Here is a 144,179-nt window from a genome sequence, read left to right on the forward strand (position 1 = left end):
GTTTTTGTTTTTGTTTTTGTTTGTTTGCGGCTTAAATACTTTGGGCTACGCGTTTGTTTTCTAGGCGTGTCTGTTTGTGTCTCTCTGTGTGTGTGTGTGTGTGCTCGATCAGCATTCAATCTAGGCATTATCTATGTACTCGCTTTATATATAGATATATATCTGGAAGTGTCTGTCGCAATTTCTATGGCCTCTGAGCTGAACTGAACCGATCTGAACTATTTAACTTATGGACTTATGGAATTGCGCTAATTTAATGTCGGTACAATAATTTCATAGCTGGAATCTCGGCGTATATCATTTCTTCATTTTTTTTTCTTATCATTTTGTCAAGTGGGCTGCTGTGGGCGTGGCATGGCATGACGTCACTTGGTAACGCGGCCACAAAACGCATTTAGCTAAAAATCTGTCTGCTGCTTAGAACTCTAATTCAATAAACGAATATATATTTGTATATATATATATATCGAGAAGTATATAATGTGTGTGAGTGTGTGTGTTTGTGTTTGTCTGGCTGTTGCATATATATATATATATATATATATATATATATATATATATATATATATATATATATATAAATTTATTTAACAAACTACTAATGTTTAGGGCTTTATGCACGCTTTTCACTACCAAAAAACTACGCGTAGTAATTAATTATAAGTTGTATAATATATGTATATATCTATATATACATACATATATGTATATATATATATAATTTGTTTTTTAAATATGTTTGTTGTTTGCGCTTAATTCGCATTGTTGCTCCGCGTTTGCTTTTTTGTTTGTAAAATCCATTTAAACTTAATTGTTACACAAAAATAATGTACAATAATAATAATAACTGTTTCTCCGCTTTTCCATTTTCTCTCTCTAGTAAATTTTCAATCAAATTTTCTTTCTGTTTGTGTGTGTATATGTGTGTGTGTGAGTGTTTTTGTGTGTAAGCAATTAAAATATCACCAATATTTTTGCTTTTTGCGTTTTTCCTTTGCTGTTGCACTTTTTACTCTTTTTTTTGTGTTTTTCTTTTGCTACTTTCGCATTTTTGTTTTAGTTAAAAAATTAAATTAAATTAAATACAATATAAAATGTACAATTTTTTATGTTATTTTTTTTGTTGTTGTTTTTCTGACGCATTTCTTAAAAAGTTTTCTTTTGTTGGTTCCATTTTCTTTCTTTCGTTTTTTTTTTATGTTTTTTTTTTCGCTTTTTGCTTAAGTAAAATGAAATGTTGGGCGGGCGAACTGGTCGCTGGGTGTGGCCAAATTGCATTAAGTACAAGTGCTTAAGTTCTGCGATTGACTGTGTGTGTGCGAGTGTGTGTGTGTGTGTGTAGGTGCGTTTTACTATTTTTTAAAAAATTTCTGAGGCTGCTCTCAAATGCTTTTGTCAAATTGTTTTCTTTTGTTTGTGCATATATATAGACAAATATATATAGATATATATTTGTAGAGTATGGAATGTTTGCGTACTGGCCGTTGCCGCTGCCACGCCCTAGCGCTCGCCCGCCTTGGACCGTTGCTGCCCCCTACAAAAGAAAGCGGGCAGCTCTAGCGGCTAATAATACAGTAAAGTCCCAAATTAGAGTACATCGAAACGAACTTAGCTTCTAAATACACACAATTAACAAACAGGGGGGCAGGGGTTGGTTGTGGGTGGGGGTGTGGGTTAATGGGGTATGGGGCATGGGCCATGGGGCAGGAAGGCAATAACAACAACAGGCAACAACAAAAAATATTCAAACAAAAACAGGCAACAATTGGTGGTGGTTAGGGTGGTGCTGGTGGTGGTGGTGACGGCGGCGTCTCTGGCTGGGCATCCTTGGTGGATACTCGCTGCTCTACTGCAAAATGTCCTGTATGTTAAAGTTGTCGTTGTCCAGCGAGTTGATCAGATCCTGCGTGGAGAAATTGCCGTCGGGCAGATTGTCGAGAAATTCGAGACACAAATCATTCGAGTTGGCCACCACCGAGTTGATCGTCTGGCTGATCGAACTGGCGCTAGCAATGGTTGCCGAGCTGCCGACCACGCCTACGCCCACACCGACACCAACACCGACGCCTACACCGCCCGCCTGGTTTGCACCATTATTGTTGCTGGGCCCGTTGCCGCCGGGTCCTCCGCTCTGGCTCTGCATCTGCAGCTGCAACTGTTGCTGCTGCTGGTGTGTTGTTGTCGTGCTGGTGCTCTGCACAAACTGTTGCTGCTGCATGGTAAGCTGTTGCTGCTGCTGGGTCTGGCTCATGTGAATGCTGGTCATCTGCATCTGGGTGGCCATCATGCCGCCGCCGCCGCCGGCAGCTGCGTTCTGTTGCTGCTGCAGCAGCTGCTGCATCTGCATATTGCCGCCGCCGCCGCCGCCGCCGCCACCGCCGGGTCCCATGTGTTGCTGCTGCTGCTGTCGCATCAGTTGCTGCTGCATTTGCGCGGGCGTCAGCTGCATCTGCGGTCCATTGGGGCCGGGCATCATGCCACCACCACCGCCGCCATTCGGTCCGTTGCCCGGCGCATTGGGCGCTCCATTGGGCATGAAGTTACCTGGAAAACAACACGATTAGTTGCAAAAATTAAGTTGTAAGACTCAGCTTAATCGACTTTACCGCCATTGAATCCACCGGGTCCTTGACGCATGGGTCCGCCTGGTCCAAAGCCCATCTGCTGCTGCTGCTGCGTCATCATCATGTGGCGCCATTCCTGCTGTGAGCCCATGGGCATGCCGTCGGGCGTGACCTGCACATTGGGCGGCCGCTGCTGCTGCTGCTGGCCGCCGCCACCGCCGCCCATGGGTCCGCCTGCGCCGCCGACGCCGCCACCGCCATACGGGCCGCCCATGCCGCCGCGTGGCCCGCCGCCCGCACCACCATGCTGCTGCATGTACATGGCAGCATGCTGAGGCCGCATCATGGGCCCGGATGGTGGAATCGGCTGCTGTGTCATGCGTCGCATGGCCGCCGCCTGGGCTGCGCTGTTTGGAAAGCGGCCGGCGCCGCCGCCGCCGCCAACACCGCCGCCCACGCCCACGCCAACGCCTCCGCCACCGCCACCGCCCACAGTCTGTTGCATCATCTGGGCCTGCATGAGCTGCGCCTTGGTGGCATTGTATTCCGGCGGCGGCGGACGTGCGCCGGCCATGTGCTGCTGCACCTGCTGCTGATGCTGCATGGCCTGGGCGCGCATCATTTGCTGCTGCTGCTGCAGGAACTTGGCCTGGCTGGCGGCTGGCACCGGGCCTCCCCCATTGCCGCCCATCATCATCTGGGCATTGGGCGCGCCGCCATTTGGATTCATTTGCATGGGATTCATGGGTACACCGCCGGGTCCGCCCATTTGCATGCCCGGCATGCCGCCCATGGGTCCGCCCAGTTGATTCATTGCACCATTGTTGGGTCCGCCGGCGCTGACTGGCACGCCGACAGAGGCGTTGCCGCTGCCCGCGCCCACCGGCACGCCGCCCGGCGTCTGTTGCTGCTGCTGCATCAGCGGCACATTGCCGCCGGGTCCGCCATTCGCATTGGCTGCGGCCTGCGCCTGGGCAGCTGCTGCCGCCGCTGCTGCTGCCGCTGCCTGCACCTGCGTTTGACGCTGGCGCATATTGGGCGGCACCTGCTGCTGCTGTTGCTGCTGAGCGGCGGCTGCCTGTTGCTGCTGTGCCGCAGCAGCAGCTGCTGCTGCCGCCGCCGCCTGTTGTTGCTGCTGCTGCGTGAAGTTCATGCTTTGGCTTTGGGAGAGCGAGAAGCCGTCGGAGGGTACTGTCAAATATAATTCAATTGATTCAAATTTAATGTGAGTGCACTTATTGGGTATTCATTTGCTTGCGCTGCTTACCATTTGAATTGTTCATGTTTTGATTTGGTTGCTGTTGCTGCTGCTGCGGACCATTCGGACCGCCCGCATTGGCGCCCGCGTTGCCGCCGTGCGGCTGCTGCTGGGGATTGGGGCCAGCGTTCCCTGGTTGTTGCTGCTGCTGCTGCTGCTGCTGTTGTTGTTGTTGCTGCGCGGCCTGCTGCTGACTGAAGAAGACGCCCTGCTGCGCGGCAACCGAAACATTGCTCTTCATGTCGCTGCTCAGGTGCAAATGCTGCCCAGCGGAGACCTGTGATGGAAAGAGAGGAGGAGAGAAGGAGTAGATTAATTAAAAGTCCAATTAATATTCAATATCAGTTTCGTTCAGTTTTAATTGAAGGCCCGACAATAGCAATTCGACAGATTACGTATACGCACTGTGCCTGTCAGTTGGCAGAGCGAAACGAAAACGTTCTCGACTCGGGAGTTATTAAAGTTATAGACACCAGATTTGGTATGCAGATTCTTGATTAATACACACAGCTTAAAAGTACTTTACCCAACAGAAACCCAACGCGAGGCGTTAGTTCAAGCCTTAAAGCGATTCATCGATAATATATATGTATATATATGTTCTCTTTCGTTTGCAGCCGTAAAGCACGAGCTCATCAAGTGATATTTGAGCGCCAATAGCTGTAGTTTATCTCTGCTAATTGCAATCAAGCTGTCTGGCTGCAGACTTCCTCTTTTGCCCCGGCCCTGTCCCTGCCCCGCTGTCCACTTTCCAATTTGCATCAGCTTTGGGCATCCTGCTGAATTTGACTGCCAGAGCCAAAGTCAAAGATTTTGAGGCTAATTCCCGGACAAGTCCTGGGCCAGGCGACGCATTTAAGACCTGGCCATCACCTACTCCGTTTACAGCTGTCAGCCTTTGCGTTGCGGCTGTCAACAGCAGCCATAAAGCTGGTAAGCGGGGGGCCTGTGGGCGGGCTTGTGCGGGGGCTGCGGCGCAGACATCAAGTCGGCTGCTGAAGCTTATTATCGCCACAACTGCATTCGCATCCGCATCAGTGTCGCATTCAATGGCTTCTGCTGCTGGCTAAGCTGCCAAATTCAAACACACTCACACACGCACACACATACTCGCACACACTCTGACAGACACACAGCAACAACATTGAGGCATAAATCTTTTGGCACTTTTCGAGTGTCTACTTTGGCGGGCAAAGGCATCTTCGGCTACAACTCGCTGTCCTCGCCCAGTTCATATTCATATTTGCAATTTATTTGTTATTGTAATGGAGGGCTACTTCCCAACCCAACCCCCCTCAGGCAATGGGGTTAAAAGGGGCAACTGCGCGGCGCATTTCAATGCCATGTGCCACAGCTCGTGTTGCCCCCAAATCATGTGTGTGTGGAGCTGGAGATGTACAGTGGAATCTCTGCTCACGAGAAGCGTCGCGTTGACAGAAAAACACGACACGCGCACATCTCTTGTTTGGTCGCATGCTAAGGAAATCGCTTGCCCCTGGCCAGGCACCTTGTTCTGGTATATACACAGGAGTCCGTGTCCTCGTCTGGGTCTGGGTCTGGGTCTGTGTCCGTGCCCGTGCCCGTGCCCGTGTCCTCGGCGTCGTCCTCGCTGTCGTCCTCGTCCTCATCATTGTCAACTCAATATTCGACTCGACGCGACGCATAGGCCAGCCAATAAATCTTGGCGACACGACTTCAGCGTCGCTTGTTGTTGCCTCGTGTGTTGCTTTTTTGGTGGCGCCCCAAAAAGCGCACTAAGCAACTTTGTGGCCTCTTTTGGCTGCTGCTGTCGTTGTTGTTGTAATTGCTTGTTGGTTTAATTTATTGCGTTTTTGTGGCTCACGCATATGCCTGCGTGTGCGTGCGTGTGTGTGTGTGTGCATGCGTGTGGCATAAAGTACACTGATTAAAAGTCATGGACTCGCTGAGCTAATTGAAGTTTAGTGCCAACAAGAACAACGGCAACAGCATTGGCCACGGTCGCTGCCCCAGCCGTTAAAACTCCCAGCACCAGCACCAGCACCTCCCCCTCTGTTACCCGCCCTACCCCCAGGCCGACATTTCATAAATCATTTGCATGCCACTGGCAAGGTGTGAAATGCGTCTGCAACACGACGTGTGGATGAGAATGTCTGAAATCTATGAGATACGCAGTGTTGCTTATTGCGTATACGCAACGTAGACTGAACAGAGATATGCCTCAAATATGTTGCCACATATCTGTATTCATATCCCAGCAGTAATTAAACAACGCAGACAAACATATGACAGTACTTGACGATATTTTCATAAAAAAAGTGACAAATAAATAACTTTAGAAACATATTTTATGTGTAATAAAAGAACTCTATTTTAGTTTATGCAATAGGTACATAGGATTAGAGGGGCATGGGTAAGCTCGCAAATGCCAAGTTTGATAAATGAACAAAGGGTTTACATAACCGGAATTGAATTTTGGACAAATGCGCCTTTGGCAAATATAATAAATAAATATATAATCATACACAGACAACATGAATAATTGCAAATGCATTCGCAGACACATATCGAGTGCATCCAAAGAATTCCCTTGGCTTATTGATAACAGGGTGAATATGTGATCGACTTAATCAGTGCTTGAACTGGTGAATGTCTGCACGCTTTTCTCATTTCAAATAATTGACTTTAAAGAGATCCTTTGTAAGGACTCAATAACTAAGTCATTGGGCAAACAAAGTGTAAGCACAGTCTTTTTACTAGCATACTTTGGGGCGCACCTGGTGTGAAAGGAAGGGGAGACGTGGCGAGTGGGAATGGGCTGCGGGTTGGTTGGCAACACGAACGACTTCATAAAACAAATCATTACAGCAGCTTTCATAAAAGGACAAACATGGCACTGTCGAAGGCGCAGGACCAGGCTTAAGCCATCCACCAGTGGCAGCAGCGGGAGCAGTTTCGGGGCAGCAGCGGGGGCAGTTGCGGGGGCAGGAGCAGCCAACGGGCAACGACTACATACATAAAATATCAATAAAAAAGTTTAAAGGTAACTGCGACGACTTGGCGCGAGTGTTGGCGACGAAACCACGACAGGAACAGCAGAAGAGGAAGCACCAGCAGCAGCAGAAGCACAAGAAGAAGCAGCAGGAGCTGTAGTCGTCCTCTCTTTGTAAGCCGTGCGCGTAAATCCTAAGCTATTACCCCAGCGCCGCCATATTGATTGCGCTGGAGACAAACCGGGCAGCCCACACACACGCACACACGCGCACACACATGTCACATACATACACACACACACACACACACACACACACCCACGCATGCCACACAGCAAGGACTCGTAAGCAGGAAATGCGCATTTGACAAGCCAAAAAGATTGCCGCATATGCCCTTCTGTCGCATCCCGCCCCGCCTCCGAATCCAAAGCTCGCCACCCCGCCAAGGGACTGATATTTGAGCAGAGGGCAACTTGAATGCTGCTTGGGTGGCCAGCTGGGAGGGGGGCTGCCTTGCATATAGACTTGACATATCATTGTCATCTGACTATGCCACAATGTGTGCTGCTGCTGGTGTATGAGTGAGTGTGCGTTGGGGTCGCTCTACTAAAAAGAAATGAAACTTCAACTCAGCCTCGGGGGCTGTTTCTTCTTATTGGCCCCCATACAGGCCATAAGTAGTTGAAAACTGAGAGCGCAACTGTACCACAAATCAACACAATAACAAAATGTGAGGCGAACTTGTTGCCCGGCACTTAAAATAATTGAAAAGGAATATATAGAAACTGAACTGTAAGCTACATGAGCCACATGTCAAAGCATAACAGCTGATGCTTTGACTTAAGTTAACAGCATGATAATAACTCAATGTGGCCTGACATATGTTAATCTTACTCTTAACTGCAGCAAAACAGTAACAACTGCCCATTAAGATAATGTTATGTTGATAAAACGAGTTGCATTGTTAGTTTCTGTTAATTTCTGTCAGTAACAGAACAAACTTTCAGATACAGCAGCTTATTAAGTGAAAGTGAACGTTTATTAAGTGAAAGCTTGCCATATGTTGTTTCAAATTTTACTTTATAAATTGACTGTGATTGACTGTGGAAATGTTTGCCATGTGTTTGCCATGAAATATGTTACTTAACATTAAGGTTTTACAGCTGCCCAATAACATAGCCTGTTAATGGCAGCAAATTAACATTCATATTTAAGGTTTCTAACGAGTAAATCGAGTTTGGGCGAATGTTTGTCGCTTTTTTCATTCATTGATCAATCGAGTTACATTTAAGCTGACAATATGTGCGACTCCCCCCGGCACCAGCTAAAGGACGAAGGATAATTGGAAGTAACTTCAAGTACGCGTACAGAAAGCAATCGAAACAACTGAAGCAACAGCCGCCCACTCATCGAATCATGCACTTGGCAGCGGCCCAGCGTAGAGTCAATGAAATTAGCAAAAGAACACGCCCCTACAACTTTCGCCCCCTCTCAAATGCTAAGGGAGGCGGTAGAGTGCCCAACGCGAAATGTCTGTGAGCCGCTTTTCTTGATATTTTCCCTTATTTGTTTTTTGTTTTTGGCACGGAAGCCAAAAAATCCAAATGAAGCCAAGAGAATGTGTCGTCCTGCCCAGGAGACGGCCCCATGAAGTGGGCATGTGTGGGGCGCAGGAAGGGCGCATGAGGAGGCAGAGGGGCCGCTGTCATTGGATATTTGTGTGACATAAACTAGCTACTCTCTTTTGCTCTGCCTTGCTCCTGCTCCTGCTTCTGGCTCGGCTGGAGGAGCACGCGATATTTAACGAATTTATGACAGCGTCTAACAGAGATAGAGAGAGGGAGTGGGGCAGAAATCTCATTTGACGAGGCGTTAAAGCGTAGCGAATTTGATTTTTAATTGGCAATGACAGCCAAATGAGGAGGCGATGCGCACAGTAATGTTATTAAGTATAAACTTTAAAGGCACTTATCGACTTATCAACGGGATTAAGATTAGGATTAGGAGAGCGGGAAATTATGTGACTGAATGAATGACAAAGCAATCGATTGCTATTAAATATTATAAGTAGTAAAGAAGCACGCATGCGCTTATTTTAAATATATAGAAGATAACCCCGTCTAAGTTTTAATATATATCTCAAAAAGTTGAAGAATTTAGTTGCGATGTGCTCTGCGCGTTGATCATCAGTCAGTCTGTCAATCAATCAATCAGGCAGAATAAACAGTTTTGTGCATAAAGAAAAAGTTTCTCTCAAAAAACTGACGCAAAACTATAAAATTTGATGTATCTCAGCTAATCTCTCGCCCTGTCTCTCTCTCGTTCTCTCAGTCTAGTCTAAACTTGAGCTTATTTCCGTCAAGCAGTTAGCCAGGCCGTTTGGATATTCCTCTAGATTACAACACATTCTGAACAGCAGCTCAATGCGAATCTCTCGGGTAGCTGCCAACTTTCACCAGCTCGGCAGCAACAAGAACGGGAATTACAAGGGAATAGCTGGTATATCAGGCAAGTTTGAACGAGCGGTGAGTGGCCCAATGGATTCGAGTTGCAGGCTCGAGGGTAAATGTCAATATATGTATGTCTATGTGTGCACGAAAGAGACCTAGCTACATGCATGTTTCACTGCAAGAGTGAAAGAGATGACCTGACTGTGTGTGTATGGGTGTGTGTGTTTAAAACTTTTGAAACAGTTGCAGTTAGCACACACAATGCAAGGGAACCCCTTTGGCCCTCAATTCCGCACATGGTATAGACACAAAGAGGTCCCAATCTCAGTTACACAACAGCCGCAACCCCACCCCATTCGCCCCCTTTGTCTATGTTCATGTGTTTGCGGTGTGTGTGTGTGTGCTGCAGCATGTCAATGATCATAAATTAAACTTGCAATAATTATAAATTAAATTTTGGCATAAATGGGCATGAGCATGAGCCATATGCAAAAGCGGGGCAGGGGTCGGATGGAACCTTAGCGGCAGAGCCCCTCCAAAGGGGGCGGGCTTTGGGGGCACAGCGAGAGCGAGGCAGAGCAACAAAACATGCAACGGCTGCCGCCTGTAGCCCCAAATGAACTGCACTACATCACAGCGAGTATCTGTGTGTGTGTGCGTGTGTGTGTGTTGTGGGTGGCTGGGGAATTGTCCGCTTAAATCATTTGGGCCGCTTTGTGGGCCGCAGTGCATTCGATTTGTTACTTTGTTGGTTTAATTTAAGGTCCACCTCATTGGACATGATACTGAACATTGGACACCAGACACAAACACACACACACACACACACACACACAGTCGCACACACTCACACACATACACCTGTACAATTTATGAATGCATTTTAATGGATCGCTTGTCAAAGTTAATAGCCTCGCCAATGCCGTAACGAGCAGCCTGCAAATGACCTGGCAAAAGCTCCGGTTTAAACACATCCACACCATAAAAAAGTTTCACGATAAGCTGAGCATCTACGGAAAGCTGAGCGTGATATAGGCCAGTTAAGAATAGAACCCTCTCTAGTTTCAAGTTTATTTATAGATCTTATATTTACAAGAATTATCATATCAAACCCTAGATAAAAGACAAGTCAATCTCTATAAAATACTCTTTTCAATTTGATGTAACGCTCATCCCATCTAAAGCTCACGTATCAAGTCGAGCATTTGGGAAATTCCAATAAAAAGGGTGAACAATTTTATGAAATATACCTTGACCCGACTAATTCCGGGTAATAATTGTGCAGCACACAATAAAACAACAAGAGAAGAAAAACAAAATTTGGTAAAATTCATTAAAAATATCTTTAAAGATTTTCGCAGAATATACGAAATACTCAAAATACGTATACCCAATCAATTCTATGAATTTGCGTGCCTCAAAGTATATTCCAAATATTTCTAGGGTTACATTGAATTCCATGATGAAATACTTGGGCGGACTCTGAAAGCTTTTGCTATTTTAATCTCACTTAGCCCGTTTGATAAGGCAAATGAACAATCTCTTTAAAGTTCAGATTTGCTTCCTTGTTTAAGCTATAAAAAATGTGTTTTCTTGTTAGCTCTTAATGACTTAGGAATTGAATGTAATTGGAAAAAGCTGTTGCCCTAATTGGTTGAGAAATCTCTGAAAGTCATTCCGAGATAAATGTACAATACATTCGCATTGCGTGCAGTTTGCTTCAATATATCAATTTAACAATTATTGCAACGATAATGAGCTGTAAACAATTTCAGTCCGTAATTGTTTTAGGCCAGATCGCAGCATATTTGCTGAATATAGCGAATCGATCTCTCGCACTAAACGGAGTTAATAGGTATACAGAGCACTTATCGTTCCGGCTCCGGCGATAAGGCAGCAAATGATAATGGCAAGAGGCTCGTTTGGGTGAGTCAGAGCCAAAGCATCTGATAGATAAAACAGCTGCATGGCAACAAAAACAAAGCAAAATTGAAGAAGAACAAGACGACGAATTGAAATCAAAATAGCAATGGGAAGAATTCTTTGGCGAGTGACTCGTGTGCCACAGCAGCTGTCGGTCGACAGCGGCAGAGGCAGCAGCAGAGGCAGCGGCAGCGGCAGCGTAAGCTATACAAAACATCTGCGAGCCACATCTACACAGCTAAAAACGCCAGCGAAACGCGCGCGACTTGCGTGTGACTCACAGCGCGTTTTCTGGCGGCGACGCGATATTGAAATGGCAAACGAAACGTGCCAAGTGCCTAGAGAGAAGAACTAAATGCGATCACTGACAAGCCAGAGCGACAGAGGAGGGCGGGTGAGAGGGTGACGAACAGATAGAAAGATGCATGGAAACTGCATGTCGCATTTGAGGGGGGGGCTTGGGTAGGAGGTGGAGGGGCCATTACAAATGAAATGCCCAAACTATTTGTCACCCAAATTGAGGCGGAAAAAAAATGCTTGAAGAAAATTGCAGCAAGCGATATGAGTATAAGATTATAAGTAGTATAAATGCGCATAAGATATAAAAGTATACATATGATAATGATGTGAACGCAGGCATGAATTACGATATACGTCTAGACATACGATATTGCGATTGAATACGTGAATTGCAGCGGGTGAGATGAGAATAAGATAGTTGTATGACAGTATAAAAGCGTATAAGATATAAGTGTGTTTATGAGATGTTGATATAAGCGTAAGTATGGGTATACGATAGAACTGTGAGTATACGATATACGATATTAAATATTATGAGTATAAGATAGTTGTATGATAGTATAAAAGCGTATAACATATAAGTGTGTTTATGAGATGTTGATATAAGCGTAAGTATGGGTATACGATAGAACTGTGAGTATACGATATACGATATTAAATATCATGAGTATAAGATAGTTGTATGATAGTATAATGGCGTATAAGATATAAGTGAAATGCACACATATTTATTATAAGATGACGATATGAGTATACGATAGAATTGTGAGTGTAGGATACACATGAGTTAATACTATGAGCATACGATATAGTGCCAGAAATAAATACATGTGTAGGATAGGTATACATGAGTATGCGATTATAATAGATTATAAATACTTGAAATCAAAATCCAACGATTTATATATGTAACGTTTTGGCTGTGAGTCTAGCAGCATAATGTATACCATTTTGAGCATCCTTTTTTGTTTAACGAAAATCGTGTTTAATTCGATAAAAATATATTTAACGAAATCAGTTTGGCATCGATCAATCTACTCTAAGTTAAATAACAGCATTCAAATAAGCACCCACTTTCCTGCCACACAATTTGAAGTTCAACATTCGTTAATTTTATTTACACGCACTTTTCAAATAGTCGCTGCAAAAGGCGTGCAAATAGCAGGACGCACAAAATTCACGTCCAGCGACACGTAGCAAAAATGATTGCAAATTGCGCAAAATGAGACATGCCCACAACAACACCCTCCCCCCCTCCCCTCCCTTAAACCATTTAGAGGGAAGGGTTCCCTCTAATTGAGCTGGCCAACAAATGAATTGAATTTTCTGCCTTTGGCTTTTGCTGTTGATGCATTCACAATATTTTTGGAAATGCAAATGACTTGAATGGGCGCAGGGGGAGGCATGGCCTAAGCTGCGACTAAAAATCAATGAGAATGGCGAGCATAAAAATCCATTTAACCAAAAATCCCAACCAAACGGCAATCGTTAAAGTTAATTACTTAATTTATTTGCCCAACCGCAGCAGCAGCTGACAATGCCAAAGGGTTCGCAGTTGTTGCTGCCGCCGCTGATGCATTAAAATAATAAGCAATTAATAATAATAAAAGCAAACAAAACATTTGGCAGGCCGCAAATGCGGCTGGCTAAACAAAAACATTTCCCGTCACATAAACCGAAAAAGGTAACCGCGCACTAAGCCCCGAACTAAGCCCAGCTCTCGCATGTTTATTACGCACAAAGCGCATCGCAACTATCTGCAAATAAACATAAAGATACCCTGTAAGGGTGGCACTGGACACGAAATACCCAAAGCTGCCTTTACAACCAAAAGCATTATTAAAGGAATTATTGTGCATTTCCCCCTCCTCAATCGCACCCTTAAAATATCTAACTGGAAGCCGTACAGACAACATAAACAGCTTCTCTAAATACCAAGTATATTAAATACAGATTTATAAATTCTCTTTTAAATATGAAATTCTGCGACTCTCAATAGTACTTATTATCCGCTTGGCAGATACCCTTGTCCTTTAGAAAGTCTATCTGCACGAGTCAGGCATACAGACAGCTTACGGTCTCTCTCGCTCTCTTTCTCTCTCCCTCTCTCTATCTCTCTCTCTAAGTCTTTTTCCTTTCTCTACCGTTCTCTCTTTCATTTCTTTTTCTTTATCTTTGTCTTAGTCTTTCCTTATCGTCCCCTCTCATACGCTAAAGCATATAAGATTAATTTCTTTTCCACCCTTCTCTTTGTATCTCATTCGTAAACGTTTTACTTTGGACGATTATCTCTCTCTTATATGTTATGAATTTAGCCTCCCGCAAATATGCTTTTTGTCTTATCCTCTCTCTTTGTGTTTTATTCATAAGCATTTTACATTGAGCGATTCTTGAGATTTGTCTTAGATACAAGCTGAATACGTTTGCAGCATCAACTTGCACACTCACACCCTTTCCCATCGCTTACGCTCGGACTGTTTTTGGTTAGGGTATTTATCAACACTTTCTACTCATGTCCTCGTGTCGACCATTTACATTTTCAATTACTTTGCGCAAGGACTTTGAAGTGACGAGCGTCAGACACGCACCTGTCCAACCCAACGCCCGCTCCACCCCCCCTCAAGCAGCCGTCTTTTGTGAATAGTCAGCCCCGCCCTGTGTTGTGGGCCATCTCGTTAGCTAGTTTAATGCCTTGGTCACAGTTTTGGCTCGAGTTATTGTTGTTGTTGTTGTTGGTGTTGACGCCGCCTGGCAAAAGATCAAAAGTGCGCCCAGACCAAGACTGACAATATAAAATTACACATACGCCATGCTGGCCAGGTGGGTTAACTGGTTAGTTGGTTCTACTAGGGCTCTGTCTGTTTGTTGTGGCTATATTAGAGGCCCTGTGTGTGTGGATACAGTGCTTTTTGCAAGTCCTTATATATTTTTAATTACTGGCTTTGGCGTTGTCCTTGTCACGTGCGCAAGAGTTTTCCCACACGCCCTTACCCCGCGGACCCCTCAGCGCTGAGAGTTTGTTTTTTGTCGAGTCCGCCCTCATTTTCACAATTTCCATTTTATTGCAATGGAAACTTGTCAGCAGGCCCTTAAATATTTTTGCCCTATAACTAAATTACTTTATTATTAGAGCGACATATGGATGGGACGTGGGGCTTTGCTGCAACTTCTACTGTGTTCCTCCAGCTCTTCTTCTTCTTCTTCTTCTTCTTCTTGTTCTTTATATTGCCATTTTATTGATTTTCCTTTGTGACATTTTTGCAGCCGTCGTTTATTCTGCCGCACTCCTTGAACTATTTTTAAACGGTACTTAATTGCGTTAAATGACGTCACAACTGCACATGACTTCCATACAGCTATTTAACTCTTTGCGGGTGCCTTACAAAAAAAAAACGCTCCATTTAAGTACACAATGCCATAATAATTATTATTATTATGATAATGGATATGGCAGTTGTTGAGCTAAAAAGGCTCACATTTAAACGAGGTCTTTGCAGCACAAGTACCTCACATATTTCATCCATCTTTACACTTAAAGACAGTCAGATGAAAAGCAACAAATTGATTTCCACTCATTTTTCACGCTAGAGAGCGGAATTTGCTATCCGGCACAATAATGGAAGATGTCTTTGCCATGAAAAACTTTATATATTGCAAATAAGTACTCCAAAGTGCTTTAATCAATTCAATCTTCAGGTAATTATAAGATATAAAGTAAAGGGCGTACCACTTATAAATTAAATATAATATTATAATATTATGCTAAGCCTTCAAGTTCTATTTGTTTTTCAACTCTTATGAGACAGAGAGTAGAGTTCACGCTTGCCACTCTTAAAGGAATCGGAGGATTCTCTGATTTTTCTTTACGCCTTTTAGATAATCTCTTGCATGTAATCTCTGCAGTTGAGCTCAAGTTTCGTGCGTGATTATAATGCGAGGGGGTGCAATAAAATAAAGCAAATGTAAGCAAAGGCAGCTTTTTGACCACTTTGCCGAGTCCCACACCAGGCCACAATTGTTGTTGAAAAAGTAATTAATTTGATAAAGTGACTGTTGACTGTTGAGGGGGCGGTCCAAGAAGTGGGCGGAGTGGGTGGAGTAGCAGGGCGTGGGAGTGGGCCCAGGTCAGACATATTTATGAGCAAATATACAGCAACAGATTGTGTCCAGTGCGGTCCTGTGTGTGGCGGCAGTCAGTTAATGAAATGAGCTTTGCTGTTTTGACACGGCTGGCAAACGTTGCGTATACGCAATGTGGCCGTTAAATTTGGTGTTCTTTCATGTTTCGTTTGTTTGTTGTTTTGTTTGTAAGTGTAAAAGTAAAATTCTGTGACAACAGCTACAAATTTTAATGGAATTTCAAATGTTCTGTGTTCTGTATTTCTGTTTGTTTATGTTTGTCTCTCTCTCTCTCCCTCTTTCTGTCTCTCTTGCTCTCAAACTAACTCTTTCACCAAGTCTCGCTTTGCTACAAATTGCACTTGACCGAGGCTCAACCCGCTCGTTTGTCTGTTCTCGTCTGCCTTTGACAGTTGCATAAAATGTAACGATTTTTATTATTTGCATGTTTTACACAAACACACACGCACACACACGCACACACCCGCACACCTAGACATTTTATATGAATTTCCGTCTGGAGTGGCATGAAATTTAAACAAATTGTGCAAACACTTTTTGATATGCCTCACAATCCCTCTCTCTCCTACAAGCTCTCTCTTTATCTCCGTCTTGCCAACTCTCTGGCTCTTTGCTCTTTTGGTCTGTGCCCAAAATAAATAAAAACTAATTTGAATATTCAACTGCAGTCGGTGATAACAAACTTTGAGCCTGTGGCCTAAACAAATGCGACTGCAACTTACAAATAAGCCAAAACGTGGCTATGGACAAAAAAACATGAAGCCCAAACGTTGCAGTCGGTTGCTATCGACTGCGAAATGCTCTGTTCACAGTCTGCAAATATCATACATCTGGTTGAGGAGCAAGTACTTCTTCAATCTATCAAGCTGCGTGAGAGATAATAAAGTTTCTCGATACACCCAATTCCTTGCTCGACGCCAATATAACCTACTTAACTATTTAAACAGAGTATACAAATGATGCTATTGTAACAAGATATGATACCCTAACAATTGTTTCTTTCAGGTAAGTTGACGTAGATTAGTTGGTGTCTGAGCTAGAACTACTTGGGAATTATAGTAAAACTTCTTTTTACAAACTTTAAAACTTCTTTTTGCAAGCACTGCACTTAGGCAATGCCTCCAAGCCCAGTTTGGGCTTTGTCGATACAAGCTTTGGATCAGCTTTATTATTCCAAAAACATAAAATGATAAAGAGTATATGAAATGGAAAAAAGGGAAACACAAGCGAGAGCTGGCAAAACATTTTGTAAATCTTTTGGCAAACGGCTCGAGAGCTCGAGTTGAAATCGCTTTTTATGCCTGGCAGCCTATAAATATGCGACGTGAGCTGTTTGCAGAGCGAGCGCACACACACACGCACAACAAGTACACACACCCACAGACAGGGTCGAGGAGCAGCAAAAAGTGTTGCATACTTTGGCGCGTCCGCCGCGACGATTTGTCTGTTCGCAACTTTAGCGCGAGATTAGAAAAAATTAAACTCTGCAGAGAGATAGAGAGGGAGAAAGAGAAGACAGAGAGAGCGAAAAGGGGGGGCGTGCGACAAGCGAATTATAGAAAGTAAAATGTAAAACCTGAACGGTTCACTCGCCAAGAAGTTGCTTCGTTTCAAATAATATCCATTAAAATAGATTAAAAACTGAAATATTTATATATGGATATATATGTATCACTGTGTGTGTGTGTGGTGCGATGAATATGTATGGATAATGCCCCAAGGGGCACGCAGCGCTCGCCCGACGAAGGTGAAAGTATTAAAAGTACTTGCCACTTGCCACGCTTTACGCTAAACATCGTCGTTGTCGTCGCTGCGTTGTTATATGAAGCAGATTACATGGCATAATAATCACAACGCACACACACACACACACAGATATACACATGTATACACACACACACACACACACACACATTCGCCGAGCAGCCAAGCGATAGATAAATGCGGCAAAGCAGGGGCCAACTTGGGGTTAAGCACACGCGCAAATATTAAATTTTATGCCACGCAGCAGCGAATGAAGCAAACACAACCAGTTCCAAGTTCCCAGTTCCTATATAGATACATACATATATATAAATATATATATAGAAGAAGCAACTGGCTGCAGAGCCAAGGGGAACTGGCAGTTCTGCCCGATGTCCAGGTGAAGGCTGCCCCAAGAGGGCGCAACCATTTAAGAGGTGGCAAGCCATTCGGAAAATAGCTAAAGAGAACTTTGACAAGGTTAAAATCAGTTTTAGGAAGGAGACAAAGTGCAGTAGCAAACGATGAAAAGCGCTGCCACAAAAGAGAAACTCGCTTTGCCCCGCATTGAATATGTTTCCATGTAAAAATTAATATACAATTCTACCAATTGAGCAAACATTTCTAGTGAATATGGAAAATGGATTTTCCACTGAAATATTTATAAATATTATTATTTTCAGAATAGTATGTTGTTATAAAATAACCGATTCTTAACACAAAAGGGCAGCCGGCTACAGGCTACAGGCAACCGGTTTGTCCAGTTCCTAGAAATATTCCATTTTATTATATGCTCTTAGGGTGGGGATAGATATATATTGTTTTATGATATTTTTTAAATGAAAGAGTTTTAAGCAAATAGAAAAATAATCTGTGCAGACGTCTAGGCATAAACGCTTGTGCATATAACTATTTATATACATATATCCATCTATAGAGCATATCCCTCCCTGCACAACTCTAATCGAAGTAAGCCCTTCATTGAATTTCAAGGTTCATTACTTTACACTCCATCCCACTCCCTTCCCCCGCCCTCCTTCCAGCCAGCGCAATTGCTAACCGCAAACTTATTTTGAGGCGCCTCAGGTATCCAGTTTCAACGCATCAACGCGGTGGCAACACCTGCAAAATTGATTGAAACGCAGCGCAAACTGATGAAAATATTACGAAACTTCTTCGAAAGTAGAAGAGGAAGCATAGCAAGAAGAACCAGCAGCAAAAGTAACCAGCAAAAAAGAAAATTTCAGCAAATATTGCGATGCGCCAAAACCCCATCATGATACCAACCCACCAACCCACCAACCCACCCCTCTACCCCACCCCTAATCTACGTAACAGGCGCCCTACTGCCAACTGTTACTGCTACAGTTACAGTTAGGGGGTTGGGGGAGCCCTACCACACGAATGGGAATATAAAAGGTAAATAATGTGACCTTTGAGAGCATCAAATGCGTTGTGTAATGGCGGCCTAAAACAAAACGGCGGGGGCTCATCGTTTGATAGGATGTGCTAAAGTGCGGGTCCACCTACCGCTGCCGCCGCCTCTGCCTCGACCGCTGTCCCCTAGAACAAAAATGTAACTAGAATATGCCCCATGCCGTTTCGTTTGGCAGCCGCTTTGAATTATGAATGCAACATGGTGGCGGCAACCCTGGCATAGATTTTATGGCATTCTGGGGCGGCTGCTGCCGCTGTTCCAGTTCGTAATTTGTTGTTAAACTTTATGCCATAAATATTTCAGGTGATTCCCTAACAACAAATTAGTGCCAAAGTTGCGGATGATCCCCCCTATCAATTCTAGGCAGTTGCGTGCTTATGTCGTGCATTGAGGTCCATTAATCGCATAACCCACCAGAAATACACTTTTGCATAACTTTACAATAATCCGCAACTCAATGCGCCTCGCTGGACAGACAGCTGGAGAGGAGCGAGGGGCAAGGAGCAGGCAGCACGGATAGGGGCTGTGCCACACTCAACGACATAACAAATGAATTATGTCACGAGTTTGTTAAACAATTCGAATGTTTTCCTGTAAAGCTTCTCTACCCACGTCTACCCACTGACCCCCCCGCCTGCCAATCCACGACAGCCAACCACCCAGTCAACAAGCCACCCAACAGATAGTCAAGGCATTCTGATACCCTGCATTTGACTCACATGCGGCATGCCTATGTATTATAAATGTGCCAATCAAAGTTTGTTAAAGATTGAGAAAATATTACAATAATTGCATATCTTTTTGTTTTGCTTTAAAGGAATTTCATACATTAAATATGTAGGTATTTGTAGCACATACTCTTCTAGGTCACATTTATGTTTACTTTACGCCAAATTCCATGCAATTTCCAGGATATGTGGCTAGTGGTGCCCGCTCTTCGGTTTCCCATACAATCTCACTTCGTCTTATTGCCTTGGCGCCGGCGCATAGTCAGAATCTCAGCTCGACTTGTCTCAACTTGGTCTCAAAATCATTTTGACTCGTTTTTTGGGGGCTTTTAGCTCAATTCTTGAGTTGATTTCGGGGTTTTTTTTTTTTTTTTTTTTTTTTGGTTCTTAGATATGTTACGTTATATGGTTATAAATTATTTATTGCCCCCGCTGCAAAGTATTACAAAGGCAATTTTCTGTTTGCCATTTTCCATTTTCCCATTTGCCATTTTGTTGTCCAGTTGTGAGGAACTCTCGAATCTTTTGCAGCTCGCAACTTCATTAACTTGGCGCGGCGGGTCATAAAAATCTGGCACGCTTTTAAAAACCAGACCCACCCCCCTCCATCCCATCCACCTCCGACCCCTTGCAAATCTGCACCCTTGAAATATATAATTTCCGCACATTTTCACGTTTCGCACATTTCCGTTGCATACTTTTGTGCGCGCGGCCATTTTCATGTTGTTCTTATGCCCGAATACTCTATGTGCTGTTATATAGTCGTGCATTATTTTATTTTATACAAATTCTTGCTGCCATTCCAAACATATTGTTATTGTAGTTGTTGTTGTTGTTGTCGTTGCTGTGGCTGTTGTTGTTTTTGGGGTTTCGTTTGAAGCTGGCATTTTAACGAGTTAATGCAGGACATGCAAATGTGAACATTCTGAATTCATTGAACTTTTACACGACGGCCCGAACGAGCAAAGACAACAACAGCAACAGCAACATCGACGCCAACGTCGACGTAGACACCGACGCCGACGCCAACGTCGACAATAACAGCAACAACAACAGCGACGCCAACGACGACAATAACAGCAACAACAACAGCGACGCCAACGCCAACGTCGCTGCCGTTGCCATCGCTGCTGCTGCTATCGTGTGGCTTCGTTAGCGCCGACGTTGACTGCGGCGTCAGGTTGTTTGGCAGAGAGAGTGAGTGAGAGAGGGCGGCAAGCGGCAGAGCGGGCTATCAAGTTAGAGTTGGTTGAGTGAACAATGTCGAATCTTTTATGCCCTTCCACAGAACTGATTCATTTAGTTCATTTCTTTATTGCTTTACATACTTATATATTATTTGAATAATCCAAACAACCTTTCTTTACATTATCCAATGGGTATTTTTTTTAGCTCAATATTTTATTTAATATTTATTTTATTTTTCCATCTCCATTATTTCTTTACTATAAGTAATGTTTTTCTGATTAGCAAAAGAAAACCCCATGTATATAGTCCAATGTTTAAAGCAAGACCAAATTCCTACAGCTGTTATTACATTTTTTAATACCGTTAAGAGACTTTCTCTCTCTCTTTCGTTAAAGAAGAAGTACTCGAGATATGCATGAATAATTGAGCTCGACGTAAAAACCTGAATATCAATGGAGAGACTTACAATATTCTCTTTTAAGCATGTTATTTAAATGACATTTATCCTGAACATTCCAATTTCTTTTGGACTTTATTATGCACTTGGCTTGTACCCCTTTTTCTTGCCCCCCCCCCCCCCCCTCTCACTCTCTCTCTCTCTCTCTCTCTCTCTCTCTCTCTCTCTCTCACACACACACTCCCGCCCTCTACCGTTCGTTAGGACATCTAAAAAGCTCGTTAGGCAAATATTTACCAGGAAGATTTATTTTCATTTCATTTGTGTGTATGTTTTTTTTGTTATCTTTCTCTTCTTCGCTGTGGTTTCTTCGCTTTTCTTTGTGTTGGAATATTTCTTGTACATTTTACACGATGCGTGTTCATTTCTTGCAGTCGAGTGTTTTTTTTTTTGCAGCTTCCCTGTCGAAGGCTTTTGTTTTTTTTGGGGGGGGCAATTCTGGGTTTCTTAATGAGTCCTATGCAAATATATCGTTAGACCCAAGTGTCTATACGTGTTGACTTGAGACCTTTCATTCAACCAGAAGATAAGACGCACCCGTCCTACGCGTTAATTTTGACGGGGGCTGTAAAACTGGACGCTAATGTTCGCAGGGTGGCAACTTCTAAAATCCGGTGGAGGCGTGGTGGGGTAGGGGTTGGTGTTGGGTTGGTTTGTCCGGCAGCGGGAACTAAACCAAATTTCAATCTCAATCGTCAACAAGTTTTTGCCAATCTGCTTGGCTCGTTGCGGCCAGAGCTTGGCTCTGGCTCTTGCACAACTATTTCTATATGCAGGCAGGGGTTGCGCACTGAGAGGGCCTGGATATGGAGAGGGAGGGGTAGGGGGAGGGGGAGCGAGTCGTGGCTACCACTTGGTAATGCATGAACAAAATTCATGGGAAAACTTGAGCTTGGACCAGTCTGGACCAGGCTAAAGCGCAAAACGGAAATTTCAACCGTGTCCTTTAGCAAAGGCAAAGCCAAAAGCAGCAGCAGCAACAGCAACAGCAACAGCAACAGCAACAACGGCAGCAACAACAACAGCAGCAACAACTCGAGCACCCAACGAGTTGTTCGTTCTGTTCGCTCCTCGTTTTTTTGGCTGCTTTTCTGATGAAAACTACTCAGCGACATGAAACTTAACTTAAAAAGTTTTGCACTTTCATTTTGTAAATGAAATGTTGTATTTGTTGTTGCTGTTGTTGTTGTTGCTATTGCTATGAAATGGCAGGAAAACAATTTGGACCGGATAATGAATATGGGTTAGGTAGGGCATGTGCCATGTCTGAATACAAGAATATCATTTGAGTGAAGAGCTGCTCCCCACAACCTGTAATGAGACTCTCGAGAGAGGGACAGCGATAAAGTGAAATGAGGTCCTGCCATAAAGTTCAGACAAAAGATGTTTTCAACGGTGCAAATGTGCATTGAGTTACTTGTGAATAACATTAGATGATTTGAATGTGAGTTGCCGTTCTCTTGAGTGCCGTATATAGCTATATGACTATCTGAATAATCTCATCTAAAATACAATCAATACAATACAATGTTGTATGAATAAGTGAATACACTCATGAGTGTATTCATGAATATTGTGAATAGCATTCATTGCATAAGACATGCCTATTAAATATATTATCGAAATTAAAAGTGAATACACTCACGATTGTACAATGAATAGTTTGAATACAAATGAATACAAAGCAAAGCTTTAGTCAAACTTTTGCTTGGGTGAATAAAGGCATTCATATTAGCAGTAAAAATAAAATTAAAAGTGAATACACTCATGAGTTTCCAATGAATAGTATGAATATTAATGTAAGCAGGACAAAGAATTGGGCACTCTTATGCTTTGGTGAATATAGTTATGAATAAATCAAAAAATAAATAAATTACAAATGAATATATGCATGGAATGAATTGTGAATGACTCGCTGCTGTTCTCATTCAAAGCTCCTTTGCTCTTATGTGAGTACGTAATCATAAACATTGTGTATCCTGTAATTACATATTTTATTCATTCGAATACGGCACACAGGTATTCAAAGCGATTAACTACAATTTGACACGCCTGCAGGCCAATTGCCAGCGGAAATGAGAATCTGAGTAACGCTCCGCTCAGGGACAACGGGATGACTGGATGACTGGACGCTTCATGCTAGAAGTCAGCGAAAGGACGAGGAGCTGGACGAGTACTCTATCATCCTTATTCGAATGCCAGAATAAAGGCACAAATGGAACATAGCAGCAACAACAGCTAACTGTTTTTTTCTTTTGCTGCTGCCGTTTTGAATCGTACGGCACGTAATGAAAATGGCGCACATGGCCACAGTCCTGGCTCGGGCGCTGGTGCGGGTCCGACGCAGCTGCTGTTTGCTGCTGCCCGACGCGGCACGAGCAGCACACTGAAGCCGAACGCCAGCTCGACTGACAATTTTATGAACAGATGTGTGGTAAAATTAATGGACAGAGATAAACTTGGGCGGACGTTGCCAAAGGAGGGTTAAACGCCAGAGCGAGAGATTGCGAGAGCTAAGAGAACGAGCGACGAGTGAGAGAGCGTGAGTGCGAGTGTGTGTGTGTGTGTGTGTGTGTGTGTATGTGTGAGTGAGCGTATTTTTGAGTCAGTTGCGAGTGCATTGAAATGCGAGCACAACCGCCAGAAAAAAGTTGAGTCCCTGCTCGGGCGCCTGGCAAGCGTCTAGCGTCCCTGCTCGGGCGCCTGGCAAAACATGTAACGTCCCTGCTCGGGCGACTTTTGTATGTCAATTGTGTGAATGGTTATGGTCGAAACTTTACACTTGCCATGCAAACAGCACAGTCGGCGTTTGCGTCAGCGTCGCTGCCGCTGCCGCTGATTCTGCTGTTGCTTGGCAATGCCGGATTTTTGTCAAAGCTGTTGACTTCGTTACGCTGATAACTTAAATATGCATAGGAAATTTACATACGTGTCAATGGTATTAAGTAGCATTATATTACTGGATAAGCAGCAATCTCCAGGGGGCAATATTGTTGCTGTGCGCTGCTACACAGCCAGCGCCAGCAACACACAAATATATAATTGATTTGAAACTCACCTGAATGCCGTGAGAGCCGCCGCCCTGTTGACTGATGTGCAGCTGCTGAGTTTGCTTCATTTGCAGCGTGGTTGTTGTTGCCTGCTGTTGCTGCTGCTGCTGCTGCTGCTGTTGTTGCTGCTGCTGCTGTTGCTGCTGCGTTGCATTGCCTGCATTGCCGCCAGGCACCGCATTGGGATTCGACTGCGGGCCGCGAGGCGGCTGCTGCTGCTGTTGCGGCTGCTGCTGCTGCTGCTGGGGCATATTGCCCGGCGCCTGGTTGCCTTGAGGGCCGCCGCGTGGCGGGCAGTTGAGGAAGTTGGCGTTGGCGTTTTGATTGCTGAATGGCGAGTATTGTTGTTGTTGTTGCTGCAGCTGTTGCTGCTGCTGCTGCGGCGTAGGCACCTGTTGCTGCTGCTGCTTGGCAAAGTTGCCAGACGCGCCCATGGGTACGCCCATCTTGGGGCCATTAGGATGCTGCTGTTGCTGCTGTGCATGATGTTGCTGCTGCTGTTGCTGCTGCTGTTGCTGCTGCTGCTGCATAGCCTGCTGCTGCTGCAGACGCTTGAGATCGAAATCGTTTGGTGAGGAATAGAAGAGCTCCTGTTTGATATCCAAAAAGTTTTGCTGCACATTCATGCCCGGCCCGCCGCCCGGCGCCTTCTGATGGAACTGCGGCGGCAAGTGTTGCTGCTGCTGCTGCTGCGTGGGATTGGGGCCCATGGCGAAGTCATTGGGAAAGCCGCCGCCGTAGTCATTGTAGCGCGGCTGCTGCTGCTGCTGTCCTTGGCCTGGACCGCCCATCATTTGGCCATGTTGCTGCTGCTGCTGCGGCGCCTGCTGCTGCTGTTGCTGTTGCGGCTGTTGCTGCTGCATGCCGTGCGGCGGACGTGGAAAGCCGCCCATGCCGCCCATGGCGCTCTTGTGCTGATGCTGCTCGGCCATTTGCTTGAGCGTCTGCGCGGCCAGCGAGTGCTCGGACATGAGTCCGCCGGGGCCATTGCCGCCTCCGCCGCCGCCCGCTGTGGGACCGCCGTTGCCAGCATTGGCGTTGCCGTTGGGTCCGTTCTGGAAGCCAACGCCAGGACGCATTTTCATGGACTGCGGATCGAGGCCGAGACCGACGCCAAAGCCGCCAAAGCCATGGCCCAGACCCGCCTCGGACTTAACATTCAGGCTGTTGATCAGATCCTGGGCATTGGGCGGCTCCACTTTGATGCCATCCTCGGTCTTGATGTCCAGCAGCGGCTTCTCGTCGAAGCCGTCAAGGAAACTGGGATTGAAGTCGTGCAGATTGTTGATGAGATCCTTGAATGTGTCATTGTTCTCGGAGTTGTCATCGCCCAGCAGATCCGGAAAACCGGGAAACTGGCCATTGGCGCCGTCCTTGTCCAGCGAGCCCAAGTCCGGAAAATCATGATCCGGCTCCCGTTTGCATTCGACCAAATTGGCCAAGTTGCCGAGGGCGGACTTTTGCTGGGCGGACATCATGTTGGGTCCCATGCCAACGCCAACGCCGCCGGGTCCTGTGGGCATGTGGCCACCGCCGCCAGGACCCCCGCCGCCCCGCCCATTATTGCCGAGGCCACCCAGACCGCCGCCTTGTTGTTGCTGCTGCTGGTGGTGTTGTTGTTGCTGGTGTTGCTGCTGCTGATGCTGCTGCTGCTGCTGCTGATGCTGCTGATGCTGCTGTTGCTGCTGATGCTGCTGATGTTGCTGCTGATGCTGCTGCTGTTGATGTTGCTGATGCTGCTGTTGCTGCTGATCGGCGCCCCCTCCTCCCCCGCCGCCCACGCCCGGTTCGCTCTTGACGGAGGTGTTGGTCAGCGCCTTTACTGTGACATTGGTGCTGATCTGCTGCGGCTGCGAATTGGCCGCCGATGTCGTGAACTCCAGTTGTTGCACAATCTCCACGGAGAACTTGGTTAGATTCTCTGAGCCGCCGCCAACGCCGCTTGAGCTGTTGTTGTTGTTGTTGTTATTATTATTGTTATTGTTGTTATTATTGGGCAACTTGTGCGGCGGTTCATAATTCTCGGCGCCATTGTCAACATCGTCCGCTGGTCGTTTTAGGATTTTTTGTTGCTGCAAAAGAATATTTTTCAAATAATTTTAAAATGTGCATTACATGACAAGAAGTATTATCCGGCATTGCGCGGGTCAAGCATTTCTTATAATATTAAAAACAAGTTTTTCGCTTATATTCCACCTGTGTGAGTGGATTCCGCAAAATCACTAGAAAATACGTTCGGAAAATGTCTCTACCCACTTCCCTAACTGTACGAAAAGCGTACAACCATTTTCACAATAATATTTGATATAACTTTAAACTCGAATAGAAAAAGTTGCACTTAACCATTTTCCGAGCATGCAGCTGGGGCATACCATCAAAAAGTCGGAAAAGCCAACCTCTATGAAAAGCTTCTCAGCTCTTACTCAGTCAGTCAGTGAATCAATCAATCAATGTCAGGCCATACAGTTGCATATTTAGAGTTAAAGTAATATGGTATTTAAAAGTAATTGAATTTGCGTCTTACCCAAATATTCATAGATATAGTTTTTTAGTTGTTATGCTCGATTAGGCAAAGTATTTATAAGATACAGTTTTACAGCATGTGCGAGTTAAGAGTTGAGGTTAAGTTGAGTTTTAGAATTGAAGTCTATGTTTTGAGAAACTGTTACGATTTGAGATTATTTTTGATCACTTAGGAGGTTTGCGGCACGGCTTAGACTTGATAAAAGTGGCGCTGTCGTCCGGTAGTGTTGTAGAATGTCGACAGTGTAGCTAAGCGTCGACAGTTGTGCATTTTGTTGCGTTTGCTGCGTGCGCGCATTTGTGTTTTTGTTTTTGATTTTGTTTCTGGTTTTGTTTTTGGTTTTACGTTTTTCTTAATTTGCTTCTGATTGAGTCTCTTTTGATTGCAATTTGATTGGGCAGCTGCATACGAGGAGGAGCGACAATTCGATTAACACTTTACACAAAAGTTCAACAAGAACAGCAACAAAAGGCGAGCGCAAAATGCGCTGACTTGACAAAAATAATCAAAAGAAATTCACTGCAAGGCGTGCACAAAAATTTATTGAAAACATACAAAAGACAAAAGCGAAGAGAATGAACACAAAAACGCAAGTGCGCAAAGACAACAACAACAGCAATAGCAACAACAACAAAACAAAATACTCAAAAGACACTTCTAATCAGCAGCGACGTCGGCCGCACAACTGCAAACAGACTACGAGTGTGTGAGTGTGAGTAGCTGGCAGAGCGTGAGCAAGCCAGAGCGGGTGGCAAATGACGCGCTGTCGACGTCGCTGCTTTTGTTTTGTTTTGCTGCTGCTTGTTGCCTGCTGTGCTTTTAGCGCAAGAATGAAAAGCAACAAAAACAAAAAGAAAAACAATCACATTTAAATCAGAATATGTTTGCTTTTCAGTTTTATTTTCTCGCCTCGCCGCGCCGCGCCATGCCATAGCGGCCATACCTCGCATCTGATCGGCTCGGCTCGCGCCAGGTCGACTCGGCTCGGTTCGGCACGGCTCGACTCGGCTTGGATCGAATCGGCAGACCGCGCGCGCGACTTTTGCTATTTATTTTGTTTTTAATTAATGCAAAATGTATACAAAATAGCAGCGCATAGGCGCAGCAGAGACCAAGGGTCGCGCGAGGTGCGCGGGCAGCAGCGCGTCTGGACAAAGCGAGTGCTTCTTTTTTTTTTTGTGTCTTGTTCTTCTCGTTGTTTCATTACACTTCTGTTTGTATGTGCGGATAGCGCTTAGGGTTTGACAAAAGGCAGCGCAGCGGCAGAAGAAGAGCACTCACATATGTACATACATATGTGCACACACACACACACCCACGTATACATGTATATGCATGTGTATATGCATTTACACGTAGTGGAGGAAGTTGCGAAATGGATTGAACGGTAAACTGACACGGGATTACGTCGCAAGCACTGGGAGCAGTTTTTGTGTGGGTACACCTTAAAGTCAGTACAGTTAAAGTGGGTGTTTCAATATTCATTTGTTTTAATCGAATGAAGTGAGTGTTTCGAGTGTATTCATTTTTCAATTAAATACTTCCCAAACAATTTGTTTTCAAACCTATTTATTTATACAAGTATTCATGCTTGGAATACATAACTATATTCAAACATATTCATGAGTGTAATTTTATGTTAATATTCATTACTTTTAAATCGAACATAAAATTCTTGATTAACGATAACAATTCAGTCAGCTATAAAACAATGAGTAATTTTTTGAATATTTCAAAGTATTCATATAGAATTATGGGTATTTTTAATCAATTTATCAATTTCACAAAATAACGCGCATCAAATTCACAAGACAAAAGCAATTGAATACATAGTCGATACTCTTAGTGCACATCATTTGCGATATTCATATTCATAATAAAATGATTCACATAAACTTTATGTGTATTTCTCTCCGACATAGTCAAGCACTTTCCCTAATCCGAACAGTCGCAGCACTAGTTAATAACTTTATGACACACAGACACTCGCACACTCACACACTCACACACTCACACACACTCACACTCAATGCAATATTGCCCCCGGCTGGGTACTCGCAATCTTCTCAGTGTCCGTCGTGGCCATAAAAACCGAGTGAACCGATACACGCGCCAAACACTTTTCCCATTCGCTCGGCTCATTATGAATAAATGCCGTTTCATAAATTTGTTTTTCTTTCTGGGGGAGGGCCCCTGCCCCGTTGCACCCCCTCGCACACTCTGGGTTTTGATACAATATACCCATTGAAATTCTTTGAATAGGGTATATTGGTATTCTGTGCAAGTAACAGCTAGACACTATAAATAATGGTGCTACTATACTACGATTTTACATATATCGATAATTATTAACATATCGATAGGTATTGGGTAAGGCGAGTAAGTTCTCTCTTATGTAATACAAAAGTCAAGCACATTTGTTAGGGGACACATGTTCATATTTACAGCGGCCGGCCACAGGGTATTTGCCAGTCGAGCACCCGCAACTTGTTTCGTTTTGGCAGAGCTTTCTCACCTCCTGTGCGGCTCGCTCTGTGGGCATCTCTCGATGGAAACGTGACACAAAGAATGCAAAACTCTTGCGCTTGGGCGATGAGCGGATGGCGGGAGGCATAGCTTGGCATAATATTAAGCTTATGTTACACACACAAACGCAAACACAAACACACTCTCACACTCACACACACACACACACACAGTGAGCGACAGGTCCAATGCGGAGGCCCGTTTAGAGCGTTAAAGCAACTCGTACAATTTACAAACTTAAAAGTAATTTAGTTTTTTACGACTCCGCTGCGGTAATAAAAATGTTTTGCTCACTCACTCGCTCGCTGGGGCGAACCGCTTCTTCCCGTGCCCTTCTCTCTCTCTCTCTGTCCCTGTTTCTCTTACGCTTTCTTACACACTTTCGCAGCTCACCTAAAACTACAACTTCGTTTCACACTGCTGCCGTCTTCCAATTTACAACTGAACCCCATGCCTCCCCCGCCTTCCCCCTCCACCACACGCCCCAGCCAAGCACTGCATTTACATTTATCGATACGTCTTTGTCGTTGTCTTCTTCTTCTCCTTGACCCCCGCTCCCTGCCAAACCCCCTTTACTGCCCACAAGCCCATGAGGTATTTCCTTAGCAAAAAAATCGAGATAATCTATATTTCTAGTTAAATATGTACTTTCATATATCTTTCAGATAAGGCGCAGATGAAAACGATTTGTAGGTTAGATTCATAGAAATATATCTGCATATATCGATCCATATGTCTAGGCTTATCTACCCAAATAATATGCCTAATAAATATACAGAGCTGTGGTGAAGTATATGAAGCATAAGCTATTTGATTGTTAAGAATACGTGTGATGTAACTTTTGCCTTTTACTGACTGACTGACTGATTGATTGATTGATTGACTGACTGATAATCGAGGCACAGCCCAAACCGCAAGAACTAGTCAGCTGCAATAGTTACATATATTTTCGGATATTTATTGGGGTATTTATTTGATTTATGATAATTTGCTTTTGTTTTAAGATATTTCTGGGATTGATTTAAATATTTGTTGTTCCCATTTTAAATAAGTTTTCCAATCATTCCGTAAGTATCTCAATACTAGATCTCTCAAATGCTTCATTTAAGCTCACCCAAACTTAATTTAAGTCCACCTTTTCTCTCTCAGTGCAAATCGTTAAGTTTTGATTGTGCTTGCCGAGAAGAAAGTCGAAAGCTCGCAGTGTATTTGGGAGAGTTCTTTGTAACTGTCTCCTTTCCTGCCCCCCTATCTGTCTACCGCTCTCTCGCTCTCTTTCTTCGTATCAGTCGCGGGGGCTAAAATAATTTTCTACGATTGAGGCGCACTGAAATAAAGCGCAAAATATGATGCCGCGAACCTTGACACATTAAAATAAGCAACAGCAGCGCCGGCAGCGACGCCAGCGTTGACAGCGGCTGTGAGTAAGACGCCAAAAGTTGACGACGTCGACGTCGACTTCGACGTCGACAGTCAGTAAATTTGCGTGTAAAAATAAAAATGCGAAAAAGCTTTGCGGCTGTTGTTGCTGGTTTCTGCTGTTTTGTCTGAATTTCATATTTTCATGTTTCAATGCGGCGCGCTGCAAAAATAAAATAAATAAATGCTGTGCACAACGCGGCGTATGATTAATGCGAATTAGCAGCAAGCGGGAGAGAGAGAGAGAGAGAGAGAGAGAGAAAACCAGTAAGCGAACTGTTAACCAGCAACTGGGTGGCCAACGGAAGTGGTCGAAAAATTCGTGGAAAGCCTCTGCCAGTTAGCCACTATCCTACCACACCCCCTTCCCCCCCCCCCCCCCCCCCTCCTCCATCCAACTTGTGTGTGCGTGAATCGAATTGAGTTGCGTTCAGTTCAGTTCTGCTGCGAGGCACCGCGTCGAGCTGTCTGCAGACGCTGATAGACCTCTGCTACTCTATAAAGGGGGGCGAAGCGTGCGAGGGAAGCATGTTGATAAGTGCGATAAAAAGCCGTTAAGCGGCAGGCACATAATGTGGTTCGGGCTTATGAAGAGGACGGATCACCTTTAGCTGACAATAGGGAGAACAACAAGTAAGTGAGCTCTTGTCGGCAGTGCCCGACTAGAGGATACTCTCAACCTTCTTCTGCCCACAACAAATGCAGATCACGCTAGGGGAGGGCAGGGGACGGAAGTGGCTATAAAATCAAAGATACTTGATCGGTTTTTCTGCTATTCTTGAAGCTACATGTCCAATTTGTTGACTCGACCTCTTAAAACCTAAGAGATTTCGTTATCGATTTTTATCGATTGCTTGGAAACGTGGCAAGTTATCGATAACTGGAACGAATCTCGTGCTTCGCAAACACTAGGAGGAGCTGCATTCATAATTTAAGTCTCTAGTTCTTATCGGTTCTGAGGTCATCATGGATATACCGAATCGGCTATTGATGCTGACCAATTCTTCCTGTTGAATACAGGGTATACAAGTCAAGAGCACAAGATAAGATCGGTTTGGTAACATTGAGAAGCTTCAATCTCCACGTCAAGAAGCGAAGACGTGTAAAATATCTACCCTGATGAGCGGAATACATCGAACAATATAAAATAAAAAGGAATGAGATATTAATATTTGTTTAACAAACCTGCTTAACTTAAATTTCTAAATGGAAAAGTCGCCCAAAACCAGATATGAAGCCTAAAATTATAACAATATATTGCAAGAGCTTGGCTTTTAATATGAAAACTGTTTTCCTCGGCATGAACTATATACAACTTTAGCTAGGCTTACACGCCTTTTACTCAATGAATTTATCAAAAGGCCTGTAAAAATAACTTAATAGTAGGTTATATTAAAAAAAGCGAGTTTTTTGCTACAGTTTCTACTCTGACTTTTCGATCTTGCAACAAAATTCCTTAAGACTTTTCATCAATAGGCTCACGAATTATCAAAGCAGTTTTCTCTTGAATCCAATTATGAAAAGTTCTTATGAATTGAATGCAAACGTATTGGAGATTCGTTTTAAAGAGCTGAACTTTTGTATCGTAAAATGTAAGACATGCTCACATACATTATGCCGTTTGTTTTCGGCCTGTCAGCTGAGCAGCTTATTTTAAATACGAATATTTTTCGGCGCAGGCTTTTATTAATTATTATGACTCGAAATTGAGTGCAGCTATAAAATATATTCGACTTTTCATTAATATTTTTCGATGTAATTTACATCAATACTTTGTCAGAGCTCATTAATAATGCAACTCCTTTACCACCCCCCACTCCCCCCCCCCCTCCACACTCCCGCTCACTTGTTGGCTAGTTTAATTAATTATAAAAAAGCGCATTAATAAGTGTACATAATTTCGTAGTAGACTCCTCTATTGCGCTCTTGCTTTATTTTCCAATTAATTTGGAGCTATTTGAACCTGCACTCCATGGCGTATGCTTAATATTTTAGCCTTGCAATTGCAAATGCCCCTCGCATTTGTATTCATAGCATGATGGCATGAGGGAGGGGGGACGGCCAGGGCACAGGGTTAAAGCAGCCAGCCGTTTGCCACGCCCATTTAGTGCCAGCTCCTATTACATTTGCCGTACTATTAATTATAAGAAATTTCGCACTTGGTCAGCAACAGAAAAAATACCGTTAAATAACAGAGGCGGAGAAGCAGAGAGAGAGACAGAGAGTCTGGAAGATACCCTGTAAATGTAATGCGTGCAGATCGGATGAATCCCGCCCAATCGACAAACTAAATCAATTTCTTCAACTTGAACAAACTTCAACTAAAACAACTGCATATATATATTTTTACAGGGTATCAAGACAATGCGTGCATATACTAATTAATTTTTCAAGTCATTTGATGAGAATTTATGTTGGCAAAATTAATTAAGAGACGCCACATTATAAGCTCAGGCGGGGGGAAGAACAAGAAGAACAACAGTCGTCATAATAAGAAGTATTAGTAATAATAATAATAATAAAATTATTATTATTCTTATATATATATATATACATCTATGCATATATGTAGACATTTGAATGATCGGCAGCGACCGCATTTTTCTTTGGCCATTTTTCCTTTTGGCCATTTGCATTTACTTGCGGCAGCTTTTTACTGCCGTTCGTTGCATGCACAACTCGTCTGTCGGTTTGTGTCTATTTGTTGCTCTGTTTCTACACATAGAGAAATACTTGTCTCTAAGTGAAAAATTGAAGAAATCAGAAGGGAAGAGATATTTCTTGGGCTTCTCATAGGAAAAACATAAAGGAATGTATCTAAAAAATACAAAATAAATTCTACTGCACTTCGATTCTTGTTTCTCTCTTTCTTTGTGTCCTTTTCTACACAAAGAGAGAAACTTTTCTTCAATTGAAAAACAGCTTGCTCTTAGGGAAATGAGCATGAACAAATGAATAAAAGAGTAAGGAGGTTTATTTAACAAATAAAAGTAAAAAGATATTACAGTGCATCGAAACTCGTTCCTGTCCTTCTTTTTGCCAATTTGTGCCTGAGGAAAACTTATCATTCTGAGAAAAACTTTGCTCTAATTGAAAAACATCTTATTCTTTGGGCAAAATTAGAATGGGAGAGAAATGTTTTTGGTCTTCTCACAACAAAATAAAGCAAAGAGATTTATTTCAAATATAAAAAAATTAAAAGTCAATCTTACAAGTTTCTTTCTTTCTTTGGGTCTAATTATTGCTCTATTTATACACAGAGAGAAAATATCTTGGTCTTTGGGAGAAATGAGTATGAAAAAGTGTTTTATTTGAGATTTATATTTAAGCAATAAAAATTTAGTTTGACGGCGCATCGAACCTTTTTCTTTTTTGCCTTCCGCTTTCAGCCCGATTGCAGCCAATTTGAACGAGAAGATTTTAAGATCAATATTTGCCCTAACTTTGGGTAAGAATTTTAAAAAGTAAATAAAAGGGAAGATTACCTATATAATTGGTGTACATATATATAAAATATTTAATTGCATTGATATTTATTTTGGTGTATAAATTTAAAATTGTTCAGTTGTGTTATAAAATGCAATTGCACTTCAGAATTGCTTTAAATTTTTTGCAGTGTATATATGTTACGCCCAAACACAACGAATACCAACTACCCTATATCCAATTGACTTGCGAAAAGTGTTTATCTGGCAATTTATAGTTTTCCTTTTTATCACTCAGACAGACACACACACACACACACACACACACTGGCTCAACTAGCTGCCAATTTAGAATATTTTTTCAATTTTCCCATTTTCCATTCCGTTTTTCTCAAACTCTTTGTAGGCGTCAAGAAATGGATATTGTTCGAAGTTTTTCCTTTTTCATTTTCAGCCATGAATTCGAATAATTTTAATGGCCATTTCTTGCTGCTTCTTCAAATTCATGAACATCGAACATTTTTACAGCTACCTCCACCCCCCCCCCCTCCCCCTTCCACCATCTTGAACTTCAGCCCCTTTAATATTCCAAAAATACGTCTAATTAATTGACTTATTTATTTGTGCTTATTTTTTTCCTTTGGATGCACTTCACTTGATTAATTGGCAGAGGCAAGGGCGCAAGGGGGGGTGGAGGGGGGAGGGGGAGTTGTAGTGGCAGGGGGGTTGGAATTCAAATAGATTGTCCGCACTTTTTGCGCAATTTTCGTTGATTTATTTAGCATATTTTGATTTATGTTTTTTAATTTCGCTCGCGTTGGAAAAACTGACTTTGGGCGCTGGCAGGGGGGGGGGATGTGCAAGAGAGGAGGGAGGAGTGGGGGGGGGGGGGTATCTAATGAGTCTGCAGCTAATAAATTTGCATTCGCCATGCATAATTTCTCAGGGGAAATACAAATGTCAAATAAATAAACACACACACACACACACACACACACATAGACACAGGGAAAACATTTCTAGAGAGGCCCGAAAATTCTTCAGAAAAACAAAAACAAATAAAAATAAAAACATTATGCAAAATATTTGTTGGTGTCTGTCGCTGGGAAATTACCCAAAGAAAAAAAGTTTCGCATAAATTTCAATGAATTGTTTTTTGAAAGAAAATTTATGCTAGATTTCAACTTTCTTATTTTTAGTTGCGTTTAATTTGATTTTAAAGTTTTTTACGCTAAATTTATCATAATATTTTAATTAATAACCATTGATATAATAGTTAACGATATTGATAATATTTATTTGCATATTTTTGAATTTATTTTTTAGTCAGTTTTCATTTATTATTTTAATTAATTATTTATTACATTTTTATTTTGTATTATTTCTATTTCTTTAATCTTTTTGATCATATATATATTTTTTCTTTTATTTTGATTTTATATTATTTTTATTTTTTATTCAAATGTATTTTTCATTAATTAATTTGTATTAATTACATTATTTTATTTAAACTTTTATTTTTTTATTATTTACGTTTGTTTTAAATGTTTCCATATATGTTTAAACAATTTGCTTCTCTTTTAAATAAAATAAAAAGCTAAATCATTTGCCAAATTATTTAACTTGCAGAAAATTTTTAAAATATTCGTAAAATGTTGCACTTGTAACTGATTCGATTTTCTATGATAATATTTTGCCTTTTGTTGCTGTTGTTGTTATTTTTTTACTGTTGTTGCTTTTGTTGTGTAAACACTTTTGAGCCGCTTGCACTTGATGTTTATTTGTTGTTTTTTTTTTTTCTTATTTTATTTTTATTATTATTATTATTATTTTCTTTTTAAACGCACAGCGAGCGTCGCTTTTCTTTTGCTTTCGGCTTGTGATTTGCTGCTGCTGCCGTTGTTGTTGTTTTTGCTGCTGTTGCTTTCAGTTGCGGCTGCTGCTGCTGCTGCTGTCGTGAGTCGTTTGGCAGTCGGTTTATAACTGGCACGAGCCGCTGCCAGCGAAGCAGCACGAACCGAATGCGGACAGAGACCGTTGACGTTGACGTCGGCAGCGACGCCAGCAGCGAGAAAGTTTGCGTTTGCATTGTTGCAGCGCAGCAGCAGCAGCAGCAGCAAAAGCAGCCAAGCGAATTTTTCAGCGCTGTAAAATGTGCGCGAACGTGTGTGCGTGTGTGTAACTGTGGGGGTGGCTGCAAGCTGTCAAGCTGTTATGTTAAGTCTGTCTGTTACCTTTAACAGCGCGTCGCCGTTTGGCTTATCAGTTGTCGCTGTTGCTTGTCAGCGCTGACGTCGCTGCCAGCGTCGCTGCCTGCTGCCGCTTTCATGTTAAAACCAATTCGTTTGTCATTTGTTTAATGACACAAATATTTGTGCAAAGTGTATGTGTGCGTGTGTGTGTGTGTGTGTGTGCCACTCAACTCATTTTCAATTTCCATTTTCTTTTTGCCCATTTATTGTAATAATATTGTCTGTTGTTTATTTTTTTTTTTTTTTTGGCGTCATAAAAGTTTTCCGACTTGTTTTCAACGTAGCTACTCTGTGCGCGTGTGTGAGTGTTGCAAAGTGTGCTATAAATTTGATTACTACATAATAGCCCCCAATAATAAAGCGACTAATGACAATACTTCGGCAGGTGCTGCGGTGGTAGGCGGAGGGTAGGGTGAGGCTGGGGTTAAGCTTTTGTGCGCCTTCGTTTCTGTGCGCCTTTCACCCAAATTGAATTCCATTTGATGACTGTTAAATTAAGTTGAAATGTTCTGCTGCCTCGTCTTACGACACACCCGCCACCCCCACACCCTGCTAGCTTTGGTAACTGTAACAAGGACGCGCGAGAGGAGTTGTCGGGTGGGTACCAGCGCTCGAGTTTCACAACCCTCGCAACAACAGCAACAACAATGTAAACAACTAAATAAGGAAGTGACACCGGAAGCGCTGGCAGCGCAGCCAGCAGCAGTGCTGCGACGCCAGCAGCGACGCGTGGCTAGCAACGCGCGCGCGGTATGCGCAAAGGAATGTCTCAAAAAAATATACTGGCAGCTCCTGCCAGCAATAACAGCAGCCCAAGGCAAGAATCACTCAAAGCCCGGCAGCGCAACAGCGACTGCGACAGTGGCAGCGACTGCGAGAGAGGGTGAGCGAGAGCCGACGCAGCGTCGCGCAGGAGTGTAATGTTTGCACTCTCTTTTTCTCTCTCTCTCTCTCTCTCACTCGCTGCTGCTCTCGCTAGCAAAATGCCAACGACACCGGCCGGCTGAAACTAGTAAGAGCCACAGCCAAGCTTCAGCCTACCCTTGCGCCGCCCTCCAGACCCTCTTTGGCACACTCTGCCACGCACTTTGCAGTTTAACCTATAAAAATACCGCAGCAACAGCGGCGACGGCAGCAGGTTTGCGACTGCAGCAGCAGCATGAAAAATGTTGGCGCTGCTGTTGCGTTTACTGTTGCTGCTCAGTGTCTCTGCGCGCCTGTTACGCACGCAACGAAGTTGCTAACACACACACAGACGCGCGCGCAAATACGCAGCGACGCGAGCGACGTTGTTCTGTTACGAAGCTGTTGCTGTTATTGCTGTAGCTGTTGCTGCCTTTTGTTGTTGTTGCTGTTGTTGTTGTCAGTGCCGTTCATTTATTTGATTTTGTTGTGATTATGCGCAGTGCATGAGCGTCAGCGCCAGCGCCAACGTCGGCGTCGCGCTGTAGCCAGCGACCCATGGAGGGCATTGAGTACTTAAAAACAATAACAACAACATGAGCAGCATATAAAATATGTAATGAGCGAGCGCAGGCGACTTGCAGATACCCTGGAATAAAATATTTAACATCTACAAATTTAAATGAAAATGTGAACCAAATACAGAACAGCAAAATGAACAACATTTTTAAATATTTCTTCTGCTAATATTGCTGATTATAAACGAACAACCAAAAAGTATGGCCTCTAATATACCCTGTAAATATATGAAACATATGCAGGAAAACTAATAAGATGCAAATATCTTATATGATTTTGCAAATATCTATATTTTTTACTCAATGAATTGCTTTGTAGAGCAATGAATTTTCGGATTGGAAGTACAGACTAGTTAATTGAAATAGTAAGAAATTTGAAATCTGAAAAGCAGGGAAATATATGGAAATACATATATACTTAGTTATCTATAACACAGATGAGTTATCGACGTGATTCCACCATCAAGACTAATGACTGAGAAAGTTGCTGGTTCGAACCTAGGTTAAGTCTAACCAGGGCGTTATTTAGACCGTAATATTGGTAGCTTATGACTATATCCCCTTCTGATAAGAGTAACTGATTACTCTGAGTCGGACATTCGGTCAACTGAAGAAGGTTGCTGGTTCGAACCACGAAATAGCGCCTTACTGTAGAAATGTCTTAGGCAAAGGCCATGACCCAGTACAACTTAGTTGATAAACCTCTGTTCTATACGGATAATATAAGTAAATATTTCGATTTTTATGGTATATCTCATGGGTTTAGTTGTGTACCTTTCGGATACGCAATGCCCAGCACACCTCGTGCGAAATCGTGCTACCCGGCGATTTCGTCATGTGTTGGCATGGCCAGAGACGGAGACAGAGACGGAGACGGGGAGGGAGGCGGAGACGTTGGTGGCAGGGGCAACGACAATGGCAGCCATTTCTATGGCTCTGTTTTCTGTAGCTGTTGCTTCGATGTTGCCTCGTAAAAACTCATTGCCAGTTCGGGGCGGCGTTCAACTGGAAATGCGGCCCAGCCAGAGGCTGCAGGTGTGTGCCCGTCCAAAGATATATAGATATATGTATATATATGTATCTGAATGTACATATATATATATATGTGTGTATCTTTTAGATACTTGGCCTGAGTGCGCGTCCGATGGCAATGCTTAATTAGCGGCTGGCAGCATGTTTGAGTTTTATAAATGATGTTCGAGATGGGGGCTCGGGATCTGAACCAGGTTTATTTCATGTACAACACACACAAACGATCAACAATCAATTAATTTTGTCAACGCCAAAACTTTCCGAGACATGAACTCTAGACGACCTGGGGCTCCTCCCGCCGATCTGAATGATAGCGTATGGTAAAGCTATCGAAACTGTGCACAGGTATCTCCTTTGTGGGCGTGAACTCGGCCCGCTCGATGACCGCCTTCTCGCTGCCAAAGCAGAGCAGCCAGAACTTTAGCTCGTTCACCTTTGGGAGTGTGCCCTCCAGCTCGCCGGTAACAGTTCCGCGATCCGTGTTCATCACCCAGCCGCGCACCCCGTTCGCCAGGGCCAACGAGCGGGTTGCTTTGCGCATTCGCACGCCCTGCACCTCGCCGAACACCTCAAAGCCGCAGGTAAATATTTGATCCTCTGGAGTTTGCATGCTGACGATTATTGAATCAAATTTAATGTATATTCCGTATTAAGGTTTTGCTTTCGCTGAGAATTGTGAAAACAAATTGGAATTGATATTGTTCAGAGCTCGCAAGTTTTTTTTTTCAAAGCCAACTTAGTTCCCCCTCTCCACTTTGGCTCTTAATATATGTATACTTTTGATATATTAACATCTCGAGTTGCACAGGGTATCGAAATTCTTTACATAATTTCATAAAGATCTTTGAAAAAGCCAAAAGCCAAGACATTTTAAATTCCACGCGTCGTGGTGGAAAATGTGTGGAATAGCTCAATCTTCGTTTTCACGTGCATCCGAAAAGCCAGCTACTCCACCAAAAAAGATAATCATCAGGCACTCAAACAGTTAATCGGTTATTCAGGATCTAGGGTTTCTTGTCTATATGTTTGAAAGAAATCTACCCTAACTTTATGCAGTCTATAGATATCCGTGTGAAAAAAAAACGGGAATGACTTGTGAATTACGCAACTCGCATGGATTCTTATGTGATGTGCTCGGAACTTGGTTTCTATTGGCAGCACCCTCGCAGCTAATCACATTGTATCTTTTGTATGGCCTTATCCAATATCCCATATCAGCGCTGGGGACTCATAAATCACATGCCACACACAGAAGGACACACACATACACACATTGACACTCTCTGGTTCATCTCATGGCAATCCAATCAACTGGCAATGCCACAAAAAGTTAACAACAACCACCGTCTTGCCAAATGTTGCAACCCCCCCTCCCCCTTCCCCTTCACGCCGTCCCCTCCTACCAGCACCGCCCCTGAACCACGGCAAAACAATAACTAGGCGAGATAAACAGACAACATTTGGCGGTAATGCAAACGTTGCTGCTGACGACGATTCTATGGCAAATATTTAATATGATATTTATGGTGAATGCGGGCGGGCGGGCGGTCGGACGCACGGTCGAGCCAAGACTGGGCAAAAAGAGGCCGGTGATAAATGACTACGGCGACGGCGACGGCGACGGCGACACTGCTGCCTGCCAACTCCCCCTATGCCAAGGCAGCGCAGCAGCAGCAACAAAAGCAGCGACGTGCTCATTCAAATGTAACAGCACGAGCCGCTGCCGCTGCCGCCGCAGTCGCTGTCGCTGTCGCTGCCTTTCGTTGAGCCGAAGGTGAGCAAGCTAAATCAAACAAGCCGAAGCGCAAAAACAAAAAAATATACAAAATAAAATAAACAATGGTGAAAAACGCAACGCTTCAAGGGATTTCGCTGCTGTTGTTGTGATTGTTGAGCAAACTTGGGCTTCAATTGCGACGCATAAAACTTGACTTGAACTGAACGAAAAGCAGAGAAGAGCGAGGTCAGCGCAGCAGAGCTCAAATCGGCTGTTAACAGCGAGTTCGAGAAGCGTGCGAATGAGAGCAAATGCAAGCTGAGCTTAGGGCACTGTTATTAACAGGCGATCGTTTGTTTCACTTGAAAATTTAATATCAAGCGAGGTCAGCGCAGCACTGTTACTAACAGCGAGAGAGAGAGAGAGAGAGAGTATATGCAACTTGCGCTTGAAGCGAACTGTTAGCTGCATTTGCTTGCTGTAAAAGCAATCACTGTTCGATCCTCATTTAACAGCTACACTCTAGTATGTTAAATAATGCAAAAATGCCTTAAAAACTAAATTCAACAAGATTTCTCGTACGCACCAATAACAACAAAATACATAAAAGTACAGTCTACAACACCTACATATGTATGTACATATATTTTCTAATTGAAATGCAAATGAAAAACCAAATACTAAAATTAGCTTAAATATAAAAGTGAAGAGGCAGCACAGAAATCAGCGCCAGGCAACAACAGCAGCAGCAAATCGACAACAAAATACAAAAATCAAAGGGGAAAAAAACCAGCTGAACGATAATTCAAACGCAATATGTAAACACTTCAAATCTGGGAGCAGAAAAAAAAAAAAAAATAAAGAAACAACAACATTGAACTATAAATGCAAATGTGTTGGTGTCTAAGAAAAATGTAAAGAAAGAAAGGAAAGAACAAGCAGCAGAGTAACAGCGCCAGCGAATGCGACGCCGCTGCAACAGCGCAGCTGGCCCAGGCGCTTGCAGTTTTTGGGGGCGGGCGTCAAGTTGGGGTGGGAGTGAGAGACGTCGCCTTGGTCTGTGCTGCGTTTGGTATTTCGGCGCTGTGCGTCTCGCTTCGTCTCGTCATGGCTCGGCTTGGCTTGGCTTTTAATACACACTCACACACAGACACACACACACAAGTGACAACTGACTTTGTTTGTTTACGCGATGACACAATTCTAAATCTGTATTGGTATCTCGCTCCCACTCGTACACTGTATTCGTATGCATGTGCATGTGTATGTGTGTGTTTGTGTGCTTAAACTGGGCTTTGTTTGCCAAGGTTTGAGGTTTACGATTTGATTTTATGACACTTTATGCTCAGGATTTGATTAAGTTCCCGTATAACAACGACAACAACTTGTTATTTAACCTAACACGGCAAATAGGAAAACCGTTTTTCTTTACCAATATCGGAACATACAATACCCAGGTGAGTGACATTTCAGATTATGTCATGCATTGTTGTTAATCTGTACAGAATTCCCTTTGCATTTCCACTTATATTTCGCACTCTGATTATTGTTTACGCTACTTACGTTTCCGCTTAAAATTGAGCGTTGTCAACACTAAAACGAAACTCACCTGCAATGAGAAAGAGAGAGGGAGAATGCTGATTAACAAATGCAGCGTGAACGCAACTCGAATGATAAATCAACTGGCTAAAAATACAACAACAATAATGACAAGAACAGCAGCAGCAGCAATAACAGCAGTAACGCCGACGTTAGCGCTGACGTCGACGTCAGCGGCCAAAAAAGGCAAACAATTGCAAAAATCTGCATGTGGCTGCCGTGCGCGACGGCCAAAGCGAAGCTAAAAATATTTCTGCTCGCTTAGATATCCAAAATTAGCTGCGACGTTGCGACGTCAGCAGAGAGAGAGTGACAGAGAGAGAGAGAGAGAGAGAGTGAGAGAGAGAGAGCGACGATGGCAGAGGCGGCAATGGCGACGCTCTCGACGTCACCGTTGAGCGGCGCGTCGCTGACGTTTTGCGGCTGCGACTGCGGCAGCTGGCAGCAGGTTGGCAGAAAGTCTGCCACTGATAACGGGAAATGGCATGCCAACACCAACAACTGCTCAACATGTCTCACTCACACTCGCACTCACACTCTCTCTCTGCTCTCGCCCAGCCGGCAGTGGCCGCAACTGGCGTGCTCTCTTCATGCAGCTCTGGGCAACGCTCACGCCAAAATAAACAAAACAAATGTAAAGTGCGCCCCTTTGCGACGTTATGCTGCGACTGCCGCCCCCCGCATACTGCTCTGTACTGAGCGAACCATTAAAATAAATATGTGGGCATAACAAAAACGAAAATTGTACGCGAAATGTGCCGCAAATGGCAGCAGATTTGCCATTAAAATGTACACAGAGGCTTTATGTTATACACTGAGAATGAGCGACAACGTGTGAGAGTGTGGGAGAGCGCGTGCGAGGGTGAGTGAGTGAGTGAGTGCCAGAAAGCATAGACAAACAATCGTAGCATAACAAAAGAAATTGACAAAACACTAGTGCGGGGCGCTGTTAAAGAGCTGTTAGCTAACAGTCGCGTGTGTCGAACAGACTGTTAAACTTGGCAACAAAAAGCAATTTGAACTATAATAAATTGATTAGAGGTTTCAGCGTTTATTTTAGAACAAATTTCTGTTTGACTTCAATAGATACAAGTTTGTTTCTCAACAAAAAATTAATTAGTGAAATCAAACGCTTGTTTTCTCAACTTTTCATTGCTTAATTTTGTGTTGCCGCCAATGAAAATTGCACAAAAAAATGGGAAAATTAATTTAAAAGCATTCTTGTTTAAATATTTTTAGGTTCCTTTTCCATTTTTCAACTAATTTTTCGTGCAGTAGCAACAATTAAATAAAAACTTAAACACGTATACGCACTGTATTGCACTTGAATAAAAATTTAAAAACTTCCTATATAATTGTTGTTGTTGTTGTTATTGTGGCTGTCAAGCGTCACAAGTGCCGCATCTGTTTTGTAAATTAATTAATATATTTTACACGTAAGTGCAAAAATAAATCATCAACAGTGGCAAGTGCAGAAAAAAGGGAACAATTTTATTATAAAAACAAAAAATACGTGCATAATTAAATTTTAAAGTATTATTTACAGACACACGCAGTTGCATAGAAATAAATTAACAATATAACAAATACTCTAAAATATGTTTTTTTTTTAAACTAAAATTAGTTTTCTCAACTTTGAATAAAATACAAAGCATGCATGTGCTTACAGTTTGTACGTTTGTTTGAAACTAAATAAAATATTTATAAATATATATACAAATATTTATACTCTAGTACATAAGGCTAAGGTTTACAGCACAGCAAAATATAATTATAGAGTATATCAAATGTGTTTGTATATAGCAAAAGGCAATATAAAAATGCAAGTGATAGCCAACAGCAGCGACGTGCTGACAAATTCAATTAGCCTGACAACTAGAGTTGGCCAATAGATGACAACAACAACAACAACAACAACAACAACAGCAACAACAAAATGACATGAGGCAAATTTTAAATGTGAGAAGTGTGAAACGCGTTAAATGTGTGAAATGAAAATTGCATTATGCCAAGAGGAAAATATTTGAATAATTGATTTTTGTTTTTCTGAACTGGCATTTACAGTTATTTGTGAAAGCCAGAAATATGTGCATAAAGCCTCGCATTAAATGAAGGAATTTCAGTTAAGAGTACTTCACAGTAAACTGAGTAAAGGTTAAGCAAAACAAACAACTTCGGCTCGCACTTGGTTGAATTCTTTAATTGGAGTGAATATATATTTGCACTAAAATATACCCTATATATATATGCGTATACGCATTATAATAAATATTATCCGAATAATAATACAAATATGCCCTATAGATATGGCCAAATATGCAGTTCAAGTCTGTCATAGATATTTTTAACATTTCCAATTACATATTACGTATACGCAATGTATCACTCAATAATTAAATCATATCAATGTTATCACTGTAATAATCCATTTTTTGATTCTGTTCTCTTTGAAAAACCTCCCATCCATGGGCAAGCCCAACGCCCTCATTAGAATTTCTTTCCTATAAACATGACACGATTTGCAATCAACTTAATTGAATTTTGTTTTGAGGCAATGCAAGCGCTGAAGCCGCTTTAAACTGCAGCTGTAGCTGAGAGAGAGAGGGAGAGAGAGAGAGAGGGAGAGCGAGAGAGAGGGAGAGAGAGAGAGAGGGAGAGGGAGAGCGAGAGAGGGACCCAGAGAATGAGTGTGTGGGCAAGAAAGACTAACGTGAGGAATGCAGCAATTGTTATACCCTGTAAGACGGTTGTGAAGTTGGGTATTTTCGGCTAGACTGGAATGGTCAAAGAAAACACTTGGAAATACGTTTCAACTTAAGATAGAGAAAGAGCGAGAGAGAGAACGGATTAAAAAATTAACCCTGTAAGGCAAACTGTGAAGTTGGGTATATGCATTTTGACTGAAAATGTCAAAGAAAAAACGTTGCACAACATTTCAAAATAACTATTAAACCTAAACTGGATAAAAATATATTGCAGGGTATCTGCAAGTCGATCTTTATGTCTGCCCTACTTAAGTACTATTTTGTGTGTTTTGGAAATACATAAGATAATTCAGTTGGGATTTTAAGCTAGACAAAAATATATTCCAGAGTGTTTGCAAGTCGATCTCTATTTATATTGTTGCGTTCATGCAGCTGCAATTTTCTTGGCTTCTTTTTGTCAAGTGCATTTCAGAGCCGCGCTGACGAAGACGACGTCGACGACGTTGACGACGCTGGCGTCGTGTGCGACATTCAATTAGATGTCGTCCCTCGTCGTCGACGTCGTCGCTGGCAGCCGTTTAATGAAATTAAATTTAACTCCATTTGTTTATTTATTCTGTGCTCTTGCGCTCTTTTATTTGTTTATATGGCAAAAATCAGTTAACTCGATAAAGCAAAATAACAGAGCGCGAGAAACGAGTAGCCGAAACGGAAGCGAGAACGCGCCAGTTCGAAGGCTGTCAGAAAGCCAAGCTTTAATAGGGTCAAGTGGAAATCAAGAAAAGTGCACTCAGAGAAAAAGACAGTTAGAAATTTGAACATAAAATAAATATCTGACTTTAGTTTAGCTTTAAGCGATTGAAAATGACTGAAACAACTAAGCTTAAATTAATCAATCACAGAATTTGATTTCTTAAAATAAGCGTATAAAATGAAAAATTTCAATAATTGGTATTCAAATTCTTGAAATAAGTCTTTTACAAAATCTCTAATAGGGTCAAGGGAAATCAAGAAAAAAGCTTTTATAAATTCTAACGTTTTAAGTACATCTCAATTTTGGACATTCCTAAATTAAGTATAAATAATCCCTGACAGTGAAGTTGAAGTTTAAGTACATAAAAAGGGCTGAAACTAAGTTTAAAGTTACTTATTTAAAGAATTTAAATGCTTAAACTAAGCAAAAAACATCTTCTTGCATTGAGTAGAAAAGTTCTTAAAATAAGTTTTTTCCAAAGCCAAGGGTCAGTGAAAATCAAGAAATCTCAAGAATAATTTCCTTTCTTAAAATAAGTATGTATTATCTTTAAAGTTGAAAAGTTAAAAATTTATCGAAATAAGAATTTTTCTTTTAGTTTAAGAATATGCAGCGGGATTTCATGAACATTTGTGCTTGATTTAAGTGCCAAATGCAGTTTTTGCTTTCGCTAAGTGTACGGGCAGACAACCAATTAATAGAGACAGGCACAAAAACTTTAAACATTTTCAATAAGTAGAAGATTGCCCCAAAGACAAGTGTCGCAAGGGAGCTAGCTGTGGGGCTGATTTTGTGGCAGGACATGCGCACAGAAAAGGGCTTAAAGCCAGGCCACAAATTGCGCACACACACACATACACACATTCTAAAAACGGTGCCTGTAGATGGGTTAAGGGGTGAGGGTGAGGGTGAGGGTGGGTGTGGGATGGGGATGGGGTTGGGGTTGGCAGGGACCTGCACGAATGGTAAACACCGTTAGACATCGCCGAGGCTCAAAAACTTGCAAGATATCAGTTGCCAAGATAGTTAGGGGTTGCTATCTAAGCTGGGCGCCCCTACCGGGCCAGGGTTAGGTTGCCTGGGAGAGGGGGTACAGGGGGTACAGGGGTATAGGGGTATAGGGGATCCGCTAAAGCATATGCGCGCTGGAACCTGTGACGGCTGCTCGTTTCCACTGTGTTTTGCGGCGTAATGTAGACAAATTTTTATCGCTCGCTAAAGTTTTTGCAAGCGGGGGTTGGCCATTGGGTGGGGGCGGGGGCGGGTGCAGGGATAGCTGGCTGAGTGGTTGAGCTTGAGAGCGTGATTTTGGCCTGACGCTAAATAGGCTGTTTGTGTCGTTAATAATAATAGTTATGATTATGATTATGTTGATGGTGATGAGCGGCGATGGGGAAAAGTTTATACAAAACCCAACGGATACAAACACCCTATATAAATATATATACGGGAAAGTGGGCTCTGGGGAAAATGTGCTGACAGCCGTGGCAGGCGTTGAGCAACAAATAAGCTGGCAAAAGTTCAATGCAAGCTATTTATTTACTGGCAATATGTGTAAGTCATTTGCCAAGAAGAGGAAAACAAATATATGCTAATGAAAATCTGAGAACGTTGCAAACAGCTTCTGATTAGATGACGCCAAATGAGATAAATATTATTTGATAAGGGATTAGGATAAGGGAAATATTGGAGAATGATCAAATCGAAGCTGATCAAATCAAATTCAAAAGAAACAAGTAAGAGATTCTAATCGGGAGCTCCCGATTAGGGGATACCCTGAACCCTCTTCTTCCAACATCAAATGCATATATATATTCTATTTTATAAGCTAAATGTCAAGTTTGGTGACTCTAGCTCTTATTATTTACCAAAATTGCCCAATAAACAGGATATCGACATCGATTTTTATCGATTGCTAGAAAACGAAGTAAGTTATCGATTATCGGAAACAAACTCGATCTGCGCGGGAACTAGGAGCATCTACATCTAAAATTTCAGTCTCTAGCTCTTATAGGTTCTGAGATCCTTGCGTTCATACATACGGACGGACGGACGGACGGACGGACGGACGGACGGACATGGCTAGATCGAATCGGCTATTGATGCTGATCAAGAATATATATACTTTATGGGGTCGGAGATGCTTCCTTCTTCCTGTTACATACATTTGGATTACATACATTTGGATTTAGCACAAATACAATATACCCTTATACCCATTTTTAATGGGTTCAGGTTATAAAAAGTAAATAACGATAGAAACGGGCATATAATTGATCGATAATTTTGAATAAATGCAATCGATAAATATAAAATGAATCGTTTATTATCTTAGACTAAATAATAAATAATAAATTAAATCTGAGAACATTAGTTCTTGTCAAAATCATGTGAAAATGTTTGCCTCAAATTTCCCAATCCCATAACTCGAACGAAATCCATCCGATTATCACGAGGTTTGGCTTTTTGTTCATGGTTTCACCCATAAATAAACTTGGCATCTCAATCAGGCAATATTAATAAGTAATCGATTTAAATCTGATTAAATCAAATATAAACCCAATTCTGTGAGAAAAGTAATAAACAATATATATTTCTATTTATTTTTTTTAATATTGAGCGAATCGTTATTTTTAGTATTATTAGAAAAGTCTATAAATATTTTACATTTTTCTTAACAAATACCTAACCAGTTGCTGCCACAAATTGAATGCGCCTGAGAGCTTAACTGGGTTAGCACTTGTGATCCCATTGCCGCTTCCCCCCTTTCTATACCTTTCGCCGTTTCTCTTGATTTCTCTCCTGCCACTTCACCTTACATGCAAATCCCCTGGCAGCCCCTCAACGTACGACTGCAAATCAATTAAAAATTTTCAGATAACCTCAAGCGCAACAAACTAGAGGAAAAAATAAATAGGCGGCCCAAATTTGTTAAAAAACAAATGGCGCACACACGCTGTGCTTGCCCAGCTGGTAGAGGCTGCTGCTGCTGCTCGTGTGGCAGCAACTGCTGCCCCAACACGCCCCCACGCCCCCCTCTGCCGAGCAGCTAGCTGCTGGCTGGCCCTAATCACCAGCAAACAAAAGTCAAATCAAAAGAGAAGCCAGGCAAAAGATTTTTAACCACAACGTGAGGCGCAGCAGGCAAAGTGGGCAGGCGAGGGGTGTACGGTCAGGGGGTGGGGAGGGGGACTGCTTGCAACAGCAGCAGCAGCAGCAGCTAACAAGCAAAACGTCAACGTCGACGACGACATCGTTGCAAGCGACTTCCAATTATTTTTTATATTTTTGCAGCAACAAAAGCAACAGAAAGAGGCGGCGGGGATATGGCGACTGCCAGGGGGGTTTGTGTACATAGAGGCAGGCAGGGGGCGGGTGAGAGGTGGGTGGGCAAAAGTGGATTATGTGGCTGCCTGTCGTATTTTTCCTGCGCTCTGTTAAAGGCGTGCGTGAATTGTGGGCGCGGCAAGTCGTGAGGCGCTCGCTCAATGGCCAGGGCATTTCTCCTCTACTTCCCCCTGCCCCCCCTCCCCCTTGCACTTTTGATTGTTGACTGCCACAACAACAACAACAAACAGCAGCGAACGTTTTCTTATCAACGTGCCCCAATTGAGCAGCGTCTTGCAGCAAAATCTAGCAGGAAAATGAAAAATGTATATATACCAGCATTTATATGCATCTGCTCTCAAGATTTTCCGCTCTCTTCGCTTAATTAAAAGATGCAAATTAATTGCTTGGCCATTGCTAATTAGGCAATAATTAAATAAAATTCCATTTTTACTTTCCATCGCCGCACAGTGGGCAAAATCAACGCAGTCCAGCAGGAGCAAATATTGAGTCGTGCCTGGCGCAAACAAAGCTTTTAAGCTTCGTCGAGCTTAACACAAGCACACACACACACACACACACACGCGCGCATGCATGCAAACACATACACACTCACAATGACAGGCACGAGGAGCTGCCCCATTACAGCTCCAAAGCGCACGAAACGAGGCGAATGCGAATAGAGAGGGGAGAGCAGTTGCAGAGGTAGAGGGAAGCGAAGTGCTGCAGCAGCTCATGAGGCTGTAGTCAGGGTGTCAGCTGACAGAGGGTCGGTGTGAGAAGCGGTGGGCGGGGGCTGGGGCACATTGCTAGGCACACGTTGCTCGCCATATGCGCCACATAACCAAAGGGAAAGGAAATGGGACAGGGGCGAACGATTGCCTATAAGAACAGTGTGTACTGAAAGTATGTGCACATAGGAAAATAACAAAATTTATAGAAGTTGATAAGGCTGGAGCAGAACGAAATAGGGATATAGTGGCATTACAAATATCATTACTATTTTGGATTTTTCTTAATATTTAATTAAATAGTTGCCAGATATATTAAGCCTTAATTGCACAGCTAGTATATTTCATTTTGTTTCTTTCGATGCATATACTTTTTGAAGCCACTTTGGCTGGTCGCACGCAGCGCTTACTTGACATTACATGAGCCTCACACACTAACACACACACACACACACACACAAGTACACACTCAAACAGAGAGACGCTCGTGTCTGTGCATCCTGCTCGCTCGCACGCGCTGGCTTCTACAATTGGCATTGCCCTCTCGCTCTGGCGCGCTGCTGTTGCTGCGTTTGCAGACAAATTTCTATAAATTATGCATTGTGTGTGTAAACACGACAAGTTGAATTGAAATTACGGATTTAAATGCGAACCAAAGAAATTTTATAGCCACTCGCGCTGTATGTGTGCGTATATATTGAGAAATATATATGTATATGTAAGTGGGAATACACTCAAAGAAAAGAAATGCCATATACTTATATAAAGAGCACTGCAGAGCTTCAAATATCTTAAGCTGAGAACGAAATACTTATTTCGAGAGAATCTTGAAACTCCTGAATAAGACATTTTGTTCTCCCTTTATTTAACCTCATTTTAAGTTCATTAATTGTTTACTTAATTCAAGCCTTCCTTCCTTCCGTATTTCAACCGTATTTAACTGGGGGAAATTTACACTCAAAGCGCATAACTGTGAATTAATCTTATATAAACATTTCTAAGCGTGTAATTTAGTATACTCCTGGCGCTTATTGATAAAGCCTGCCTGCTGGCAACCCTGGCTCCGGCCTAGTTTTAACCTTTGACATTCCTTCCTGTACAGCTGCTGGGCAGCTCTTCTTCTTACTTACCTCTTTCGCTCTTTCATCTGCCGCAACAATAACAACAACAGCAACAACAACAACAATCGCATAAATTTAATTGTTTAAAGTGAATTTTGCCGCCGTCCATTGCAAAAAATTGCTCAGTTGTCAGTCAGCCTTTGACCAGCCCCCACCCCCACCCCTATGTCGCTTAACCCCGCCCTCGCCTCGCCACGCCTCGCCTCGCCGCACGTTTCCATCAGCGCGAATGTTGTCGTTGTCTTTGTCATTGTCACCTTTTGAACTTCCGTTTTTCTTGTTTTTTCTCGTTGCCGTCGTCGTCGGCGGCGTCTGTTGATATATTTGACTGTCCACTCGGCTACCCCTTGGCAGTCTGCCCCCTCTCCCCGTGTCTGTGTGTCTGTCCAGTTGGCTAAAGTTCACTCAGACGTAAATTTTTCTACATATCGTTGAGCGAGCTCATTGTTCAACCCCTCCTCCGCCCTTTGCCTCCCACTGCAGCACCTTTCCCTCGACTGGGCAGGGGCGCGATTCATTAAACATTTCTATTTGTTATCGTTGATTTCGCTGTTGTTGTTGTTGTTGTTTTTGCTCGGGCATTTGTTTATTTACAAACATTTCGTCATCGTTGACATTGATAACGATGTCGTCAGTTTCAATCGTTGCCTGCACTCAACTCATCATCATCATCCCGATCATCATCATCATCCTTCTCATCATCCTCCGCCCTGACTTTTGCTTTGTTTTTAACTGAATATTTATTTATAAGGTAGACAACAATAACACAAAAGCCTGCAAAGATTGCGTAGATAAAATGCCTCGAAAGCTCCAGAAATTTTTTTGCATATCAACTAAAACGAATATCTTTCTCTCTTCTTTGAACTTATCCACATTCTACTGACAAGGTTGGAACTCGAACTTCTATTCAAACAAACTTGAACAGGCTCGAACCCCACACTCACATTTTTTTGTTCATATAAACTCATGTTTGTTAATCTTTCTTTTAAACATATTCTCTAGTGAAATAGTAGCTCATAAAATATATCTTAAATAGTTCTCAAGTTGGTTTGTAAATTCGGTCCTTAAAACTAATTATGACTTTTCGTAATCTTTAGCTCTCTTAATTATTCATTTATTCTATTATTAACATACAATTTTCTTCTCAAAACACATAAACTGTCCATATACACTCTATTTAGTATTTGAGCTGAACTTTGCGCTATTTCTGCTTTATTCAAAGAAATCCGCGTACATGATTAATATGAATACTTAAAATATGCACACTGAATGACTCTTAAGTCTGATGCAATGCTGAACGAGCGCATGACAAGTCGCAAGCACCCGCGTGTGTAGGGCATACAGCATAAAGGCAGCCCGCACTGAACCCAAATCGACTTTTGTAGCTCAGTCAATGAGTTGAGGCTTGGTGGGCGTTTTTAAAAAGTAGGCGTGCCAGCGACCCTGCAGTGTAATGAATAAATGAGCATACAATCAAATACACACACGTGCACACACACACACACACACACACACACACGCAGACACACAGTCATACCGACGTGTGCGCTGTGTGCTCGTGTATTTGTGCAGTTAATTTGCCATTTCCGCTCGAGTAAAGTAATGAAAAATGTTTTGCTGCTATGAAAATGAGAATGCTGCCACGAAAATCCCGTTAACGAAAATCCCCTACCCTTGGCACACAATGTGCCCAAGTGGTCAGTCGTCCCCATTGTTCCAAGCTCCCTCGCTAATCAGCAGCTTAAGGGTGGCCGCTGCGAGTGCATTCGCATATTGCGCATACGCCACATAAGCCCCAAATGATGGAAAGCCGAGAAAGGCCAGGACTCGGCTCATACAGCTCGCATTAAACGACAATCAGTTGCCACTCAATCATCAAACACAGTCACAATGGGGGGCAGGCAGCAAAAGCGTCAAGCGTAAAGCTCATTAGAGTCGAATCCTTCCCTGCCCAGCCCATCCGCTTCGCTGCCTAATCGCATGTCATATGCAATTGCACGGCATCAAAATGCCTGAATTAAGACAGCGGGCAGTCCAGAGAAAATGAGCACATTTCGCTGCAGGTGAGACAAAAGTCACAACAACAACAACAACAAATCTAATGAAGAGCATCTAACAACTGTTTTTATTGTCACAGCGGTGCGTCTATGGCAAAAAGGTAGGGTGCAAAGTAGAGTGCAAAGCAAGTTGCAAAAGCCGGACAACGGTCAAGAGACCGCCTTCAGGTCTTTAGCTCTTCTTCCAGTTGGTCAAAATAACTGCTGATGTCCATGTTGGTTGGACATAACCGTTATGGTTATTATGACAGCCATCAAGCGTTGCCAGATGGTTGAAATGTTAAGAACAAATTCCAGAAATGGACTGTACTAGAAATTAAAGTTGTAATAAGCCAAAATGAAAACCACTGAGATAATAATAGCAATGTATCCTAGAATAAACCAGAAAAAGATGTTAACGATTGTACAATGGAATCAAATAGAATAGAATAGGAAAAAGGAAAAATAATAGGAATAAGAATAAGAATAAGAATAGGAATAGGAATAGGTATAGGAATAGGAATAGGAATAGGAATAGGAATAGGAATAGGAATAGGAATAGGAATAGGAATAGGAACAGGAATAGGAATAGGAATAGGAATAGGAATAGGAATAGGAATAGGAATAGGAATAGGAATAGGAATAGGAATAGGAATAGGAATAGGAATAGGAATAGGAATAGGAATAGGAATAGGAATAGGAATAGGAATAGGAATAGGAATGGAATGAATAGGAATAGGAATAGGAATAGGAATAGGAATAGGAATAGGATAGGAATAGGAATAGGAATAAGAATAGGAATAGGAATAGGAATAGGAATAGGAATAGGAATAGGAATATGAATAGGAATAGGAATAGGAATAGGATTAGGAATAGGAATAGGAATAGGAATAGGAATAGGAATAGGAATAGGAAAAGGAATAGGAATAGGAATAGGAAAAGGAATAGGAATAGGAATAGGAATAGGAATAGGAATAGGAATAGGAATAGGAATAGGAATAGGAATAGGAATAGGAATAGGAATAGGAATGGAATAACATAGAATAAAACAAAATTCGAAATCTGGAAATCAACAAGGCAAGTTAACAATCCAATTGTAGTAAATTTAGCTTAAGTAATTTTTAACAGGGCACTTAGAATGTTTTAAGTTATGGGATATATATTAAAAACTTTTCGAAAAGTTGTTAAAGGGTGCCTTTTATCATATAACATTTATCTTAACATCATTAATATATACTTGAATAGCTGTGACGCTCTCTAGGTCGCTGTTAATTGCAGAATATGAGCTGTTAACGATCTGTGCAGAATTTCTGCTTTTAATTAGTTATTTGTTCTATTAAAATGTTATATTTAATAGCATTAATGAGCTTTTAAGGAGCTTTGTAATTAAGAGTGAACAAGTTAGTTATTTGAATGGAACAAATAAATGGAATAAATCATAAATAACTTAAATAGAATTAAATATCCATTCAAAGTATGGAATAAAAAGCTCTCTAACTTGTCACATGCGCTTTTAATAAGCTTTTAGTGAGCTCTTCTTTTTTGAGAGTGACCAAGTTGTTTATTTAGATCAGCTTTTAATGAGCTTTTTTCAATGTCTATTCTTGCGTTAAATTGCCAGCATATTTAGAGACAAGAAATCCCTTGCAAAGAGTCTTAAATATATAACACTTAGGTTTGTTGGCTTGTTTGGGTTAATTTTACATATGACTGCATCGTATGCTACCCCAGCCAGAGCTGGGCACCCTCTATATAATATCCGTTAGGCAGCCAAGAGCTCAACGCAAGTAATCGACAGACTCGCAACGCCATCAAATGGGAAGCCAAGAGTGCAGCCAGGAGAAGTGCAATGCGTGAAGCAATGCAGATGGGGATAAATACGAGAGATAAGTGCAGGCCAGCAGGAAGGGAGGGAAGGGAGAGGCGGGATTGGGGTCTAAGGATGGCAAATGCCGACGCACAATGCTAACTGCCGTCTGGCAATTGGCGTCTGGCGCCGTTATCCTGTCTCTCGTTCTCCTGCACCCGTTTATCCTGCAGTCAGAAAAGACGGCAAACCGAATGGCAAATGCTGTCGTCGCTCAACAGTCGACAAGTCGAATCCACTCCAGAAAAAGTTGGGCGTGGGGACTACAAGTGGGCATTGTGGTGCAGGTGGCTTTGGACTTAGCTCCTCTGTCCAGTGACAACATTGTCAGCATTTATGATTGAGAAATTGCGGTAGCTTGCGGTTTGGTTTATCAACACTGACACTGCTCGGCGTTGCCATATCGCTTTAATAGTAAGCGCATTGCAAGCAAGAGGCAGGCAGATTAACATGCAGCTTAGAATTCCGTTTAAAATTAAAAACATTTTTGGGATCTATTTAAAAAGTAAGTTTAAATTGGTTGAAAATTGAATGCAGCTGGTAATTATTTTTAATTGAAAAGTATTCTCTGGATATACTTGTGAAAGTGAAGCAATGTTAAAATCGAATAAAATATAGTTATATTTGCTAATTAGGAAAGGGAAATAATAAATTAAAGTTTATTCTTTTAATTGGAGAAATTGAAAAAAAGAGCTCAACAAATGAGAGCTTTAAGTTCCTATTTACTCAGGCAACAGACCAAGGATAATAATTCCAAAGCGGATTAATATTTAAAACTCATTTTGATTTTGAATCGCTTTTTAAGTATTTTCGCAGTCTTCGCTTTATTAAAGCAATCCCTATTCGAGTAAACATTTCATCCGTGTCGCCCTGCTGCGCATGTTAAAGCTAACCTCCCAGTTTCTTTGTACATTTGCAGCACATAATCTGAATAGATCCATCAAATTCAATACCCCGATTAAAAGCAAAAAGGTGACAATCCCGTTGTAAATTGCCAGCTACCCACTGAGCATTACGAGCTATAAAAAAAAAAACATAAAGGAAAAGAGGGAGAGACAAATAGAAGCTGCCCGCACTTTGGAGCATACAAATTTAATTAAATTAATTAGCTGAAATGTTGACTGTAAGGCAAATTTATTGCTGGCTGCAAAAGCAACAGCCGCAAATTCAGATGAGCAGAGCTTTAAAAGCTGACAAGCCCGAGGGAGGGGTGCTTGCAGAGCGCGGGGTAAATAGGCGCATAGAAAATAAAAGTAAGTAGACACACACACACACACGTACAAAGAGCCCAGGCACACAGTGAGCGCGAGCGAGAAGGAGCGACAACTTCAAAATGAGTTTATCGATTTTAAGGCCAGCCTCGAGGCAAGGGTAGTATGTTAGGGGTAGGGGAGGCGGGGGGGTCTGTCAGAGGGAACGGTTGCCCGCTTGTCTTGCTTTGCACACGCTGTTAGTCCATGTGTGGAAGGCTTGACGAGTGCAGAGGAGCTGCAAGGGCAGGCTGCTCAAAGCAAAAAGGAAACAAGTCACAGCAGAGAGTCAAGCGTGCGCGACTACAAAATACCCTGTAAACAGAGCGCTATACATTCGAACATTTTTATATATTACATATTACATGCACATACATTAATGCACACACACACACACAGCACACACTGGAGTTGACAGCTGTGCTTCCTCTTTTGCTTTGTCACACTTTGTGAAAAACGAAATCCTTAATAACTGCATAATTCAATGTCCGATTGGCTTATAATTTTCTGGATTTAAATATAGCATATACCAAAACTAAAGATAATACCTTACAAAATGAGGTATTGAGGTCTTTAGGTGCATTCGGCTTGTATAAATGTAAGATGTTATTATTGATGGAAAGAAAAACTATATGCAGCATTTGAAGTATCTAGCTTGTGTAGAGAGTTAGATTCGTAGGGTATTCCTACAGTCGGCTACCTTCGATTGTCTTCCTGCTCAAGAATATTTATGCCTTATATGATCATCGATGGTTTGTTTTGCCTGTTACATAAGTTGGCACAAATCCAGCATACCCCTTGACAATGACTACAGCGCATTCAAAGAAGCAGCCCCACTCCCTTGAGTAAGTGTGTGTGCCCCTTCGCTTGTGTGTGTGTGTGTAGTCACGTGATTTTCATGTGCAATTTTCAATAAATTCAACGCAACATGCATAAAATAAATGCAAAAAGAAATCTGCATTATTATTTAAGGGTTAAAATATTAAAAGGGCACCCTCCATTCGATCCACTCCCCCCTTGCTGCTGCTGTTGCTACGCCTTTGTCTTGTTTGTTATCTGCGGCGTGCAGCAATTAAAATCTGCAAGACAATTGGCCAAATGGCTGCAAAAAGAGAGGATCGGGCAGCGAGGTGGGTGGGTTGGGTGGTCTGCGGTTGGCCGCAGCTTTCCCTGTCGTTTATAAATAAGCTTTAGCTCTGGAGGGGTGTGGGAGGGGTTGGCAAAGCACTTTGAGCAGCCGCCTCTCAATTTCACAGCTCAAAGTGCAGCAGAAAATTGCATTATTAATATGCAATGAAATTTGCCAAACATAATAAATAAAAGATGTAAAATTTTCAAATATGCATTTTCTCTCAGCTACACCACGCCTCCCTTCGACCCCCTCCCCACCCTAGCACATCCCTCAGCCTTGCCCCTTTGCCCTTTTTAGGACCCCAGCAACTAACGCATAAAAGCCTTTGAAGTGCGCCAAATACACAACGTGACATTGTGTGTGTGAGCTTGTTGTGCATGTGTGCGTGCATTAGTTAGTGTGCGTATGTATATAAGTGTGTGTTATACGAGCCAAGTACGAGTGGAACCCATAAACGAGAGCTGCCCGCCCCCAAAGCAAACCAGTTTTATGAGGCGAAACGAGGCGTGAGAATGCTGTACAAACTGAGACCACTGTGCACAGTGGAACACATAAGCAAGCACTGACTGACTGACTGACTGATTGACTGATTGACTGATTGACTGACTGACTGACTGATGATCAACGCACAGGCCATTAAATATGGGTATAAGGGTATATTGTATTTGTGCAAAATCCGAATTTATGCAACAGGCAGAAGGAAGCATCACCGACCCCATAAAGTATATATATTCCTGAACAGCACCAATAGCCGAGACGATCTAGCCATGTCCGTCTGTCTGTCTGTCCGTCTGTCCCTATGTATGAACGCAAGGATCTCAGAACCTATAAGAGCTAGAGACTTGAAATTTTAGATGTAGATGATCTGCCTGCGCAGATCGAGTTTGTTTCCGATAATCGATAACTTACTCCGTTTCCAAGCAATCGGTCAAAATCGATATCGATATCCTGTTTTTTGGGCTATTTTGGTAAATAATAAGAGCTAGAGTCACCAAACTTGACATATAGCTTCTAAAATAGAATATATATATATGTTGGAAGAAGAGGGTTCAGGGTATCTCCTAGTGGGGAGCTCCCGACTAGAACCTCTTACTTGTTCACAGTAGTCACCTTATCTGATGTAGATGAACTAACTTCAAGAAAAACTTTTTAAAAAATGTATATTAGAGAGGTGGAAAGTTTGTGGCAAATCGAAAGTAAAAAAGACCTTTTTGTTTTACAATGAACTTCTAATGGATATTTCATAATCTGTTTAAAATATCATTAGTCTTCGGTAAATCTATAGCGTCCGATTGTGTAATGGACATCTTAGTTTAAATGGGAAAAAGTTTAGATATCGTTCCGCATGAAAATTAATGAATAGGAGAAACTCAGATTCGAAATATAATGAATAAAGAATGTGATAGCTGCACCTAATTATAGTTCCTTTATTATCAACTCCCTAAAAACATAATAATTAACCGAACTTCATTTAAAATGTTCGCCAATCGCTTAACTTTGACCCTCAGACATTTATTGGTTAGCAAATTTTGAAAACTCTTTGCAATGGCAATGCCTTCGGATTGCAAATCGATTTTGTGTAACCACCAGTTCCCGCTTTCGTTCCCGTTCAAGTTCCAGTTCCAGTCCCAGTGCCAAAGCCACTCAACTTCTTTGCTGCCTTCCTTTGCCCATTTCCAAAATAAAAAGTCCAAAGACAGACACAACACGCAAAGGGTGCGCTCGCTAGGTGCGTTCGGGGCTGGCGGTTGGTGTGGGCGGCTCGATTGGAGGGTGTCAGTTGCTGCTCGGGGGCGGTTTTCGGTCTACGCTGCAGTCGACGACGGCGTCAGCTTTGGCCCGAAGATAAATGATGCATTTTACAAATTTGTATAACGCAAAAAACATAAATTATGCACATGGTAAGCTAGAAAATTTAAAGAGATGCCACGCCCACATACACACACTCGCACACACGCGCGCGCACGGCAATGCAATCGGCACAAGTGCCTCAAGGTGAGCTGTGACAAACAAGCCACAAACATGGATTGCAAATTTATCCCCGGGGAAGTAATTTAAAACCAAATCAAATCATTTATGAGCATATATTAAAGCATTTGCAAGTGCTTAAATTTATTTGTTGGGGCTGAGAAGCACAGAAATTAAAATATATGAAGGTGTTCTTTATTATCCGCACTTATCAGAGTTTATCCAGAGTTATCCGGGATAATGAAAACTTATCCGGAACGAAAATAATGCAGAACAACACGCATAGCAGACAAATTGCAATTATTTAAGATTATCAAAGTTTATCCGGAGCTTATTCCAAACCAATGTAGACCTGGCTTATACGCACAACACTTTTTGAGAGTAGCTTGCATTCTCCCAGTTTATCCGGCTTTTATCCGAACCTGCCAAATGCACTTGGATAATTAAGCTAGCTGTTATAGATTCAAACAAACTTATCCGTCTCTAGGCAAAACAAAGCCAAGCGCCCGACAGCTCAGCCCACGACCAGAGTATCAAGATAAACAAATCGTTTCACAACACTTGTAAATGTGAAGCAATCTGTATAGATAAAATCGTAGTAATATACATATTTAAACTAAAATCACATCAAGTTGCACACTACAGGTAAACACACAATGCCACAGCAATTACAACAACAGCAACAACAACTAACTTACTTAACAAAAACTTGGCTGAGCTTGAAACGATACGCCAATAATATGTTGTCACTTGTCAATCAAGACAACAACAACAACAACAACAGCAACAGCAAACACCAAGGCAATCTCGCACTTGAAACAGCGGCACGAAAACTGGCTGAAACTAACTCTAGGGGTTGTCGAATGTTTGGCAAGGGAGGATCGAAGGAGAGGGATGGGCTACTAAGGTGCCGAAGGGTACAATGGGGTTCGAGGGAGGCGCGTGTCGTGCTGGGGCAGACAACATGCAACGCTCTGACTCTTTGACTGACGTCTGTCAGAAAATGCCACCACGTGAAGTGAAAATTGGCAACAACAGCAACAGCAACAACAACAACAACAACAACAACAACAACAAACAATGAAAAACAACTCAAGACAAAGCCAATAAAAAAAAATAACGACAAGAAGCAGAGAAAAAATTGAATGCAAGAAACGAAAGAGAGAGAAAATTGCAACACGCGACTTTCCCAAATAAAAAACGCATTATAAACAATATGTATTACTTATGCTGTTGTTGTTTCTGCTGTTGTTGTTGTTGTTGTTGCTTTCATGTTTTGCATGTTGCAGCCGGCCGCCAATTGTTGGCCGTAATTTGCCGTGATTTTCACTGCCAACCGCAGCAGAAGCGACAACAACAGCAACAGCAGCAACAACAACAACAACAGCAGTAAAAGTTTTCCAATACCAAAACGAAAAAGAAAAGTGAAAAGCTTAGAGAGTTAGGATTGGGACCCCCTGCTCTGAGGCCGGACGCGCTCGATGGACAACAGTCGATCATTAATTCATTTGCGCATTTTTAATGCCACCTGTCGCAGAGTCGGATGAGTGAACAACTAGGGAGAGTGCGAATCAGACGAATATATATACAAATGAATATATATATATATAATATATATATATATACACATATATATCTAAAAATAAAAGACAAAATGGAAATGTATTGTTCTTTGTAATACATAATGAAAAGAACTATATATATACATATACATTAAATTTAAATATTACTTTTGTTTTTAAATATATTTTTTAAATATCTTTATACATATCTATATATTTCCAACTATAGAGAACCTTCGAGTATTTATTTAAAAGGTAATTAAGAAATGCATTTGTAATAACCCAACTAAATGTCAAGAACTGCCCGAAGAACTTGCTGCAATTCCATATAGTTAAGGCACAGCTTAACAAAATAAATGAAAATCTTCTATTTAACTAATCTATAGAAAAGGAAGTACTTGACTGCATCGGAGCAGCTCTAAGTAGTTAAGTCTCTATTGAAACTTTGACTAGAGATTTTCTGTTTAATTTTATAATTATAGTTTGCGGTTAACCGACAAGTCGGAGGTCTCCAGCTAGCGATTAATGTTGAAGGTATGCGAAATAATAACAGCATTTATCGTTTATCGCAATGGCTAAGCCTCTTGATAAAGAGACTGGGGCTGCGGCTGAGGATGGGGCTGGGGCAGGGGCTGGGACTGGCACTGGCACTGACGTGTTTGCGGATAAGAGTAAAATCTTTCATTGTGAATCAGCTACAAATTTTTGCATTACGCAGAAAGCAGAGAGAGAGAAAGATTGAAAGAGAGGGGGAGAAAGACGGAGAGAGCATACAGAAATAACGACAAAAGACTTTCAAGCTAATTAAAATTAAACAAAAACTGTGAATCGTTCGTGGCTAAAGGGAAGGGTAAGCCATCAAGAAGGGGGGTAGGTAAGAGGGAAGGGGGACGGGGCGGAACCGACTATATATACAAGTGAATGATTACCGGTCGCACATGACACAAATGACATTGCAAACGGATGCGGAAAATGTAGCAATTACCTGCTTGCAAGTGCACGACTGCAAGATGCCCTGTAGACATATTATTCTAAATATGCAAAGTTGTACATATTCTATTTTCGTTTTAAGCAAATTGGCGTGAGATAAACCAAATTCCTATCTCATTTTAGCTGCATGAGCTGATTTAGCTGATGCGAATCTCCCGAGTTTAAGTGAATGAGTGAGAAGTTTGCATCAATTTTGTAAGGATCATAAGGACTTATTCAAAGCAAGTTCTCATTCAAAACTTTCTATATGTATGCCTTGCAATTCCTGAGTTCAAATGTGTGTGGAAAACTATTTATTTATGGTCTTAATAACATTCCGAATTTTCTATATCTATTCCTTGTTGTTTCTGAGTTCCATCGAATCATTAGGGAATCGTGTGTGATATTTAATATTTTAATAACATTTTTGCTGTATTACGAAAGTCTACAAGCTACATTTTTTCATCTCTAGTTTTTGAAGTCATTAAATTCGAAACATATCGGAAACAAACATGTCTTTAAGATATATATTGCTAAAAGATATGACATACATTGTCTACGCATTAAACTACCTTCTTTAAGCTTTACTCTACTACAGGGTATTGAAAGTGCGCCAACAGAAGCACAACTGAATTTGAACAAAACTGAGCTCAGATTCGCGTAGTTCAGTTCAGCTCGCAGATGGGCAACTGGTCAGCTATAAATGCGAATAGCTCACGTCTGGCTCAAGTGGAAGTTGATAAAAAGAAATAGAAACTTGAAGTTTTCAAATCGCGTTGAAGTTGCAGTTGTAGCTGAAGTTGAAGTTGACTCTGTAAATTTGTGGCAATTACACGGGGTCGATTTGGTCTCTAGAATTGCAACAGAAAGCGAACAACGAACGGCGCATTGGCAGAACCAACAATTACATAAGTCAGTCAGTTAGTCAATCAGTTCGTCAGTCAGTCAGTCAATCAGTCAGTCAGTCAGCCCCGTTGGCCAGTCGACTGACATGTTGCAAGCCTTCATGCGGCCGAGCTGGAGATGAAGACAGAGACGAGGTCCACAGAGTTCGCTGGGCTCTGTTTGAAGTATTCGACGAGAAAAATCTTTGGCTTACAAAATAATTTCAAGGTATTTAAAATGCACACAACCCAAAGCAGTACCTACAACAACAACAACAAAATGTATCTTGTAGCTACAACTTGGCAGCGAATGCGAATGCGAATGCGAGTGAAACTGAACTGAAACTGAAAAAAAGCAAAAATAAATAAATAAATAAAAAATAAAACAAAAAAACGCTGACCTCATTATTATTTTGTATACATGTGCAGTTGTGTCTGTGAGTGTGTGTGTGTGTGTGTGTGTGTGTGTGTGTGTGTGTGTGTGTGTGTGTGTGTGTGTGTGTGTGTGTGTGTGTGTGTGTGTGTGTGTGTGTGTGTGTGTGTTGTGTGTGTGTGTGTGTGTGTGTGTGTGTGTGTGTGTGTGTGTGTGTGTGTGTGTGTGTGTGTGTGTGTGTGTGTGTGTGTGTGTGTGTGTGTGTGTGTGTGTGTGTGTGTGTGTGTGTGTGTGTGTGTGTGTGTGTGTGTGTGTGTGTGTGTGTGTGTGTGTGTGTGTGTGTGTGTGTGTGTGTGTGTGTGTGTGTGTGTGTGTGTGTGAGTGTGTGCTGGCTTCGTTTCGTGCACCAGCTCTAATATTGCGCCCAAAACATAATAATAAGCGCACAATGAGCCTTTGCTGAGCGAGCGTGAGAGAAACGTATCTGACAGATACATATGTATCTAAGCATGTATGCACACGTCTTGAATACATGTATTTATATATATATATACATATGAAGTGCTGCAAGGCAAACGACAAAAGTCCAAATTGCGATCCCGGAATTGCAAACAGCTATGTGAATTGCAAACATGTATCACATAATTTAAGAGGCTTTTTAAAAGAATTCCATAATAATCCGTAAAGATTCATCTGCCGCGTAAACTTTTCGGGACTGTCAGTCTATAAAAGCTCTTATCCGAAATTAGCCAGTTTTATCCGACAACGTAAACATACTCTCTTTTTCAAACAGAATTTTTTATACTTTAAGTTCCGAATTTCAACCGGCTGTCAAATCAGCTCCAAATTTATCCGAATTTTATCCGGCTGTAAAATCTGTCTTCAAATTATTCGAAATTTGATCTGATTGTTAAAACCAGCTACAAATTTATCCGAATTTTATCCGACTGGCATAACTGGCTTCGAATTAAACCTAAATTCTATCTGAATGTCAAAACTAGGTTCAAAATTATCCGAAATTATCCCAATTATCCTGCCGTAAAAGCCAGTTCCTGTAATGCAGTTACTGGCAAAGTTCTGAGTTTTTAGCGTAAATTCAGCATCTCTGAATATCTCGCGTACACGAAAATTTCAAGAAAAAAACCTTTCCCTTTGAATAATTATTCTTATATTTATGTATATAGTTCAATATGTATTTTTGGGCACTTACCACATGTACGCTGCTCTGCAACTGTCCGGCTAACATCTGTGTCTGTGCCTGCTGTTGGGTCTCCGGCAGTTTCTTTTCAGTCTTTTTGGCCGCCCGCTTGTTCTTGCTCTCGAGGAAGCGCTTCTGGAGCGCGGATGTCTCATGGTTCTGCTGCTCGCAGACGGTGCTGAAGGTCTGCTCGTAACGAGGCACGCAGTCCGTTTGCCTGCGCCGATAGTTTTCCATGCGTCTGCGCAGGCGGTCAAGAATTGGCTGACGTTTCGTTGGCAGACCGTCGCCGGGCGAAATGTTGCCGTTGTTGATGTTGATGCTGTTGTTGTTGCTGTTGTTATTGTTGCTGGTGCTGTTGTTCCCATTGGGCCCGCCGACATTTGCTGCAGACGCAACGCCGCCAGCTCCGTTGCCGCCAGGGACAAGGCCGCCGACAATGCCGCCTGCTGCTGCCAGGTTGGCATTGTAGGGAGAGTGTTGCTGCTGTTGCTGTTGTTGCTGCTGTCGCTGCTGCTGCTGCTGCACCTGCAACTGCTGCTGCTGTTGCGCCTGTGCATTGTGTTGCTGTTGCAGTTGCAGTTGCTGCTGTTGCTGCAGATGTATGCCCAAACTCTGCTGCTGCTGCAAGTGCTGCTGATGCAATTGGAGATTCAAATGCTGTTGCTGCTGTTGTTGCTGTTGCTGCTGCTGCTGTTGTTGTTGCTGCTGGGCGACGGCGGCTGCTGCTGCTTGGCTGGCGCTCTGGAACACTGGCAGGCCGCCCGCATCCATAAATGCGTCCGTGTTGAGGCTTTGGCTACGGCTCGTTGCTTCGCGTCTCTCGTCCTCCTCCGTCGGCGGCAAACGCTGACGACGGCGACGAAATCACGAAGTAACAAGACCACAAAACGGCACCAAACACGCTCGAAGCGTTTCTCTCAGTGTAGTTTGTTGTTGTTTTTGTTTTTTATTTTTTTATATTTAGTTTTTAAATGTTTTTTTTTTTTTCTTTACGTTTCACTTGTTGCTGTTGGCAGGAATTTTCACAAGACTTTGTTGCTATTATTATTATTATATTTGTTGTTGTTGCAATTGCCACAATTTTGTTGGAAGAATATGAGACAAAACAGAAGAAACTCTACGTTGCTCGAAGTGGCGGGACGTGAGGCAAGAGGCAGCGATATAGCGATTGGGTAGGCATGTTGAACTATCTGTAAATATAAGAGAATACAAGTAATTAATAAGCTGTTAAGGCTAAAGCAAGCATTATCGATAAATATCGATACATATCAAAATAGTTACAAGGAAAAGCGGAACAGGAAAAGTGTTAGAAATGGAAAGAGTGCCTAACAAGGACATAAAGAGGTAAAAAAGTTGGAAAACTATTTTAACCAGAAACATGCGCATTATCGATAAATTATTGATCGATATTTAAAACTATCGAAGCCATCGAAATAGAGATGGGGGAAATACAAAAAACACAGACCTTGCTTTACGAGAATAGTAAAAACGCCAAGCAATTACTTAGTAGTTTTGGCTAAAACAATTCATTAAAACAAAACATCGATAATTGCTTTCAACTACTTTCATTGCTTCCACTTAGTCTAGACCATCGAACACGCACTGTATTAGTGTAAAGCCACGGAAATCAGTTAAAATTGTTTAGAAACATGCCTCATTTATCAATTGCTTGATAACATATCATCAAACTTGAAATAAAACAAATGAAAAAAAAACACAATTAGAAAGCCCATTAGACACATTAAGCACACATAATTTGATGGTTTATTGGAATTATGAGAGCTTCAACTGATCTCAACTATTTCAAGTTACTTTTTTATGCATAATTTCCTGATATATGGCACTTGCAGCAATTTCGGACATTTAAAACAGATCAAACTTTTTGTGTACGAAACTCCTCTAGAACTCTTTTTAGAGCTCAAACTTTGCTCAGACGACTTTTATGTTTGGTTTTTGTCTATTTTTTTTTGTTTTTTGTTTTTTTTTGTTAGTTTTTTGGCAATCTGAGGCGCTGTTTTCCAACTTTTCTCATTTGGGTTGCGGCGGATTCCCCGCAACAATGGGACGCAAAAAACAAACTGCTGATAAGACACGAATGGACTAGCATATGAGTCAAAAAGAATAAAAATAAAGGTGCTACGTGCTTGCAGGCAGCACACACACACACACACACGACAATCAAAACAACAAGCGTTTTAAACCAAATGCAAAATAGCGCAAAAAAACTTGACAAAAATTCAGTTGAACTGATAAAAACGCATCAGAAACGTATGAGGCAGCCGCAACAACAAAAACAACAAAAACATCAATAATTACGCACTGATTAAATGCATTAAACGCCAGCGACTCGCGCGCGAGTTTTCTCGCGTCTGCCCTGAACAAAAAAAACAGCACAGACGAACACAGAGAGCTGTGAACTGGCCTGCACGCGGGCTGCCAAATGAATGACAGACAAACTGACAAACTGACTAACTGACTGACTGACACTGTGCTGTGCTGACTACAACAACACCAACAACAACAGCGAAGGCGGCTGGGGTAGGGTGGAGCTGTGTGGACACGACTGCAGCGAACCCAACGAATATGTTGGAGTTGTGAGCGGCGTGTGCATGTGTGTGTTGTGTGTGTGTGTGTGTGTGGGCACAAATGAGCAAACCTTTTGCAACTTATGCCTAATGTGGCACGTGAAGCACGCCGGCCAAAAGGCACAGGGTATAGGGGCAGGGCCCCCAATCAAATTAAGCTGTAAACAAAACTGGTTTGCAAGGCTTGAGGAACGCACGCCACAAGCAGCAGCAGCAGCAGCAACAGCAGCAGCAGCAAGAAATGGAAGTGGAAACGTTGTCGCGACTTTACGAAAAACGACAACAACAAAAATTTACTCGCGACAGCGACGCGTTCGATGATCGAACGAGCGACTCGACTCGCATACAAACGAACGGCGGTTTGGCCGAACACTTGAACAGGCGCACAGCATAAAAAGGCAGCGTAGGCCGACTGACAACGACTCGCAGCAACAGCAACAGCAGTCGCAGCCGTCGCCAACGTCAAGTGCTGCGAGTCAAGCGAGAGCGAGAGCGAGAGCGGGACAGAGAGAGCGAACTGCAGAACGTAACGAGCGAGCGAGCGTGCGGCGAGTGCGAATAAACGAGACAAGGCAGAGCGAGTTGGCGTGAGCATTTGTTTACATTTGGCATTGTTGTTGCTTGCTGTTGTTGTTCGCTCTTGCTCTTTCGCTCGCTTGCCAGCCGACCACAGTTTGGGCCTGAGGAGCGAAAGGCGAGCATAACAGGGGCAGAGCCCAAGCATAAAGCGAAAAAGGTCAACATATTAAAGGCGAGCGATTTGTTTGTTGCTGCTGTTTAAGTTTAATTAGGAAACTAAGCCACGCGCTTTATTATTTTTAACATATTCTGTTAATAACATAAACGCATAAATGTAAACAAAAAACGCTTAAGGAGTGAACACAAAATGGGCTCGGTTAATAAATTAATATGTACATACATACATATGTATATATTTTTAATCAATTGTTTACACTTTATATTTTTCTCAAATTAACATTTTTCAATGTACATTTATATGTAAACATTATGTGCATGATAAGAGTAAAGAGTTTCGTCTGTTTAACAATTTGAGGAAAATGTATTGAAACTAAAAAAATCCCCTACAAAGGCATCTGCTTCGCCCGGAGTTCTTACTGTACAAATGCACGTTTAATTATTATTTATGAACCCATTCCGCAAATAGCGCTTCGCAGAGAAATGCGATTTGCTCCGAATGACGTAGTTAGCTGAGTTCCGACTGATTAGCAATTATATTCTGCTTGGCGTGACGTCACATGACGAAAAGTGTTGCACAGCAACTGATAATCAAAAGTACAGTTGTAATTTAAGACAGCTTTGGGACTGCACAAAAGCGCCAAAGCATCGATAAGAGTTTTATGAGCTCTCAGCATTTAATTAAAAAAAATAAAAGCACGACGCCCTGACTCTCTTACATTCGCATTAAATTACACCGAGTCAAGTAAATCCCCTTCCGAAATTTGCATTGTATTTGGGCTGAGAGGGTGGGGCAGTGCGGGCTGAAGGGGGTCGCATCAAGAAATCGATAACAGTCATAAAATTTCGTGCAGTAAATTTTCGGGCAGTAACTTGGGCTTTTCCTAGCGAAACGATTTTTACAGTTACTGTAAAAGCGGGAATGAAGATGAGATTTACTACAGTTACGGCACACACACACACACACACACACAAACTATAACAACATCATGATCAAATGCAGGTTAATTATCATTACTGCAACTTCATTATTTTGCTCATAATTATTTGTTGAACATACAAAATAACAACAACAAACAAGCAACAGACGACTCGACGCAACGCAAGCAGCAGCAAGCACAAAAAGAGTAAAAGAAAGAGAGAGAGAGAGAGCGGCAGACCAGGCACGTAGAGGGGTTGAGCCGCAATCGTAAGCAACAGAATTTCTTAGAACAAAACAAACTTACGTGCATTTTGTTGCAAACTGATTCATAGATAGAAAGACGTTGATGAATTCCATCAAAATTTGGCAAATCAGATGCAATAAACAAAAGCAATGCAAGACGGCAAACTGTATAGAAAGCAGCAAGACAAAATTGAAACAACAATAATTAGCACAAATGCTTTCTGAGAAACTGCTCAAACAGCTCTCGCTAGCAAAGCCAGCGACAGACAGGGAGAGAGCGAGAGAGAGGAAGAACAAAGGCGAGCGAGCACTCGCGCAGCGTCAACTGTTAACTGAGCCGCATTTTAACATCTGGGCTCTGTTAAACAACAGTCGCCGCCGGCACAGAAATTGCAAAATCGGCGCAAATCCAAAATCGCCGGCGACGACAAAAACGCGTTGAAGCAACGTCGACGACAACGCACAGTGGACGAAACTAACAAAACAGCTGCTTACATTCCTAATAGCATGCTAAATTCCAATATCAATAAGCTGTACATACGTAAATGCGAGGTAAATAAATAATGGAAAATTTTAAGAGCAGCTGGCGCGCTCCATTCTAAGCTGTAGAGCGATAATACAAAACAATATCTGTTTATCGCTTAAATCGTTAAATGCTGCCCACCGTACATTTTGTCCACTGTGCAACGGCGACTTTTTCAGGCAAAACGACGGCGACTTACGTCGCGCGTCTATCGCAAAAACGAACAGGCGCACAGCAAACGTTAACGCGCGACACCTTGTACTCTGCAGCGCTGGCAAGAGAAAACAGAGTGCGAGTCAATTGAGTGTGTGTGTGTTTGTGTAGGTGTGAGTGCGAGAGCTGTGTGGCGCTCGCTGGCTCGCCCGTTGCTGCCGAGTGAACTTTTTGCCTATTTCGTCTGCCTGTCTCGGCTGCTGTGTTGTGTCTGTTATGTGTGTGCGTTTTGCGCGTGTGTGTGTGTTTGTGGTTTGTGTCGACGCGTCGCTATCTGTCTGCATTCGTTTTTACTTTATGTTGTGTGAGCAGCAGCTACAACAGCGACAACAACACAAATTTCAATTGTTTTTTATGCTCTTAGCAGAGCAGAGGCTTTGCGCATAACATTTTCTTGTGTTTTTATGTTATGTTAACGTCTTATAGCAGCGTATGTTAATAGGTGGGTATGTACAGTAAAAGCTTTATTAAGGGACTGTATATCTATGCGGACATCTTTCATCGACCAAATTTTGATTACGGCACTTTTCCCTATATGTACGTTGCTTTAGCAGCACAATATATAATAACTATTAAATCTGTTAATTAAAAAGAAGTTAAGTGTTTTCTAATGGGAAGACAAAACGTTTAATATATCAAGATATACCGTATATTTTACTCCACTTTGAGTTTGTATTTGCATATGTTCCTAGTCTTTGCTCTGTTATTGCTTCACTTTCTTCTTATTGTATTTTTTTTATGGCACACATGTGAATAGGGAAATAGCGAGAATCGCGCGCGATTTTAAACGCACATAATTGCAATCGCCCGACTGCAAACATGTGCGCTGTGGAGACAAATCACATTCGTGCAGTGGCAAACAGCTTTCCCAGCTGTGGCTATGTGCTGCACTGGCTGTTGGCCCATTAGAAAACGACGCCAAACAAAATGGTGCCGCCGACGAGACCGGCAAAACGGGCAACGGCGACGGAATCGGCGACGTCAACGCTAACGACGACCGACAAAAAGTCAATTTTATCGGAATATAACAGGCAACAAGCAAATGGCAAATGGTGCAGGAAAAGCGTGCGGAAAAGCGTGTGTGTGGAAAAGCAGCAATCGCAAACGCCTGGAAAAGCGACCGACCGCCGCCGTTCGCCACGGCACGCTTTTTGATATCTGTGCGCCTAATCCAAATTGCGAGAAAGATCCGCTTTTAGAGCTAGTTCAAGGCACACGCAGTTCGCAGCTCCACAGTGGGCGCAACTGCAGCGAACAAACTCACAACACACACACACACACATCAAACATTGCCAAAGGCAAAGAGAGTGGAAGAGCGAGAGAGAGAGCGATTACAGTGTCGCAGGCGAGAGCAAAGCTCTGCGATTGCATTGGCTGTGGTGGGTGGCGCGGGCTGCCCAGAAAGTGGGAGCGAGTTAGGTGTAGTTCGAAACTCACCGCAGCCTCTGCTGCTATCTGGTACAGCAATTAGCTTAATTGTCTCTGTTGCTGTTACTACTGCTCTTGCTGTACTCCAGCGAGGTGGGCTCATTAGGTAGTCTGTTAATTTACATACATACGTATGTAAAGATATTTAAAATTCATTTTAGTAATACGTTAAAGTAACGTATTCTGTTCTGTGTAAATTTAACAGAGGTGAAATTTAGCATTCGATCTGGGAGGTGTTCTTCAAAAGTTAATGTTAATAATAGTTTTTTTTTTTAAAGAATTCAATTCATTCCTCTGTTTTATGTCTTAAAAGACTTGAATATATGAGTAAATATGAATATTGAAGCTGAAGATGAATTATTCATATTACTTTTTAATTATTTCACGAACCGCCCTCGGTCAAGTATCTTTCTCAAGTACTGCACATGCGCGCTGTGTCGCTTTTTGGGGTATATCTTGCAGCATATTCCACATGCCGCATGCTTGGCAAAACTTACCCCTTGTTGGTGGATGGCAGAGAGGCTTAAGGTTGGGTGTAGGGCTTTCCACGATGTGTTCTGGCCTCTTCTTATCAGCACAAACAGTTTTTGTGCAATGGCAATTAAATTGTTAGCTAGGGGCAGTTCTTGTTATTGTTCCAATTGGATTGCAGAAATGTGGCCATAAGTGTGGCAGTGTCGGCTGCAAAGAGCGAGAAGAAGAAGAAGCACCAGACGATTAGGTGGATGTGTCAACTTCAGTTAGATAACATCTGAATGAAGGCGATAATTTGGCAATGGAATCAGTTGAATGAGCATACTGAAGCGAATGTCGTTAGATACTTGAGATACTTGCGAACAAGCTAATGAAATAGCGGAAATAATTATGAAAATATGTGTGAACATTATATAGAAGGAGTAAGAATATGAATAATTAAAGGCAGCATAGAGTAAGAAAAACTATAAGCATTATAAATATATATTATTCAAGATATGATTACATAATTACTTAGATTACATTTTATATAATAAGCACAAGTCATAAATTAAATAATATTGCGCTTGCTATGCCTCAATTCTGTGAGAATTGCATAGAGCGGCGCGTTGTGATTTGGTTCACACGCGCCGTCGCTGGCGTTCAAAAACCGCAAAAGGAAAAGCCCCACAAATAAATAAATGCAAATTGTCAGCGACATGATGGCTCCAACTGTTGGCCAGCTGCAACAGTAGCAGCAGCAACAGCAACAGCAGCAACAACAAACACAGCAGCAGCAACAAAAACAACAGGTTCATCCAGCAAAAGTGAGGCGGCGGCTTGCAAAACAGATGTCGTCTGGAGCTCCTGCTGCTGTTGCTGCTGCTGTTTGGCGTTCACATGTGGCAGGCAGCGCGATATGGAAACAGCTGCAACATGCAGCAGCAACATTTTGGCTGGCTGTGGCTGGTGCAACAACTTCTTGTGCTGCTGCAACATTGCAGAGGGCGCCACTGTTGTTGTTTCGTGCCACCAGCGATGCGGCGCACAGCAAATGCAGCGCCTCACAAGTGCCACAAGTCGGGATACGGCAGCCTGGAAAATTCGCAAGCAAACAAGAAACAGCAACAGCAACAACGGCTACAACGGCAACAACAACAATGAAACCGGTTCAAACAGCAGCAAAACTAGCGCAAAAAGTAGACAAAAGAGTGTGGCGCACACAGAGAGTGGCCGCCGCCACCAGCTCTGAACCACTTGGGGATTGTTGCTGTTTTTTTTCTCCAGCATTTCGTTGTCATCTCCTCCACAGCGTCTTTTATTTGCTGGGCTCCCTTCTGCACACAGGCGACCAGCGTCAGCGACATGCGAAATGATTTATCCCCTGCTTTGATTTGTTCTGTTTTATTTGGCTTATGAATATTTTGTGAAGTGTTGACAGTGTTGAATAAGAGACAAGCGTACAGTTAAAAGCTCAATAGTGTTGGAAATCACTTAATGTGCTGCTTAAGCCCTTATGCTATAATAATCCAATTTATGTAGTTCTGTTCTTTTCTCTTCTTATACTTTATTTCTTGTATTCAGCTTTTCCTTTGGCAACCAGAATTTTAATTACAAATTAAATTAGTCACATTCGGAAAATTAATAAGTTTTACAGTTCTCTGACGAGTGCCTATCGTTGGTTAGGCCTCAGGGTTATCAGCTCAGAGACAATTGCATTGCGCAGTCTAATCAACACATAATTGCACAAAGCGGACTTTGTAAACGGTGTTGTGTAATGAGCAGCAGTGTTGTAAGGCGATATGTCTTACTCTTAAATATATTAACATGTTTTGCCAAAAATTCACACAGAACAGAGTTGAATAACAGGCAAACATGTAAGCTTATATTCAGCAATAAACATACAGTGTTGTTTAATGATAAATAAATTATTTAAGTGCTGCAAATCGTGAAAAAGTCAGTGTTGCATAGGCGTTAAGTTTTAATTAAATGCCAGTTGAGTTTATTATTCCTAAGAACCAATTACCAACATCTGCCAATTGCATTGGAGCAGCAGAATGACGTCATCTGATTAGGGGAAACTATACAAAAATAGCTTCAGTTGGAAGCGATTGATGTCTATGACAATTGCCAGGAATAGAAAATTAATTAAAGTTAACTTCGAGTCCTTAGAGCGCTTTGGTAGTGCAGCCAGCCCGAATGCCATTTGCTTATTATTATCCCTTTTTTTCGGGGAAAAGTCACCCCTGTCTCGAGTGTGTGTGTGTATGTGTGCCTGTGTGTGTGTGTATCTGTAGCTGTGTGTATCTGTATCCGTAGCTGTGCCTGTGCCCGCTTGTGCGCGCCTTTCGGGTAGATACAAACAGTGCACATCGAGTGGTTGGCCGTTAAAATGTTGTACAACATGCGTTAAACGGCGCAGCTGCGCCTACCCGGGCTGCAGCCAGCCAGCCAGCAGAGGGAAGGTTGCTGTGGGGTAGAGAGGGAAGGTGAGATGGAGAGGGGGGTAAGGGTAAGATGTGCCGAACGATTGATGAGTCCATACACTGGCCATTTGGGTGGCAAAAGAAGCCCAAGAAGTTGCAGCCACAACACGAAATATTCACAGTTTTGCGCTCTGCTGCCTGCAAGAGTCGGGCAGAAAGGGGCTAGCGAAGTTGAAGGGGACGTGGCCGGGGGGGGGGGGGGGGGGGGGGGGGGGGGGCTGAGGCATGTGAATAGCCGCATGACAATGCGTTTGTCATTTAGTTGAACGGACGGCAAATGCAACAATAACAACAACAACATCCTGCAAATGGATGACCATGAAAAGTACAAACAGAATTTAAGCCTCGAAAGGGGCCAGAAAAATGGTTAAGAGTACTTTAAACACCTGGTAAATGGTTAACAACTGATATAGATTCTCAAAACTCCAAATGTGTTCTAAGTGTTCCAAATGAATTGCAATTTCTAGACGGAAGATCCTGCTTTCTTTGGCTTTATAGACATTAACATTAACATTGGGGTCCATTATCCAATATTATCGTAACTTGCAAAGGTCTCAGTTGACAGCTGAATGTTGCATGAAAACAGAGTATCTGACAGCTGGTCCAATGTCAGCTCAGCCAATCTCACGTGTGCCCAACACGATTTACATAAGTTCAGAGCTTAAAGTTCAAGCCGCCCACAAATCTCCGTCTAGAGTTTGGTATTTCGACTAGTTGCTGGGCGCCGGTTCAAACTGGTTTTGTGATCTGCTTTGATTATAATTAATATTATTTATATAATAAAATTTGTTATATTTTAACAGATCAAGTGAAAGTGTGAATGGAATTTAGACGCGCTCTGTTTAAGCGTCCAAAATTAAGTATAGTTTTTAGATTCTTTGCCTTCTTTTAATGATTCTTTGTTTTAGTTTTACTTTGTTTGGCTTAAACAATTAAAAGAGCAACAACAACAATAGTATTAATATTAACAGTGTCATAAGCTGGCTAGTTCAGGCGACATTTGCGGCGAGTTGTTGCCATGTTCAGAGCTGTTATTGTTATACCCTACACCTATTGCAAATGGGCATATTAGTGCTTAGAAGCATTTATGAACAAATTTGTCCGGAATTTGAACTTTTACACACGTAATATCTATAAATACCTCGTAAATCGATAAGTTAGAGGCCCAAGTCATAGGCTTTCTCTTTAGATGGATAACTCTCTTAAAAGTTAACAGATAAATGGAAATTTATTGATCTATAGATGGATACCTCTCTTAAAAGTAAACAGATAAATGGAAATTTATTAATCTATAGCATTGATTATGGTTATATAAACACAATTGAATACCATCTTTAAGTGCCATAAATGTCGTCATAAAAAAAAAAAAATTTTTTCGGAATAAAAAAATCTCCATCACCTCTCCTTTCCATAAAGTCTGACTTGGACTAAGGAAGAAGCACAGAGTCAGGGTCAGCACGAGTGTGTTCGTGTACAGGGTAGCTGCTAGTCGTGCCCTCTCTGCCAAGAGCACTCGTATTTTGTGTGTTGTAGCTGTTGTGCGTCGCTTTCATGGCTCTGTCGACGTCACGTGTAGCTCATAAATATTTAAACGAACGGAGTCGTCTGAGCCCGTGAGTTGGGTCTGCGGGGTTTTTATAGTTTTTCGCGTTCTGTGTGTTAATTTAGCAAAAAGCATTGCGAAATGACTCGCAATTTTAGACTTCATTACAAGCGCTTCGGGGTGGAACTGGAACTGGAACTGCAAATGCTAATGGCAATGGAAATGTATATATATATAAATATATATGTGAAATCGTGGCTAGGCCGAGTGTTGTCTAAATTGCAAATAATTGCAAAGTAGTGTGCGGCACGTTGCACAGTCGCTCTGCTGCCGGCACTGACCGCAGAAAGTTTAAATTGCGCACAGGATATGACAGAATCCGGTGAAAAGGCTTCAAACGGGCGAGAGAGAGAGAGAGAGAGGGGGGCAGAGAGTGCGAGACATTCGCTCGCAAAGCAGCACACCTGCCTCTGTTCAGCACACACTCTCACACACACACACACACACACACAGCCTGTCTAAGGACTGTCTGAATGTATCCCACTTTTGTATAGATCCTGAAACCGGATTTGCAAGGCTGGCTAAGAAATTCGATGTGCTACCCAAAACTGACAACAATTATTGTGATTGACAGAGAGCAAGTTCTATTATTGAGTTTCAAGTGAATCTCTGTGAATAAAATGTAAATATATGTAAATATATTGGGTATTACTTGAAGACTTTTGATATTTGTCTTGTGGCAGCCGACACAAGTGTGCTCTGTCTTCTTCTTATACGAGTTACCAATTTGTACATATTTTAGTTTAAAATTCAAAACGAAATTGTTCTCGAATCGCTTCGCTCACAATGTCAATGCTCAGCTCCTCTCTACTTTAAAGCACTTTCCAATTTGGGAAAAGGAATTTTGTTAAAAAAAATGCAATTTCCCGTAACGAGCTTCATTTCAAAACTATTATTCTTTAAATCCAATTACTAATTAAATAAAAACATGTTTTTTAAATCATAACCATCTTGATTTTTTGCTTTTATAAAGTTCATTCAAGTTCCTCTTAAATATTTTCAAGTTCAATCTGATTTAAATTGCATGGGAATTATTTTATTAAAGTCTGTCCCGCTCTAGCTTTCAAAGTCTTTAAGATCATGTGATCTCTAGTTTGTTTGAGAGCATTCGATCTTTTGTTGTTTAGATCAAATGATAGCATAAGCTATATGCTGTTCGCAGTAGATCTATGATCCCCTCCAGAATAGAGTTTGTCTCTATTGTTTCTAAGGCTTTCCTAATCTAACAAAGAGCTGAGTGCTTTAAACTAAGTTGGAAACGCAATTATAAATATCATAATTATATAGCTGCTAATCAGCTCTAATTATATAAATACTTATCTATATAAGCGCTGGCATTTCTCTATCAAATGTCTCGTGCCATGCGATTCCACTTAATTTGACTGTTGTTGTTGTTATAGCTGTTGGTTTTATGGATCGAAAACTTGATTAACATTAATTAATCCATGCTACGCGTCGCTTTTATTTGTACAAATGACTAAACGAGACGAGCGAATGACAGCTCTAGCCACAGAGCTGTCCAATTCGTCTAACCAGGCGGCAGCCAGCTTGCCGGAAATGCGCGCACACACATAGATACAGATACAGATACAAATACAGCTAAAGATACAAATACATATACAGATACAAGTACACCCATGGCAATGTTTGACCCAGTAATTTACGCATGTTTAGCAGCAGCGCAGTTAATAAAGCTAATTAATGGACTTGCAGCAGCGACAGCAGCAACGGCAGCGGCCGTCGACTGCAGCTTGAATTGTATCTGAGAGATACACATGCTAGAAACGTTGACTCCTTGAAGATACTTGTTGTTTGCCGCACCGCAACGGGCCTAGGTGAGCAGCGCCCAGGGCCAACCTGTTTTGTTGTTTGTGTACACAACAAAGCAATTTCATGGAAAATATTTTTACTAGTTGCAGCGGCAGCGGCAGCGGCAGAGAGAAAATTAAACGCTGCCGCAAATGAAGCGAACAAACGACCAAATGACCGAACGCTCGAATCCGCCCGAAAAAAATTAACAACAACAACAACAAAAACAAGAAGAAGTAGCAGCAGCAGCAGCAGAAGCCGCACAACAGCGACGCATTCTGAGCAGAGCGTGGGAGTCTGTTAACAGCTGTACAACACTAAGGCAATGCTCTCCCACTGCTACGCTCTCTCACATTCTCTAACAGACGCAAGCATGCACACACGCGCACACACAGGCACATACACATGCACGGCTGCTCTCTTTGACTGTTGCGCTGGCACGTAACAACATCCCTGCGGATGCGTCACACGTTGTCAGCGTCGGCGGCGACGGCTGCTGCTGCTGCCTTTTTGTCACAGGTCGTTGCACTGCCGTCACACACACTCACACACGCACATACATCGCAGCACTGCCCGTGTGTGCAGTGACACATGCAGGCCACGAAGCGACGTCGACGTCGGCTGCACACACGGACAATGGACGATGGACGATAGACGCTCATCGGCCATCAAGAACATTGTTGCTGCTGTCTCTCACCTCACCTCCTCTCACACAGATGTGTGTGTGCGCGCGTGTGTGTAGCTGCCGGCTGACCGGCTTCGGCTTCCCTATGCAGATATTTATTTTGCTTTGCTCTCTGCTAGGCTTGCTCTCTCCCCCGCTCTCAACCAAGGAAGTGCGCTCTCCAAGTAAACATAACATGTTTATGCTATGCTAAAGCTACAGTTCCACAGATAAAGTAATTCTCATTAGCAAATACTTGTGTTATGTCTATCAACAACATTTACAGTTATAACCATAAAAGTCGTTGCATTACAGCATGAATTACTAGGCAGTCAGAAGTACCATGAAGCAGTATGTTGCAAGGTAATAGAATGTTATATGGAATTCATGTGTTTTGCCCCAGGCTTGAAGGTCGGTTCACGGTTCGAACCTGCTGGGTTTTTATATTGAAGAAGTGTTCAATTTGTAATGTAAGAAATACCTAGAGCTTTATATGTTATATATGTTATACATACAAAGTATAATCTAGTCGATTACACGCAACCAGGTCTTATTCAAACAAAATGTTGTGCAAATTTTGAATAAATCCTATAGATTATATTAGCATAAAGAGCCCCAATCTATGTACAGCAAAGAACAGATGTGCGAGTAAATATGTAAAACTCTTATCTGTTATGTATTTAACATTCAAGTTTATTTTTCTCGCTGCTGCACAGATTAAAGCTCCACTTGGCCAGCATAAGCACTGAAATGGGAAAGATTGCACGTGGAATGGGGCATGCCGCACAAGGCGGGGCATACCATAAATTTGTAATGCCTCAAGTGGGACAGGCGCTGCGGGCATCCTGATGGCTCCTCTTGGCTGGGCCACTCGATTTGCTTTTGCATTTAATAAATACATAAAAATGCCCAATTAAAACAAACGATGAGTGCAATCATTCGCCTCTGGAGCGCTACGGACCTGGTATTTTTGGAGCGCGCCAAACCAAATTCAAGTGCTACAACGACAACAACAACCACCAGGAGGAGGGGCAGGAGAGGCAGGAGGCGAAGAACACGAAAATATGCTCAAGTGGCGCGGCGAGCATAAAAATTTGTGTATCTGTATCCCGCAGCATAAAAGAAAAGCGTTCAAATGAACTTTTCGTATACCCTGGCACCCTTTTGGCTTGTGAAATGGGGTATATTAGGTTTGTCGCGAATTTGTATATCTAAAATGCATTCTTACTATTTATAGGTTGTTATATCTTGAGTTATGTTTCATTATCTTTCCTTATTTAAAATTATTTAAAGTTTCGTAAGCAAAAAAGAAAATGTTTCTCTGGTTTAATCCACTTTCTCTACTGAACCTACTACGCTCGTTCTCTTTGTCACTTTCTGTGTCTAGGACTTTTTCGTTCCTTTTTGAAGCGTTTTTCCTTATCTCCCATTGCACGTACCTCTCTTTCTTTGTCTCTTATCCCTCTCTCACTCTCACACTCTGTCTCCATTGGCAATTCTTGTCTTTCTCTCTCTCTCTCTCTCTCTCTCTCTCTCTCTCTCTCCATTTGGCCATTTTCGTCTTTTTTTATCTCTATTTTTTCACTTAGTTTTCTCTATATTATTCTGCTCCCTGATTTTTTTTCATTCTGCTCTCAGCTACAGGGTATTCTTATAGTCGTTCCACTTTAACATTTTTGAGGTTCTTACTTGTTTTGTTTTGTATTTTTCGTTGTACGTGGCACAAGTGCGGTCGCATGCTTAAGCACACACTAACACACTCATACACACACACACACACACACACACACACACACCAACACACACGACAGTCAGAAACGTGTTGAGTGGCTCCACCAAACAAGTCGCTTTGTCTCCGTCTACCTTCGCCTCCATCTCTCTCGCTCTCACTCGCTTCTTCTCTATCTTTCTCGAATCTCTGTTGGGCTTTGGTAATTCTGCGCTATCTTTTGCGAAAAAAAAAACACCAAAAACATTTGCGACTCCGTTTGGGTCAGCGCACGTTCAATGCTGAGGGCCAATACAACGTATCCCCCCCCCTCTACCCCACCGCAACGGTCCATCCATTCCTGCACAGCACCCTCTAACGCCCCTGCTTGTCCACTTTGTTTTCCATGCAATTTGATTTACAAATGCCCAACAAAAGCAACAACAAAGGCTATGCAAAGTGCCGTCTCATGCAGAAAAATGAAGAAGAACAAGAGCAGCAACAGCTATGAAAAGGATATCAGCCCAAAAAACTGTTATCTATAGCTTGTCGATTACTGTATACCCTAACAAACCTCAAGCGGATGAAGGATATATTCCCAAACTTGTCCGATTTGATTTAGATCATAAAGCTCATTGCTTCCATAGTTTAAAAAGTTCATTCTTATGGCTGCTATATAAAATGATCTCATTCCGAATCAACTATTGATATTAATCAAGATATGCTTTGAAGATTTATCTAAGAATGCATTAGGAACAGAGCATGTCCCACTTAATGGCATAAACAATAAAGTCCACATTGTTTGAATGTGATTGAATGATATTTCAATCTTCGAGCGATCAATCTATATAGTTGCTATATAATATAGTGCTATGATCCCATGCATTGTTGGCTTTTGATATTAATCAAGAATTGCTTTGAAGTTTCATCTAACAATAGATTACAATCTGAAAATGCGCTACTACTAACTCCTCATTGATTGAATGTGATTGAATAATTTAAGGAAAATGCTTCATTCTTCATGCGATCAGTCTATATGCCTGCTATATAATATAGTGATATGATTAATCGAGAATTGCTTTGAATATTTATACAACAATGCATTACAAGCTGACAATCTGTCGGAAAATCATAAAAAATAAGATCCACAATGATTGAATGTGATTGAATGACTAAAGGTGCTTCAACCTTCGAGTGATCAGTCAATATGGCTGTTATATTAATATTTGATATTAATCACGAATCGCTTCAAGAATGCATTATAATCGTACAATACCCTTCTAAAAATTAAAATCCACATTGATTGAATGTGATTGAATGACTAAAGGATGATGCTTCAATCTTCTGTTGCCGCTGCCAGTTGAAAATTGAAATTTTAAGTTTTAGAGCAACACGGGAAAAATGATTAATGCGCCGCCAACGTGCGTACAATGATTGATTAATTAACGTTGACAACCAGAAAGGAGTAAAAAGCAACGACAGACACACGCACATACACAGGGCTGTAGTTGTGTTGTTGTTGTGCTTATTTGTTGTCCAGTTTGGGGCGACTTTTATAAATTGACTTCATTTTCGATACGGTCTGTTTTTCCACATCTTTGAGTTGCTGCTGCTGCTGTTGTTGTTGTTGTTTTCCCTGCAATCATTTTCCAATGAAATGTGTAATGGTGTGTGCATGTGTGTATGCGTCTGTGTGCATTTGTGTGTTTTGTGTGTGGCCTTGATTGATTTCGACACAGAGCTGGAGGTAAAAATTAATTTTTTCTTTTGCGCTCAACTCAAATCTGTGACATGTGAATGTGCATAGAAGGTGTGTGTGTGTGCAATTCATTTTCCTTGACAATTGACAGCTATCGAATAGTTATCGGACAAATTTATCGAATGCATAATAAATAACAACCAAATATAGGCAGCTAATTGTTATATGTTACGCTAGCCAGTCACACAATAGATTCCAGCTACGTTAACCATTTACGGATGCGATGCAAAGCAGATGAATATATTTAATATTAATTGAATATTTAACGCTTTTCCGGATAGCAAGCGCAAATGATGAAAGAGAGAGAGGTGGAGAGAAGGAGAGAGAGAGCGCGTAATACTCAATAGATTTATAGTCTGTTAAACGCTTGCGAATAAGATTAAAAACAGAAAACATGTGAAATGAAATAATAAATCTGACAGTAACAAAGATGCGCCTTAAAGAATGAAAGCATATGAGAGGGAATCAGAACAATAAAGGAGATGGTAACAAATAATAGTAATAACAGCGAGAGAGTGAGAGCATGCATGCTATCTTTACGGATACGATTCAAAGCGTAAAGAAAGAAAAAAACGTTAACGAATGAGATTCAAATGCTTGCAAGAGACTAAGTGCGACACTATTATACATTCACTCAAATGCCATTCATAATTCATGCTAGAATTGAAGAACGTGGGTTGGTGAGAGCATGCATGCTACGTTTACGGATACGATCCAAAGCGGAAATGAAGAAAATTTAAATGCCCACAAGAGTGTAAATGGGAGCGCTAACGTTGACGATTGAGATTCAAATGCGATGTGCATGCCGTACACATTCCATCTTCATATCAGTCGCTTTGAATAGTTCTCGACGTTCTCTGAAATGTAGCTAAACGCAGTTAGCCTAGATTTGGTCACGGATGCATTTTGATAGACAGATTGCAAGTCGACGACCTGGGGCACCCCCGCTCCAAATTCCGGAGCCCGGCTCAGACAATGGGCGGGCATTCATCTTTACGTAATTTGAACAGACAAAAAATGTTTGCCTGAAACAAAACAGAAAAGTGAAAGTCTAACTGGCGCAGGTCGCGAAGTTCCTCACAAAAATTAAAAACAAAAAAAAACACACACACACACACTTCAAAGATAATTACTATGCATCAGAAAAGCGAACAAGGCGAAGCATCGCGTCGCTTCGCGTCGCGTCTTTGGCATGCCATAAAATTAATGAATGAATATGAAAATATTGAGCTGGTACCCGCCAACCAACCCCTCTCCCCCCACCAACCCACTATACACCCCCAAAGACAGTGTACAGCAAAAGTATCTGAACTTTGGCAACAATTGTTGCCCGCCGTCTAAACCAGTTTCGCGTTTCGCATTTGTCGAGCCAATTCGAAATCAATAAAAAAAATGTTGCAGGAAATTCATTTGTGCCAAAAACAAAACAAAAAAAAAAAACGGTAGAACTTTTTTATAAACGAAATTTAAATAATTTTTAAATAAAACCAGGCAACGAACGCACACTTTATTTTATATAAAACAAAGGAGACGAACAGACTTGTTCGAAGAGTGAATACGCTTTCCTTATTTTTATTTCCAGCCAGATAACTTATATTATTAGTGTAAAATATGGAATTAAACTATCAGGAAATGGCATTCGGAGTATTATTTATTTCGGCTAAGCTGACCTTTGTACAGTAGACTAGACTGGGGCTCGAACCCGGATCTTCGTTGTCTTTATAGAAAGACATCGTTGTATTCAGCTATATAGAATGATATATGATCATACACTTATCCGGGTTGCATACGTCAGCCTCTCAGACATATCCGAACAATGAAAAATAAAGTTCCGGGTTCGAACCTCAGGCTGGCATAAGGATGTAGCATACTCCTGGTATATAATTAGTTTGATTGATAGCTTGTAACCAGATCCAATAAATATATTATCTAAAAGAACAAGGGTTCAAGTGCTCGACTGCTAGATACCCTGTATTGCAAATGTAATCGATACTTTAACGAAATACAAAGTAATACTTCATTTTCGTTTCAATATTATCCAATTTGTGCTTCTACTTAGCATCATTAGCTATCCAAAACACAAACATCATTACCAGCTACTAATGCATGCCAAGTCTAGGGTATATTTAGTTATTGACTAGAAAAATTCCCACGCTGAAGCAAATATCAGCTCAAACTTTTGTTGTTGGTTCATTTCTGCTTTGGGATTTATTAAAAAATGCAATCCAGACCAGTTTCAGCTGAGCTTGTACACTGCGCGAAAAAGCCCAGCTCTTTATTATAAAATGAATGGGCTAGGTTTTGTGGATCTTTTTTTTTATCAATATTTTTAAATTATAAATAAATAAATATAAATAATAGGAGCAAATAAGTACTTAAATATCTTAGATCAAGAGCTGCACTTGAATCACATTACATTAAGGAACTTCGGGTTTGCATAAAAGCTTGTCGAAATAAGCATTTCTTTTTCGTCGAGTGTATAATATCAATATTGTATAATAGACATATATATAGAGCATTGCAGGGTCCTTGCCGGTTATGCCTCACTTGTACACAGAGCCTTGGACCATTGCATAGTTAACGGGCCATGCAGAGAAAATATATTTCATCAGCTAGCTGCAAATGTATCTGACAGATACGCGTGCCGTCCTCGCCAGTCTCTCGGTCTCTACGAGTGTGTGTTTTTTTTTCTAAATCGTTTCTCAAATCTTCTAAGATATATATATATACATATAATACACATAAACACGCGCAGCACAAGCGACAGCAAGCGAGTTTCTTTATGCTGTATGTCTATCTATACCTCGAATTGTAGGTAGTACATACAGATACATGTGTATATACGATATATACCTGCAAGTGTGTGTGTGTGTGTGCGCCCAACTGATTTATATTAACCGAAAAAATGTACAGAGCAAATGCTGCTGCTGCCGTCGCTGCTGCTGCTGCTGGCGTCGGCGCAACGCACGTTTGATGTTGTAGATACTTTTGTTGTTGCTGTAGATACTTTTGTTGTTGCTGGCCAGCCAAGTGCGAGTGTATCTCGGGCCTCGACAACAACGACGACGTCGACGACGCCACTCAGCACGTTCATTATGGCATTTTGTCAGATACAAAATTCAGATTCTCGGGCGCGCGCGCGCGCGTGTGTGTGTGTGTGTGAGTAGCTGTGTGTGTGTGTGTGTGTTGCTGCTGTGGTTTGTTGCGCGATAAGCATACGGATATGTCAGTTAATTATTTGTTTATATTTTTCCCTTTTTTTTATTTTTCGCTGCCTTTTTTTATATACACAAAGTACATGTGTTTATTCTTGCAGTGTATGTGTATGTAAGCGTTAGTACATAGCACACATATATGTTTATATATATATTGTCGCCGCTGAATATATATATATATATATATATATATATAATACACATATGTGCATGTTCATGTTCTGTTTAAGATTTTATGCTGATTAAAGCATTTCGTGTTGTTTTTTTGTAGTTTTGCAATCAAATTGCTTAAAAAGTGTTTGCAAAAATGTATTCAAACGTTTTACAACACTTAAGAGTAGTTCGGCTGGGTATAAATATACATACAGCACTTCAATTTTCGACTCGCTTCCTAATTGAATTCCTTCCAAAAGGTAATTAAGTATGCATCAGCTGAGCCTTATAGAAACTCATCTATTTTCATAGTATTTTTAATGCCTTTTAAACTTATCCGGCCCGAGTTTATGTCAGCTAAGTCCTCAATTACTTTAATCGATTTGATAAAAAGTAACTTAAATTAAGTTCAAAGTTCGCAAAACGCAAACTTTTCGAAATCTTCAAATGACGTTAACAGCGGCAAGGCGAGCCCACCCCCCACACACACACAACCAGCCCACACACCGATGCCACGCCCCTTCTGCTCGGTTTACGTGCAGATGTTTTGCAGCAAGTGCAGCTGCAACTGTTGGCGCTGTGGCAGCAGCGGCAACGAAACAGGCGACTAGAAAGAAAGCGCAAGCAAAAAAGCTCCACAATACACACAGATACACACACACACACACACACACACACAACAATGCACAGCGTGCAAGGGGAGAGGGGGGTGGGGGAAGGCGAATTGACGCTGATGAAGAAAGCCATAAACCGGTGCAAATCGTTGTTGTTGTTGCTGTTGTTGTCTCTGTTGCCGTGGCCGTCTCTGGCTTTGGCTGCGGCTCTTGGCAATTTCGATGTGCAACATGCAGCGTGCAACTAATCGCAACAGCTGAGCGCCTGTTACGCAGCGTCTGCCAAACACCTGGAATGGGGCATACAATTTCGGGATAGCCGCAGCGCCCGACAGCAGCAACAGCACAGGGAATATAATACACCGCAAAAAAAAAGAGTTGGGTTTTAATTTTAAACAAAATTGTGTTTTCTTTTATATGCATATAAAACCAGCTTGGCATTTTGAGACTTTAATTAAATTTAAAAAAAAAAAGGATATTTACTAATTGAAAGTACTTTTTATTTTTGTAATTAAATTAAAACGCGCTGACGACAAAAATAACGAAAAATGTGTTTGGTTCGGGGCGGAGTCGAACCATGGATCGCGCGTTCGCCAAGTGTCAGTCGTTCCATTGAGCTGCCGCTTGTAACCGAACTAAAAGATTTTAATTCAACTTTTTTTTTTAAAAGACATAAATTTGAAGTGCATTTGCATGCTTTAAAGCTTAAGATAAATTTAGAAATAATTTTTAGTTAAGTCCAAATACTTAATATTAAAAAAAAAAAACAGATTTATGTGCTGAGTGGTTTGTATACGATTAGAATTTTCGCTGAGTGTATTTAATGTTTGAGCGAGAGAAAAAGCAGCTCTCGTTAAACGAATTGTTCAAGTGACCTAGTCTTTCAGGCAGTTGGAAAAAGAGGTGGCTGGTTCGAATCTCAGGCTAGTCTTATAATAACAATTGCTAGAAAAATCATAATAGTTTAAAAATTAGAATAACAATATAAATAAAGACAACTTCTTCTGCGTGCTGCTCAGTTTTAGCTGCAGCTTTGCTCAAGGGCTGTCTTCGAGTCGATTTTGTTGTTGTTGTTGTTGTTGTTGCTGTTATTGAGGGGATGTTTCGTATCGGTTCAACTTGCATTGAACGCGAGGGTTCACTGTCCCAAACTGTGGGAGAAGCAGCGACAGCAGCAACAACAGCAAAGCTTTGGCAAAGCGAAACCTGTTTGCTCGCCCGGCGGCAGCAACTGTAGAAGCGGAGGCAAGCAAGGGGCAGGCGGGAGGCGGCAGGCAGCAGGCGGACGGCTGGCAGCATTGACCTCAACTGAGTCAACGACAAAATATGCCAGTCCGCAGGCCGCAGGGATCAGGCAATCGAAATAATGCAGAACATGGTGCGAAATATTTAATACAGAAATGCCACAGCCAAATGGCTAAAAAGAAGCTGCTGCCAGTTGTTGTTGTTGTTGTTGTTATTATTGTTATTGTTGTTGCAACTGCAGGCGAAACCAGTTTTGGAGTCAAATACTATCCCAATGCGGCGCATCTCTCGCTTAGGCCACCTACATTTGTGTGGGCCTTAGACAACGGCTAAGCCTAAGCTGCGGCAATAGCTGGCTCAGCTTAATTGGGTCATTCACTTGCTCGACACACACACATACACACACAGAGGCACACACAACATTTGAGCCAGAGCAACTTCCGGTACAACAAGACGCAGACACTCGAACATACGAGACAAAGACAGCAGACAGAGCGAGAGAGAGAGAGAGAGAGAGAGAGAGAGAGAGAGAGAGAGAGAGGGAGAGCGAGAGCAAAACAGCGTGCGTTAACTTATGGAAGCGACTCGAAACATGGTTAAAGTCTTTAATCCATAAATACCGGAACATATCCGTTACGCGCAACGCCGGGCAATTCTTTCGGTATAACATACATCTCAAAGCATTCATGTTGTTCGGAGTTTTATTGATTGATTGAGCTATTTAAATTTCAGTTATCTTTACAAATAACTTTTCAATGTTTAGCCTTTAAAATGAAATGTTCCCAAGTCTCAGGACCTTAAACTGTCATAACAACGTCAGAATGGAATTAATTTGTTTTAACATTACATTTTAAACATATCTTTTAACCTTATAAAACTCATAAAAGCATTGTCCAACTTGTCTAGTCTAAAATAAACAAACAGCTCTCTTTCCCGCTCTCTCTCTCTACTTGGCTCTCTTTTATCTTCTTTTCCTCAGTTCCTTGAATGCTGTTATGGGAATTTGATTGATTTAATCGGCATCCGCATCGAGCGTTAGCTGGAATGTGAGAGAGCACTTTCTCTGCCTTTCCATTTACTCCGCTCACTCGCTCTCTCAGCTGCAAAGAAAAGAAAAGGATCAAGCAAGGACAGCAACGCAGACAGCAGCAGAAGAGCCAAAGACCGAAAAAGAGGGCTAGAGAGCGAGAGAGAGAGAGAAGCAGAGTCAACAAGAAAAAGGCAAATAAAATGTTAACCTAACCAAAGCCGTAAAAACTCAACCGACAACTTTTCGAGTCAGCAAACGCTGCCAGCGTCGACGCTGACGTCGACGTCGACAGCAGCAGCACATCCATCATTCGTCGTAGTGTGCAATGCGAGCTAAACTCCAAAGAAAATCCAGGCAATTGTTTCTAGAGAGCAACAAGAACAACAACAACAAAATGCAATCGCCGTTTCGCAAGCGCTCTTCGAATTGCTTTGTTACGAGGGTTGCCACACAGTTTAACGGCTGTCATTAGCTTTTACATCGATTTTTGAGTGTCATAGTGTTTAGCTTTTCTTTGTCTGAGGCAGACTCAGACTCAGACTTTGCTGAGCTGCCCTCGCATCAATTTGATAATCGCATTAGGCAAGACTGTTGTTGTTGTTGTTCGTTCGTTGTTGTTGCTGCTGGAGTTAGAGTAGACCCACTTAAACTGGTCCGCAGCTTGATCTATTTTTAGTTTAGCCGAAAGCTTTTGCAAAGCTCTTGCAAAAGTTCACAAACGCAACGGAACGGCAATCAATGTGAAGTAGTTAATGGCCAAGGTCTTGATTCGCCCACCCACACACACACACACACACACACACACAGGTATACGGGCACAGGCACACGCACACGCACACACAATAAGTAAGGAGCAGCAAATAAAGAGAACGAGGTATACAAATAAGAAGCAGCAACAGCGCAGCTTTTGTCACTTACCCAACATTAGCACGGGGCTTGGCGATAATCCAATTTGATTTTATTTTTATTATTAGTTTGTCATTTCAATGAGTACGACGCGCACAAAAACAACTACAACGACAAAATTATTAGATTGCAAACAACAACAACAACAAGAGCAGCACGGAAATCAGTTCAAAATTGCGGCCGCTGCTACTATGTGTGTGTGTGTATGTGTATAAAAATCAAAACAAAACACGACAAAAACACACACACACACGCAAAGTGAGAGAGCGACGGCCACTGAGAGTGCGAGCATAGAAAAAGAACAACAACAACAACAACAACAAATTAAGATGCGATCCCTGCCGCTGTACAGTATTGTTGTTGTTATTGTTGCTAATATTGCTGCTGTTGATCTTGTTGTTTCTTATGGCTGCCTTTTGTTTTGACTGCAACATGTTGAATGTTGCAGCCAACACACAAGCACAACACACACACAAACATGCACACATACACAACACACACGCACTCACACTGCGTCCAGAGACTGGCCCTAACGGTAAATGTAAAAACAACTCAAGCAGCGCATAACTGAAACTCGCAATAAATATGTATATGAAAATATTTGATAAGCTGCATTTGATTTAATTAACACATTTAACATAAGCAATTGCACTTTGCATGAGCATCGGGTTGTTTCGTCTTGTTGTTGTTTGTTTTGGGATCACACTAAAAGGACGCGCGCTAATAAACTCACAAATGTATTGGGAAGCCATACAATTTTATGTATTTTATTTAAATTTTGGTCACTTTGTTAAACACACAATAAACACTAAACGTACACAGTTCTTGTTTGTTAAATGTTCGATTCATTAAACGTAAATATGCGCGAGAAATATACGAAACTCCAAAAAGGGCACAAAAAAACACCGCGTACGTGCTCTGCATACAACAGAAAAAAAAGCGGCACTGACGCGGTGTGACCGTACTTGGTAAAACGTATATTGCCACAGTGCAGAAACACAAAGCGAAAAAAAAGGCCATACAGCAAGCAGTGCTGCAAAGTGCCACTCAAACGATATATCGAATTGCTCAACGTGCTGTTACAGCTTATAATTTGAATTTAAATGGTAGATAAATATGCCACATAATTTAATGTACTTACTGCACCTTGATCTTTGCTTCAACCAATAAAATTGCAGTGCGTTCGGCATATTGTTAGTGTTATCGATAAGTTCGCGCAGCAAAAATACCAAAAACCCAGCCGATCTGGCAACCTGCACAGCTGTTTAAGTTTGCAATTTTTCATACATTTATGTTTTCGTTTTGCAATTTTATGTTTACAAATTTATTTGCATTTTAAATGCAAACATGAACAACGACTGGCCGGGCGACGACGCCGCATTCGATTTGGCATTAAATGATGAAGCCTTGGGTAAACTACTAGATGCACAAACGCAGCAGCAGCCGGCAAACATTAGTCCAGAGTTCGAGGGCTTTGATGAGAGCTGCGGCAATAATTGGCTCTATCCGAGCAATTTGCCGCTTCGCTCGTATCAGCACAGCATTGTCCAGGCGGCGCTCTATCGGAACACTCTGGTGGTGCTGCCTACAGGACTGGGCAAGACATTCATTGCATCCGTGGTGATGTATAATCTGTATCGCTGGTATCCCGAGAGCAAGCTGATTTTCATGGCGCCAACTCGTCCCCTGGTCTCACAGCAGATTGCCGCCTGCCAGAAGATAATGCCCTTTCCCGCCGAGGACACGGTGGAGCTAACGGGCCGTTTGCCGCGTGCCAAACGCGCTGAGCTGTGGCAGAGCAAGCGCGTCTTCTTCGCCACGCCCCAAGTGGTGCAGTCGGACATGCTGGACACGGGCGATGGCATGCAGTTCCCATACATGTCCATCAAGCTGCTGGTGGTAGATGAGGCGCACCGGGCCAAAGGACGATATGCATACACACAGGTGGGGGCTTCTAAAGCTAGTCTCGGCTTTGCCCAGGCAAAGTATTTCCCAGGACATCATTGATTCCCAGTCAGTCAATCATATTGTTAATCTAGCTTCAATTCCACAGGTAACAGAATCCATCATGGCACGCAATCCATACTTCCGCATGCTGGCCCTGTCCGCGACGCCTGGACGCACCATGGACGATGTGGCAGCTGTGTGTCGAAATCTGTACATTTCGCATCTGGAGGTGCGCTGGGAGGAGTCGATTGATGTGCGGCAGTACGTGCATAAGCGCAGCATGCGCACAATTGTTGTGCCCCTCAAGGATCGCATCAAGGAGCCGCGTGCGCGTCTGCTGGAAATCATTGATCCCTATCTGCGCCAGCTGATTGCGGCAAATGTGCTTAAGAGCGCACGTGGCAACATCTCGCGCAACAATCTGCTGTACGATCAGAGCCGCTTCCAGGAGCGTGTCGCCAACGGGGAGCGTCATCCGGAGCATAGTCTGATTGTCAGTAATTTTGCCATGTGTATCAGCCTGTATCATGCCATGGAGCTGCTCGAGCGGCACGGTCTGCGCGTCTTTGTCAACAATTTCGATGCGGACGAGCATGGACGGGATAAGTTTGTGCTGAAGGACGTGGCGCTCAGGGAGCTAGTGGAGCACGTGCGCCAGCAGCTGGGCTCCAATCCCCTAGACTTTTCCACGCACGCGATGACCAATGGCCAGGTGGCGCCGCTGCCTGCAAGCCTGGACTTTGGACATCCCAAATACGAGCAGGCGCGTCAGGTGCTGCTCCAGCACTTCGAAGTGAGCCCAAAGTTTGATTCCAAAGATAACTCGTGTTGTTATATATTCCCTTTCGTTCTATTCCAGTCGCATGTCGATTCGCGTGCCATTGTCTTCTGCGAGTATCGTGAGTCCGTGATGCTGATTCAACGTTTACTGCTGCAGCACAGGCCGCTGGTGCGTCCGCGTTGCTTTGTGGGCCAAAGCTCCGGCGGCAGTGGGATTTGTGCTCTGACCCAGAAGGAGCAGCTGCAGATAATGTCGGACTTTCGCCAGGGCATTACCAATGTGTTGGTGGCCACCTCGATTGGCGAGGAGGGCCTCGACGTGGGCGAGGTGGAGCTGATTGTGTGCTTCGATATATCCAGCTCCAATCCGACGCGATTTGTGCAGCGCATTGGACGCACGGGCCGGCAGAAGCGCGGCGACGTGGTGATGCTGGTCACCGAGGGACGGGAGCAGCAGTTGCTGAAGGAGATGCTGGCCAACAAGGATCAAACAATTCGCAAGCTCCTGCAATCGACGCTGGTAAAAAGCGCTCTGTATCAGCACGCCCCACGCCTCGTGCCGCCGCAGTTTCATCCGCGTTGCGAGCAGCGTTTCATGGAGCCGGCACAAGTCAAGCCGCAGCCACCGTCGCCTGCAAACAAAGTGCGTGGCAAGCAGCTAAAGCAGGCAACGGTCGGGTGCCAGGATCTGCGCAAATATTTTAAGCAAAGCCAGGACAGGTTTCTGCAGGGTGAACCCACCTATAAGGCGAGCGCGGCCTCTCAGCAGCTGCTGCAGGAGCAGGCGGCGCGGCACAGCGTGCCTATCAAGAACTTTCTGCTCGACACGCAGCCGGGCACCCCAGCCGAGGCAGCTGCACCAGCCAATGAGAGCAGCTCAACAAGCAGTAGCCAGGAGCTGATGCAGCGTCTGCGCAAGATAGCACGCCTGCTGCAGGCCACGAAACCGCTGGTGAGTGACTCGCAACGCAATCAGGATTTGCAGGCGCAGCTGCAGGACAAGCAGCTGCCGGCTGCTCTCAAGCTTTATCTGCTGGAATCGAATGTCGGCTTCGTGCGCGATATTCATGCCAAGATGCTGGAGCAAATGCAGCGGCAGCTGCCGGCTGCGCGTCTGAACTCACGACAGCAGCGCACGCGACGCATCTACGAGCTGCTGCAGGCGGTCTGCGGCGAGCACCTGGAGCGGCTCCTGCAGCCGGAGTCAAGCGGCGCGGAACTGACCCTGCAGGATTTGCTGCAGCCAGACGATGAGCAGCAGCGCTTTGAGGCAGACTGCGTGCATATATTTGCTGGTCTGCGGGAGCAGGGCCTGTGTGCGGATAACCATGAGCTGCTGCAGCAGCAATTGGAGCAACTGGAGCTGCGTCGCCTGGAGCAGACCATGAAGGAGCAGCTGGGCGACGAGTCGACGGGCATCTACGAGGATTGGCAAGAGCAGCAGCTGGCGGAGCAGGACTCGCTGCTGGCAGACGCTTCTGTCTATCAAAGCCAATGGGCGAACTCGGTGCAGACCGCGGAGCACAGCTCAACGCCGCTGCGAGTGAAGCAGCTGCCACTGCAAGACGACTCCAGGGTGGAGTCCAGCCAGCTGAGCGCTAATCTTAGTCGCCTCAATTGCCTGATGAGTGCGGCCAGCACGCCACTCAACAAAAAGCTGGACAAGCACTCGCTGCTGGCAGAGCTAGATGAAGATCTGTCCACCTTTGATGAGCTGGCCAATCAGCAGCAACAGCAGCAGGAATGCCAGCCCAAGGCAGTTGAAGCCATGCCGGAAGCACTCGACATCGATCTCAATGATTTCTTGGAACCGCTGCCCGAGGAGCAGCTGCTGCAGCAACAGGAGCAACAGCCGCTCGTCTTGTCAGCGGCAACCACGCCGCGCAACCTATCGCCTGATCTGTTCTCGGAGGACTCCATGTCGCCCTGCAAGCCCACAACAACAGCGCCTGCTCCAGCCAGAAGCTTAGCCGCCAAACTGGCCGCCAAATCCACGGCTACTGTGCCCGCCGAACACTCGCCGGTGCGTACTAGTGTGCCCGTTGGCCAGGAGAAATCGCCCAGCATTTTTGAGAATTATCTGCGACGCATGCGCGGGCGTGGTCAGCTGTCCAAGGAGGCGCAACGTATACATCGCATGACCAGCTTGGCAACTGTTAATGAAGCTGAAGCTGGTGCCGCGCCTGTCCAGGAAGAGGATGATTCACCAATAGTGCGACGCCGGCCAGCTAAGCGAAAGATCTATGACACATTCGACGAGGAAGAGCAGGAGCAGGCCAAGGATGAGTCAAAGTGCGTGCTCGCCACGCAGCTTCTGGCGGAGGACAGCTTTGAGCAGGTGCCCGCCACTCAGCTGGTAAGTGCATCAATTCCCTCTTTAGTTCCATGTCCAATTATTCCTTATGCACAGCAGGAGCTGGTGACGCCGCCGCGTCGCAAACGTGCCAGGTTCAATGCGTTCGTTCTGCAGGAGGCGGAGCAAAGTGGCTCCGATCACGAGGAGGATGAGGATGCGGAACGCACCTACGGCGCTTACCTCAAGGACTCCGTCATTGTGTCCAGCGAAGATGAAGGCCACAACGATACCACGACACATGCCATGTATCTGCAGGCGATGAAGTAAGTCTTGGCTCGCCCGAGTTGCCATTTACCCAACTGATACCATGTCTTTTTCCTTGCCAGGAGTCCAGTGCATCGACCGGGCGCCTTTAAAATGCCTGCGCCCCGTGCGTTCCACGATGAATCGATTTTCTCCCAGCCCGTGGAGGCGGAGCCATCGCAATACTATCCCTGCTCGTTTGTGGTGAGTGATGAGAGCGAGGCGGATGACAAGCACGACATATCCGAGTGCCCGCTGGAGCGTGCCGAACGCATTCTCAAGGAGCAGCGACGCCAGCGACGACGTGGCGCCCCAATCGACCAGAATCCGCCAGCTGTCAGGAGCAAGCGGCGGCGCATTCACACGCTGAGCGATTCCAGTGACGATGATGTTGTCTACGTTAAATGATTGAGCCTTCTCTTGTGTATACCCTATAACTGACCGAATTTATTCCCTGTTAAGACTCAGGCTTAACGTGCTCCAGAGACGATGTCAATTGATTAATCAAAGTGCTGCCAGCGTTAGCTCTCTTTTGTATACCCTGTACTTTACTTCACTTATACCCTGTTGAGACTAAGGCTTAGACGATGTTGACGTTGTCTTTGTCAATTGAATATTCCAAGTGCCAGCTCTGCTTTATATACACTACCTCTCGTTTGTATACCCCATACTTAACTTCATTTATACCCTGTACAGACTCAGGTTTATGTTATAGGATGACGTTGTTAAATGATTAACCCGAGTGCGACCAGCTCTGCTTTATTGAAGGTGCCATTGTGCACACCCTATAATGTTAACTTTAGTTAGTTTATACCCTGTAAAGTCTTAGGTTTTTCGTTTGTGATTTAACGCATTAGTTAAAGTACTTTATTTTACGTGTTTGTTTAATACTTTGGTTTTTATATGTATGTGGTTCCAGGTGTGCAGGAGCTTCAAAGAGAATAATTAGAAAATTACGTTCGTTTAGTCTTTAAGTCTTGTGCCATGTACCTTAAATCAAATCTGTGAATGTACTTTCAAGATGTTAGTTCTGATGTACCTATTATGATAATAATAATGTTTTATATCATTTTGCAAGTCCCTATGCATTTTAAATGGGGCGCAAAAAGGTTTGTCAAGTCTGCTCACCTGTTCCAGGGGCGCCTCCTAGACCAAGTAGCTGCGCGCTGGCGTCTGATAGTCGCTGGCAATGGGCTTGAAGGTTGTGTTATGGCGCTGCTTGTAGAGATCCCTGGGCTGGACGTACAGCTCCTTGAAGTCCTCGCTGCTCACATGCCGGCTGGCCGAGCCCAGGCACATGCCGCCGCTTTGGCCATGGCCGCGCAGCTGCACCTCCGACTCATAAATGTTGTCGACGAGCGCCTGGCGCGACTTGGCTGTGGTGCGGCGTCTGCCCTTTTGGCTGAATGCCTGAGAACGCGGGCCAGTGTCCAGTCTGGCGCGCCGGGACGCAATGCCCGTGCAGGTGAGTATAATGCCCAGCAGCACGCTGAACTCGACCAGCGCGAGGACAAGACTGGCGGCCAGAAAAATGCCATACTGCTCGCGATACCAGCCATCCAGATGCACCAGGCAGGATTCTGTGTAGCGCTCCCGCTCGTAGACGGACCGTTCCAGCGCCTGGCACTGCGTCTCATTGGCGGGCTTGGGATCAAGAAAGGCTAGCGGCTGTGGCGCATTGGCCAGCACGCAGCAGCTGAGCGGAACGGGCCAGTTGCGCTGGCCATAGCTCTGGAGGCGCCACAGCGAGTTGTCGTAGTCCAAGGAACTTCGCATGCCGCAGCAGCCGAAACGGGTTTGGGCCAGGTCCATGGCATTGGTGAACTGCTCCTGGCCGGGCACGCCATAATTGCGCTGTAGCGCCTTCACCATCTGCCCTTCGTCCAAGCTGATGCCCAGGCAGTGCGGCCAGAGTGTGATGGCCAGGCAAATGACAGACTCCGCCAGCAGCAGCACCACCACGCTCAGAAAGTAGATGCTGAGGAAGCAGTAGGTGTGCAGGCAGCTCGCCCAGAAGCCCAGCACCGCCGCCAGCACAGCCGCAAATCCGGCTATGGCCAGACCCAGTGCGATGTAGTACAGCAGCGGCTGGGGCAGCGAGTTCAGCTGCTCGCTGGGCGCCGCCAGGAGACGTGACAGCAGAATGCGTTTGCTATCCGTATACAGATAACAGCCTGCCACAATCAGCAGCGTGCCACAGAGCTGGAAGAGAGCGAAAGAGAGAGAGAGAGAGAGAGTGTGTGTGTAAACAAAAGACAACTTCTATTATTATTATTGTTGATGTTGTTGTTGTTGTGTGAAAAGCATGAGGTCTGCGCGCACGCAACGGAAGTTGGAGCTCGCCTGCCCCCATTAACCCCTGCCCATTTCCTATATGAGATGTTACCTGCTCGCAAATACCCTAAACCCAATGGAAAGGCTGTTGTTCAGAGGAAACGTCTGTATCTCTCGATAAATGTCACGATCTCAAAGATTCTGAGACCCACAGTCTTCATTTTTGGTAAACAAACATATTTAAATATCCTCTTTTAGCCTTGGAAATTTCATTATGATCTGTCTGTAGACATAAAAGTTATCTACCAGTTAATACAGTTAATTTCGTCAAGTTGTCTACAGGGTATTTGCTAGTCGTATACCCTCGACTGGAGTTTTTTTTTACTGGTGCCAAGTTGCGCCTGCGCTTGGTCCGCCCGTTTGGCAGCCAAAAAGCGTTGGCGAAAAACTTTTGGACTCCTCCTCCTACTCCTCCGCCTCCTCCATCTCCGTCCTCTGCCTCATTCAAATAGTTTCAATCAGCCAAGCAGAACATAAAATAATACAACAAAATCGAGCAAGCAAAATAGTGTAAAACGCCAGAGAGACGAAGAGCGTATGCTCTAACAAACTCAGGTGTGTGGCGGGAAGATAGGAGTTAAGTGGACCCGAGATAAGATAAGTTGAAAAACCGATCTTGTGTCAACTATTTGGCTGGCTATTTTGATAAGTTAGCTGGAAAAACTGATTTGATTTTAGAGGGATCCTCGTTAACTGACGGCGCGACAACCTATTAGAGAAGTTGCTGGTTCGAATCGCAGGCCAGAAACCCTTTAGGTGCCCTATATGTTGACCAAGGTATCACAGTGCTTTTTGTAAACTTATTGTTTACCTTATTCCTAACTTCTTTTTAGACTTCTATAATCAGGAACTTATCCATGGTTACATGCTGTTCAAAATCCAATTGCCTTATAATCTTATTAGTATTATAATCCTATTATTTGCCTGCTCCTTGACTTCATTTTAGATTTCTATAGTCAGGAACTATTCCAGTTTTTATTTACTTATTTATGGTTGACATGAACGAGTGTCTTGCTAATTATTTAATACATCAAATTATGAAAATTAGATGTATAAATCCCAATTAGAATACAGCATTTTCCAATAGAATCACCGACCAATGGAGTTGTTTGATTTGCCCATTCGGCCAGCTATATAGGGCGAGTATGCCCTAACTCCTAAGTCGATTTTTTTTAAATTCTTGTAAACATCATCATATAACCATGGTACCCCTTATTTTACACCCAACTGAACTGAAACAAATGGAGTTTTACACAAGTAATTTGGGCAGCTTGTGACGAGTATAGGGCCTAGATTTCACCTCATCTATGTATCAGAGTATACATATATATCTATCTATGTATATATATACCTGTGCTAGACTTACCAAAAACAACAGGTTGCAAAAGTTGAGCACAAACTTGTGATTAAAACAGCGCCCCATTTCGCTGTTGTTGTGGGTGTTTCTTAATTAATTAAGTGAGTTTTAAGACAATTGAGCGGTCAGCGTTTTGTAGCATGTGGCATGTGGCAAGCCTCGTTCGTTTCACATAGATTGTTCTTTTCTTTATGTCATTTCTGCGGCTGGGCAGCTGTTTAAGTGGAAATGCACAAAATGCAGCGACAGCGATTTTTAATTTTCAACGGTTTTTCTTTCTTTTTTATTTTATAACCAAACGGCGCGCTTGACGGTTGAATATAAACTGAAAAGTCCAAAGCAGCGGCAGCAGCAATTTTGCTGCCCCAAGTTGTGGCAAGTTCACGCGCGAGCGTTGAGGCAGAGCCCAGCTAAGCTCTAACGCTCACATTTCTGTTTACGATCACGTTCTGCCCCTCTCTATCTCTCTCACTCTTACTCTCACAGACGCTCTCTGCCGCTTTCGCTCTTGCTCTCTCATTCTTTTGCTCGGCTGCGTCTGCAGCCGCAGTCAAATGGAACCGTTTGTAAACAATGAAGCAACAACTACAACAACAACAACAGCCATGTGAGCTGGTCAGAACTCTGCATGGAAAACTTGTTGGACAGGCTTATCTTTCTATGCGCGACGGCTGCTTTAAGAGTTTTAAGACATGGCAAATGGATGTGGCTCAAACATATCTATATATTAATTAATATTACTACATTTGTTTATAAATAATTGTCACTTAGTATCTTTGAACTTTTTACTTTTAACACAACTAAAATAAAAGTCATTTTGCGCGAAGAGAAGACGCGAGAACAAATTACAGTACTTTCGATAAGGTACCGCTGCATGTTCGAATATCGAAAGGAATCGAACACAAAGCAAAACCGGCGAGAGCAGCCATTGCTGTTGCTAGCTTATCTAGTTAACGTTCAGACTCAGCACAGCTACTGTACAAACTTTTGGAGCAACTCTCGGAAATGCTCAGTACTGAGCGTGTTCTTTGCGTTTTTGGAGACACTTTAATTGAATTTTCTTGTTGACCTGCGCTTGGTGCGCTCTCTTTATACACTCTCTCCCGCTTGTACTCCCACTCTCGCGCACTCTCTCGCTGCCCACTTTACCGTTGTGATCCACATGGCGCTGGCATATCCGCTGCCGCTGCGCAATACGCCTAGAGCCGTTCCCGGCCCTCCGCCGCCCCGCAAGCACATTAAATCATTCATTACTTCACTCATTTGGGATTGGGGTCAAAGCTGTTGTGGGCGCAACCACTTGCCAAGGGTTGCCTGGGCAATTAGAAATCACCACAGCAGCGGCAAAGATGCAAAGTGTAATCCAAATTGGGCGCTGGGGTTAAGAGGTGCAGCGTTCAATGAACTTGAACATTTTGGAGATGTGGGTGAAAAGCAGATGGGTTTACGCTTGGGTCCGAAAGAGATTAACTTGGGAATAAGCCGATTCATTTATTAACACTAGATTTACCAAACCAGTCGAAATGACTAGCTTACAATTCTATTTGTAAATTGTTGCTTTTTATACCCTGAACCCATTAAAAATGGGTATACGGGTATATTGTATTTGTGCAAAATCCAAATGTATGCAACAGGCAGAAGGAAGCTTTTCCGACCCCATAAAGTATATATATTCTTGATCAGCATCAATAGCCGAGTCGATCTAGCCATGTCTGTCTGTCTGTCTGTCTGTCCGTCTGTTCGTCTGTCTGTCTGTCCGTCTGTCCGTATGTATGAACGCAAGCCTCTCAGAACCTATAAGAGCTAGAGACTTGAAATTTTAGATGTAGGCCTGCGCAGATCGAGTTTGTTTCCGATAATCGATAACTTACTCCGTTTCCAAGCAATCGATAAAAATCGATATCGATATCCTGTTTTTTGGGCAATTTAGGTAAATAATAAGAGCCAGAGTCACCAAACTTGACATATAGCTTCTAAAATAAAATATATATATGCATTTGATGTTGGAAGAAGGGGGTTCAGGGTATCCCCTAGTCGGGAGCTCCCGACTAGAACCTCTTGCTCTTCTTAAAAGTATTCTTAATTATAAAAAAGTATTCTTAATATTCTGAATACGTGTTTCAGCAAGATGGGCAATTCCGCGCGCAACAGTGGTAAACGGTTTAAAAACAAATTTTCAAAGATCTTTAAGAGGGGTATACACGCTATTATTCTATATAGACATAGGTCGAAATTTCCCACTTCGATAACTCGGGCAAATCTCATCCGATTTTCACGAGGTTTAAGTCTTTGCCCATTGGTTGGCCTCTATCTAAATCTGGCAATATAAGTCTTGGTCAAAATTCATGGTCAAATTCATGGCACCCTCAAATATTCTATATAGACATAGGTCAAAATTTACCACAGGCGAGGCTCCAAAATTTAATGAAAACCGAATGCGAAGAATGGCCAAATTTCCCATTGAAATTTGCGTCAAAACTGAAAATATTGTGCCCCATAAGCTTAAGTCGAAAACTTATATACATATATATTTATATTTTTGTATAGGATACAAACACAGTTTGAGTAACCCTTCTTTGGATCAGCTAAGGAAAGTTGCCATCACTCAGAAGACAAAAACAATGCAAATACAAAAGCCTGAGGGTGATGCGCAGCTGGAGAATGGCGAAAATGTGGAAATGGACAACATGCTGTGCGATCTCATCGACATACACAAGGTGAAGGGCAACGAGGAGGCACTCAAGCGTGTCCTGCAGAGCATCTACAGCCAGCTGAACAGCAGCCACGAGGTCAAGTTTGGCACCAAGCTCTATGACAAGCTGATCTCGGTGGTGATCGCGGACAGGGACAACGTGCATGTGAATCGGGAGCAGATCTCCAAGGTGCTCGATGCGGTCCAGGCGCATGCACGTCAATTTCCCTGGCCGGGATTGTGTCTGCTGCGCAAACTCTCCTCGATATCGTTGTGCGAATCCTTGGGCGCCGAAGGGGATCAGCTGGCGGGCGCGCAACTGCATCCGCATGCGGGGCAAATACTGGAACATCTGTTGGATGACTTTGTGCGTGAGCTCGGGCTGGAGTGCACTTGCTCGCCGCAGCTGTTCACAGTGATCCAGGAGCTGTTGCAGTCGGAGCTGAGCGAGAACCGCCAGCTGGCCTATTCCATAATGCGCAAGCTGCTGCTCAGCATTGAGAAGTGCAAGGAGAATATTAAGGATTGCGACAAGGACTGTCCACAGGTGCAGGCGGCGCTGAGGTGCGTGGAGCCCCACTGGCCGGCCTATATTGTCATCATGGAGCAGCTGGAGCAGCAGGATTCGCACTTGGTGCTGCCCATGCTGAGCGGCCAGCTGCCACGCTTTGTGGCAAGCAGCCAGGACAACGATTGGCTCAGCTGGCTGCGAATCCTGTATCTGAGACTAGTCGATAATCACAACAAGCTTGTCGTGCGCTGGACTCTGGAATACTTTCTGCTGCACTCCAACATCACGGAGCTGCGCCGTGTCAATCTGTTGACCAAATTCCTGGATGCCACCAACAAAACTGAGCTGTACGATGCCGAGGATTACATGCTGCCGGAGCTAAATATCAAGGCGTTTGTCCAGAATAGTGGCACGCTCCAGTTTCTCGAGTCGCTGGTTACTGTGCCCTGGCTGAGTCTGCCCCTGCTGCACTGGCTGCGCAGCATGCATCCTCGCCAGCCGCATGTGGCCAAGAGTTTGCTCTTGAAGATTTGTGGGCGTGTCAGATCGTTGCAGCATGAAACTCTGCGTTATGAGGCGCAAAATCGCATGTTCGATATATTCGAGGTGAGTTTGAGTCCGTTTCAAATTGAGGTGAGTTTGAGCCCATTTCAAGTTGAGATTATGCGCTTTTGAGGTTATGTGTATAAGGTTTTGAGGTTAGGTCTCATAAAATACGGAACAGTGTTGCAAAAGCGTAGAGCAACTTTTTGGCATAAATCTCTAACCGCTTGTTCTGATTAATTGATTGACTGACTGATGATGAACGATTAGCCTAAGCCATAAGAGATATAAAGGTGAACTTTTTACCTTTAAGATTGATGAGATTTTCCGAAATTGTCGTTAACGGTGCAGAAAATCCACAACCTATTAATATATTCACACTCTTTTATTTCAGCCCACAATTGAAAGCTTCTCGCTGGGCGATTATATACAGTTTATGAAGGCGCTTTGCAGCACAAGTGATAATTTTTGTAGGGATCACAAACGTTTTACATCAAAAATTGCGAATTGCACAAATATCACTGAGGAAATGGTCTATTTCGACAAAGCCCTGTTCACAACGATTTATCGCACAGGTAAAACCAACCATAGTTTCAACTTACCCAGATTTAATGGAACTATATTATTTGTTCAGATGTCAAGGTAGGCATCGAGCTGCATAAGCAACTGAGCCAGTTGCCCCGGGCTCAGCATGGCTGGTGGCGTCTATTCTCTTTCTTTTTCAGCCTGAAACTCGAGTGTCCCAGTGAACGAATGCATATACTCGACTTTTATCAGGAGATATACGATTTGAACATAGATGTGCTCGAGCGCATCACAGATCTCAAAGAACTGCAGCAATATCTAGTCGAAAAACTCAAATGTGAAACGGAGGAGGAGATAAGTTTTGTGCAGCACCGAGCTGTCGATTGGTTTACCTGTGAGAAACTCATCACTTGGAAGCAACTGGACGAAATGAGCATCAAGCCCGGGGACTTAGTTAGTCAAGGCACCATTCTAACAGCCCAACGTATAGCGACTTTGTTAAACAACATTGAGGCCAGATTAGAGGATGAGAGCATACTTAAAGCCCTAATGGCATATCTAAAACAATATCCGGACAGCGTTTTGGTGTAAGTCTCTGTCTCAGTATTTGATACAATAGATCGATTGCAGAGTTAATTTAGCCACGTCTTTCCGTCCGTCTGTATAAACGGGGCTAGCTCAGAGCTTAAGCTACTTCCCAATATAGCCAAGTTGTTTGATATATACAGATTAGGAAAAGATTACAGGAAACAGGGTATCATTTAGTCGATCAGTTACAGTCTAACTTGCTACCACTTACCCTCTTGCAGTGCCACGGCCATTGTGAAGTACGCCTCTACGCATTGGGCCATTGAGGAAAGCGATCAGATCCTAAACGAGGTGCTCGAGGCGAGCCAGTTCCTGAACATAAACGTCCTGTGCTGCACAAAGAGCGTGCCCACAGCGCTGCTAATACGCGGCGTACTCTCGGGCAATCCACTCTCAGGCGAAAAATGGTAAGTAGAGCAGTTCGTATTTCAATCTCAACTAATGCTCCGTATTTGTCCACACAGCATCGAGTATGGTTATCTGATCAATCAGTATAATTATTTCTTCACCAGCTGTAGAAAGCGCGATAGTTATATTAATTTTGTTATTGAAGGTAAAACCGATACGAACCCACTTCTAGAGGAACTGCTGCGCATCAACAACGAGATGACCGAGAAGAAACAGCACTATCTGGATAACTCCAAGGAGCATCGCATCAAAATGCGCATCGCCAGGGCATTGCTGAGGATCACATTCAAAAGCTCCAGCTTCTGGTCGGATCAGTTGTGGCTGGCGCTTTTGGCCGCCAACGAGCGGGAGAATATTCGATATATGTACGAGTGCCTGGTGGCTCGTTGTCTGCCCAACGTGGAGCTGCTATTGAAGCGTCTGCAGCAGTTGGCCGCGCTCAAGTCCTGCCAGCAGCTGTCCTTGATCTCCGTGCTGCACATCTACTGCCTCAGCAAGTACAATCAGATCAAGGTCGAGCAGCTGCAGCGCATTGTCGATCTGCTATTGCCGCTTACGATGACCAAGGATCTGGAGATCAGACTGTTCGCCCAACTGGTTTTGCACAGGCTGCTGGTGCAGTTCGAGGACAGCAAGTATAAATAGCTTGACAACATCATTGAACCTGATTCACGGGCTCACATTCCACTTTCCAGCATCAAGCTGCCTGGCGTTACCAACATGAAGCTGGCCATTGAGGGCAGCCTGGGCCACAAGCTTCTCGAATGCCAGCACGAGGGCCGCCTGCTGCTGCCCAAGATTTGCTACCAGACTCCAGATGGGCTACAGGCAGCCGATTTCATACTATATATGACATATGCGCCGTGCGACGAATACTTTGCCGATGCGCTGCGGCCGAATATGAAACTGAAATCGGAGCTGGGCAAATATCGCAGCAGTCTCAAGATTAAAGTTGTGCCGGGCTAGTCAGCTATCCAGGGATACCCTGCAGATTGTTTAAGAAATTTTAAATGATTTATACGATATTGAAGAATTTAAATACATACCATACTTTTTATAGAATAGGCTGCACTTAAATTGCTAGTTCTAAGCGTAAAATATTCTTTTGACAAAAACTAAAAAATAAATACATATAACATATTCAAATATTAGTAAATCAAATATTTAACAAAAAATGAAAACCAATTGCAGTTGTACTTAAAATTTGTGTATATAATTGCAATAAAAAAAAAAAATAAAAACCAAATTGTATAAAAACTACTTTTTAAAAAATTTCAATGGCTTTTTGTTGTTGTTTTAATACATATATAACTACATAAAATCTTACAAATTTTGCTCGCATCTCTTCATTTTTTTTTTTTTTTGGAAAATAATTTTCACATGCACACACAACGTATATATGGAAATTTTGGGCGCACTCTGTGTACAATATTGTGTTATTATTATTAACTATTTAAAATAAGAAAACTTGTAAAATTGGTTGTACTAACGGCGTCTGCGTCTAATAAACGCCAAACGCTCTATATTGTATATATAATTGGTAATTGTTTTATAACTTTTTCAGCATTTTTGCTTTTGCTGTGGCTTTCAGTTTTTAGTTTTTGTTTTGGGTTGATTTTGAGGCCAAATAATGAGTTGGTTTGTTGTACAAAAGATTTGATTTGCATTCGCACAGCTTTGGGATTTTTTGTTTGCGCAGAGACAGAGTATAAAATTAGGTTTAATGAAACAACCAACAAAACGTGCTGGCAATGGCCATAATATCGGGCCAAACAGGCACTAGAAATCCATGGAAACATTTGAATTGACCGGCACATTGGCGCTGCAGTTGGGCAAGGCCATCATATCAGCAGCTGCCGCCTGATCCGACGTCTCCTGCAGCTCTGCAAAGATAATTAAAACACATTCAACAGGTAATTGGAGGGTTTGTGTTCGGGTGCAGCAGCTCCTACCTGGTGGCAGATGCAGCTTCTCAATGACAAACTTCTTGCGGCGCAGCTTAAATGCCAGATCTGTGGTCTCGGGCATGTGCACAGCCAGCGTATTAATGGCGCTCATCTTGTGCAGATGCAACAGGCCGCTGTACTCCTTGAAGGCCGGATGCGTTTCACGCTCAGAGCCGGCAAACGATTCCAGCTCAATGGCATAGTCCACCAATTGACGTATCTTGGGCACCAAGCTCGTTTCCTGTATCAATCATTAAATCAGTAGCTGCTCAAGATGTCGCAAATTTCCGTGAATCTATTGTTTACTCACATATTTGGCTATCAGATGCATGGGCATTGTGATGAAACAGACGGCGGTACAGCTGCGCACGCTGGCGCGCAATATGGTTAGAAACTTGAGTAGATCCTCGGCAAAGTGCTCATCGTACCAGAGTGGCGAGCCCAGCGAGGTGAGGCAGACGCGGCACAGATTCTTCTGCTGCACATTGGTGCCCGGCTCGAAGCTCTCGTCGTTCAGCAGCAGCTGCAGATAGTCGAGCAGGCGGCCATAGCGTGGATTGTAGAAGAAATGTGGCTGAGCGGCTGGCGGCGATGCTGTTGCAGTTGCCGTCGCAGTTGCAGTTGCAGTTGCAGTTGTTGTTGCGGCTGTGCTTGTTGCATTGTTGGCAGTGCTGCTGTCCGTGGTAGCATTGTCATTGTTGTTGTTGTTGTTGTTATTGTTGTTGCTGGCAGTGCTTTGGGCCTCGAGCTGAACAACTGGAGCTGCTTCATCGCCGCTAGCAGCAGCAGTTGGCTCCAGCGAGCTGGTGGAGTTGCATATGTCATCCTCTTGGACAACAATGTTGGCTTTGTTGTTGTCATCCCAGATGGTGGCTTGGGCATAGGAGAGCATCATCGGTTCCATGTGCTCCATCAAGTTAAAATGATGTCCAATTTTGGCAGTGGCCTGCTCCGAATTGACCAGCGGCAAGTCGCTGTAGCGAAAGGCAATGCGCAGCCCATTCTTATCCGCCGGCTGCTCTTGCTCCTGGCGCTGCTCCTGCTCCACCTCCTCGTCGGTCAGCGGCTTGGGCAGACGACGCAGCATTTCCGCTGGCAAATCGTCCAGGCTGCCCAGAAATATCTCCTGCTTGGACAGCACGCCCTCCGCCAAGAAGTACTTGACCAGCACCTTGGCGTGCGTCATAAATCGATCCTCCTCTGCGCGAACAACAGTTAGAATATCAGATAGCCATTACTGCGTTTCGCAGTTTCCACTTACCAATCAGGCATATCGAGCCGATGGGCAGTCCGCCGCCTAAAATCAGATCGAGCGATGGATTACCGCTGGAGGTGATCACCTGGGCGGTGTGGGGGCTTGTGCGTGTGCCACGGATTGGTTTTTGCACGGTCCGTTTGCGAAAACTCGTCATGTCTCAACAATTTTCCACTATTGCGTTACGTTTATCAGTTCTCTTTTTTGTTTGCCGGGAAAAAGAAGACGGAATGTGTGCAAGGGAAAAATGTGCTAAAAATGGACACCAGCCCGACTTGGTATTAAATACTTGAATCTTTTTTGACAAATATCTATGCTTAATGCGTTAATAGCCTGATCTTTATTTGATTAAATCACTGTATAAATGTAAAAAAATATAAATGCAAATGTAAATTATATAAAATTGTCATTCAATGTGCACTTTCAAGTCGTGGTGACAGTTCTAACTATGCTTTTAAATTCATGTGTGCAAATTGCCTTCAAATCGACCGACCGCCACAGCATGTTGTTGAAATTCCTTCAGATTTTTCTACACTTTGTTGTTGTGCGATGTTTACGGACACTGCGATGCTTATAGCAATTGCTGTCAAACGGTTTTGCTTAGCAATGCACAGCGGCTGCCAAACTGTTGATGAACATTTCAGTTTTGTGGATTTGATAATTTAAGCACAATGTAAAACAAATTATTATTAATTTTTTACTTTTTAATTGTTCATATGTGTAATCTGTGTTAATTGTACTGCACAATTACTGTACCAAGGCGGCTGGTGTCCTGACAAGGACCATTTTGGCATATTGTTGAGTTTATATCTGGCGATGTTCACAGCAATTTCCTTGAAACTGTATGGCTGAGCAATGCACAGAGGCTGTAAAACTTTTTTGAACATTTAAAATTCTTACCAATCTAAATTAAACTGAATAATTTTTGTTTCTTGTGTGCGTTATACCGAATATTTACTGTAGCCAGTCGGCTTGTGTCCTGGCTACAAAAGCAACCGTTTAGCAAATCAAACATGCTGCGGGTTATCCTTAAGCGTGTGTGGCAGCTGGCACGCCCCGCGTCCTCTGAAAGGATAATTGCGCCCATTTGCGCAAAAAGGATGCGGCGGCTGTTGTTTTAATTACAGGTTACAGCCTGTACAAAGGACTAACAAGGATAATGATGAAAAGGCAAATGGAAAATGCTCCGCAAGACACCATCCGAAAGAGTTAAGCGACGGCTCCAAAGTCGAATTGAAAAATGTGAAATCTCTGCGTGGACTTTCCTGGAAGCCACAGGACACGCAACATGGCAAAAAAACAGTAAAAAGGACGCAGGACATGCAGTCAAATGGCGTCAGTCTTCTGCGTGGGAAAGGTAAACAGCAAGAGGACAATAAATAATGGGCTGTGCACAGGCAGAAAGGACAATACAGGACAATAATTATTGATTGCAGGCGACACACTGGCACACACACACACGCACACATAGCCAAATCCTGCCGAATTGCAAAACAAGGAGAACGAGCGCCCATTAAAGTGTTTGCCAAAGGATTGCGTGTCCTGCGCGTTGCACAGGACTTGTGTAATTTATGGCCAGGACTGACCAGCATGCCCAGCCGCAGCAGCTGGCACCACCCGTCGGCGCAAACCGAACGTGGTCAACTCCGGTAGGGGCAGCAGTTAGAAGAAGAAGTAAACCCATTGTTGAATCCTTTGACTCCTTTGACTCATTTAATTACGAATTTATGTGGCATGGCCAATGCGTTTGGACATGGCCGACGGCGCAGGCGCAACAAATCCATATTTGACTGGCAATAATCACGCGGCGGCGGCAGGACGAAAAGGATAGTGAAAGTGTGCGGCAAAGGGGCTACAATAAAAACATGTGCACACAAGAAAGAAGAAAATCTAAATATAAACGACGCGTGGCCGTGTCCTTTTTTACTAAGCACAACAAGTGTTAAGCATGTGACTGCCAAACTGTGGCAGCTATTGCACTCAAACTGTGAATGGAAAATGTAGCTATTGATTGACTGATTGAGTGATTGACTGACTGATGAGCTAAGCAAAGAGCCTTCTCAACTAGCTAACTAAATATTCAGCGTAGAGCTTAACTTATCTGTTGCAGCGGACAAGGTGTTCCTTAGGAAAATTCCTAGTGTAGTTACGGAAAATTGGTGGAAAACGGTTGAGCGTAAATGTTTTGATCCCACGTGATTTTAAACTTATATACAAAGAGGTTTGTTTGCGGAAAATTGTTTGGATGGAAATTTTTCCTTTTAGCCAATTGACTTCAAAAGCATTTTCAAATATTAACATAAAACAAGATGGGTTCCACTGGTCCCAGTAAATCCACAGCTTCGCGTGGAAATGGATGCTCAAGATTATTTTGGATATGTTTTTAATCGTCCGTCGGAAAATGGTGCGGAAAGTTTTAATGTTAGCTATAATATCTGGTTTCAGAAAATCCACAGTTTTGCGTGGAAACGGGAAATCAAGTTAATTTAAATATGTTTTTTAATCTAAAAGGCTGCCAAAGGCTGCGAAAACTTGTTAAATACAATTTGAATTGCTTTGTCCGTGCAATGCCGGTCTATTTCGGGCATTACCAGCTATATATCATTGTATACTGTTTCCCCAAATCCACTGTTCTGCGTGAAAATGGAATCCATGTCAGTTAAAAGACGTTCTCTAATCCACGGCCGGCAAAGGGTGCGTACAATTTTTGGATATAAATCGAACACTTTGCCCGTGCAATGCCGGGCTATATCAGCTATATAGCATTGGATGCCAGGACTCGCGCTGCATATGTGATAAATGGCTTGGTCCTTCGCCAGCTGACAGGAAGTCAAACGACAAATTAACTCGACTAAACTACACGCGGCGGCGCACATTTTCGGTTTTATTTTTATAGTCGTTGACATTTTTTTAATGAATTTTTGGGACTTGGATGCGGGGAAAATTTGTGGAAAAGTCGAGGGAAAAGTGTGCCCTGGCGGGGCAGGGGATGGGGGGAGGGGGGGAGTTAGTGGGGCAAGCCGTTGCTGTAGATTCTCAAGTGTTTTCGATGGCGTTCATTTCGACAGTTTGGAGTGTGTGTGGATGTCCTTTTTAGCGATAACAAAAGAAGTAGGATGTTTTTTAGGCGCAGGATAGAAAAAACTCTTGACAAGAAAATCTCAGGAACTGTTATGAGAATTTTCAAAAAGTTACCAATGCTTTCTTCGAATTGCTTCAAACCTAAACATCAAACTTGTTTCTTCGACTGCAGAAACATTTACAGGGTATTGGCCAGTCGTTCTCTTTTAAGTTTTAAATTCTTTTAGGGCCTGATTTGTAGTGCTCTCGAGCTTTGATTGAGACGAAGCTGTCTTGTTTTTGCCTGACATAGCTTCAAGTTGTGGCTGTGGGCGTTACATGCCGCACGCACAGGACATGTGTGTGCCGCATGTCCTGCGCCCCACAGGTAAGTTGCGCGCATAAGCTGGCCACGCCTGCCCCCGCCCCTTTTCAGTCCATTTTAAGCTACGTTTTACTTTTTTGTTGGCTGCTTTCTTCCTTTCTGGCGGACATTCGTTGCCTCATGTCGTGATGTCCTGATGCTCCTGCCTGGTCGCTAGGATACCCTTTTGCTTTTAAGGCAGCCGCCTGTTATTTGATGCCTTGTTAACTTTCATCTGCGGGGTGTTTGGGGAGGGTGCGCAGGCGGTAAAGCAGGAATTCGGCTTGTTTTAGCTTGTTTTTTACTTTCTATTTTTTTTGTTTCTTCGGGCAGCAGCTTCTTGTTTTTCAATGAATGTCCTTTCTGGCTAGGACAATGCGTGCTGCTGCCGCTGCTCGTTTTTCTTCTAATGAAAAGAAAAGTGGGCTTTCATTTTTCATTTTCTTGTATACTATTTTTTATTTTATTTTTTTCGGGCACTTCTTTGAGCTGGGATGAGTCCGCTTCGTGGTATTCGCTTTCATGTACCTTGGAGTTTATTAGCTTTAAGCTGGGGGCAACATGACCCTGTATGTGTGTGTGTGTTTGTGTGTGTATGTGTGTGTGTACGTGGACAGCTCTTTGGGTTACCTGGGCAGCCGGGCGCCTTTGAAAATTAAAGCAATTATCGCGAGAGGTTAGCTGGGAAACAGTTTAAAAAGCTTCAGAAAAATATGGCAAGCTTATGTATTGGGATTTTGGGTAAAGATCAGAATTGGCTCTGTAAAAGCTTTAAAGTTTTTCTCGAAGGAAATATTACCTTGAAGTTACGCTTAAAATGTTTTAGGCAAGGTTTGTAAAGCTTGATTGAGGTTCATGCGTAAAGCACTTACATTTGACAGCTACATCCACTTTAAGAATGAATAAATTTATAAAGCATACATAGGTATAGCCAAAAGGTATTTTAAACTAATGCTTAAAGCTTTGGTAAGCTTTCAGGTTTAGTATTAATTGACAGTTAAAGCTATTTTAAGATTGAACAAATCTGTAAGGCATGCTGAAATTATTTTTCAGCTTTCAAAGCAAATATTAAAGCTCTTTCATACGACAGGTAAAGCTTTGAGAAGCTTTTCGAATTATCATTGAAGCTCTAACCTACAGCTAGTTCAAGGTTGAAAAAACTATAAAGTAAACAAACAATCAAAGCTCAGCTTAAGTGTAGGCTTAAAGCTTCGGCTAGCTTTTCGAGTTGATATGAAAGGTCTCATAGTTTTAAAGATCGAGCCAGTTTGAGGTTAAGTGCTGATTGTGATAAGAGTATGTTAGAGTTGTGTACGATAAAGCTCGCTTATCAGAAAATATTATTTCAAGATCAATCCTATAGCTAAGCTTAAGCTTAGCTGGTTTTACAGCTACAATAAGGGCTGCTGCTAGGTTTGAGAGTCACTTTAAACCAATTCCATTTACATATTTCACACGCTACTCAGATGACGCGCCACTTCATTAATAACCCAACATATCCTGTCACACTCGAGTAATTCCCGGGCAAGGTGTCCAAGTGGTTGAGCATCCACTGCAGCTGCTGTGTCCGCCGATCCTTTGACATATTTAGACATCCTGTCTGTTCGTCCGTCTGCCCCCAAAGAGCTGCCCTAATCAGGGCTCGTAAATATTTTGAGCAGCTCACATCGTTTACAAGTTTTGAATTACCTTCAAGCGAGTCATTTATCACATTTGAATGGAAGTACTTGCCCAGCCCTTGGCTCGTTGTGATTGGCCAACCGCACAAAAAGGGTTAACCCAGCCGCACAACCCTTGGAGCAGGCACAACCCTTAGCTAAAGCTTGGACTGCAGCTTTTCAAATGGCCGCTCGCCTGCTGCGATTTGTGCTGCGGCTTGTTGATTTCCAACTCAGCCTTTGTTTAGCTCTTGTGTGCACTCAGCAGGCGGTCAGAGCTTTCAGTTCGCAGCAGTTCGAGGAGGAGTTCGGGACTTAAGATTTCACTAGACTGCATCGCATTAGGCTCCAGCTGGTTTGCGGTCTTAATTGCTGTGGTTTTTGTGCAAATATTTTAGCTGCTTTTGGCCAAGTGCTACACACATACTTGTGCTCCGTCCCGCTCTAAGCCGCTCGCTTAGGCACCTTGCCACAATGCACCCTTTCCACAGCTCGCTTTGTCGGCGGATTTAGTCTAATCGCTTTGTTTTGTAGGTGGTGGCTTAGGATTTCAGGCGCTGGCTCGCTTTGATGTCGCATTGGTTGCAAAGGATTACCGCAAAGGCTGGAACACCCTGTATCCAAAAATAGGAGAAGAATGATCGCAAGGTAAAGAGAAGTTCTTTGAAGCGAAGAAACATTACATTCTTAATTCAAAAAAGAGTTTATATATGATTCTGACATAGTTCTAATAGATTTAAGCGGAAAATCCTAATGTCATTTGATTAAAATGAAGATCGCATTCCGATAAAGTTTCTACTTGATATGAGCAGAAACCCTATTTTCCAGACTATAGTAGCTCGGGGACTATGCCAGCTGGGTGGATGAAATTTGGTAGGGAGACTCTTGAAGGCCTCATTGTTGAAATTTGACAAATCCAACTTAGTAACAGTTCTATTTTAGACATTACCACCTATATGCACCAAGCGAAGAGCAAAGTTTTTACACTCGAAGAAAAGTTATTTTCTAAATTAACAAAGTCTCTACTCATTCGAGTACAAACCTCCCTATATGCCCGACCATACGAACTCAGAGACTATATCAGCTAGGCGCACAAAATTTGGTATGCAGACTCTCTGAGGTCCCCTTTTTAAAGTATCATTAGGCATTATCTAATTAAAATAAATATAATTGAAAAAAGGAAAGAACAACTCTCGCACGCCACGTTGCCTGCGGAAGGACACTTGCACGTGTTGGCAGGAAGTCCCCAATGCATTGGCATTCCAGGAACTGTCTGGCAAAGGATGCTAGCTCATAGGAGTGTCACATAGATACACTGTCGCGTCCTGTTTGTGGGCGTGCAATTGTCGCAGCTCATAAAAAACAATAACTAGGTAGCTGGATAAAAAATTTATGAGTTAGTTGGCAGAGACAGGGCAAGGCAACAGGACATCGACATGTGTCTTTAACTCCGACTGACAGCAGCAAATGTGACTGTTTGTTGTGTGTGCCAGGAGGGTGGGGTAGCAGTGGTGTGCGGGGGTGTGGGGGCAAGGCTAGCTGTTGCATTTTATGCGCCAGCTTAAGTTGCCCAACAAATTTTCATATGTTAAGCTCGGGCTTGGAGTGTGCCGCACATTCAAAATAATATTTTTTTGGGGCTGGGATTTTAACACGAATTAAGCAGTTTTTATGTGCTGCCCCCGCCCCCTTCCCCACACACCAGGTAAGCTCCAAGCTTGTGGCAAAGCCGCCTAATGGCCACTTAACTGAATTTATTTTTACGGCGGCACAAGGCTCTATTCCCTGGCAGGATCAACTGTTATATATACATGTGGCTCAGTTTACAGGCTGGGCCAAAAATCTGTGCCAATTTCATTTGTTAGCAAAACTTCGGCACTGGCTTAGACAATCCGCTTAACCCCTAGTCCTGGTGTCAGTGTCCAGCCTAATCCCTTCCAGGGAAATCGTGTGCTCTGGCATTTCAAAAACGTGCCGCAACATTTGCATATATCCTATATCAAAAGTAGGTGTAACCGTCGGCTGCAAATTAGCCAAACTGTTTGCAAACTCTGGACGCTTCGTGTTCGGCTTAGACGGTTCGTCCTGTGATCTGCTCTGCAGGATCTATGCCCTGAACCTTGGCCGTGTGCAGCGAGGCGTGTGCTATTAGCCGTCTAATGCCAGTGTTTACTTTACTAATCAATGCCCAGCCGGCGGCTTCAGCCTGGGCTTCAGCTGCCCAATCTCAGATCTCAGTTTTGGTTTGGCCTTTCCCTACCCGTTGCTCATTAGATGCCCAAAGTGTGGCATGGCCCAACCGGCTGGTTAAGCTACTTGGTAATTAGCCAGTGGGTAGTGCAATGGATTACAACTGTTTAGGCCAGGCGCATAATGCGAGAGAAACGGGGTTTTCTCTTCAAGCACTGCAAGGATTCCAGGCTTTTCGATAAGTTTTAGCACACAGTAAAATATGTTGGCCCAAATTAAATATATAAAATATATAAATAAAAATTCAAATGTAAAATTTTACATTTAAAATTATATGCTGTCTTTCAATTTAGGTCAACAATAATATTTACTCTACTTATTCACAATTGATTCTTTGTTTTTCGTCATTTAAACATTTACTTAAAACCCTTTTTAGCCCCATTTACTTATTTTTTGGCCTGATACTTTAACAGAAATTTTTAAAAAGACTTTTATTTGTTTCAAAAACTTTAACCCAAATTTTAGCAATATTTTTGCCTGATCTAAACCGCTCTTTATGTTACAGAATAAAAGTGGACGTTAAATCATTGCATTAGTCCTCCTTACAATTTAATTATTAACTTATTAGTTGGCTTGAAACATGAACAAAATTTGAAAACAAACTTGTAAAGGGTTCATTAGCAAGATTTGTTGGACTTAAAGCGTTGCAATCTCACTCCTTGCAACACATTTACTTATTAATGAAATTAAGCTTAGCCTTAACCAATTTTTAAGCCTAGCTTTCTCTCAACAGGATAGAATCATAAGAGACAATAACTCCATGGTAAGACGCAGGACCAGTATCAATTATTTGAAGTAAATATTTTTTTGCAGTGCCGTCTATAAACTTTTATAATATCCCATAGAAAAAACATTTATGGTATATTTCTTTACTAATAATAATTATTGCTACATTTTCTACCAAATTAATTTGTGTTTCAATTCTTTAAAGGAAAAAAACGATCATATTTTACTCGATTTTTTGGTCAAGTCCAAAATAGTTCTAACTCTAAAGATTGTTTGCGTGCACTCTTTAAGGCCAGCTCGCTTTGATCGGGCATAGACCTTTCCGCTGTGCGAGCATTTGCCGCATTTCTTTTAACACCTACGATTTATACGTGTTGTCCTTCGATATTATACCCTATAATGGGCTAATTCCTGAATGCACATTGTCTACCCTTTGGAATTGACAGGACGACTTTTATTGCGCACCTATTTGTAACCTTAGGGTTAAGGAACCCTTTGCCTTTCGGCTAAGATGCTTGCGGTAATTTAAGGCCGCATTGTTTGCTTCGGCTACCCCTCGCTGCATTTTCCCCCTCGCTCCGTTTAACCCCAAGACATTGTCTGGTTCGCACCTAATGTAACCCTATAAATGCGAGCCGAGTTTCAGCTATTCTTTAACCATTTTTTAATGGTGCTTCATGTCCTTTGTGTGCGAGCTGGCTGTCTTGGAGTTTGTTTGCCAGGATTTATCGTTGTTCGATTTTTTATGCTCAATCTGGAAATACTTTAGGGCCTCTGTGTGGACTGCCTTACCCCTATTTGTGAGCTGCTTAACCTTTTAACCAATGCCAGAGAATTCCCTTTCTTGTAGGTGTTTTGATTTATTGGCATTTTCAGTTATTGTTTGCGATTTGATAAGTTGCCAAAGGACCAAAAGGATGTGCCCAGACAGGGTGTGCCAGCACTGTTTGTACTCCTTTTTTGTCTGAAAAAAAACCATTGAGGATTGTCTTGCAGTCCGCTTTTCTTTTTACGCTCTGCAGGTTGAGCAACTATATTCCTGGAACTCTCAATGAAATAAGGTAAATGCCGTTCGAAGTCATATTTCGGGAAATATTGCAGCTATCAAGCTGAAATTTGGTATGTGGATCTGAAATTAATCAATTGATCTGGCTTGTGGCTAAAACTAGAGGTTATAATTGTAGACTTTAATTTATTAAAGGGTACAGTATTCGTCTTTACTGACATAAATATTTTTTTCACTTAAGAGTCATATTTCGGGAAATATTGCAGCTATCAAGCTGAAAATTGGTATGTGGATCTCATATTAATCAATGAATTTGGCTTGTTCCTAAAACTAGAGGTTGTAATTGTAGATTTCCATTTATTAAAGTCGTCTTAACTATTCGTCTTAAGTAACATACAAATTTTCTTTGGTATTTATATGCACTCTTCTTTTAAGAGTCATATTTCGCGAAATATTGCAGTTATCATGCTGAAAATTGATATGTGAATCAAAAATTCATCAAATGTTCTGGTACTCATCTAAAACTGGATCTAAGAACTGTAGGTTTGCTTTTATTGAAGAGTACAACATTGGTTATATTGTATTTTGGAACATATTTCTTCGGTATTTCCTAACACTTTTCATTTAGGGGTCATATTTCGGGAAATATTGCAGCTATAAAGCTGAAAATTGGTATGTGGATTTGAAATTCATCAAATGTTTAGATTAATATCCAAAACTGCAGCTTGCAATTATTCTTCTGGTTTTATTGAAGAGTATAAAATTCATAAAACTGTATCATAGCTCATCTTTTCTTCTGTATATCTTTACAATTTTAACATAAGTGTCATATTTCGGGAAATATTGCAGATATCAAGCCTTTAATTGGTAAATTAGTCTGAAATTCGTTGAAGAAGCTGAATTATATCAAAATCTGTCGCTAGCGATTCAAGTTCTGCATATACATGCGTCTCAAACATTGTCAAATCTTGAATCACTTTCATTTTGGATCTTGGTGCATCTTTTCTCGAGTAGTTCTTAGCTCTCGGCTGTATTGCTTACCCGCTCAACCAATTACTTTCACTTTGCAATGCAAATAGACAAAAACAAATAAACATATCTGTTGTTACCTGATACCCTACACAACACAGTACTCTACCCTCAACTGCGCTGAATGCCGCAGCATCCGTTCTGTATACGCCATAGAGAGCCAGACAGGCAGCTGTTGCTTGGCTATTTGTAAAGAGAATTCCTTTGCAATTTCGATGCAATCATTGCATTCCTGCTATCCTTGCTATCCTTAATCAAATACTGTCCCCGGGCTCAAGGTGTGCCCAGGAGATTATGCATGTTGGCGCGCGCGCGCGCTCGTTCGCTTTCTTCAGTTCTCCTACCCTCCGCAGCGGCTACTGGAGATCCTTAAGATACACACGCACAAACAATGATTATGCAAGAAAGTGTCCTGCATTGTGGCTTGGCCTGGCCATATGTTGCCACAAGCAATTGTCTGGTCAAGTGCTGACCGCAACATTTGCCACGAGTGCCCCTTAGATCTACTCGGATCTACCCAGATAGTAATCCGTCCGCCATTTTGCGTAGTCAAAAACTCACACACACATATGCTAATCAGTTTCTCAGCCCCCATTGGCAGTCTGACAGCACAGCGCAGCGCGCGGAAAAAGGGGTGGCAAGGCCCGCAGAGGACGCCATCTTTGACTTTCGCCTTTCGGCATGCTGCGTGCCACATGTAGCCGCAGCTCGTGTGTATCTTTGGCCTGTATATCTTGTATCTTTTGCTCTCTGCTGCCTTTTTTTTTAACCGAGTTGAGGCACATTTCTTGTCTTTTTTTTGACATTTTCATTTTTTATGTGAGTGGATCTGTGTTCGGGGCTGGCACGTATGTGCAAAGCTGTCGGCCTGCCTCTGGGAAACCCCCCGCCCCCCACGCCTTCCTTTTGGGGTTGCATGCCCTGTTGGCTGTGGCTGTGCGTGTGTCTGCTTTGCGTTGCCTGTGTGTTGTTTTTTAATATCGAGATGACTTGACTGAGTTATTTTGGGGCCACATCAGGCAGAGGGTGTCTCATGTTGTGGCTGTTTACACACAAATCAAAACTAGGAGCTTCTTTTGTGCCATGCGATTTCTAGAAAATATCTCAAGCTATTGCAGCCCATATATATGCATGTATACGTATCTATAAGTATGAAGTATTTTCTGGAAAATAAATGCCCAGTATTAAAAGTAATCTATAAATATAGTGGAGAGTCAACTTGAGCTTCTGGTCTATAAATTTCTTTTAGTGTATATTTTCACAAACTAGCTTCAAAGAAATGATGACTGACAAAAAGTGGAGAAGCTTAAAAAACTTAAAAAATAACTTACGAATTTCAAAAACTTCTTGATTTTGAAAGTTGTCTTCCATTTCTTTTCGTGCATAGTTTCTCGAGTTCTAGGCCCATGAAATTTTCGTCAACTTCTTCACATTCAAAATTTATATCTCCTCAATTTCTTTCCGTGTAAGGTTTCTCGAGCTCATAAGCCCATTCACCTATAAGCACAACATGGTTTCTCTAGAACTTCTTCGATTTTCCAGTTTATTCCACCTCAATTTCTGGCAGTGTACAAAAATTATGACAGCCATTTTCTCGACATGCACGCCCACATAAACGAGGCAGTTGCCTAATACTTTTTATAGGCCACGCATTACGATAAGAAACTCTTTCGTATAGAGATTCGTATAATATTAAAATGGGGTAAAGCACACAATTCCAGCGCCAATGAGCGCAGAGTAAAGAACAAAATAAAAACAAAAATGAAGCCAAACCAAAACGGAAGCTGTCGAACTTTCAGCTGGGAGTGGAACTGTGACGGGGTCTGGGGCGGAGCAGAAGGAGGAGTTGGAGGCAGCTGTCGGACGTATTTTTGGGTTAAAATTTATGCGCAACGCATGCAGATGAGGGTCGGTCGTTATATGGGGAAGATGTACGGCATAGTTTCCAGTTTCTTTCTGTGTGAATGTCGGAAGTATGAGATATTTCCGCTTGAACTTAAAGTTGAGTTGGGCTTTTTTCCAAATCAGCATTAATTCAGTTCAATCAACATATAATCTAATACACAGCTGTTGTTACCAGCCCGAACCCTTAACTTTAATGACAGCGCGTCAACAAAGCCATTAGAAGGCGGCTAGAGAGTAGAACCCTTGCCCATATCCCACACCCGATTAGACAAATTTCTACACCTTAATTGCTTTGAAAACAATCAAAAATATGGCACACACACTGGCCGCTCATATGCTGGTCTCTCACGGTTCACGCCAGGGTTGGAGGGCAGTTCAAGTGGTCTGGAGTCAGTCTAACCCTTAAGCGTGGGGGCGCCAACTGTTCGTGCTTGTAATTTGAATTTAATAGGAATATTATGTGTTTGTTTTGTCCAGCGAACCCAACGGAAGTCCACAATTTGCCCACGGACAAGGGTTAAATTTCGACAAACAAAAAAATGAACAACTATCTTTCTTATTGTTTCATAGCATGTGATCTGTTGTTTGGATAGAACATATGAGTAGGGTTCACCGGTTTCGCATTTCCACAGCCAGGCAATTAAAGGGTTAGCTCTGAGTGTGGGTGTGTATAATGGCCTTAGCGAGTGATGAGATCTGGCTGGGTATAGGGGCTGAGAGGATGTTCACTGGGCAGTTACTAATTGGAAATTATAGGCCTGCTATTACAGCAATCATATTGATGCAAGCCGGTTGGAATCTCTCCTGTTGAAGCACGGAAAAGGCAACCTCCATAGCTCAAAGGGGTGAATCGATCGAATATATGTTTTTCTTATGAATATGAAAATACTGTTCCACTGAATATTGCCAAAAATCAAAGATAAAATTTGCATCATGAAAATAGAAAACAACGGTTCAACTCTTTGAACTGAACAAGAAAAGTGTTTCTTTAAAAAGAAACAAGTTTCCCCGAAAACTTCAAAATTTTTTTTTGGACTTTCATATTAACAACATTTTATTTACACGTATTTTATTAACGCTTTTTGAGCCTTGCTTTGAATCATGAAAGAAGAAAACAATGGCTCAAATCCTTCAACTGAAACAAACACAATTTTATATTATATTTTTATTGTATTGGCAGCCCTGTAAAGTATTTCTACAAAAGGGAATATTCTCATGCCTCGAAAACTTCATTGGGTTGCATGTCGTGCCACAATTTTTGGCCTTCATTTCGGTTTGCCTCCATTTGTGCCGTGGGGTTTGCCCAAATCGTACAGTCATAAGTCAATAGCGAACCCTTTCCGCCTGTCAAATGGCTGCCAGACAGACAGCCGGACGGATGGACGGACGGAGTGGCAATCAAAAACATGGCGTTGCAAGCAATTTAAATAGAATGCCGCATCAAACACGCCACCTGGCGGCCGATATGAAATTTTGATTAATAAAACGACGCCGACAACGACTGAGACGACCCGTTAAATGCCTTCGCGTGACAAACGCAAACTGTCAGCGCCAACGCCGCCCCCAACCGCCCCCCTTGCCTAGTTGGATTTGAACGGAACCAATACATTTGTGAGCGTAACATGCCATAAATCAAGCGATACGTTAACTTGATGATTTCGCGTTATAAACAGGCAACTTTTTATGCCCGGCCCACTTGGCCGTCCCAGAAAAAACTAAAAAAAAACTAGAGGAAATGCATGGCGAACATTTGATACTCTTGTAGATCTACAATAGCATTATCTGCGAGCGACTTTTTCTGTAATAATAAAAGAAGTCTTCTATAATAATAAAAGGGGGTCGAGATTTGAACTGCCAACCTCCCGTATACGTACTGCCAGCCTGTCTTAACTTTGGAGCTATAAGATTAGTTTTCATTGAAAATGAATGAGGTATAGGAGTTAGATATATATGCTGATTAAGAATATATATGCTCTATGGGCTCAGAATTGACTTCCTTCAAAGTGAGGTTAGGTTAAGAAAAAGGCAAGTTTAATGCTATTGGATCCGATTCTATCTAAGATAAATAACACATGCGTGCAATTGGCTAGTAATTCACTTTATTTAGATACAAATTTTTTAAAGTTTATTTTGAAAATGTGAAGATAGGTTATGCCGAATGAATAATAGTTTAAGGGTTATGTTGAATAAATAATTCTTCTTTTATGACAGAGTTCAGATACCCTCTTAAAGGGCATCAAAAACACGAGGCCAGAGCCAAATTTCTTGTTTATATTTGGGGTGTACGTTTAATAGTGTCCACAAATACGCACACACACACACACACACACACATATACACAATCGAGTCACATGTGTATTAACGGTTTTTCTAACTGCTTTCTTGGTCCTAATGCGGGGCACATTACAAAATACAAAACCAAAGACCAAAATGCTGGGCACTTTTTGGCCATTAATCAAACTATCTCACGGGAGCATCACACACAACGACATCATCAACGAGTGTGTGTGTGTGAGTGTGAGTGTCTGCGAGTGTGTGTTTGGGGCCAATCTGTATCTTTGTATCTCTTAGCTGCAGATATTTACTTGACTTTTGATAAGCAAACGAACCCAAAAAAAAGAAGAAGTCATGGCCATTCGTTTTTTAGCATATGCTCCCAGCAGTAAATTAAGTTGCCAAAGAAAAATGAAGAAGAAGCGGGAAAAAAAAAACAATCCCAAACAACAGCGAGGCTGAGAAAACAGTCCAAATTGAGATACTACCCGTACTCACATGTTCCGGGACTAACGAGAGGCGGACTCTGGGTTACGACTTTTGCTGCCAGTTGACAGTTTGATTAGAATTCGACTGTTGGGTGTCGCAGCGGTACCCCAGTACAGTTGTGTTTGTGGCAACTAAAAACCAAAGTTGTTAGCATCTGGCACAAAACTCTGGGGAAAGTTGATTACAAGTAGCCAGAAGCTCTTCAAAAATTTAAAAGTGAGGTTATGTTGAAGGTATAAACGTTTTTGAAAAAAACGATTTTTCATAGTTTTTCTTAAAGTGAGGTTAAATTGAAAAACAAGTATAATAAGGCTAGATCAAGACCAAAGATTTAGCTGAAGGCAAGTAAAATTTGGAGACCACTGAATTACCTAAAATTGTATTTAATTCGATTTTAATAAAGATTTCTTAAAGTTAATTTAGAAAATGTTATAGTGAAAATAGGTTATGTTGAATGAATAACTTTTTGAAATAATAATAATGCTAGGTTCGCTACAATTTAGACAACAATTCATTTCACTTTTAGTTTCAAGAGTTTTTACACAATTCTATTGATTTCTTTCTTGCAATTCTAACCTAAAACTCTTAACCCAATTGTTTTTAAGGGTTGCTTATAAACGGCATTGCAATCCATCCCACATATTGAATATGAATTCTAGTAGATGCTCTTTAACTTTTGCCACATTTCGTGCCACCTACTCGAAAGCCAAGTGTCTCGAAAATTGAGCAATCGTACAGTGGGTTTGTGGCTGATGAAACTGTTGCGATAAGCGAAGGCGAACGCTAAAAAAATGCAGAAGGCGCCGCGGAGGGTAAAAAAGGACACATTACGGGATGCTTGTCCGGCGTGCGGGCAAATAAAAAATCACATTAGAAACACACGTTGTCGTCAACACCCGAAGAGAAGTCTCTGCCGCTGGTCGTGTAATAAATGATCTATGTAATAGACCTATGTGTGGCCGAGAGAAAAAGTTTGTCCATAATATGCTTTTATCTGCGACAGGCCGACCAAGTGACCGACGTCCTTCCCCCGCCCAGCACACAGCGAGGTGTGGCATGGTCGGTCTTTTTTTAGGCAAATTTCGATTGTGTGCATTAGATTAGCAGGCGTTAGGTTGAGGTGTGGGCCGTGTGTGTGGGCTACATTATAAGGGTGTAAATAAAAATATTAACACTAAACCCACACGCACACCCCAATCAGAGAAACGTACCCCAACCACGACACTCGAGACCGCAGCCATTTGCCTCTTGTCATTTGGGAGCACATGCATTAGCATCTTATTGTTGTGGATTCGATTTGCTCGGGGTTTGTTTTTTGTTTTAGCATACAAAAGCCTCGAGACTGGGGAAAGCTGTTGCCATTTAAATTGAGTAATCACTTGGGGCAAAAGTTTTCGCCTCTTCTCCGTCGCTTTTTGCTGAGTGGGCGCCAGCACATATGATGCCAATGAATGATTGGGCTTGAATTGGGTTGGCCGGAGTCTTGAGTTGAGTATGGTATCAATATGAAGCAGCTATGATCCGATTGGGATCTGCCCTGTGTCCAGCAATCTTCCAATCTTCCCTTACGAAAAGGTTACTCTTTTGAAATTTGGCTAGACCGACTTGGCTCGTAGTCGCATTCCAGACTGTACAGATGTACATAACCTCGTTACCCTTTTTAACCAATTTTCCGCTAATCTAGAAACAATGTTAACAGTATTTTAATACACAAAAGTACATAGCAAGGAAATTCAAATTCGACTTGCGGATCAGAGTTGTCCGTGCAATTTGCATACGAATGCCATTAGGGCCATGTCGCGCACCTCCAGAGTCACCCGACTGCGATGCAGGGTCATCAGGTAAGAGTCCTGAAAGCGTTGCGTAAGAAACATCTCCGTGGCCGTCTGCAGGGCCTCCAGAGCGCCAATGGTGATGCGATAGGGCGATTCAGTGTGCTGCAGCATAATGTCACGGACCACGCGCCCAAAGGACAAACGCGGTATCATAAAATGCGGCGAACGCTGCAGCGTCCGCACCTCGCGCCTGAACTGGGCGGCACGCTGCAAAGGATTCGGCTGTTTACGGCGTTTTGTTCGGGCAGCTGGCGGTAACTGTGGCGGCGACGGTGTCCTTGGCGGTGGCGCTGACGATGGCGGTGGCGGGGGTTCCGTGACAGCGACGGTATCAGGTCTGGCTTCCTCGCCTGCCACTGGCGGCTCCAAATTTACCGCACCCGTCTCCTGTTCGCCTTGCAATTGTTCCTGCTGCTTGCGTGTCGTCGAGCAGCGTTGTTCAATGGCCAACATGCCTAGAATGTTTAAATCAAATGCCGCCGTTATGTCTGATTCATCCAGGGATCCATTGGAGCCGTGTGTATCAGCTTGACTCATATTAATAATATTTGATATAGCTTGAAAATGGCAAAAGCTAAAACGAAAACCGACAATGCAATGTAAGCAAAGTACATTTTTGCAATTTAGTGTTGTAAATGATCTTAAATTGATTGATAAAATGAACAGCGTTCATTCGCGCGCTGCAGCCCTGAGTGAAGTTTCGTTGACGCGGCAATCGAGACGATTATTTTTGTCTAATTGGTAATTACGAAATGCGCGTATTATATGAGTGCAGTGCATGTGAAAATATTACAAATATGTATATTGTTGAAGTGATAAAGAGGGCACAATTCATGAAAGCTGGCTAAAATGTGTACATGTTTATCGTGTTTTTTTGGCAAATTAAAATCGCTTCCACCTGTTATGCGTATTTCCTGAGGGAATTTTCTAGACGCTGCAGTAGGAGCATTTTTTTGCCAATTGAAAAATACGAAATAAGCGAATTAAATGTGTGCAGTTCAGTGTAAGATAATTCAGTGACTTGTTGATTTGTGATAGTGGCTAATATTAATTGCCTTTTTTTAAGTTTAAAATGCAAGGCAAATGAGCACATGTACATACACATGTGTGCATGCATATTTATTAATACATATGTTGGGAAATTCCCACATGGTGTGGGAAATTCCTTGTATGCTGATGGGAAAATTTTGCCATCTATGTGCATGAATACATGTACTTGTGTATGTTCCGCGAGCTTCAATGCGTCAAATGCAACGCTGGCAGAGCAGAGATGCACGAATTGTCAAATTGATATTCTCTTTTGCCGTCCCACTCTCGCGTGCGCGCCGGTTCACAAATAAATTCCCAATTGGCATTTTGGCGCATTTTCAAGCAGAACCAGCCACAAAGTAAGTAGAAACTGTTTATATTTAGAATGAGGTTATGTTCGAATAAACCCACTAAAATAGAATTATCAATGAACGGGCAGCTAAAAATGTCCTCTACTACTTTAGCCTTATTTTTGACATCTCACCTAAAAAGTGAACTCGTTTAAGCAAGCTTTCAGTGATGTTGTTGCCTATATGCAGTATGTGCATTTACCGCTAGCATCGATACCTGGCCCTGATAACTCACTTGAGACCAATAGAGCGTTAGAAATAGCTGCCTAATCCCCAGTGTAGATCACCTGGTCTTAATTCTGAACACACAAATCAAGTGCATTACTTGCCGAAATTGAATCCTTTAGGCGTACCCATTTTACTCTCGACCAGTCCCTGGCCAATCCCCTATGGCAATCGGACAATTACAAGGCATGAGCTGGTGAAATTTGGAACGCACGAATGACTTTTCCAAAAAGGATTAAAGCCGGCCAAATTAACGGGGCCGAGCTCACATAATTGCTGTTGCTGGCTAGTCTGAGTGTTTTTTTAAGCCACCCACACAGACAGGACCCTCCGGGCTCTTGGGTTAAGTAAACAGTTTACCGGTGCAGGATCTCAGAGAGAGAGGTTACTTGCAAAATTAAGAGAGAAAAAAAAGAAAAGAAAATAAATGCAGAGACTGCGTCTTGGGACAGACTTTGTTTGTTCTAATTAAACGGAGCAGGCGTGGAAAATGCAGCGTCATGAGAAATGGACGACGTCTACAGAGATCTACTTAGGGCCAGCTAGGTAGCGGCAACTACCATGGGCATTCGGGAATTCTTCCTCTTTCTCCTTTGCATAATGCGTAACGGCGGCCTTATGCAAAATATTTGCCCATTGTTCGCATGTCAGCAAGGATAAGGGCCAAGGCAGGGAATGCAGCTAAGAGAATTTCGCAATGCTGCGGAGATTTGAACCCGTGACCACCAAAGAATGCGGCATGGTCCATTGCTTTGTATATGATGTGCTACCCAATGTCCGATGTCCTGCGGCGTGTGAACGTGTCCCTCGGCCTGCCGCCCGGGGAGTCATCTACTTTTTCCGCACTACTTTAAATGAGAGACTTTTTATTTGGTGCAATTTTAAGGAAATGTTTTTTAAATGTCCTGGGTCGTCGACAAGGTCAAGTGCTTGAGATGTGCGAAAAAATTGGTTGCTTTTTATTGTTTTGCATAGGTAGGCATAATATTTTGATGTTTGCCCGGCAATAATTTTGCATATGTTCGGTCCAGGACCTTGGGGTCAAGCTCTTAAGTGGGGCAGAACTGTGTGAGAAATGCAATTTACATTGACAGGGAATGCGGAAGGTTCCTGGAACTGAACAAGAGTGTTATCTGATCGGGATATGGTTTTTATTTAAATTAAAAAAAGAACTTAAGATCTTTCAGCAATTGCGAAGCGATTAAAGAGAGAGCGTTTCCTAACTTGTGGAATAAAGGAAATGTGATAATCTGATAACATGCCTCCTCTGTCTCTTGTTCTATATTTTTTTTATGTAGTTAATCAGAAGGTAGTTTCTTTTTTGAGTAATTTAGACTTAGGCAATATGCTAAAATGGAGTATTCTCCAGAAAATAAAGTCTTGGCTTTCCTTTTGCTGTAAAATGCAATCGGAATTTATTATTTACTCAGTTCCTTTGACAACCCACATAAAAACAGAGTCTGTTGTTAAGCATTCTGAGGCCATTTTGTGCATTTTATACGCTGTTCGTGAGAGAGTGAAAAAGAGTATATTCGTTTTGTGCAACGTCCGTTAATAACTCTGTATCAATGCATTTTGAAGCTAAGGACTCGAGACTTGGAACATGAACTCTTCTATATCGCTTTTTCTCTTTCTCTTTTCGTGCAGTTCCCAGCTGTAACTGACTTTATAGAGTATTGCTCAGTCCGTTTTTACCCTAATTTTTTTTTCAAACATTTTTGCAAGTATTTCTCATATGCATTTTCATAATTTTGCAACTGATGACCAGCGCATTGTGTCCCGTCTTTGTCCCCTTTTTTGCATAACGCCGTTTGTGCAACCCCCTCGTGTGCCTTTCGGTTGCCGCTTGGCAGCTTGCCACATTGCCATAAATAACAGACAGGCGAGCTGAGCCGAGGTGAGGCAAGGATCGGGGCGCCCCCTTTATTTTGCATTTTGTACAAATTTTTGGCATGGAAATGTGAAAATGGGAAATGTATGTAGAGAAAATGGAAGTGGAAAAACATGCAAATGGCGCGCTAAAACGCTGCACAAAAGCAAATGCTAGACGGAAACATTGTTTGGCCAAAGCGCCAGGCGCAGCATACACTCACACACACACACACACACACACATACGTGCATAGACAAAAAGGATATGCAAGGATATGCTGCCGTTGCATGCATGCAATCAGTCACAAAAACGCCGGCTTTTGTTTGCGGCCTGAATAAAGTCCAAGGGATAGAAAATCATCAACAGAAACAGAAACAGGGGCAGCGGCAGCTCGGGCTTGGGGTCATCGAGAGGTCAGCAACGGGATTTTCGTGCCATTGTTGACAAGGGATGCAGCCACACACAATCACACACACACACACAGACACACACGCACACACCGAATTTTTGCCTGCATTTTGGACAATTTTCACAAGGTTTTTTTTACAATTTTTTTGCTGTTGAAATTTTGAATGTTGCATTTAATTTTTTTTCCCAATTTTTTGTTTTTGGTTTTTGTAATTTTTTATCTGTGTCCATGCAAAGGAGCAGTAGCAGGCTGAGGTTAAGGATGCTGTCTGCCAGGCACGCGACGTGTTGCATGGAGGCAAGCAGCAAGCAGAAGGCCGCGGCACGCGTTGCAGCCATTCTTTTGGTGGCCCGAATCGCCCTCAAATTTCGTTGTTTTTTATAGCCTTGCAGAGGGTATTTTAATGTGGAGGGTATATAACTTCTTGATCTGTAAATGACTAATGCCAAGTCTCTAAATAATTTCAGAGTCGATCGAACTTGGGCTCCCTTGTCAACAATGGCTACCTGAAGCAAACTCAATAATTGCAAGGCTTACTTTTATACCAAGGCATTCGCAAAAGTTCTTCAACATCGGACTACTATATCATGTAGTTTCCATATAAATAATCGAATAGAAGTTGATTTTTAGTGCTTGGTCGATCATTAAACATATCGATTATTCCCGCAGGGTATTTAGTCTGCGACTAACCGGCGCATAACAGTTCTTTATTGATTGTTATTTTTACTGCTCGCTTCTCTAATCGGATCTGCATATGTTGTGTAAATTGATATGCCACGTCCTGGCCTACAGGATCCTGCTGCTCGCATATGTGCGTTTAATTTCTCTGCTGGCAAACACGCGCCATTTTGGGCTTAACCCCAACGTGCGAGGGCTGCAGCTCAGCTTTTCGATAAACGGGGTGGGTGTATGCCAAAAAGGGGTGGCATATTATGCATACGCGCAAGGGTTGCTCTCGGTTTCTATCTCTCTATATATGCTTATATATATATATATGTGTGTACTGCATATGGCAACGGTTGGTCATGCATATCAGACTGTGAGGGGTTTGTCCATTTAATCCTCCTGGCAGCCATTGGCAATTGTCAGCTCGCGTTCGTCCTGGCCATTGCCAGGATCAGGTCATGGCACATTAATTGCACTTTTATGCCGTAATTTTTATTGATTTCTGCCGTGTCGATTGCAGCTAATGCTTTCGTTTTGCATAATATATGGACAAATGACGACGAGAGCCAGAAACAAATTAAATACAGAACTTCAGTTTTTATAGTTTTTCCCGAAATGAAACAACTCTGATTGCAGTTTATATTTTTATTTTTACTAAATCTTACTTAAACTCATCTTTTGTTGAAAAACTTTCGCTTTACTGTCAGCTAATGTGTAAGAAAACCTCTAAAACTGCCGTTTCTACCCCATACATGTTTCGAACTCCGTCATATCAAACCCAACCCATACCCAGATGGAACCTCTACAATGTTGCGTGTTTTGTTGACCGTTTGCATGATGCGACGCATTTCTTAACAATTGTCTTCTATATATTTATGCTTCTATCCTTCTATCCTTCTATCCTTACTCCCCACCTCTCTCACGTGCTGCAACAACTTTGTCAATGTCTCGGCCAGACAAAGGCCGAGTTTCGGGTACTTCTGCTTTTATGACATTTCGCAAGATTTCTAACGGTCATTCGAGTAGACAATTCTCTAGCTGAGCTCTATGCAAAGTAAATTTAACTGTCACTCAACAAGGGGTTGCTTGTTTCCTTGATTTTGGTGGACAATCAACGCCATCATTTAAAAAGTTTTTCTTTTGTTGCGCAATTTGAATATATCTATGGGAGGTTTGTTGTCGAGCATTCGAGCTAATCATTTAACAGTTTGCCATTCAACTGGAATGATTCGATATGTTTAAGGAATTCTTATCTTAATCAATCTTAACAAAAGTCAAGGCTTTGGAAAGAAATTTAAATTAATGGAAAGTATGTGAAAGGAACATCTCGAATATCTGTAATATCGTGCTCTTTTAGAAACTTTATGTCAAATTTAGCTTGTTTGTAGCCAGTTATTCATTATTTCGACGGCATGTTAAATATTTCCTCATTGTAACTAGCTTGTAAATAAACTCTTAAGCTAGAATCGCACTTCCGAAAAAGTCAAAGTCGCAACCGATCGCTTGACTGACGTAAACCACTTCTAAGAACAATGCCTCATACACTATCATTGTTTCAACTGCTTGTTAAATTGGTCCTCATTGTAACTAGCTTGTAAATAAACTCTTCACCTAGAAAAGCACTCTCGAAGAAGAGTGACTCAAATACCCACTTCTAAGAGCAATGCCTCATAAACTATCATTATTTTAACTGCATGTAAATCCTGCTTGTAGCCTCCTTTTTAAAGAGCCAGGAGCAAAACTGATCGCTTATTGAAATGCCTATCACTAAGAGGAATGCCTAAAAAACCAACAATTTTTCATCTGCATGCTAAATTTATACGGTTTGTAGCTAAATTGTAAATAAACCCTTCAGCTAGAATAGCAATTCCGATGACTTTAAAAACACAGCCGATCGCTTGATTGAAATACCCACTTCTAAGAGCACTGTATTATTTCAACAGCATGTTAAATGGATCCTCATTGTAGCTAGCCTGTAAATAAACGTTGCAGCTAGAATAGCATTCTCGAAGAAGCTATCATTATTTCAACTGCATGTGATATTTATCCACATTGTAACTAGCTTATAACTTACTCGCCAGCCCAAACCTTTTTATAGCCCAACAATTAGTCGCAATACAAGCGATCGCACATTTAAATCCCCCTACCTTGAGCCAGCACATAAAAACCTATCAATATTTCATACATCATGAAAATAAAAAACGAGAGAGACAAGATAATAAAATTGCTAAAAATATCAAAACAAATAAAAAACGAACATTCTTCGGCAAGCAATCCGCTAAGTGAGCGAGAGACGCAGACCAAAGCACGCGACAGAAGCGAGCGAAGGGGATGCCAAGAGAATGGATGGAGGAATCCCCTGCTAAAAAGATGCTGCAATCGAGAGACACGCACCCAAAGCCTATAAAAAATCCTATTAAAGAGACGCACACACATAAATACGAAAACACGAAAATACAAACAACCGACAGGCGGATCGATGGCGCGGCACAAGCGCATTAAAAAGGAGATTTACCTATAAAAAAAGGTAGACAGCGGCAGCGGCAGATGAGATGAGACAGGAGCTGGCCAAAAATGATAGGGAAAGCAACGGCGGCGACAACAGGATGACAGCAGGAGCACAGCCTGCGTCTGCCTGGCACGAGAGCGTCAAGAGCTGAGAGCTGAGAGCCGAGAGCTGAGGAGCTGAGGAAGCTGCATCTTTTTTTATAGGGAGCATAAAAAACCAAGGGTAGCTGCAGCACGCGACTAGGATCCCGGCTCCTTGAAACGGAGGCTGCGTCTCATTTGCTTGCATACCTGGAGACTGCACTTTGAGCGCGCGCCGGGCTCGATTTTGTTTTTTGCTTTGCTTTGGTTTGGTTTGGTTTTCCATACTTCTTTTTAGGACGCAGCTGCCACTGGCTGCAGAGGGGAGAGGAGTTGGTAGGCGACATTTTGAAGTGTTCATTAGTCGCACATTTACATATCCAAATTGTCAGCGTGCCAAGGGGAGGGAGGGAGTGTACAGAGGGATACGACGCGTGTCTTGCGGCTTTTAATTGCTGTCAGTTTGTGGGGGCCCACATGGGAGTGGGGCTGTGGAATTAATGTGTTGCACACTTCGTTTGACATTCGAGTGGCTGCAACAGAGTCTGTCTTCCTCCTCCCCCACACACTCTCAACCGCAGCTCCCCTTGCGTTCGTGTTTTCATTGTCAACTTTTTTGTGCGTGTGCGCGCCTTTTGTTTGATTTGTCATTTGATCGCCAACACAGTTGGCGCGATTAAAAAATTAAGTTCCTCTCCACCACAGCAAGAAAATAAGAAAAGTATCGACATTGTTTTTCCTAGAGTTCGCTGACTTCTTGTCCAGGCTGCAGCCTGGCGGTTTGATGACTGCAACCACGTGCCGGTGGAGCAGGGGCACACTTTGTGGTTGGAGGGGACGCACTGGTGTTGATGTTGAGTAATGTTTGCGTCTTGGGGCTGGGCCATGCCCACTAACTTGGTTGTTCATAACTCAAAATGGTCTTGTGGAGACTAGAGATTGTTTTGTAGCCATATAAGAATAATTATAATAATGGAAAAGTTAATTTTTAATAAATGAAAAGCTTCCTTGTGGGCTTGAACCATTTAATTGTATCGTGATCTCTTTGGAAACCTAACGTCAGCTGTTCCTTCTTGCTGCTTTTTGATTTAGTCACCTTTTCGAAGTTTTGTATAATCTAGCCCAACCTAACCCAATAGAAATGCTCTCGCGGAGTTCTCGACTATTTTCTTTCCTAACTTTCACGTTTACTATTCTTCCTGTTATTTTTGCCGTGTAAGAGCAACTCGTAACAACTTTTTAGTCGACTTCGATGACGAATTGTGCCAACACACGCTAGCAGAGCCCTCATCATATGGTATTCGAAATCGTAGTGGCATTCCTATGGCTTTATACGACAGGAGACTCCGGGGGTAGGGGTAGGGGTAGGAGCTACTGGTACTGGGCCCATGGGGTGTTCGGTATTTTCTATAGTTTTTACACAAAAAGTCGATGCGAGCGCACGATGCGAGAGCGCGCTGAACACAAAAACACATTTTTAAAACATTTTTGTTGCCATTGTTGCGTCAGCGAGAGGTCCTTTGTGTATTATCCTTTGTGCCAGTTGGTCTCTCTCTCTCTCTGTGTGAGTGTGTGTGTGCGGACGGGGCCAAAGGTTATCTAGGCGACACATAACGGCAAGAGGAAGCCACAGCCACAGCTGCCGCTCTGGCGTGTCCTGACTGGCGCGTTATATCCTTGAGCTAGGGCTCCAATAGGCTCATTTTCTTGCTAAAAAGGAAAACCTGCCGCGTAATCTGTTCGCCCCCCCTCCAAAAGGAAAAAAGGAAAAATCATGCAATTTTTGTTTGTTCCGCTATGAAATTTGCCTGCCGCTGGCTCATTAAAACTGTCAGTTGGGTGCGTCCATCAAATGCGAGTCCTTAGCATCCTTTTCGCCCGAACATTTCGCCCAATATTGCTGCTGTTCACTTTTGGCGGCATTTGTAGGTCACTCGCTGACCTACTACACTGGCCAGCTCGCCAGCTCGCCAGCTGTCCAGTGCCATTTCGGGGGTTGGCTGTCTCAAAGGATACGCTGGTCATGCGAATTGAAGGTAGCTGGGACTGACCGGACCGTTCTCCGTTGCGTGTCCTTTTAAGCAATGCGCTGGCAACATTTTCGAGTCATCTAATTGCGCCTGCTGGTCAAGGGGTTGCTCTGGCTCTGTCCCATGTAAAAGGCTACAATATATATATACACATAGACTATATGCTCGTAATGGGCTTATGTAACAACCACCCGCTCATCAACTTCATCATCGTCATGTTCATGATCAACATCATCATGGTTATCCTGCTGCCCTGCGCCATTCGGCCTAGCAGCACCCGCAAGTTCTCTAGCTCAAAAATTAACGCATTTTCATTTGGCAAATCACCGAAATTTTCAATGAAATGTATTTTTTGTTTTCCTGCTTTGTGTCCTTTTTTTGCGCTCACAAATCCTTTCGCTGCGCGCGTGCCCAGTTATCCTGGCACAGCCTCAACCCTACAATCAGCCACGCACGAGCTGACAGCCCCCTCCCCGCGCCCCTTTTGTGCGCCTGTCGTTGCCTTGTTGTTCTCTCTGATTTTTTGTATCAATTTGCAATTTTTTTTACCCATTTTCAAGTTCATTCCCGCAACTCGTCCTTGTGCTGTTGGTGGTGCACGTTGATTAAGCCCCTCGCTCTAATGAAGGGGCGCGGTCGGGCGGCTCAGCTGTGATTTGAACTACTTTACCAAGCGTGACATGAAATGCGATTTTTTTACGTTTTTTTTTACATTTTTTGTTGCGAATTTGTTGAATTTTTAACGATTTTTTGTTTGCTGTTTTGGTTTCATCTGCCAAAGGATAAGCGAAAGGGTGCGCGTGTCCTTTATGTGTCACACTTGATTATTGGGCCACCCCTAACGTAACGAGTTTAAAGTGTGAAAGGTGTTCGAAACGGTTTTATAGTTTTTAATGGGGTTGTTTTTAACGAAAAAACAAAATTGGAAAAACTAAATTCAGCTGTGTTTTTGAGAAAACAAAATTGTATGCCGAGACTCTTTATCGAAAACAGATTTTTATAATTGAGGCCATTTTGGACAAGATTTGTTGGATTATTTATAGAACTAAAGTTTTTTTTCACAAAAATATTTGCTATGAGTTTTTATTTGCATTTACATATTGTATTACATATGTAAACAAGTTACCATTGAACTTTGCTTAATTCTATCACATCTCATTTAGCAAAAGTTTCTATGCCCTTCCTTCATTCTAATCCATAAGTGGACAAAAACTTATTGGTGATTTTCAAGCTTTAGACTTAGGAGTAATTTTTTCTCTAAGTTCCTATTCGTATCGTAGCATATCAACTATATTATGCCTAAGTCGTATGCGATGCTTGGGTTTGTTAGGCGCAATTCTAATCAGTTTGACGACCCGTTTACAATCCTGTCTTCTCATTCGGCCTTTGTGCGGTCAATATTAGGAGTTGTTTGCGATGCCATTTGGCGTTTTCTGTGGGGACTCTTTGGACAATCTTCCCACTGAAATGAATTTCGATTTTTTTGCAAATAGTGCTTTGATTAAAAATAAGCTTAAAAAATTCTTTCTTTAAAACTAATCAATTTACATTATCTTTGAGTTTCATGTTTTCTGTTTACTTATACTTAGTTAATATAAGGTATTATTATTTTTATTTGAGATAACCTGAAAGCTACCAGCATTGGTTAATAAATAAATGAAAAATATACCACATTTCGTTCGCGCCAACATCAAGCACAGGAGTTCGATCCCTCAAATTCGATCAGTGTGCTGCTCAACTCGCTACTCAATTGCGTGGCTTTTTCTAGGCTTGTTTGTTGTGTGGAAAATTGTGCTTCAACTTGCAACCTGAACATTTTATTTTTAATCGACTGCGGATATTATTTAAGCCTGGCAAAAGCCCCAAAGGGCCATTTGTCGGGGCTTTCGCTGCAGCGTCGACCATTAGGCTTAAGAAAAATTGTCAACGAAAGCCGACGGACAACAATGCGATGCGAGCCGAAGGATGCGCAGCGAGGCGAAATAAAATTAATTTCCAAGCGTCGAGGAAAAAATTAACAAAAAAATAAGCAACAGCAACAGAAAGCAAAACACTTTTTCATTTACCCCGGGCCGAGGCGAAAACCATGCCCCCTATCTTGCCTCCCACTTGGGCACTTTACTGGTCCGCCAACTGCTGGACTACCCCTAGCCCGAGCTGCCCTCCAAATCTGTGTGCTAGCCGGTTGCCCCCTTTGTGAAAAATTAGATTCATTTGTGCGCGCTTGCTTTATTATTTAAATTCTTGCGTTATTTTTCTAAATTTTCGTCCTGCGGCTCGTTGTCCTGCGCTGTTGTTGTTGCTCTACGAGTGCCGGAATTTTAATGGAAAATGCCGCTAAAGTAGAAAAAAATGTTTAAGCAAACAAAGACTTGAAACCGGGAGGCTGTTTAAGCTGCTTTCAACTCGAAGGACACACGCTGAAAGGATGTGCCGGACGCAGCCGCGTAAATTGAAACCCACGGCGCCTGGCCGCGCCTGTCCGCTATCTGCCCGGCCGGTGTCGTTGATGTGGACGTGGGCTGGAAGGGGCTTGGTGGGGGCACATGACATGAATGCCCGGCGGCTCATTTCAAGTGAAAAATGAGCAAAAAATGAAATGAAACAATGGATGAGAGAGTGGGAGCACAGGACAGAGAGCCGACCGGACCGACACGTAGCAGATCCAGCGAGAATGAAAATCGTGGCCAATTTTAATTTTTCTTTCTCGCTGCTTACATTTCTAATGGGCATTTTTCGGTGGGTTAATGTGCTGTTAGGGTAAAAGTAAAGAACGACAGAACGAAAGCACGAAAGAAACCCCAGCCCGTGTCGGCCATGAAGTTGGCATTACACTGCCTAGCATTTGCACGGCAGCTAAAAGTTTAGTTGCCCGGGCACCGCCTACCTCCGCCCCGCCCCAACCCGGACAACTGATGAATAATGACAACGCGCAAAAAGTGAACTTTCATTCTGGCCCAGTATTCGGTGTGGGCGTACTTTAAAATGGGCAAATACGATGCCTTTGCTTACACTGGGCTCAAGATTTACATAGCAGATTAATGTTTCGTACGCTGGCTGTACGAGCGTGATAGGACGGGGAGGGTTCGAGGTGCTGCTGAACTGATATGAGGCTTACAATGTCCAGGCAGATCAGTTAAAGACACAGCTATAAATTAAAACAGTTAAAATCGTGAAAATCATTTAAAACATTTTTCGGTTTTTTCAATAAATATGGATTAAATTCAATGTTAAGGTTCACAAACGATTATTATCGATAAATTTCGATCATGTTTCGGAAAGTAGAAGAAACGTTCAATGCAAGATTGTTTGATATTTTCGATTATTATCGATTCATATCGAGAACATACCTAAAAGTAGAAGAAACAATCGATAAAAATTTGTTATTTAATATCGAGCCCATATCTGAAAATAGAAGAAACTTTCAATACAATTTTCTTTACTTTACATTATCGACTGTGTTGAATTTTCTTAATTATCATCGATAAATATCAGACACACATCTAAAAATAAAATAAACTTTCAGTAAAATTTTCAGTTTTATTCCAAGTATTATCCAAGTAGTATCTGAAAGTAGAAGAAACTTTCAATATAATGATTTTTAAGTTTCATAATCGATTATTATCGATAAATATCGAGCACAAATCTAAATATAGAGGAATCGATTTCGATAAATATCGAGAACATTTTTGAAAGTAGAGGAAGTTTAGTAAAAACTTTACATTATCGAATACTATCGAGTATATGCAAGTTTATAGACTAATATAGTGCATTTGAAGGTAAAAGAAACTTAATCAACTTTTACACTGTTTTCATTTGTCCATTAGATAAAAAATTCTCACAAAATCAAAATTGATCGATAACATTTGCACTTGTTAGTCCCAACGTGGGCCTTAAAAATCTTAACAGTCCGCACACGCAGCTCATATTTGTCAAAGTTGGTGCTGCCATCCTTTACACTGTCCTCCGACCGCTTGAACTCACCCGCTCTTTGCCTGGAGGCAGCTGCTAATGAAAAAGCTTTCGAGAGAAGACGCACTCAAAAATTAAATTAAATAAAGGCTTTTGTGCGCAGGCAGCGAGGCGCACTTGAGGCTCAGCCACGCCCGCGATTTTAGCCCAGCTTCCTGCCTACTCGTCTTAACCTACGAACACGAGTTTTGGCAAAAGTTTGTTTTGCATTTGCCTTAGAAACAAAAAGAAGCAGGCAAAGCAAGCAAAGGGAAGCAGGACGCAGGAGAACCTTATCGCGACCAGCGTTGGCAGCTACAACAAAGCCAGTTGCCAAGGACAATAGAAAAGCGCGACAGGCAGGACAACTGGTCGCAAGTAGCTGCTGCCTCCCGTCCGCCTCTTCGCCTGCTCAATGGCTGGTGGCAAATATTTCTTTTTATTTTTGTGCATATTTCGCTTTTAATTTCCAAAGCGCAAATTACGCTCGTGTGCCTTAAATATTAAAAGAGGCTTCCAAGCAAAGCAAAAAAAATAAAGAAAGAAAAAGAGGGGCTGCTGCCGTTTGCTTTTGAGTTTTAGTTATCCTTTTGGCCATTTTGGATGGCCAATGACGTGCCAGGACATTATCTGGCGCTTCGTGTCCTTTCATTTTGGCGCGGCCATTATCGCACTGCCTTCTGCTCCTGCTTCTTCTTCTTCGTCTTGTTTATTCAGCAGAATTCGCTTGGCTACGTTTTTAATTAGCCGCCATTTTCTAATACACTTGCAAAGGGTATGAGGCTTTTCTGATTTAGTTTGAAGCTTCAAGTTAAAATATCTTAAATGGGAATCTGCATGCACAAATAGATTTCGTTTCCGTGGAACCTGTATCTCATTGGATCTATTAGATCTCTCCCAGGAAAAACCCAAAAGCATATTAAACTCAATTCTTGCCTCGTGGTGAAGCTTAGTGCTCCATAAGCCTGGATATGAAACCGTTACCACATGTGAGTCCATGTGAGTCCATGGCAAACTGGCTCTCTAACCTATTCTTAAGAGTATTTTATATTCGCATGTTGACTGTTCTTTCCTTTTTATTTTATCTATATCTATTTCGTATTTCTGTATACATTCTTTATATTGTATTGCGCTGGAGAGAACGATGATGGGCAATTTCGTTGGCGCAACTCGCCATTGTCCTGTCATTTGCATAGCAAATGTCGTTCGTCCTGCTGCTGCTTGGTGCTGTCATCGCTTGTCTTAGTTTTTAATTATCACACGCCGCTGGCGCAGGAAATGCCAGCGATGAGAAATTTTCACATGAGTTCACTTGAGCGCAGCGTCTTCAAACAGGTGTGAGTGTGGACTCCAACTGCCCTGTCCATAGCTGTTGTTAACAGCTTTGCAACACTGGTTCGATATGACACATTTAACAACACTTTTCTCTTGAAACCACTTTCATTGCACCCATTCCATTATGAGCGCGTGTTTAACAAATTAGCCAGCAATTAGCGGTGTCATCAGCGGCCACAGCAACCCTTTGCACCCTTGCCGCGGCCGGCTGCGTTCACCCCTTTTGCCTTGATGCGTTTAATAAGCCATTAAATGTTGCGCCGGCGCATAGCTAAAGGGTTTACGCTTGGAGGCAACCCTTTGTGAAGGGGTTGACTTTGTTCACTGACAACTTCATCAACACCAAAACAACTCGGAAAGTTAAGTGGCATGTCCACAAGAAGGGTTTAGTTACACTTTCGAGGGGTATTTTTTTGCACGGGCTTTTGTTGTGACATTTTCTTTTGGGTAAGAGCCTATTGGCAATGGTTACGCCTACGCGGCCCCCATAATTCCAGCAAATTGCGCAACATATTACCTTGAAAAAAAATGGAAAACACAATGTGTAAATAAGAAGCAAAAAGGAGCACATAAAAAACAACAATTTCCTGGAATCCTTTTGGACAGTCAGCACTTAAAAAAAATAACGAAAACTGCAGCGAACAATGGAAAAACAGTCGAACAAAAGAGGCACAATGCAGCAAATCCTTTAATTTGTTGTTATCCTTTGGAAGAAATGTGAGTCGTTAATGTCTTGCCCGGTCCCCTTGCAGGTCAGCTAAGGTTGCCGTTTTGTGCGCTCACCCCCGAAAGTACAGTCGCAGTCGCAGTCGCTCATCTAAATTTATGTAACTCTCACACCCAACTGACATTATCTCGCGCGTCTTGAGCTACTGCGCCTCATTTGGATATATGGTAAAGGCGTTATCGTCGTCGTAAATTCCAATTTTGAGCAGGCTCTAGCCTTTGCGGAAGTACGCAGGTGTGTGGCTTTATCGCGCGAACCAGATCTGAGTAGAGAATGAGGAAAACAAAACGCATTCAGCCCCTGGCGCTAACTTAACCCTTGGGGTTTTCTTGCTGCTTGGTCAACTTTTCACATTTTAATTGGTTAATTGCCTGTTTCGAACGCGCTCACCTATTTTGTTTAACTAGAAATGTTAATGAAGCAGTGGTCAAGGGTCCGATGCTAGATAGATTGTAGAGTTATGCGAGTTGCTTTGAAGTAGGTCAGTTTTGAATGTCACCCTGACAGCTAGGCTACTGAGCTGAAGATCTCGATTTCTTGTACTTGGGTTTCAGACTTGCTCTAAACATTTAAAATTTCTAGGAGCGGGGTATTTTTTTTTACTCTAATGACTCCAAGAGTTTATACAAGAGCGGATTCTTGAGTTTTCGCAGTTTTGCAGGCCCTAAAAAGGTACTACTTTCAAGTTAAGGTTCTAATTTAGCTTTCAATCTAATAATCTTATTGTTCTATAGGGGCAATATCAAAAGAGTTTAAACAATTAGAAATTGGACTATCACAGGGTCTAAGCTGTAGAGCTGTTGGAACATACCAATTTTTAAAAATTAATTTATTATTCATTTATTGTCGATAACAAGAGTGTCTGCGTAATTATTAAATACATAGGATTACTTGGTTAGAATGCACATATTTCTAATAGCATCAGCGACACGTTGGAGGTATTTCATTTGCCCGGCACTCAGTGAGCTAATTGGAGCCTAGAGCTTAGAAGGAATGTTAGTAGAGGAATTAGTATTCTTAAGTAAAATTCAAAAGTAATCTTTTTTACATATTATTTACATATTTATAAAGTTATTAAAAAAGTAAATAAATCTATACTAGTATATAGAATATTACGTAGATAGGATAAAGAGATGGTGATGGGAAATCAACGAACTGGCAAGTTATGCCCCTACTCATAGCTGGGAATGGTCAGTGAGTTCCTAAAAGCAACGATTTTATTAGGGGGAGTGTAAGTTCGGTGGATAAAACGTGATACGAACTATTGTAATTTTTGCCTAGTTCACGAAATGAGTTGTGCAAAGCGTAATCTGTTGTGGACGTTGGTAGGAGTAACGGGCGATAATTTCTGTTAGGTCTAGACGGAACAGAGAATTGAAGACGACCTTCAAGCTTCCAATTTGTGTGCTACTTTGTGGATTATATGCATACCAATCTTTCAAGAGGCCAAAAGGAAGATATATAGAAGTCCCTTGGACTCTGAACAAAGTTCACTTAACAACTGTTGAAAATTTCATTTAAAGTCATATCTAGAGAGAAGGGGTTTCAGTCTACAGTAGTAGAGTCAGGATTGGTAAGGATTTTATCGTTACTTTTTTATTTATCTGCCATTTTATATGGGGTCTTAATCTTTAGCTCTAATTTTTCGTAAACGTTTTTTCCAGCCAACTCCTGAATCCATTATAGTTCAAGTATTTCTCCAACTGATTGCGGCAGCTCTGAAATGTGTTGTTGTCATCATCGCTGTGGGCGCAAATTGAAAAACCGATGCATGCCCCCTAGTTCGTGGCACCACGCCAGCCCCTGCCTCGTCTAGTGTCCCATTTTCAACTGACAACAACAAAGCAAATGGTAAAAGGGAAGCGCAAAAGGCGAAAAGTTTTTGCTTCTTTTTCGTTTAGAAATCTATTTGGCCGGGCGGCAAAAAAAGCGGCCCGGGCTTATCCCACGAACCAAAATGGGCCTACGCCCAGGACATCCTGTGGGCTGCTCTGTGTCCTTTAACAGTAAACAAACACAGCAAAGCTGCAAATATTAAAAAAAAAAAAATAAAAAGAAATACTACGCAAAAGGTTCATCAATGTGCTCAAAGATTGGCAGCGAGAGGAGCTGGGGGCAGGATCTGCTCGGTAAAAAAGGCAGCCTAAAAATGAAAAATAAATAAAGCAACTTGAAAGTTGACAGGCAACCAGGCTAAAACGCCCACGTCCAGTCCTTAGAAGGAGTCCATTTGTTGTTGGTGTTGTTGTTGCTGTTGTCTGCTTTTGACAAACAAATCCTTGGGCTGCGAATCCTTCGTTGTGCGTGGTTACGCTCGCCAGGACAACGGCCCCATGGGCCGCCACTCGCGTCGTAGTTTCCGCCTAGTTCTCTCCCGCCTGCCCACTGGCCTAGAAAATTGAAATGTTTTGCTTAGATGGCGACGCCGTTGGCCAAAAAAGATGCAAAAGCAAAAGCAGATTTCATGAACACCACACACACTCGCGCACACACACACATACAAGCCGAGGCACACACGTGCGTCCTGTAGGTGTTGCCCCCTCATGTCAAGCGGGCGACGAAGGAGGCTGCGTGTGCATCGGGCAGAGGCAGCTGCCAGCGATATTCTTCAGTGTAAACCAATTTTCGTATCAATAAAAGCGAACGTTTTTATTGTGCATCGGTTTTCTCAATTCAATTCAATTCAGCTCAGTTTTCCGTTTTCCCTTTTTCCTTTTCAAGGACGCGTCAAGACGAGCCAGCGGGGGCGTGTCAAAGGCCACTAATTGTGCCCCGCTGCAGACGAAAGCGAAAGCCGCTCTTACGGTCTAAGCCGGAAGAATGTAATTAGAGGCCGGGCACGGGCCGTCGTTAATGCGAGTGGGGGCGGCAGTTTAAGATATGGGGCGTGGCACGTGTGCTGCAAGACAGAATGAGTCCAAAATGTATTTGTGAATGCATTTGATTAGAATGAGAGCAAAAAGAGGCAGCTAAGGAGAAAATCCAAGAGATCTAATAAGTCGGTTTTTGTATAAGGATCTACCAGAATTTCATTTAAAATTTGATGCATATTTTGTAGAAAAAATGTGTATGTAAAGTTATGAGATCAAGTTATGAATTATATAGAGAGGGAGAGAGGCAGAGAGAGGGAGAAAGAAGTCCGTTTTTGTAAAGGTTGCATATTTAGGAGCAATAAGAAAAAGGGAGAGAGGGAGCAAGATACATTTTCTCGAAGTCTTAAGTAAAAAAAATCTGTTTGCTTTTCGTAACTTATAGCATGTAGCCAAAGTTTTCGCTTCTCTCACTTCGAACTACTTTGTACAAAGATAATAGCCTGATCCTTCCTTTGCATAACCTGATAGAAACTCCCTCGGGAGTTCGAGCCCGTGTCATATTAGTGGTAATTAAGAACTTATGATCGATTATGAACTTAGAAGTCGACGCACCTTGCTACCTGCCCGTGCCAACTGCAGCTGCTGCGAGCTAAGCCGAACTAATCTTATCAAAAGGCACTCGTCAGTCATTCGCAACGTGCCCTCTGCTCGTTCAGTGGAGCCTTTACGAAATGCCGACGATCAATGGCAGGTGTAGGACCAAGGCGAGCAATAACAACATTTCATTCCATTTGTTACAATTACCCAAAACATTTTGCGGCGCGCGCGCGCAAACTGGTAAAAATATTTTCCAGGAACTCGACTTTTGCCAACTGATAAGATAAATAGCAAAACGGGTCATCCACATGCCGTGCTCGACTGATGTCCATCTCCTGTCCATGTTACAGCTCAGTGCCCGTCGTGCATCACCCGCTGCGCAGAGCAGAGCAGAGCAGAACCTGAACTCAACCTGAGTTTTCGTGTCTTATCGAGCGGCCCAACAATTTGTTACAATTGTAATTCCTTGCAAACTGACCATTTGTGATGTGCGTTTGATTAATTGTGACCGAAAGAGTTTCGATCTTCGAGTAGTCTTTGCAGTTCTAGTTGCAGTTGTAGCTGCCCCCGGTTACCAGCGCACCAGGGTGCTGCGCTTTGTTTGCCCCTGGGTGTGGCACATTTGTACCAAGACGTTGGCTTTGTTTTGAGCTCATCTAATTGAAATACAAAGCGAAATGATTAATGCAGGGCACTGACAACAGACAGATCAGCGGTGCGGAACTCAAAGGAGTTAGGCGGAATTGGTTAATGGTTGCTCCGACTTGCGTCTACAGAGATATAGATAGATATGAACAAAGGGAGAGAAATAGCCACATTGTTACTTACTTCACTGAATAAAAGTAGCAACAGGATCTTTATAATATTTTATCAGAGAGTCTGACTGGCTTAATTTCAATATGCTTGCCCATTAAATCAAACCTAAAGACAACACATTTTTAGCCATACAATTCTTCAGTTAACCAAGTTGACTTCAGAAGGATTCTTTATCTATATAAGAAATTATTTTCGATCGTCAAAAGTCATTGTTCGGCTTCTGTATAGCCTGTCCTGTTTCTTATAATATTTCCTTCTGTCATAATTTATCCTATTCCTAACAGGAAACTTATTATAGAGTCTGGTCTAGCCGGCCTGTCCAACGGGATTTTCTGTCTGCGCATAATTCATCCATCAGTTAACCGAGATCTTATCATTTTCATCGATCTGTCAACAACTTACTTCACTGCTCGCTTCCTCTTTGATTTCTTTCCCTAAACCCCTTAATGCCCTCTGCAAGCTATGTGCCTCGAATCTTATTATAAAATGTCTGTTGGGCCAAAATTGAGATGCCTGCTTATCGGGCAATCGATAAAGGAAGCCAAAGGAAAAAAGAAAAGGGTACATTGGAAATGTCAACAATGGCGCCTAAAATGTTTGGCAGCAAGTAGAAACCGTTAGCTGCTCGTCCTTATGCTTTATCTATCTTTTTCTGGCATTCAATGGGAAGTCTTGGCAATTTTACGTTTCAATGGAATTTCGATTATGGGCCTGAGCCAATTTACAAAAGCCACGATTGAGACATTTCTGACAGGACGCAGGACAAAACGGTTATTACCAATCCCAAACGCAATCCTTCGCATCCCATTTATACCCCACACGCACACACACACACACATACACGTCTCATTCTCTGGGCGGTCAAGACGTCGCCATCAAGATGCAACGTCAGCGATAAGGGGTAAAGGGAAACTGGGGCAAGGGATAGACATACATACATACGTATATATATATATATAACGAGGCGTTCTAACGAGTTGAGCTAACCACAAATAGTGGCACACGGTGGCACACATATAAAAATCATTGTTAACAAAGCGCTTTGGTGGCCATAAAAATAGCTCGGCCGAACTGAACTCAAATCGAACCCCATAGTCCTTGTCCGCTTACTCTTTCTCTCCCCTTCTCTCCCCATATTCCTTTGTCGCAGCCACTTTCACCTGTTCGCACACACGCTGAACCTGGAATGCGCGTTCGATTTTTATCTTTGAACCTGCTGCTCCCGATTATAGCACATAAATTTGATAGGAAATTGTTCCAATTATTTCGACCTCAAGCTGTCCCTCTCTCTTTCTCTATCTCTCTCTCTCTCTCTCTCTCTCTTTCATTGCTCACCTTTCTTTTATGGGCTTTGTGTGGTCGTGTCCCGCGTCTCGTTTAAGAGCAGATTAAAGAACCAAGCCGATCCCAGCTCGCAACGACCTTGTTATTAAAAAACTGAAATTATTGCGTCCTTTTGTGTGCTGTGTCTTATTTATGAAACAGGTTGCAGCTGAAAATGTCTATGTAAAATTTGAAATTATGATCGGGACACTTGAGTCAACGTATTAAAATTGCGTGAGCTGCCTATAAGGGGTATATGTGTACGAAGGTATACGAGTCAAATTGAGGTAATGTAACCACAAGAGTTGGAGGGCACTTAAGTGCATTAGAAAAACTCCATTTTGTGGTTACTTTGAGTTCCAGTTATCAATTAAGGTTAAATTTAGTTAGGTTTTCTATGTAAGCATCTGAAAAGGAGCTGGAAATAGTTTAGAAATTAATCGACACGAGTCTTATTGGAATTATAGAATATATAGATGAATTGAAAAAATTAAGAACATTAGGAATTTAAGTTATTATATGTGTTACACTACAGGAACGTAGATATGGAGTATATAATTCCTTTAAAATTCCAATAACTAGTTTGAGTGTAAAGAAGTTATGTATATATCTGCCAGTTAACAATGTCTACAATATAAAAATTCCTTTTCTTTAGAAAAGAAATAAAATATTTAAAACCCTATAAGCTCTGCAACAGTCTCGTTTTTTTCCTTAACATTGCAATTTTGTTTCGTATATAAAAGAAATAATATGTTGAAAACTATAAAGCCCCATGTTTCGAAAAATTGCTATAATATGTATTTACTTGTTTTATTTTCTTTTTTCCCGAGTGCTCTATACAACATTTAAAAAGCATACTATTCTTATTTGCTGAGAAAATATATTGACAGTTTCTTAGAGAATGTGCCCTGCCCACAAAAATGAATCACCCGCCCATAAGGCAGCCATTTTAAAGCCATTAAAGGCTTAACATGCGTTCGCAACGTGGCACCACATTAAGGCGTATTTCTTGCCGCAGATTTTTACAGCCACAAAAGGCAGCATA

The 144,179-nt window shown here is 42.6% G+C and overlaps 7 protein-coding genes and 1 long non-coding RNA gene across 10 annotated transcripts; 2 read left to right on the plus strand and 6 right to left on the minus strand.

Moving 5' to 3' along the window:
• Positions 1-1,193: 1,193 nt before the first annotated feature.
• LOC115764508 (neurogenic protein mastermind) lies at positions 1,194-65,004 on the minus strand. Of its 2 annotated transcripts, none has more exons than XM_030707602.1 (5): positions 64,076-65,004; positions 24,220-26,283; positions 3,832-4,099; positions 2,607-3,755; positions 1,194-2,544 (listed from the first exon to the last, which is right to left on the minus strand). In XM_030707602.1, the coding sequence occupies exons 1-5, from the start codon at positions 64,835-64,837 to the stop codon at positions 1,847-1,849; spliced, it is 4,941 nt and encodes a 1,646-aa protein (XP_030563462.1). In that variant the 5' UTR covers positions 64,838-65,004; the 3' UTR covers positions 1,194-1,846. The 2 variants fall into 2 exon arrangements, with proteins under 2 accessions (XP_030563462.1, XP_030563463.1); XM_030707603.1 differs by lacking the exon at positions 64,076-65,004 and adding an exon at positions 26,736-27,115.
• LOC115764509 (acylphosphatase-2) lies at positions 39,049-39,588 on the minus strand. Its single transcript, XM_030707604.1, has one exon. The coding sequence runs from the start codon at positions 39,478-39,480 to the stop codon at positions 39,145-39,147; it is 336 nt and encodes a 111-aa protein (XP_030563464.1). The 5' UTR covers positions 39,481-39,588; the 3' UTR covers positions 39,049-39,144.
• Positions 65,005-65,118: 114 nt separating the features above from the next.
• On the minus strand, positions 65,119-88,460 carry LOC115764525. Its single transcript, XR_004018034.1, has 3 exons — positions 88,334-88,460; positions 71,174-71,357; positions 65,119-65,256 (listed from the first exon to the last, which is right to left on the minus strand). It is a non-coding gene; the product is annotated as an uncharacterized LOC115764525 (long non-coding RNA).
• Positions 88,461-89,612: 1,152 nt separating this feature from the next.
• Positions 89,613-94,068, plus strand: LOC115764526. Of its 2 annotated transcripts, none has more exons than XM_030707624.1 (5): positions 89,613-90,265; positions 90,375-91,061; positions 91,128-93,404; positions 93,459-93,667; positions 93,731-94,068. In XM_030707624.1, the coding sequence occupies exons 1-5, from the start codon at positions 89,669-89,671 to the stop codon at positions 94,053-94,055; spliced, it is 4,095 nt and encodes a 1,364-aa protein (XP_030563484.1). In that variant the 5' UTR covers positions 89,613-89,668; the 3' UTR covers positions 94,056-94,068. The 2 variants fall into 2 exon arrangements, with proteins under 2 accessions (XP_030563484.1, XP_030563485.1); XM_030707625.1 differs by having other exon boundaries at positions 93,462-93,667.
• Positions 94,069-94,503: 435 nt separating this feature from the next.
• On the minus strand, positions 94,504-96,142 carry LOC115764445 (tetraspanin-11). The gene is made up of 3 exons (XM_030707455.1): positions 96,134-96,142; positions 94,776-95,849; positions 94,504-94,577 (listed from the first exon to the last, which is right to left on the minus strand). Exons 1-2 carry the CDS (start codon positions 96,140-96,142, stop codon positions 94,794-94,796), a joined length of 1,065 nt encoding a protein of 354 aa, XP_030563315.1. The 3' UTR covers positions 94,504-94,577; positions 94,776-94,793.
• A 3,711-nt stretch (positions 96,143-99,853) lies between these two features.
• Positions 99,854-103,689, plus strand: LOC115764544. Its single transcript, XM_030707658.1, has 6 exons — positions 99,854-101,147; positions 101,479-101,659; positions 101,719-102,196; positions 102,419-102,604; positions 102,662-103,240; positions 103,301-103,689. The coding sequence occupies exons 1-6, from the start codon at positions 99,960-99,962 to the stop codon at positions 103,569-103,571; spliced, it is 2,883 nt and encodes a 960-aa protein (XP_030563518.1). The 5' UTR covers positions 99,854-99,959; the 3' UTR covers positions 103,572-103,689.
• Positions 103,690-103,891: 202 nt separating this feature from the next.
• Positions 103,892-106,188, minus strand: LOC115764555 (putative elongator complex protein 4). Its single transcript, XM_030707677.1, has 4 exons — positions 105,813-106,188; positions 104,862-105,751; positions 104,558-104,792; positions 103,892-104,488 (listed from the first exon to the last, which is right to left on the minus strand). The coding sequence occupies exons 1-4, from the start codon at positions 105,961-105,963 to the stop codon at positions 104,385-104,387; spliced, it is 1,380 nt and encodes a 459-aa protein (XP_030563537.1). The 5' UTR covers positions 105,964-106,188; the 3' UTR covers positions 103,892-104,384.
• Positions 106,189-121,868: 15,680 nt separating this feature from the next.
• LOC115764540 (histone H3-like centromeric protein A) lies at positions 121,869-122,978 on the minus strand. Its single transcript, XM_030707653.1, has 2 exons — positions 122,373-122,978; positions 121,869-122,247 (listed from the first exon to the last, which is right to left on the minus strand). Exons 1-2 carry the CDS (start codon positions 122,937-122,939, stop codon positions 122,068-122,070), a joined length of 747 nt encoding a protein of 248 aa, XP_030563513.1. The 5' UTR covers positions 122,940-122,978; the 3' UTR covers positions 121,869-122,067.
• Between the last annotated feature and the right edge of the window lie 21,201 nt (positions 122,979-144,179).

This window comes from Drosophila novamexicana, unplaced genomic scaffold (genome assembly GCF_003285875.2).
Source record: "Drosophila novamexicana strain 15010-1031.04,08,12 unplaced genomic scaffold, DnovRS2.1 tig00000858-arrow-arrow-pilon, whole genome shotgun sequence".
Classification (NCBI taxonomy): Eukaryota; Metazoa; Arthropoda; class Insecta; order Diptera; family Drosophilidae; genus Drosophila; species Drosophila novamexicana.

Excerpts from the sequence above, each read along its gene's own strand:
- LOC115764509 (XM_030707604.1), bottom strand. The coding sequence starts at position 39,480 with ATGCAAACTCCAGAGGATCAAATATTTACCTGCGGCTTTGAGGTGTTC.
- LOC115764508 (XM_030707602.1), bottom strand. The coding sequence starts at position 64,837 with ATGGATGCGGGCGGCCTGCCAGTGTTCCAGAGCGCCAGCCAAGCAGCA. Across the intron at positions 4,100-24,219 it reads GCGGCTCTCACGGCATTCAG|GTCTCCGCTGGGCAGCATTT; the intron begins GTGAGTTTCAAA and ends TTTCCATCACAG. Across the intron at positions 2,545-2,606 it reads ACCCGGTGGATTCAATGGCG|GTAACTTCATGCCCAATGGA; the intron begins GTAAAGTCGATT and ends GTTGTTTTCCAG.
- LOC115764526 (XM_030707624.1), top strand. The coding sequence starts at position 89,669 with ATGAACAACGACTGGCCGGGCGACGACGCCGCATTCGATTTGGCATTA. Across the intron at positions 91,062-91,127 it reads TGCTGCTCCAGCACTTCGAA|TCGCATGTCGATTCGCGTGC; the intron begins GTGAGCCCAAAG and ends GTTCTATTCCAG. Across the intron at positions 93,668-93,730 it reads ATGTATCTGCAGGCGATGAA|GAGTCCAGTGCATCGACCGG; the intron begins GTAAGTCTTGGC and ends TTTCCTTGCCAG.
- LOC115764544 (XM_030707658.1), top strand. The coding sequence starts at position 99,960 with ATGCAAATACAAAAGCCTGAGGGTGATGCGCAGCTGGAGAATGGCGAA. Across the intron at positions 101,148-101,478 it reads GCATGTTCGATATATTCGAG|CCCACAATTGAAAGCTTCTC; the intron begins GTGAGTTTGAGT and ends CTTTTATTTCAG. Across the intron at positions 101,660-101,718 it reads CACAACGATTTATCGCACAG|ATGTCAAGGTAGGCATCGAG; the intron begins GTAAAACCAACC and ends TTATTTGTTCAG.
- LOC115764555 (XM_030707677.1), bottom strand. The coding sequence starts at position 105,963 with ATGACGAGTTTTCGCAAACGGACCGTGCAAAAACCAATCCGTGGCACA. Across the intron at positions 105,752-105,812 it reads CGGCTCGATATGCCTGATTG|AGGAGGATCGATTTATGACG; the intron begins GTAAGTGGAAAC and ends TTGTTCGCGCAG. Across the intron at positions 104,489-104,557 it reads GAAGCTGCATCTGCCACCAG|AGCTGCAGGAGACGTCGGAT; the intron begins GTAGGAGCTGCT and ends TTATCTTTGCAG.
- LOC115764540 (XM_030707653.1), bottom strand. The coding sequence starts at position 122,939 with ATGAGTCAAGCTGATACACACGGCTCCAATGGATCCCTGGATGAATCA. Across the intron at positions 122,248-122,372 it reads GCAGTCGGGTGACTCTGGAG|ATTAGCGGAAAATTGGTTAA; the intron begins GTGCGCGACATG and ends CATTGTTTCTAG.